This window comes from Macaca nemestrina, chromosome 20 (assembly GCF_043159975.1).
Source record: "Macaca nemestrina isolate mMacNem1 chromosome 20, mMacNem.hap1, whole genome shotgun sequence".
Classification (NCBI taxonomy): Eukaryota; Metazoa; Chordata; class Mammalia; order Primates; family Cercopithecidae; genus Macaca; species Macaca nemestrina.
The window spans coordinates 67,221,579-67,324,494 of NC_092144.1; the positions used below are offsets into that span (position 1 = coordinate 67,221,579).

Below are 102,916 nucleotides of genomic sequence, written 5' to 3' on the forward strand. Positions count from 1 at the left end.
GGTCAGGCTGGTCTCCAGCTCCTGACCTCAGGTGATCCGCCCAGCTCTGCCTCCCAAAGTGCTGGGATTACGGGCATGAACCACTGAGCCCGGCCTTTTTCGGTTTTTAGATCTTTATTTATTTTAAAACTGATGACAAGCAAAAGTTGTATATATTTATGGCATGCAACATGATGTTTCCATATTCATATACATTGTAGAAGGGTGAAATGTAGCCACGTAATTTCTACATAGCTTTTCTTTGTGGTGAGAACATAAAATCTACTCTGAGCAATTTTCAAAGATACTTTATTTTTATTTTATCTTTTCTCTCAAATTCATCACTGCTATTAGTTGAGTAGTTTCTGGTACAGTCATGTGCCGCGTAGCCATGTTTTGGTCAACAATGAGCCGCATACGTGATGGTGGTCCCGTCAGATCATAATGGAGCTGGAAAAGCCCTTACCGCCCAGTGATGCGGTAGCCAAAGTACATCATAGCACAATTACTGTATTTTAAAAATATAACTTCAGTGTAGCCTAAGCGTAGAGTGTTATAAAGTCTACAGCAATGTCCCAGGCCTTCACATTCACTCACTCACAATACCCAGAGCAACTTCCCATCCTGCAAGCTGCATTCATGGTAAGTGCCCTACGCAGGTGGACCTTTTTTTTTTATCCTTCATACCACATGCTTACTGTACTACTTTTTTTTTTTTTTTTTTTTTTTTTTTTTTTTGAGACACGATATCACTCTGACCCCCAGGCTGGAGTGCACTGGCATAATCACAGCTCACTGCAGCCTCGACCTCTCGGGCTCAATGGATCCTCCCACCTCAGTCTCCTGAGTAAGTAGCTGGGACTACAGGCATGCACTATCACGCCAGGCTAATGTTGGCAGGGGGTGGGGGACGTTGGGGTGTGTGTGTGTGCAGAGATGGGGTTTCTCCACGCCCCCTGCCTGGTCTGCAGCTCCTGGGCTCAAGGAATCTCTTCACCTCAGCTTCCCAAAGTGCTAGGATTACAGGCATGAGCCATGGCGCCCCACACTACTACACCTTTCCCGTGTTTAGGTCCACAAATACAGGTCCTCCTGTAATCCCAACACTTTGGGAGGCCAAGGCAGGTGGATCACCTAAGGTCGGGAGTTTGAAACCAGCCTGGCCAACATGCTGAAACCCCATCTCCACTAAAAACACAAAATTAGCCAGGTGTGGTGGTGCTTGCCTGTAATCCTAACTACTCTGGAGGCTGAGGCAAGAGAATCGCTTGAACCCAGGAGGCGGAGGTTGCAGTGAACCGAGATCATGCCATCGCACTCCAGCCTGGCGACAGAGCGAGACTCCGTCTCAAAAAAAGCTTAAAAATTAAAAAATAAAAATACATAAATAAATCCCACCCCCGGTGTAGATTCCTGGTAAAATTCCTGGGACTGTGACTATAATTTAGTTTACTCCTCTGATTAAGTTGTGTAAAAGGGCACAGTTGACTTTAAGAAAGGGGGATTCTGTCTGTGGTCCTGATCTAATCATGTTAGCCCATAAAAGGGATGAGTCCCTTCCTATAGTCCCGGAGACATGAAGCATGAAGGGGGATTTGAATTTGACACATGAGAAATTTGCTGTTACTAACTTTGAAAACCAAGGAGGCTATACAGAGAGTAGCTTCTAGAAGTTGAGAGTTATCTTTGCCCAACAGCCTGCAAAGGATCAAATTCTTCCAACAAGCTGGATGAACTTGGAAGAGGACTCTGAGCTCCTGATGAGAATTCAGCCCTGGCTGATGTCTTGATTTCCACTTTGGGAGAATTGGAGCAGACAGCACAACCAATTTTGTCTAGACTTATGACCTACAGAACTGTGGGCAAATAAACGAGTGTGGTTTTAAGATGCTAAGTTTGTGGCAATTTGCTATTCAGCAATAGAAAATGAATACAGTGAGTAATAATACTACCCTAGTAGCGCTGTCTTCTCAGGTACAGATTGAGCTTTAAGAAGGCAGATCTAGGCCGGGTGCGGTGGCTCACACCTGTAATCCCAGCACTTTGGGAGGCTGAGATGGGTGGATCACGAGGTCAAGAGATAATAGACCATCCTGGCCAACAAGGTGAAACCCCGTCTCTACTAAAAATACAAAAATTAGCTGGGCGTGGTGGTGGCACGTACCTGTAGTCCCAGCTATTTGGGAGGCTGAGGCAGGAGAATCGCTTGAGCCTGGGAGGTGGAGGTTGCAGTGAGCCGAGATCTCGCCATTGCACTCCAGCCTGCAGCCTGATGACAGGGCGACAGTCCGTCTCAAATAAAAAAAAAAAAAAAAAGAAGAAGGCAGATCTACAGAAGAAGAAATATTAATACAGTCTGAACAACAGGTCTGATTGGAAGCCCTCAGAACCATCAGTCTAAGAAAACTGTGTTCTTCCCACCAGCTATAAGTGACACACTGAGCCAGCCCCTCCCAGAAGCAGCAAGGAGGACAGTGGCCATCCCACCAGAGACCTTGACCTAACTTGAACTTGACCTCCTTTGCCCACAGGAAGCTTCTGGGGGTCAAGCTCTGGGTAAAAACAAAGTCCTGGGGTAAATTCACAGCTCTGTGAATTATTTTGAAAGAACTTCAGCCTCTACAGTCTTAGAGTCACTCATCCATGAACATAGCATGTTTCTGCATGAATTAAAATAATCTTTTAAAGAGTGCCAAAAGGATAAGAATCTTGTCTTGTTCAGACTGCCTGTGTTCCAATCTTGGTGACTGAGGGTAAATTACTTAATGTTCTCATATATCAAATTTAAAATGAGGCCAGGCGCAGTGGCTCACGCCTGTAATCCCAACACTTTGGGAGAATGAGGCAGGTGGATCACCTGAGGTCAGGAGTTCAAGGCCAGCCTGGCCAACATGGTGAAACCCTGTCTCTACTATAATACAAAAAATTAGCCAGGTGCGGTGGTGTGCACCTGTAATCCCAGCTACTTGGGAGGCTGAGGCAGGAGAATTGCTTGAACCCAGGAGGTGGGGGTTTCAGTGAGCCAGAGGGCACCATTGTGCTCCAGCCTGGGCAACAAGAGTGAAACTCTGTCTCAAAAAAAAAAAAAGCATATATATATATATATATATATAATGGCTTAAGCATGAAATCTATTTCATCTAGTCTTAGAAGGATTTAATAAATTAACTCAGCTTATGTAAAGTACTTAGAATAGGCTGACAACTATGTAAGTGTTCAGTGTTATTATTACTTATACTGACTGACCAATGAGTGCACAGTTTGGGCAGAAAGAACAGCAGTATCTAGGAGTTTCAGCAAGCACATGCTTTGATTGCCAGCTCTATCCTACATCCAAGTCCTGTCATGTGTTTCTTCTTTCTGCATCATTCTTGCTTTTCCCAGGATCTATCTGAGGTTGCTTGGTCACTCCCAGGATGGCACCAGGATGTGATTATTTCCATACCCAAATTAGGCTTGGATTTCCATCACCTAATATTGCCATAGTTTGGGGGTTTCCTCACCAACTTGTCTGACACTTCTCAGCCTTCTTTAGTGATGACAACACTACCATCGGTTAATTTTCTTCCAGATGTGTGCAAACCACGTATCTGTAGTTAAAATACAGAAAGGAGACATTGAATTTCTTCTCTTATTTATTTTTTTATTTTTATTTTTATTTATTTTTTATTTTTATTTTTATTTTTTTGAGACTGAGTCTCGCTCTGTCGCCCAGGCTGGAGTGCAGTGGCACGATCTTGGCTCACTGCAAGCTCCGCCTCCCAGTCATACCTCCCGAGTAGCTGGGACTACAGGCGCCCGCCACCACGCCCGGCTAACTTTTTGTAATTTTTAGTAGAGACGGGGTTTCACCGTGTTAGCCAGGATGGTCTCGATCTCCTGACCTCGTGAGCCGCCTGCCTCGGCCTCCCAAAGTGCTGGGATTACAGGCTTGAGCCACCGCGCCCGGCCGACATTTAATTTCTATAGCATTTTATGAAGACCAGCTGCTGCTGAAATAGTCTGCCTCCCCACACGCCCCTCATCATGTTTATAATGTTTTCACAAGGCTCTTTTCTCCAGGTCTTTTTCAACTTATTTCTAACATATTATGTGAACTCAACACAATATTTATTTTGTTTCCTCCAATAATATAGAGATCTCACTTTTTGGTTATACTAATTCCTAAGCACTTTACATTTTATTAAACTATTCACATGGAATAATTTCCCATTTCATTCTAATTGTAGTTATTGTGGAATGTTATTGATTTAAATATTGATTAAAATATATTCCTGTGTGCTTGGTCATATTACTAAATTTATGACTTTTCAATTATTTTTTCTTGTTGCTTTTTGGTTTTCTAAGCAGTCATTTCCTCTGTAAAAATTATGACATCTCTTTCTTCCTGTCCAGTAGGTATACTGGACTTTCCAGTGATATGACCAATAAACTTTCTTTTGTTGCTTGTATCAGTTTGTGTGTTCTGTCATTTCCAACACAAAGAATCTCAACCAATACAGATTTAGAAGAGAAAAACAAAGTTTCAGGCCTGTAATCCCAGCACTTTGGGAGGCCAAGGTGGGAAGATCACTTGAGCCCAGGAGTTCAAGACCAGCCTGGACAACACAGTGAGACCCCTGTCTCTATAAAAAAATAAAAATAAAAATAAGCTGGGTGTGGGTGTGTGCCTGTAGCCCCAGCTGCTTGGGAGACTGTAGTGAGAGGATCACTCGAGCCCAGGAAGTCAGGGCTGCAGTGAGCATGACTGCACTACTACCTACCAGCCTGAGTGACAGAGTGAGACCCTGTCTCAAAAAAAGCAAGTTTTAGAAGCATTCTTGCCTAAGAAATTGTCCCTAGAAAAGTATTTATTCACTGAAACGAACGACTCTTACTTACTTTTATAATTTTTTATAAGTCAGAGTAAAACTTTAAACACATCAGTATAGCTCATGAAATGATTCCCCTGAACCTGACATATATTAGCTTTATTCTTAGAGCCTCAGTGCCGAGGCAGAAACATGGCAGTTCCTGAGATGACACTGCAGATACAGGGAGGGAAAAAGAAGAGAAAAGCAAAGCAGATGAGACGGAAAATATAACTTAGTAAGGAAGTTCCATGACCATGAACTAGTGTTCATTGTTCTGAACATCACTCAAAAAAAACAATATTCACTTTGGGAGGCTGAGGCGGGTGGATTACCTGAGGTCAAGAGTTCGAGACCAGCCTGATCCACAAGATGAAACCCCCGTCTCTACTGAAAATACAAAAATTAGCCAGGCGTGGTGGTGCGTGCCCATAATCCCAGCTACTCGGGAGGCTGAGACAGGAGAATCGCTTCAACTCCAGAGGTGGAGGTTGCAGTGAGCCAAGATCACGCCACTGCACTCCAGCCTGAGCAACAGAGGGAGACTCTGCCTCAATAAATAAATAAATAAAATGTAAAATGAATATTAAAAATTCCTGTTGTGCTTGAATAAAATGATATAGATACAGAAGATAACAACTCTGAAGGATGACCTGTGACCCATAAAATGACTTTTATGGTCATTTCAACTTATGACCCCAAATGGCATTTAAAATAAATATTTAGAACATGAATACAATTAACGTTTTTAACGAATGAAATGTACTTGAGAAAACTGATCAGTCAGTGTAGTATGCTTCGGTGCTTCATCGTGATCTCTGCTTATGAAGATTCGATTCTGCTTTTCCATAATATCAAGTGACACTGTCGTAAGAAAGCAATTAGCATTTTAATTTGTGTTGGATTAGGCATTTTTAAATGAGATATTCACACAACTGCTAACAGGAATGCAAAACATCTGCATTTATCCACTGAATCACCTTTGTGTGTAATGTTCTAAATAAATAATTATAAAAATATACACATTTCCTTCTGATTTTTTTTTTTTTTTTTTTTTTGAGACGGAGTCTCGCTCTGTAGCCCAGGCTGGAGTGCAGTGGCCGGATCTCAGCTCACTGCAAGCTCCGCCTCCCGGGTTCACGCCATTCTCCGGCCTCAGCCTCCCGAGTAGCTGGGACTACAGGCGCCCGCCACCTCGCCCGGCTATTTTTTGTATTTCTTAGTAGAGACGGGGTTTCACCGTGTTAGCCAGGATGGTCTCGATCTCCTGACCTCGTGATCCGCCCATCTCGGCCTCCCAAAGTGCTGGGATTACAGGCTTGAGCCACCGCGCCCGGCCCCTTCTGATTTCTTAAAAATCAACATAAGTATTCATCGGTCAGCTGTGGTGGCTCATGCCTGTAACCTCAGCACTGTGGAAGGCCAAGGCAGGAGGATAGCTTGAGCCCAGGAGCTTGAAACCAGCCTGAGCAACGTAGAGAGACCCTGTCTTTGAAAAAAAGTTTTAATAAAAATAAAGGTAGATACTCATATAACTGCTAGAAAAGACTAAAAAGATGTCATAATTGACCTTATGTAAGTTGTATACAATATGAGATACACCATTTAACTGCATATATTATTTGGTTTTTTTGTTTTGTTTTTTCTTACGTTTTTATGTTTAAACTTTTATATTATACAAAACACAGGCCTAACGTAAGTTTTTTCTCATCTCTTTTTTTTTTTTTTTTTGAGACAGAGTCTCACTCTGTCGTCCAGGCTGGAGTGCAGTGGTGTGATCTTGGCTCACTGCAAGCTCCGCCTCCTGGGTTCACGCCATTCTCCTGCCTCAGCCTTCCGAGTAGCTGGGACTACAGGCGCCCGCCACCATGCCTGGCTAATTTTTTGTATTTTTTAGTAGAGACAGGGTTTCACCATGTTAGCCAGGATGGTCTCCATCTCCTGACCTCGTGATCCATCAGCCTCAGCCTCCAAAAGTGCTGGGATTACAGCCATGAGCCACCACACCTGGCCTTTTATTTATTTATTTATTTATTCATTTATTTATTTGAGACAGTCTTGCTGTGCCATCCAGGCTGGAGTGCAGTGGCATGATCATGGCTCACTGCAACCTCCACTTCCCAGGCTCATGTGAGCCTCTCACCTCAACCTCCCAAGTAGCTGGGACCACAGGCACATGCCACCATGTCTGCCTAAATTTTTTGTATTTTTTGTGGAGATGGGATTTTGCTACGTTGTCCAGGCTGGTCTTGAACTCCTAGGATCAAGTGATCAGCCCACCACAGCCTCCCAAAGTGCTGGGATTACAGGTGTGCGCCACTGCACCCAGCCAGTTTTTTCCATAAACCTTTAATAATAAGTTGGCTTTTAGGTCTAGAAAGTAATTTCTAATATAACAGAGTTTGAAAATATATAAGTTATATTAAGCTCATTAGATTACTAATATATAGGCTGGGTGTGGTGGCTCACATCTGTAATCCCAGCACTTTGGGAGGCCAAGGCAGGCAGATCACCTGAGATCAGGTATTCAAGACCAGCCTGGCCAACACGGCAAAACCCTGTCTCTACTAAAAATACAAAAATTAGCTGGACATGGTGGTGGGCACCTGTAATCCAGCCAGTTGGAAGGCTGAGGCAGGAGACTCACTTGAACCAGGGAGGCAGATGTTGCAGTGAGTTGATATCGTGCCATTGCACTCCAGCCTGGGCGACAAGAGCGAGACTCCATCTCAAAAAAAAAATTACCAACATATAGTATGAACTCTTTAGTTTCTAATAAATATTGAGCTAATTTTGAAGGCTTGATTCACAACATTTTTTGCCCATATGAGTTCTTGCACATTCACTAAGGGATGAACTGTGAGCAAAGGCTTTTCCACACTTATTAAATGTATAGGGCTTCTCTTCAGTATGAGTTCTCTCAAGTCGAGTAATGGCTGAGCTATTTTGGAAGGCTTCCTCATGTGCATTAGAGACATAACAGTTTCTCTCCACGATGGATTTCCTAGTGTTGAATAATGTCAGTCATGCAACAGAATGCTTTTCCACATGTATTATGTTTGTCGGGTGTCTCTTCAGTGTGAGTTCTAGTACGTTGCCTTAAGGAGGAAAACACACTAAAAGCCTTCCCACGTTCAGTACATTCACAGGGCTTCCCCCAGAATCAGTTTTTTGATGCAGGATGAGCTGGGAGGTCTTGTTTCTTGTTGCTTTATCACATTCTTTTTTTTTTTTTTTTTTTTTTTTGAGGCAGAGTCTCGCTCTGTCGCCCAGGCTGGAGTGCAGTGGCGCGATCTCGGCTCACTGCAAGCTCCGCCTCCCGGGTTCACGCCATTCTCCTGCCTCAGCCTCCCGAGTAGCTGGGACTACAGGCGCCACCACCACGCCTGGCTAATTTTTTTGTATTTTTAGTGGAGACGGGGTTTCATTGTGTTAGCCAGGATGGTCTCGATCTCCTGACCTCGTGATCCGCCCGTCTCGGCCTCCCAAAGTGCTGGGATTACAGGCTTGAGCCACCGCGCCCGGCCTATCACATTCTTTACAATCACAGATTTTCTTTCCTGTATCGGTTCTGTCATGCTGCAAGGAAGCTGAGCTGCATTTGATGGCTTCTTCCCATTGATTGCCTTCACAGGGCTTCTCTCCCATATGAGTTCTCATATGCTGAAAAAGAGATGAACTATCAATAAAGCCTTTCCTACATTGACTATAATTATAAAGTTTCTCCCCAGTGTTAATTTTCCATTGTATAAGGAGGTGTGCTTTTCTGCTTCAGGCTTTCAGGCAGAGACTGCATTCTTAGGGTTCCTCACCTGTGTGGATTCTTATGTGTCTAGCACAGGATGGGCAATCAGTAAAGGGTTTCTCACACTCATTGCATCCACAGAGTTTGTCTTTAGTATGTATTCTTTGATGTCCAATTAGGTATAACTTCTGCCTGAATACCTCCTCACATTCACTACATTCTGCCTTGTATGAATTTTTTCATGCTTCATTTAAGATGAGTTATAACTGAACAAATGATTTTTCATCTCCATTAAATTGATAAAGGTTATTTCTTCTATAATTAAGTAAATCCAAATTATGCTTCAAGCCCCTTCCACTTAAGACATGTTCATGGAGTTTTGTCTTGAGGGGATACTGTTGACAAAAGCCTCACATTCATAGACTTTCTGCTCAGTACATGTTTTCTCACAGATGAAATTAACTTGATTCAGAAGTCTCTCCTTGACCAGGCATGGTGGCTCACGCCTGTGATCCCAATGCTGTGGGAAGCCAAGGTGGGTGGATCACTTGAGGTCAGGAATTTGAGACCAGCCTGGTCAACATGGTGAAACTCCATCTCCACTAAAAATACAAAATTAGGCTGGGCGCAGTGGCTCACACTGGTAATCCCAGCACTTTGGGAGGCTGAGGTGGGCAGATCACGAGGTCAGGAGATCGAGACCATCCTGGCTAATATGGTGAAACCCTGCCACTATTAAAAATACAAAAAAATTAGCCAAGTGTGGTGGCGGTCACCCATAGTCCCAGCTACTCGGGAGGCTGAAGCAGGAGAATGGCATGAACCCGGGAGGCAGAGCTTGAGATGAGCCAAGGTTGCACCACTGCACTCCAGCCTAGGTGACAGAGCAAGACTCCGTCTCAAAAAAAAAAAAAAAAAAAATTAGCTGGGCATCGTGGCGCACACCTGTAATCCTAGCTACTCAGGAGGTTGAGGCAGGAGAATGACTTGAACCCAGGAGGCACAGGTTGCAGTGAGCCGAGATCGCACCATTGCACTCCAGCTTGGGCAACAAGAGCAAAACTCCACCTCAAAAAAAGAAAGAAAGAAAAGAAAAGAAAAGTCCCTCCTTGTTTTCTTGGTGCATCTCTATTTGGTTACCAACTTCCTAGTCATTTCCTAAAATTTATCACTTGTGAATCTTTCCATTATCACACTGTGGAATTAAACTTTTTTACACATACCCCTTGGTGGATATATACTCTTATTTTGTCCTATATATCGAATTTCTTTTTACTTATTAGTTTTTACATCTGACTTTCATTAAGTGCAGGCACGTTAGAGACCAAGATCTTAGCTCTAGACTTCAGGGTTTTTTTCTTTTCTTTTCTTTTCTTTTTTTTTTTTTTGAGATGGAGTCTTGCTCTTTTGCCCAGGCTGGAATGCAGTGGCACTATCTCGGTGCACTGTAACCTTCACCTCCTGGGTTCACGCCATTCTCCTGCCTCAGCCTCCTGAGTAACTGGGACTACAGGCACCTGCCACCAAGCCTGGCTAATTTTTTGTATTTTTTCACTTTGGGCACTACTGACATTTGGGCTGGATAACTGTTTCTGTAGGAGACTGGGGTGGGTGGGGAGGCTGCCATCCACTGCACTGTAGGATGCTGAGTAGTGTCTTGGGCCTCTACCCAGGCAGAAGCATCCATGTGACAACCAAAACTGTCTCCAGACGTTGCCAATTGTCCTCTAGGGGGCGAAACTGCCACCAAGTGAGAATCACTAACCCAGAAAAGTGAGCATTCAACACACAATAAATGCTCGTTAAATTTATTACACAGCTGGAAAATGATGTAGGGGCAAGTTAAAAAGTAACACAAACTGGCCGGGCATGGTGGCTCATGCCTGTAATCCCAACACTTTGAAGGCCAAGGCAGGCAGATCACCTGAGTTGAGAGTTCGAGGCCAGCCTGGCTAACATAGTGAAACCCCATCTCTACTAAAAATACAAAAATTAGCCAGGCGTAGTGACAGGCTCCTGTAATGCCAGCTACGAGGGAGGTTGAGGCAGGAGAATCACTTGAACCTGGGAGGTGGAGGTTGCACTGAGCCAAGATCCCTGCCACTGCACGCCAGCCTGGGCAACAAGAGCAAAACTCCATCTCAATCACAACAACAAAAAGTAATGCAAACTCATCAGGGTTTTGGTCATTTCCTGCACCTCCTGAGGAAGGGCATAGGGCTGAGGAGCAGATTATGGGAAGGACAAACAGATGTGAGAATCCAGGCTGGCTCTATGCCCTACCCAATTATGTAGCCCCAAGTCTCAGCCTTAGCTGACATGGGGCTACACTGAAGTCTTGTGAAAGACAGGAGACCATGTTGAGGCAGGGACAAACTTGCCTACAGGTGATTCAGGTAAATCCCACAAGTTCAGCCACAGAAAACAAGCATAACCATGTGCAAAGTCTTCCACGAGGCCACTTGTCACAGGGTTGTTTTAATTCAAGCAACATCAACATACACCAGAAATTTGTGAAGGAAATTATGGCACATTTGTATAACTTCAGTGTCAAGAAGCCAGTGGTATTTTGCAGATAATGCAAGGTCTGTAGATCCAAAATTAAGTTGGGTGTCTTCCTTTAGTGTACAAACACCTTGGATATTTGAGGGAATCCAAAGACAAGGTTCTAGGCATTTTATACATGTTAACTCATGTATTACGTTAATTCTCACAATAATCCTTTGGAACTAGTACTATCACCATCCCTGCCTTATTGAGGAGGAAATGGGGTACAGAGAGCTTAAGCAACTTGCCAGTGTCATGCAGCAGGGAAGTGCGTAGGAAGGGCTGGAACCCACGCAGCCTTGCTGCATGTTTGTGGAATGAACACAGGACTCAACCACACAACCATCTGGCTGAGGCTGCATGAGCAGCCAGAAGCCTGGTCGCAACGCAATCTCCCTACAGGCACAAATGGGGTGCCCCTTGAGACAGGAATAATAAAGGTGGTCTCAGGAGAACGGAAAATTCCAGGCAACAGTTTCACATGACTAGCAAAGGAAATCGTTGAAACAGCTGCATAAGTTAGCGGCGGATAAGACCCTGAAAACCAGGGTGTGGGCCAAGCTGGCTAAAGCCAACTGGACCCAACATGGTGCTGGATTTGACCCGTCTCAGCTAGGACCTCTCATCATGTGCTCATTTACATACTAAGTCACACACCCACTGTGACAGTTCTGGGGAACACCCATATTTAGTATAAAAACGGGTGGTAGGCCGGGCGCGGTGGCTCAAGCCTGTAATCCCAGCACTTTGGGAGGCCGAGACGGGCGGATCACGAGGTCAGGAGATCGAGATCATCCTGGCTAACACGGTGAAACCCCGTCTCTACTAAAAAAATACAAAAAACTAGCCGGGCGAGGTGGCGGGCGCCTGTAGTCCCAGCTACTTGGGAGGCTGAGGCAGGAGAATGGCGTGAACCCAGGAGACGCAGCTTGCAGTGAGCCCAGATCGCGCCACTGCACCCCAGCCTGGGCGACAGAGCGAGACTCCGTCTCAAAAAAAAAAAAACAAAAAAAAAAAAACAAAAAAAAAAACGGGTGGCACCACAGTACCAAGAAATGTTTACCTTTTTCCAAGAACCTTCATGAATATTCCACCCCTCGGTTAAATAAATATTTACAGGTAGCAGCCCTAAACCCCGTTGGGCGTGATGCTCTGTGGTATGCCTGCACTTTTCTTTCTTCAGTATGTTCAGGAGATTCGCAATGAATCTCCACATTTTGCTCTGCTCCTCCATGAATTCCTTTTCACGACAGTGTCAAGAGCCTGGACACCAGTCCGGGTGGAGGCCTCACCAGCATCTTGGGGCCTCCCTGGGCACAGACGTGTGAGCGCCCGGCCTGGAGACCTGACTCTGGCAACCGCCTCAGGCGGAGAGATGGAAGATGGCAGGACGCAGTCGCCACCGCGCGGACCCAGCCCCCGACCAGCCTTGGCCCCTCGCGCGCCGGGACAGGGCCGCAAATGACTGTGCCTGGGATTCGCCGGCCCAGGCGCCGCGCGGCTCTACGCGCGCCCAAAGCGACCCTCCGCGCAAACCACCCCCGGGGACGACGTCACCCGTGAGGCACCGCGGCGCCTCCTCCTAAAGCTCGGCTGGGAAACCGTCCGCTTCCCCAAGACTGAGGGGCTTGTCGCCATGTTGTTTTAGTTTTCCTGCACGATTCCTGGGTGGCTGAGGCAAATACGCTTGAAGGCCTGAGACTTTTAAGTCTCTTCCGCACCCTTTTTTCTGTCTCTTCTACCTGGAGGATGACTATTTTTTGGGTTTTGTTGTTGTTGTTTTGAGACAGAGCCTCTCTCTGTCGCCCAGGCTGGAGTACAATGGCGCCATCTCGGCTCACTGCAACCTCCGCCTCCCGGGTTCAAGCGATTCTCCTGCCTCAGCCTCCCGAGTAGCTGGGACTACAGGCGCCACCACCACATCTGGCTAATTTTTTGTATTTTTAGTACAGACGGGGTTTCGCCACGTTGGTCAGGCTGGTCTCAAACTCCTGACCTCAGGTGATCCGCCCTCCTCGGCCTTCCAAAGTGCTGGGATGACAGGCGTGAGCCACCGCGCCCGGCGGGGATGACTGTTACTAACAATTGCTGGCGTAGTTTCTGGCACCAGCCCGCCTACCACACCCCACCTCGCTTGAGGCTGAATGGGTAGCGGAGGGAACCCGCCCCTGGGCTGGTTTTCTCTGAACCCTAACTCCTGCCTTTAGGCCCCACCCGCTCTAGGCCAGCAACTCCATGTTCCCTGGCTACGCTGGAGCCCGCCCCGAGTCCCACATTTCTGGAGGCCTCAGCCCGGCACTGCGCAGACGCAGCGTGTGGAGCCCGGAACTCTTATGTTGCCGGGAGACTCGGGGGAGGCGGTGCCGGAAGGGGCGGGTCCGAGCTGAGATTTCCAGAGCCCGGGAGCCGGAAGTCCAAGGAACTGTACCTCCATCATGACGACTCCGGTTACGTAAAAACATCCAAACAGAAAATGCTGGCCAGGCTCATGCCTGTAATCCCAGCACTTTGGGAGGCCGAGGCGGGAGGATCGCCTGCGCCCAGGAGTTGGAGACCAGCCTGGGCAACATAGTGAGACCCTCCCCCCCATCTCTACAAAAAATTTAAAAATTAGCTAGCTGAGATCGCGCCACTGCACTCCAGCCTGGGCGGCAAAGTGAGACTATGTCTCAAAAAACTTTAAAAATTACCCCACGCCTGTAGTGTCAGATAGTCGGGAGGCAGAGGTTGGAGGATGACTTGAGCCTCGGGGATCAAGGCTGTAGTGAGGTATGATCACACCCCTGCATTCCAGCCTGGGAAACAGAGCAAGACCCTGTCTCAAAAAGTATATAAAAGAAAAAAAGGGCTGGGTCGGTGGCTCACTCCTGTCATCCCAGCACTTTGGGAGGCCGAGGCGGGTGGATCACCTGAGGTCAGGGGTTAGAGACCAACCTGACCAACAAGGTGAAACCCAGTCTCTATTAAAAACACAAAATTAGCTGAGCATGATGGTCGGTGCCTGTCATCCCAGCTACTCGGGAGGCTGAGACAGAACTGCTTGAACCCGGGAGGTGGAGGTTGCAGTGAGCCGAGATCACATCACTGCACTCCAGCCTGGGCAACAAAGCGAAAGACTCCGTCTCAAAAATAAAAATAAAAAAAGGCCGGGCACGGTGGCTCACGCCTGTAACTCCAGCACTTTGGGAGGCCAAGGCAGGTGGATCACCTGAGGTCAGGAGTTCGAGACCAGTCTGGGCAACCTAGAGAAACCCCGTCTCTACTAAAAATACAAAAAATTAGCCAGGTGTGGTGGCGGGCGCCTGTAATCCTAGCTACTTGGGAGGCTTAGGCAGGAGAATCACTTGAACCCGGGAAGCAGAGGCTGCAGTGAGCCGAGATTGCGCCATTAAACTCCAGCCTGGGTGACAGAGTGAAACTCCGTCCCCGCGCCTGCTCTGCCCCCCGCCAAAAAAAAAAAAAAAGAAAAGAAAACGCACTGCAATAGAAAAATAAAAGTAGTACACTCTGGTCAAGCAGGGTAACCACTAGAACGTAAAATGATCTTTTTGAAACTATCCACATCTGTTACACGTGTTGAAAATGTAGGATATATATATATGTTTAATATATACATACTTATATATATGTAAAACAAAAAGGACGGTTACTACAAGGAAAACAGGTAAACATTAATTGGAGTAAAATAATATCATTTTATATAAGGGACTTGAACATCTAACTGGGCACGGTGGCTCACGCCTATAATCCCAGCACTTTGGGAGGCCGAGAGGGATGGATTACTGGAGGTCAGGAGTTCCAGACCTGGGCAACATAGCGAGACCTCGTCTTTATTAAAAAATAGATAGATAGATAGATAGATAGATAGATAGATAGATAGATAGAAAAAACATCAAAAGAGGGAGAGAGAAAGCAGACACGTGGCAAAATATACACAATTGGTAAATTTGAGTGAAGGGAATATGAGTTATTTCTACTAATCTTGCAATTCTTATGTATATTTGCAATGACTTCTAAATAAAAGTTTTAACTTACAAATTGAAATAAATAAAGTTTAAAACATTTGTCTAGAAATGTAGTAGAATGTCTAGAAATGTAGTAGACCTCGCTAGCCTTTTCTAGACAAATGTTTTAAACTCTTACACAGAGATGAGTTAATCAAGAAACGTATGTCCTGGAAAAACCCATGATATGGGTGGAGCCACCTGGGAATAAAAGGTCGGAACATCGTAATCCCTGTCAGACTCAACTTTCATCCATTCTCATCCAGGCACTATGGAGTCTAATCCAGGCACTTTGGAAGGCTGAGGCTGGAGGATCTCTTGAGGCCAGGAGTTTGGGACCACCCTGGGCAACATAGCAAGATCTCATTTCTGAAAAAAGAATTATCGTCCACTCTCACCCAGAACAGCTCTCCAAACTGTAAGTTTCATTCAAGGTTTGCTTGTTTGGGTGATGGGATGTGTGTGTGTGTGTGTGTGTGTGTGTGTGTGTGTGTATGTGTGTGTGTGTGTGTTGGAAGGAGGGTTTTTCTAAACTTAATGCCCTAAAGATATTGTCAGATATTGTGACGAGGGGAATTTCATCTCCTACCCTTTATGAGGCTGAATTGTAAATTAGAAAATCCTGATTCCGGGTTTTTATTTTGAGGGATAGTTTTCTGTTTTCTGTGGCATTGGATACTGGCATCTTCAGAAAAGAGCATGCATTCAAAATGAAAATGATAAAGGCTCTCTGTCTTTTGAACTCAGCTCAGGGAAAAGCTGAGTTAAAATTAGAGATCACTCTAATTTTTGTGATTCCTCCTTTCATTAAATTTAAGGTCCAGTGAGGGTGAAGTTTCCCTAAAGAGGCACTAATTTATCAGCAGCAACAGGATGAAATAGAGGGACTTTTCTTCACACTCTAGATATTATGTTAGGATCTCTCGGGAAACGGAGGACACATTAATTATAATCATGGAAGATTTTCTGCTTCCCACACGGTTTGCTGGGTTTGGCATAGTATAGTTCATGCCCTACATTGAAGAAATGTGGGCACCCATCAACTGCAGCCATTTCTAACTGCACATCCCTGTTTCTTTAGCTGAATTGACTCCTAAAAGTCCCTTAATGTATTAATAATGTATTTGGACCTCAGTTTTCTTACTATGTTAAATGTAATAAAATTGAATATCATATGGTCACTTGCAGAATTAAATTATATTAAGGCATGTAAATCATACAGACTGATATAGTACAACAAACAATAAACCTGTAATAAATGTCACTAAACTCCCTTTCCTCCCATGATGGAGACTTAATTTTCTCCATATGAGGCATCCCTGTAGTTTAATATATTCTTAGAATTAGCAATAGGAATATGATGTTGACAATTATGGTAATTACTTATGTGCAGACATGATTTTCAGCCATTTTAGCCCAATGGCTTATCCTAAGAAGTCGCTGTTATTATTGCTGCCCCATTTTCACTTATGTGAAACTAAGACTCAGGAGGGTTGAGTTTCAGCCTTCATATTATAAAAGCAGTAAGTGGTGAAGCCAGGCTTGGAATCCTGGAAATTGGAATGTACAATGTGTGATCTCTGTGCATCCTCTCTGTAGTGCCTCTTTGTAACAAGGAAAAAATAAAGATGCTTAAAGTTCTAGGTGAGCAAAGTCAGAACTAGTCTTTAAGGTAGAGACCCATAAAGTACAGGGTTTATCAGGCAACAAATGTTAGAAAGTCTGGTTGTGGCAGAGTTCCAAGAAAACCAATGAATGTGAGGTTGGTTGATATACTAATCTAATCTGTGTAATTGGGGAGGGGCGCTTTTAGGAATGCATCTAGAGATAATCCCATTAACACACCAGGTTTTCTCCCAGATTGAATTAACGTAAAGGATTTTGGAGGAAGGTTGGTTTTCCCAGTTTCTAAGATATAATGCAATAAATTAACACGAAAGATGGTTGGGACTATGTGCAGACTTTTTAAATAAAGCTCATTTTCAGGACTCTGACCTTTTTCTTTCTTTCTAGTAACAGCCGTGGCAGTCAGGGCTCTGCCTGCAGTGTGACCATGGACAGCTCTCCAAAGCTTAAACTTCCGTAAATTGACTCAAGTTTCTTCGGAAACAACTGTGAGTAGGCAAAGGGCAATTTTTTCTGTTGGTTTCATTGGGATTTCACTGCTTTTCCTGAAATTGGAACGTTAGAAGCAAGTAGGCATTCCTGATTGCCTGGAGAGAAATAGGCAAATGAGTAAGGGGAGGGAGCAAATTAAGAGAGATATTTTTTATTTTTTCTGAAATCTCTGTTTGTGTTTTGAGATGTCTTTTCCTCCATGTTTTTTTTTTTCACTCTTCATATTTCCCTTTCTCTGTCTCTCTCCCCACCTCAGTATTGCTAATTAGCTAGCACAACAACTCGCCATCTTACTCCCTTTCCTTACTCCCTGTTTTTTTGTTTGTTTGTTTGTTTTTTGTGTTTTGTGTTTTCTTGAGACAGAGTCTCACTCTGTTGCCCCGGCTGGAGTGCAGTGGCGAGATCTTGGCTCACTGCAACCTCCACCTCCAGGGTTCAAGCAATTCTCCTGCCTCAGCCTCCTGAGTAGCTGGCACTATAGGCGCCCACCACCATGCCCGGCTAATTTTTGTATTTTTAGTAGAGACCGGGTTTCACCATGTTGGCCAGGCTGCTCTCAAACTCCTGACCTCAGGTGATCTGTCTGCCTCGACCTCCCAAAGTGCTGGGATTACAGGCATGAGCCACCACACCCGGCCCGTACTCCCTGTGTTGACACTACTGGTTGCATATCCAGCATTTACTCTCTGCCCCATCAATTCTTCCTAATAGTATTCCAGTTTTCCTTCATGTTTTCCAACTTCTGCAATCCACTCCAGTCCAAATATGACAGCGAATGATAACTCATCAGGTATGGTTTTAATTTTCATTTTCCTTTTTTGATACGGAGTTTCCACTCTTGTTGCCCAGGCTGGAGTGCAGTGGCGTGATCTCAGCTCACTGCAACCTCCGCCTCTGGGGTTCAAGCAGTTATCCTGCCTCAGCCTCAAGTAGTTGATATTACAGGTGCCTGCCACCACACCTGGCTAACTTTTTGTACTTTTTAGAAGAGACGCGGTTTCACCATGTTGGCCAGGCTGGTCTTGAACTCCTGACCTCAGGTGATCCGCCCACCTCAGCCTCCTAAAGTGCTGGGATTACAGGTGTGAGCCACTGTGCCCGCCCTTGTGCAGGTTTTCAAAGGGAATGCTTCCAGTTTTTGCCCATTCAATATGGTATTGGCTATGGGTTTGTCACAAATAGCTCTTATTATTTTGGGATATGTTCCGTCAGTTCCCAGTTTATTGAAAGTTTTTAGCATGAAACGATGTTGAATTTTATCGAAGGCCTTTTCTGCATCTATTGAGATAATCATATGGTTTTTGTCATTAGTTCTGTTTATATGCTGGATTACATTTATTGATTTGCTTATGTTGAACCAGCCTTGCATCCCAGGGATGAAGCTGACTTGATCATGGTGGATAAGCTTTTTGATGTGCTGCTGGATTCTGTTTGCCAGTATTTTATTGAGGATTTTTGCATTGATGTTTATCAGGGATATTGGCCTGAAATTGTCTTATTTTGTTGTGTCTCTGTCAGATTTTGGTATCAGGATGATCCTGGCCTCATAAAATGAGTTAGGGAGGAGTCCCTATATTTCTATTGTTTGGAATAGTTTCAGAAGGAATGGTACCAGCTCCTCTTTGTACGTCTGGTAGAATTCGGCTGTCAATCCATCTGGTCCTGGGCTTTTTTTGGTTGTTAGGCTATTAATTACTGCCTTAATTTCAGAACTTGTTATTGGTCTGTTCAGGGGTTCGGCTTCTTCGTGATTTAGTCTTGGGAGGGTACATGTGTCCAGGAATTTATCCATTTCTTCTAGATTTTCTAGTTTATTTGCGCAGAGGTGTTTGTAGTATTCTCTGATGGTAGTTTGTATTTCTGTGGCATCAGTGGTGATATCCCCTTTATCATTTTTTATTGTCTATTTGATTCTTCTCTCTTTTCTTCTTTATTAGGCTGGCTAACCGTCTATTTTGTTAATCTTTTCAAAAATCCAGCTCCTGGATTCATTGATTTTTTTGAAGGGTTTTCGTGTCTCCATCTCCTTCAGTTCTGCTCTGATCTTAGTTATTTCTTGTCTTCTGCTAGCTTTTGAATTTGTTTGCTCTTGCTTCCCTAGTGCTTTCAATTGTGATGTTAGGGTGTTGATTCAGATCTTTCCAGCTTTCTGATATGGGCATTTAGTGCTATAAATGTCCTTCTTAACACTGCTTTAAATGTGTCTCAGAGATTCTGGTATGTTGTCCTTTTGTTCTCATTGGTTTCAAAGAATTTCTTTATTTCTTTATTTTTATTTTTCCTTTTTTTTCTTTCTGAGACAGAGTTTCACTCTGTCACTCAGGCAGGAGTGCAGTAGCACAATCGTGGCTCACTACAAGCTCCGCCCCCCAGGTTCAAGTGATCCTCCTGCCTCAGGCTCCAGAGTAGCTGGGATTACAGGCATGCACCACCACACCTGGCTAATTTTTGTGTTTTTAGTGGAGACGGGGTTTCACCATATTGGCCAGGCTAGTCTTGAACTCCTGACCTCAAGTGATCCACCTGCCTCAGCCTCCCAAAGTGCTGGGATTACAGGTATGAGCCACCACTTCCAGACAGAACTTCTTTATTTTTGCCTTAATTTCGTTATTTACCCAGTAGTCATTCAGGGTCAGGTTGTTCATTTCCGTGTAGTTGTGTGGGTTAGTGAGTTTCTTAATCCTGAGTTCTAATTTGATTGCACTGTGGTCTGAGAGCTTTTATTTTTTAATTAACTAATTTTTTTTTTTCCTTGTGAAACAGTCTCACTCTGTCCCCCAGGCTGGAGTGTAGTGGCACGATTTCGGCTCACTGCAAGCTCCGCCTCCCGGGTTCACGCCATTCTCCTGCCTCAGCCTCCCGAGTAGCTGGGACTACTGGTGCCCGCCACCACGCCCAGCTAATTTTTTGTATTTTTTTAGTAGAGATGGTTTCACCATGTTGGCCAGGATGGTCTCGATCTCCTGACCTCGTGATCCCCCAGCCTTGGCCTCCCAAAGTGCTAGGATCACAGGCGTGAGCCACCGCACCCAGCCTAGAGCTTGTTTGTTATGACTTCCGTTCTTTTGCATTTGCTGAGGGGTGTTTTACTTCCAATTATGTGGTAGATTTTAGAATCAGTGCTATGTGGTGCTGAGAAGAATGTATATTCTGTTGATTTGCGGTGGAGAGTTATATAGATGTCTATTAGATCCGCTTGGTCCAGAGCTGAGTTTAAGTCCTGAATATCCTGGCTAATTTTCTGTCTCATTGATCTGTCTAATATTGACAGTGGGATGTTAAAGTCTCCCACTATTATTGTGTGGGAGTCTAAGCCTCTTTGTAGGTCTCTGAGAACTTGCTGTATGAATCTGGATACTCCTGTATTGGGTGCATATATATTTAGGATAGTTAGCTCTTCTTGTTGCATTGATCCCTTTACCATTATGTAATGCCCCTCTGTCTTTTTTATCTTGGTTGGTTTAAAGTCTGTTTTATCAGAGACAAGGATTGCAGCCCCCCCTCTTTTTTTTTTTTTTTTTTTTTTGCTTTCCATTTGCTTGGCAAATATTCCTCCATCCCTTTATTTTGAGCCTATGTGTGTCTTTGCACATGAGACAGATCTCCTGAATATAGCACACCAATGAGTCCTGACTCTTTATCCAATTTGCCAGTGTGTATCTTTTAATTGGTGGCATTTAGCCCATTTACATTTAAGGTTAAGATTGTTATGTGTGAATTTGATCCTGTCGTCGTGATGCTAGCTGGTTATTTTGCACATTAGTTGATGCAGTTTCTTCTGTCCCATTGGTCTTTATATTTTGGTGTGTTTTTGCAGTGGCTGGTACCGGCTTTCCTTTCCATATTTAGTGCTTCCTCCAGGAGCTCTTGTAAGGCAGGCCTGGTGGTGACAAAATCCCTCAGCATTTGCTTGTCTGTAGAGGATTTTATTTCTTCTTCACTTATGAAGCTTAGTTTGGCTGGATATGAAATTCAGGGTTGAAAATTCTTTAAGAATGTTGAATATTAGCCCCCACTCTCTTCTGGCCTGTAGGGTTTCTGCAGCAATCCACTATTAATCTGATGGGCTTCCCTTTGTAGGTAACCTGACTTTTCTCTCTGGCTGCTCTTAACATTTTTTTCCTTTGTTTCAACCTTGGAGAATCTGATGATTATGTGTCTTACGGTTGCTCTTCTCAAGGAGTATCTTTGTGATATTCTCTGTATTTCCTGAATTTGAATGTTGGCCTGTCTTGCTATGTTGGGGAAGTTCTCCTGGATAACATCCTGAAGTGTGTTTTCCAACTTGGTTCCCTTCTCCCCGTCACTTTCAGGTACACCAGTGAAACGTAGGTTTGGTCTTTTCACGTAGTCCCATATTTCTTGGAGCCTTTGTTCATTCCTTTTCATTTTTTTTTCTCTAGTCTTGTCTTCATGCTTTATTTCATTAAGTTGATCTTCAGTCTCTGATATCCTTTCTTCCACTTGATCGATTTGGCTATTGATACTTGTGTATGCTTCACAAAGTTCTCTTGCTGTGTTTTTCAGCTCCATCAGGTCATTTATGTTCCTCTCTAAACTGGTTATTCTAATTAACAATTCCTGTAGCATTTTATCAAGGTTCTTAGCTTCCTTGCATTGGGTTAGAACATGCTCCTTTAGCTCAGAGGAGTTTGTTATTACCCACCTTCTGAAGCCTACTTCTATCAATTCGTCAATCTCATTCTCCGTCCAGTTTTGTGCCCTCCTTGGAGAGGAATTGGCGATCATTTGGAGAAGAGACATTCTGTTTTTTGGATTTTTCAGCGTTTTTGTGCTGGTTTTTCCTCATCTTCGTGGATTTATCTACCTTTGATCTTTGAGGCTGATGACCTTTGGATGGGGTTATTGTGTGGGGGTCTTTTTTGTTCATGATGTTGTTGCTTTCTGTTTGTTAGTTTCTCTTCTAACAGTCAGGCCTCTCTTCTGCAGGTCTGCTGCAGTTTGCTGGGGGTCCACTCCAGACTCTGTACACTTGGGCATCACCAGTGGAGGCTGCAGAACAGCAAAGATTGCTGCCTGTTCCTTCCTCCGGAAGCTTTGTCCCAGAGGGGCACCAGCCTGATGCCAGCCAGAGCTCTCCTGTGTGAGGTGTCTGTCAACCCCTGTTGGGAGGTGTCTTCCCAGTTAGGAGGCACGGGCATCAGGGCCCCTCTTGAGGAGGCAGCCTGTCCCTTAGCAGAGCTGTTGTGCTGGGAAATCCCTCTTATCAGGATCAGTTGCTCTCTTCAGAGCCAGCAGGTGGGAAAGATTAAATCTGCTGAAGCTTTGTGCCCACAGCCACCCCTTCCCCAGCTGCTCTATCCCAGGGAGATGGGGATTTTATCTGTAAGCCCCTGACTGGGACTGTTACCCTTCCTTCAGAGATGCCCCGCCCAGTGAGTAGGAATCTAGAGAAGCAGTCTGGCCACAGCTGCTTTGCCACGCTGTGGTGAATTTTGCCCAGTCCAAACCTCTCACCCTCCTTAGTACTGTCCAGGGAAAAGTGTCTACTAAAGCCTCAATAATCACAGATGCCCCTCCCCCAACCAAGCTCCATCATTCCAGGTCAACTTCAGACTGCTGCACTGGCAGTGAGAGTTTCAAGCCAGCGGATCTTAGCTTGCTGGGCTCTGTGGGAGTGGGACCTGCTGAGTGAGACCACTTGGACCCCTGGCTTCAGTCCCCTTTCCAGGGGAGTGAATGGTTCTGTCTCACTGGGGTTTCAGGCACCACTGGGGTACAAAAAAAAAAAAAAAAAAAACTCCTGCAGCTAGCTCGGTGTCTGCCCAAACAACTGGCCAGTTTTGTGCTTGAAACCCAGGGCCCTGGTGGTGTAGGTACACAAGGGAATCTCCTGATCTGCAGATTGCAAAAACCGTGGGAAAAGCGTAGTATCCGGGCCAAGTAGCACAGTTCCTCACGGCTTCCCTTGGCTGGGGGAGGGAGGTCCCCGGCTCCTTGCACGTCCCAGGTGAGGCAATGCCCCACCCTGCTTCTGCTCACCCTCTGTGGGTTGCACCCGCTGCCTAACCAGTCCCAGTGAGATGAACCGGGTACCGCAGTTGGAAACGCAGAAGTCGCCCCCCTTCTGCGCTGGTCTTGCTGGGAGCTGAGACCGGAGCTGTTCCGATTTGGCCATCTTGGCCCCTCCCCTTTTTTAAATTTAAAAAAGTTTATGTAGCGATGAGGTCTCCCTATGTTGCCATGCTGGTTTTGAACTTCTGGCCTCAAGTGATCCTTCCACCTTGGCCTCCCAGAGTGCTAGGATTACAGGCATGAGCCACCATGTCCAACCAAATTTGTATTTTCTCGATGAGCAGTGATGTTGAACACCTGTTCATCTCTCTGTTGGCCATTTGTATCTTCTTTCTCGTCTAACAGCTCCCTAGAAAGAGTGTGTGCCCTCAGTCTATGTCTTCTACAGAACTGGCGTAGCTTCAGAATACGAGCAGTTCCCGAAAAGAGTGTTTTACTTAGAGCATAAGAAGACGAAAAATAAATCATTATTATATGTGGATGAGGTTTTTCATAAAATATAACTGTTAATATATTTTTGGTTAAAATGCATGTGTGCTTTTCTTCTTTAGGTTACATAAAGAAAGGATGATATCTCTAAAGGTACGTGGATTCATCCAGATTTGGAGCCAGAGGACTGGGATGACTAAGTTGAAAGAAGCTCTCATTGAAACAGTACAAAGAAAAAAGGAAATTAAACTGGTGGTCACTTTCAAATCTGGAAAATTTATAAGAATTTTTCAGCTGAGTAATAACATTAGAAGTGTGGTCCTTAGACATTGTAAAAAAAGACAAAGTCACCTGCGTTTAACTTTGAAAAACAATGTGTTCTTGTTTATTGACAAATTATCCTACAGAGATGCTAAACAGTTGAATATGTTCCTGGACATAATCCATCAAAACAAATTTCAGCAACCCATGAAACCTGATGATGATTGGAGTGTGTTTGAAAGCAGGAATGTGCTGAAGGAAATTGACAAAACTTCATTTTACAGCATTTGTAACAAGCCAAGTTATCAGAAGATGCCTTTGTTTATGTCAAAATCACCAACACATGTGAAAAAAGGGTTATTAGAAAATCAAGGTGGGAAGGAGAAAAACCCACTAGCATCTGGTCTACAGATGAATGAGGACATTCTGAAGGAACATAACCCTGTACCAAACAAGAAATATAAGACAGATTCCTTGAAATATATACAAAGCAATAGGAAGAACCCATCAAGTTTAGAGGATTTAGAAAAAGCTAGCGATTTGAAACTCGGGCCTTCATTCAAGACCAACTCTAATGGACATCCTAACCTAGATGAGACTGTTCTTGCAACCCAGACTCTCGATGCCAAAAATGGTTTGACATTTCCATTAGAACCAGCGCACAGCCAGGATGACCCGAGATGCAACGAAGCCCAGGTGCCTCTTGACTCTCATTCAGAGCAACTGCAGCAAGGGTTCCCCAATTTGGGAAACACCTGTTACATGAATGCAATTTTACAATCGCTGTTTGCAATTCCGTCTTTTGCTGATGACTTACTCACTCAAGATGTCCCATGGGAATATATTCCCTTTGAGGCTCTTATTATGACCTTGACCCAGCTGCTTGCTTTGAAAGATTTCTGTAGTACAGAGATCAAGAGAGAATTACTTGGGAATGTTAAAAAAGTCATTTCAGCAGTTGCAGAAATATTTTCTGGCAACATGCAGAATGATGCGCATGAGTTTTTAGGTCAGTGTTTAGACCAGCTGAAAGAAGACATGGAGAACTTAAATGCCATTTTGAATACTGGGAAAAAATGCGGGGATGAAAATTCATCTCCACAAATGCATGTTGGTAGTGCTGCCACCAAAGTGTTTGTTTGTCCTGTTGTTGCTAATTTTGAGTTTGAATTGCAGCTCTCCATTATCTGTAAAGCCTGTGGTCATGCGGTTCTCAAGGTAGAACCTAACAATTATCTCTCCATCAACCTGCACCAAGAAACAAAACCACTTCCTTTGTCCATTCAGAATTCTTTAGATCTTTTCTTTAGAGAAGAAGAGCTTGAGTATAACTGTGAGATGTGTAAGCACAAGAGTTGTGTTGCAAGGCATACATTTAGTAGGCTCTCCAGGGTCCTTATCGTTCATCTGAAACGCTATAGCTTCAACAATGCTTGGTTGCTGGTGAAGAATAACGAGCAAGTTTATATTCCCAAATATTTAAGCTTATCTTCTTATTGCAATGAAAGCACCAAACCACCTCTTCCCTTGAGCAGTAATGCACCTGTTGGGAAATGTGAAGTCCTGGAAGTCTCTCAGGAGATGATTTCTGAGATCACCAGCCCATTGACACCATCAATGAAGCTGACCTCAGAATCCAGTGATTCCCTGGTTCTACCCGTTGAACCAGAGAAGAATGCCGACCTACAAAGATCCCAGAGAGACTGTGGAGAAGAAAGCCAAGAGCAGCATCAGGGAGACCTGGAAAATGGTTCTGCACTAGAGTCAGAATTGGTCCACTTTAGAGATAGGGCAATAAGTGAACAGGAGCTTCCAGTGGCTGACTCACTGATGGACCAGGAAGACATTTCTCTTCCTGTGATATGTGAAGATGGAGGGAAGCCGATCAGCAGCCCAGACACAAGGCTTGTCGAGGTTCATCTTCAAGAAGTGCCTCAACATCCAGAACTTCAGAAGTATGAGAAAACCAATACATTCGTAGAGTTTGATTTTGACAGTGTCATGGAGTCTACCAATGGCTTTTATGAGTGTAAAGAAAACAGGATTCCAGAAGGATCTCAAGGAATGACTGAACAGTTCCAGCAGTGTTTTGAGGAGAGCATCATAGAGGAATTTCTTCAGCAGGCACCACCTCCAGGTGTTAGGAAACTGGATGCCCAGGAACATGCAGAGGAGACCCCCAGTCAGTCTACAGAATTAAGACTTCAGCAGGCTGACCTGAACCACCTCGAGGCATTGGGTTGTGATAACCCAGGAAACAAAAACATTTTAGATACAGAGAACACAAGAGGTGAAGCCAAGGAACTGACAAGAAACGTGAAGATGGGGGATCCTCTCCAGGCCTACAGACTCATCAGTGTTGTCAGCCACATTGGGAGCTCCCCAAATTCAGGCCATTACATCAGCGATGTGTATGACTTCCAGAAGCAGGCCTGGTTCACATACAACGATCTACGTGTATCAGAAATCTCAGAGACCAAAATGCAGGAGGCGAGGCTTCACTCTGGGTATATCTTCTTCTACATGCACAATGGGATTTTTGAGGAGCTTTTAAGAAAGGCAGAGAATTCTCGGCTACTTAGCACACAGGCAGGAGTGATCCCTCAGGGGGAATAAGACGACGACTCTTTGTACAGAGCTGCTTGGCAAACTCACTCGGCCTCACTTCATCCTTGCAAGAAGAATCCTGTACTTCACTCAGAATGAAGGAACAAGTATCTCAGGATGAAAGCTCAATGAAAAACACTTATTTTGGGGTATATCTATTTTAACTGCTTCAGACACCTAGATCCCAGAACTCAGGTGCATATGCATATTTTCCCTACAAGATTAGAATGGTGCTCTTCATGTGTTGACACAATGGTTTTCAAAATGTTGTTCTCCCACCGGCAACAGCAGCAGCTAGGGACTGATTAGAAAAGCAAATTCTTGGGTCCCCCTCCAGACCAACTGACTCAGAAACCGGAGGTGTGAGCCAGCAGTCGGATGGAGATGCTAGTGCTCATGAGAGTTGGAAGAACACTGGTCATGTGTGGAGTATCTTGGTGTATTTTGCTACTGTTGATATGGATTGTTTATGTTAGATAAATGATTTTCACTGGATTTTTTGCGTTCCCTTTATTTTGTCCCACTGAACCTAAGACTAGGTAAGAGTCACTCCAAAAGTGGCAGCAGGGAAATTCCAACAAGAGAGTGCCCAAAACCATTCTGAGATCAGGCCAGTTGCGATTCCAAAGAAAGAAGCACTAAACACCAGAGGGATCTGTCCGGAGCATTTATGAGGGGAACTTAGAGAGTGCTGCAGCATATCCTCAGGCGGACAGTGAGAGAAAAAGCATGGCCAACTGGCTGGGCACTGTCACTCATGCCTGTCATCCCAGCACTTTGGGAGGCCAAGGTGGAAGGACTGCTTGAGCAGACGAGTTCAAAGTCAGCCTGGGCAATATATCAAGACCCTGTCTCTACAAAAAGTAATTTAGCAGCCAGGCACAGTGGCTCACACCTGTAATCCCAGCACTTTGGGAGGCCAAGGCAGGCGGATCACCGGAGGACAGGAGTTCGAGACCAGCCTGACCAACATGGTGAAACCCCATCTGTACTAAAAATAGAAAATTAGCTGGGCATGGTGGCGGGCACCTGTAGTCCCAGCTACTTGGGAGGCTGAGGCAGGAGAATCACTGGAACCCAGGAGATGGAGGTTGCAGTGAGCCGAGATCACACCACTGCACTCCAGCTGGGGGAACAAACGCGAAACTCCATTTCAAAATAAATAAATTTGCCAGGCATGTCTCAGCTACTCAGGAGGCCGAGGTGGGAGGATCACTTGAGTCCGGGAGTTCAAGGCTGCAGTGAACTATGATCGCACTCCAGCCTGGGTGACAAAGACCCTGTCTAAAAAAAAAGGTGGAGGATGGTCTACCTTGGTGTGTCTGCTGCCGTGAGACCGTCAGGGTATGGGGTTTATATAAGTTTATAAGGAATTTGGTCGAGGGCGGGGACCAGTTTCTTTTAGTGTTTTGGGCAGCAACCTAAACCTAAATACCTCTATCAGTGCCTGGGATTGTTTTAGGCTCTGGTTTGGATTCAAGCCTTCTGGGAAAAACCTGCAGCTTGGCTGGTGAGAATGGTCAAAGCACTCCATGATTTTCAGTCAGGACACAAAAAGAGCAGGGGGGAATAGTTTTCCTTTGTAAAGTTATGAAAATAATAACCTCACCAATACATTGGCTGGCTTCCACATGTGTTTGCGACTGGTTACTAGTAAAATTTGCTATGCAGCAATCAACTGTATTTACCATTTTCCAATAATTTCAGGGCATAACATCAGGGTTATATGAAAAATGCGGTATATTAAAATCCATGTGATTTTTGTGAATTCAAAAGCACTGTAAGATGTTGCTCATGTTATTAATATGAATAAGATGATAAACCTATCCCCATAAATGTCCATTTCCCAGTGGCCAAGCCTTAAAGAGCCTATGATGTACCCAGTATCAGTGGGTGATGTATTAGACCGAATTCAGCAAGGAGTAAAGAACAATTTTTTAAAATGGCCATGTGAGTAGATAAATGGAAGTTGAGAGGGTTTTGTGTGTACAATGAGATAAGAAGAGCCTGGTGATATATAATGAACGGGGCAAAACTAGGCAGAGTAGGTGTGGGAAAGAAGAGAAGAGCAACCAGAAACACACATATGAGGTTTTTAAAAAATACATTATTTGTAGCATTTAAGAGGAAAAGAAGGAACGTACTATGAAAAAAGAAGTGTAGGCCGGGCGCGGTGGCTCAAGCCTGTAATCCCAGCACTTTGGGAGGCCGAGACGGGCGGATCACGAGGTCAGGAGATCGAGACCATCCTGGCTAACACGGTGAAACCCCGTCTCTACTAAAAAATACAAAAAACTAGCCGGGCGCGGTGGCGGGCGCCTGTAGTCCCAGCTACTCAGGAGGCTGAGGCAGGAGAATGGCGTAAACCCGGGAGGCGGAGCTTGCAGTGAGCTGAGATCCGGCCACTGCACTCCAGCCTGGGCAGCAGAGCGAGACTCCGTCTCAAAAAAAAAAAAAAAAGAGGCCGGGCGCGGTGGCTCAAGCCTGTAATCCCAGCACTTTGGGAGGCCGAGATGGGCGGATCACGAGGTCGGGAGATCGAGACCATCCTGGCTAACATGGTGAAACCCCGTCTCTACTAAAAAATACAAAAAACTAGCTGGGCGAGGTGGCGGGCGCCTGTAGTCCCAGCTACTGGGGAGGCTGAGGCAGGAGAATGGCGTAAACCCGGGAGGCGGAGCTTGCAGTGAGCTGAGATCCGGCCACTGCACTCCAGCCTGGGCGACAGAGCGAGACTCCGTCTCAAAAAAAAAAAAAAAAGAAAAAGAAAAAAGAAGTGTAGGCCAGACACGGTGGCCCAGGCGGGAGTGCAAGGGTGCAATCTCGGCTCACTGCAACCTCCACCTCCCAGGTTCAAGCGATTCTCCTATCTCAGCCTCCCGAGTAGCTGGGATTACAGGTGCCCACAACCATGCCTGGCTATTTTTGTATTTTTAGTAGAAACAGGGTTTCACCATGTTGGTCATGCTGGTGTTGAACTCCTGACCTCAGGTGATTCGCCCACCTCGGCCTCCCAAAGTACTGGGATTACAGGCATTTGAGCCACCAGGCCTGGCCAAAAGTACAGTCTTCTAAACGTTTTTAAAGATATGGATACCACTGGTCACTATTCACTGGAAAAAAAACTCCATAAGGGCCTTTTAGCACATTTGGTTTATTGCTACATCTTCAGTGTTTGAGAGTCCCTGGCACACAGAAAGCATTGAGGAAATATTTATACTTCATAAATATTTGCTGAGTGAGTATGCCAAATCGGTGTTCAAAGGACACTGTGCATAATAAAGCCTCGCTACCTTCAAACACAGCCTCCAAATCACAGGCCATTTCAACATGAATTCTGGGGTGACAATTCCAGGCGACCATATTTTCCCATGTGTTCTTAAGTGCACGGGTTTCCTATCTGGAGTGAATTCTTTTCTGGTGCCTAACAAGGTATGACTTGTCAGCGAAGGCTTTACCACATTCGGAACATTCATAAGGTTTTTGTCCAGTATGGGTTTTTTTATGCAAACTAAGGTTTAATTTCCGGTTGAAGGTTTTTCCACATTCGCTACATCTGTAGGTCCTCTCTCCGCTGTGAGTTTTCTGATGGGTGTGAAGGTTTGACTTCTGAAGGAAGGCTTTTCCACATCTATTACACTCATAGGGCTTTTCCCCAGTATGGATTTTTTTATGTTGAATGAGGTTTTTCTTCTGGATGAAGGTATTTCCACATAGATCACACTCGTAAGCTCTCTTCCCAGTGTGAATTTTCTCATGATCGATGACATTGGATTTCTGGGAAAAGGCCTTCTCACATACGCTACATTTATAGGGTTTCTCTCCCGTGTGTGTTCTCTGGTGTTTCACAAGATCTGACTTGTAAATGAAAGCCTTTCCACAGTCCGGACATTGAAAGGGTTTTTGTCCAGTGTGAACTTTTTTATGTTGAAGGAGGGTTGAATTCTGCCTGAAGGATTTCTCACATTCATGACACTGATAGGATTTCTCGGCATTATGAATTTTCTCATGATTAATGCAGGATGATTTCCAAGAAAAGGCTTTTCCACATGTCTTACATTGATAGGGTTTCTCTTTAGTATGCACTTTCTGATGTTGAAGGAGATTTGACTTCTGCTTGTAGGCGTTTCCACATTTCTCACATTTATAGGGCCTCGCCTCTGCATGCGTTTTCTGATGTTTATCAAGCTTCCACTTCTTCCCGAACGCCCTTCCACAGCAACAACATTCAAAGGATTTCTGACCGGCATGCTGCCTCAGATGACTCTGAAGGCGCGACTCTGAACCGAATAACTTTCTGCAGGCATCACATTTAAGCTGGTTTCCTACAAATTTGGATGGATTCTCACCAACTAATTTTCTGTATCCATTATCGTTGTGAGAATCATTGTGTACATAGCTTTTCAAATGTAAATTGTGGTTCAAATGCCTTTCAAACGGGTCACATTCGAGGAATCTGAGTCTGGAAGAAACATTATCTATGCCCAGTCGAAGTATTTTCTTAGATCCGGTAGGTTCTATGGCTTTCTGCGTAGTCAGCATTTCCTTATTGATTGATGGGACTTCTCTTGCGAGACTCTCTTTCACGTCCTGGGGCTTCCAAATCTGTCCTCCAACGTCCCCGTTTTTTTCTAAAATGGAATACAAAAAAAAAAAATGTCCCGTGTAGAACGTTCCACTCACATGCTTGGAATAAAATGCCATAAACAATCTATTGTGGTGATCATTCTGGCTTCAAACCTAATGTCTATGAGAAACCAAAGTTAATGTCAGCTCTGTTAGAGTTCTAGGTGAACTAATGTTACACGAAGCTATCACATGTCTATCTTTAAAGGACTGAGCAACGTAGACCTAGTGCACGGGGAGCAGGTGAGAGCCCAGGGATACCTTGGAGAGGGAGATTAAGAAAGAGAGTTTGCCAGGCCAGGCGTGGTGGCTCACACCTGTAATCCCAGCACTTTGGGAGGCCAAGGTGAGTGGATCGCCTGAGGTCAAGAGTTCGAGACCAGCCTGACCAACATGGCGAAACCCCGTCTCTACTAAAAATACAAAAGATTAGCCAAGCATGGTGGCACACGCCTGTAATCCCAGCTACTCAGGAGGCTGAGGCAGGAGAATCGTTTGAACCCGGGAGGCGGAGGTTGCAGTGAGCCCAGATCGCGCCACTGCACTCCAGCCTGGGCGACAGAGTGAGACTCGGTCTCAAGAAAAGAAAAAAAGAAAGTTTGTCTGCAAAGGAAAACTCAGAGAAGAATGTAAAGAACATTTCTGAGTGGAGAAAAATATCTGGAGATTTCTTCCAGCACTCCTAGGAAGTCACAGCCGGCCCTGCTTGCTGCCAAATGACTTCATCATTTAGAAACACTGAATTGGCTTCCATGCAACACTGACACACAGTGCTCTGGTCACCTACCTGGACGGCCACTTCCCAGCACTTCCTCTTCCACCAACCATGGCTCCTTTCCTTGCTCCAACCTCAAGATCACGTCGGGTTTGGTGGTTTCCTCTCGTCCTGTGATGGAAGATACCTTGGTGTTTGTGGATGTGTGAGTTGTTTGTGCAAGTGTGTGAGTGTATACGAGTGCTTGCATATACATGTGTGAATATTTGTGAGTGTGAGCATTTGTATGTCAGTGTGCAGGTAGGTGCCATTGGTTGGGGGGAGTTGTGTGGATGGACAGTTTGAGGGAATGCACACGAGCAGTCAAACTAAACAAAGAATGCTTTTTCTGGGCTGGGCATGGTGGTTCATGCCTGTAATCCCAGCACTTTGGGAGGCAGAGACAGGAGAATTGCTTGAGCGCACGAATTTGAGACCAACATGTTACGTGTTACATGAAGATAGCAAGACCCAGTCTCTACAAAACCAAAGCCACATGTGGTAGTGCACGTCTGTGGTCTCAGCTATTCAGGAGGCTGGGGTGAGAGGATGGCTTGAGCCCAGGTCCCCAAGTCAATGTTGCAGTGACGCCAGGCACAGTGGCTCGTGCCTGTAATCCCAGAACTTCGGGAGGCTGAGGCGGGAAGATCATCTGAGGTCAGGAGTTCGAGACTAGCCTGACCAACATGGAGAAACCCCATCTGTGCAAAAAATACAAAAATTAGCCAGGCATGGTGGTGTGCGCCTGTAATCCCAGCTACTTGGGAGGCTAAGGCAGGAAAATCACTTGAACCTGGGAGGCAAAGGTTGCAGTGAGCAGAGATCACACCACTGCACTCCATCCTGGGTGACAGGGTGAGACTCTTGTCTCCAAAAATAAAATAAAGAAAAAAATACTAGTGACCTATGATTGCACCACTGCACTCCAGCCTCGGTGACAGAGCCAGACTGCATTGGGAGAAAGGAGAGAAAGAAAGAGAGAGGAAGGAAGAGAGGGATGGAGGGAGGGAGGGAAAAAGGAAGGAAGGAAGGAAGGAAGGAAGGAAGGAAGGAAGGAAGGAAGGAAGGAAGGAAGGAAGGAAAGAAAGAAAGGAGGGAGTGGGAGAAGGAAGGAAGGAAATGATTTTTCTTCTTGGAGGATAAAGCTTTTCCAAAAATCAAGACCAGGGTAGGGTGATGGGTGGGGCATCCAGCCCACAAAACTTACAGAGACCCTCACTCATTCTCCGGGCACTTGCACGACCCTGAGGATGGGGGCTCCTTAAATGCAGCACTTGGTACATTTCACTTACCTCACCCTAGTCCCGGCTCGACAAAAATATATGCAAAGTGAGGAGCACCTCTGTGCCAACCCTATTCGGCCCGCCATGGGGTGTCTGTGTGTTTCGCACTTTAGGTTTTGAGTCCCCCTGCCCGGGAAGCCGTCCTTACCTACAAAGACAAGGTTGCTGTAATTCTCCAGCATCACATCCCTGTACAAGTTTCTCTGTTCGGGATTCAGCCGCTGCCACTCCCCCTTGGTGAAGTTCACAGTGACATCTTCAAAGGTCACTCTTCCCTGTAACAACAGATTCCCAATCGGTATAAAAATGCCATTGAATCCTGCAGCGGGGGATACAGAAACTTATTTCTGCTGAACCAAGCTTTAAGCATGTCCATAATTCTCTCTACTCTGGACAAAAATAAATTGTGCCCAGAGGATCTTGCCAATGAGCCATAAACCTTAGACCTACTCAGGACACTGCCATCTTTCCCTACCCTCTAGTCCCACCAATTTTACTTCCTGAATCTCAAACCCAGCCATTAGTTTCCATCTTCTCCACCATTCGTTAATCCACGTTGTCATCTTTTACTTAGAGTAAGCCAGAGGCCGAGTATGGTGTCATATGATCACACCTGTCACCCCAACATTTTGGAAGGCCAAGGCAGGAGGATTGCTTGAGACCAGGAGTTTGAGGCTATCTGGGCAACATAGTGAAACCCCAATCTCAAAGAAAATTTTATTTTGGCCAGGTGTGGTGGCTCACACCTGTAATCCTTACACTTTGGGAGGCTGAGAAGAGTGATCACCTGAGGTCAGGAGTTTGAACTAGCCTGGCCAACATGAAGAAACCCCGTCTCGGGCCGGGCGCGGTGGCTCAAGCCTGTAATCCCAGCACTTTGGGAGGCCGAGACGGGCGGATCACGAGGTCAGGAGATCGAGACCTTCCTGGCTAACACGGTGAAACCCCGTCTCTACTAAAAAATACAAAAAGCTAGCCGGGCGAGGTGGTGGGCGCCTGTAGTCCCAGCTATTCGGGAGGCTGAGGCAGGAGAATGGCGTAAACCTGGGAGGCGGAGCTTGCAGTGAGCTGAGATCCGGCCACTGCACTCCAGCCCGGGTGACAGAGCGAGACTCTGTCTCAAAAAAAAAAAAAAAAAAAAAGAAACCCCGTCTCTACTAAAAATACAAAAAAAATAGCCAGGCGTGGTGGGGTGCACCTGTAATCCCAGCTACTCAGGAGACTGAGGCAGAAGAATCGCTTGACACAGGAGAGGGAGGTTGCAGTGAGCCAAGATCACGCCACTGCACTCCAGCCTGGGCGACAAAAGCAAAACTCTGTCTCAAAAAAAAAAAGAAAAAAAGAAAATTTTATTTTTATTTTTTTTCTATTTTTCTTAAAACATCCTGCCTCTATTAGAAATTATTTTTTAAATATAGGCTGGGCACAGTGGCTCACGCCTGTAATCCCAGCATTTTGGGAGGCCAAGTCAGGCAGATCACCTGAGGTCAAGAGTTCAAGACCAGCCTGACCAACATGGTGAAACCCCATCTCTACTAAAAATACAAAAACTAGCCAGATGTGGTGGCTAGTAGAGATGGGGTTTCACTGTGTTAACCAGGATGGTCTCAATCTCCTGACCTTGTGATCTGCCTGCCTCAGCTTCCCAAAGTGCTGGGATTACAGGTGTGAGCCACCGCGCCTGGCCACATTGTTACATTTCTTCCGTGCTGTATAAACCCCTAGTTTTAGTGAGTCTGGGAGATGGATTTGAGCCTGAGCTCCCATTTCTTCAGCTAGGGCAGCTGATTAAAGCTTCTTCCTTGGCAATACCTATTGTCTCAGTCAATACCTTTCTGTGCAGCCAGTAGCAAGACCTAGACCAAACCCCTGGTGTTTCTCTAACCAAGATTTTTTTTTTTTTTTTTTTTTTTGAGACAGGGTCTCACTCTGTCACCTAGGCTCGAGTGCAGTGGCACGATCATGGCCCACTGCAGCCTCGACCTCCCAGGTTCAAGGGATTTTCCCACCTTGGCCTCCAGCGCAGCTGAGCCTATAGGTGTATGCCACCACACCCAGCTAAGTTTTTGTAGAGATGGGATCTCACCATGTTGCCCAGGCTGGTTTCAAACTCCTGAACTCAAGCGATCCACCTGCCTCGGCCTCCCAAAATGCTGGATTATAGGTGCGAGCAACCGTGCCCGGCCTTGAGCTTTACTTGAAATGTTTTAGCTTTGATAGGAAAGGAGGAAGTAGAGTGTGTGTTATCTTTTAATAAAGGTATGGAAGGAAGGAGGAAAATATGCCAAAAGGTTCACGGAGGTTAATTCTGAGCAACAGGACCATGGATCATATGTTTGTTCATTATGAGCATTTAGATTTGTTTGAAAAACTCACCTGGGAATTGTTCATTTCCTGTTCTTTACCAGTCAGTAAAGTCTTCGGAAGGCAGATCTGAGGGAAAATAGAAAAGAACCATGAAACAGCAGAATTGCTTTGGAACTTGGGGATCACCCAATGTAGAATGCTCCACACCCAGGCTAACTACATCTTCACTTATTAATTTATTTTTTAAAAAATAGAAACAAATATTGGGCACATCAACTCATATCTGAAACTCCAGCACTTTGGGACACTGAGAGGATTGCTTGAGGCCAGGAATTCAAGACAAGCCTGGGCTACCTATCGAGACCTCAAAAAAAAAAAGAGAGAGAGAGAGAGAAAGGAAGGAAGGAAGGGAGGGAGGGAGAGAAGGAAGGAAGGAAGGAAGGAAGGAAGGAAGGAAGGAAGGAAGGAAGGAAGGAAGGGAGGGAGGGAGGGAGGGAGGGAGGGAGGGAGGGAGGGAGGGAGGGAGGATTTTTTTTAAAAGACAAATTTATAACTTTAGGAATCAAAGGGAAGATATTATCAATTGATATAAGCAAGGGCTTCTCGACTTCTGGGCTATTGGAATATTGAACCAGATTATTCTGTTGTGAGGTGCTGTCCTGTTCACTGCAGGATGTCGAGCAGTAATCCTGACCTACACCCACTAAATGCCAGTAGTAAACAGGCAAACACCCAGTTGTGACAATCAAAAATGTCTCCATAGGCAGGCGTGGTGGCTCACGCCTGTCATCCCAGCACTTTGGGAGGCCGAGGCAGGTGGATCACCTGAGGTCAGAAGTTCGAGATCAGCCTGGCCAATATGGAGAAACCCCGTCTCTGCTAAAAATACAAAAATTAGCTGTGTGTGGTGGCACACGCCTGTGATCCCTGCTACTCGGGAGGCTGAGGCAGGAGAACCACTTGAACCCGGAAGGCAGAGGTTGCCGTGAGCTGAGATTGCGTCACTGCACTTCAGCCTGGGCAACAAAGCAAGACTCCAACTCAAAAAAAAAAAAAAAAGTATTCTCCAGTAGTATGCAAAAGTAAAGCACAACTGTATTGTGGTATATAATAGAACCACACAAAATAATATAAATTGAGTTAATATTAAAATTATCAGCTAACACTGTAAAAATGCACAGAAAAAAGTAGAAGTCACAATATGATTATCGGAAAAAACAGACTTCAGTCACTTCTCTGTCTTTTGGCTAAGATCAAGTGTAGGAAGAAAAAATGCATGAGTTTTGTGTTTTTTAAGTACAACATAATGACAAAAGGTGAAATCCTTAAGGAAAATCTACCAGTCATACATGGCTTTGCCTCCAGATAATGGCAAAATGATAAAGCAGACACTATGAGAAATCAATGGAAAAACAGATAAACAACAGCAAAAAAAGATCTTAATCTTTTCTGATCACTCCTAAAAGTGAGGCAAATAGAAACACTGAAAACTTAACACTGACATAGATTTCACTGACACGCAGCACGTTTAACACCTTGAAATGTCCGTTCTCTCCCTTTTCAGTGTCTGGGGATTTTTCATACACAAGCAAAAATAACGATAGTAGGTAGGAGCAGTTATTTGAATATTTAATCAACTGCCTCTGAATACAGGCAGTTATTTAAAATTTATACGTACAAAAGTTTTTGGAGGGCAAGGTGGTGAGGAGGCAGGACTATTTATCAATGAAATTGCTTAGAATTTCCAACATTAATAAGTTATATTATTAAAATATATCATACTGAGTACACAGTACACTGCTCAGGTAATGGGTGCGTGAAAATCTCAGAATTCACTACAAAAAAAACTCATCCATGTCACTAAAAACAACCTATACCCCAAAAACTATTGGGAAAAAAAAAAAACAGGGCTGGGCACAGTGGTTCGAACCTGTAATCCCAGCTGGATGGGAGGATTGGTTGAGCCTAGGAGTTTGAGATCAGCCTGGGCAACATAGTGAGACCCCATGTCTACAAAAAAAAAAAATTTAATTTAAAATTTTAAAAAATTGTCACCGGGTGTGGTGGCTCACGCCTGTAATCCCAGCAATTTGGGAGGCCAAGGCGGGCAGATCAACTGAGGTCAGAAGTTCAAGACCAGCCTAGCCAACATGATGAAACCCCATCTCTACTAAAAATACAAAAATGAGCCGGGCCTGGTGGTGCCAGCATGTAATCCCAGCTACTCAGGAGGCTGAGGCAAGAGAATCACTTGAACCCAGGAGGCGGAGGTTGCAGTGAGCCAAGATCGTGCCACTGCACTGCAGCCTGGGCAACAGAGCAAGATTCAAGCTAAAACAAAACAAAACAAAACAAGCTTGTGCAAAGACGATGTAGCAAGCATCAGATCAGCTAGAGCACAGTGAGGAAGGCTGAGAGCAGAAGCCATGAATCCTGAAGCAGCTGTGGTCATGATGAATAACGCCGCAGTGAACACGGGATGCAGACAGCCCTTCAGCTTTGCCATAAGTGGGATAGCTGGATCATTGGTAATTGTTTGCTAAAAGAGTAGATTTGGGCCAGGCGTGGTAGCTCACACCTATAATCCCAGCACTTTGGAAGGCCAACGTGGGAGGATCACTTGAGCCCAGGAGTTACTTTTTTTTTTTTTTTTTTTTTAGATTAAGTCTTGCTCCGTCACCCAGGCTGGAGAGCAGTGGCATAGTCTCGGCTCACTGCAACCTCTGCCACCCGGGTTCAAGGGGTTCCCCTGACTCAGCCTCCCGTGTAGCTGGGATTACAGGCACGCACCACCATGCCCAACTAATTTTTGCATTTTTAGTAGAGACAGGGTTTCACCATGTTGTTCAGGCTTGTCTTAGACTCCTGATCTCAAGTGATCCACCCACCTCAGCCTCCCAAAGTGCTGGGATTATAGGCGTGAACCACCGCACCCGGCCAAGCCCAGGAGTTTGAGACCAGCCTCATAGTGAAACCCCTGTCTCTGTTTAAATAATAAAGTTTTTTTTGTTTTGTTTTGTTTTGTTTTTTTGAGACGGAGTCTCGCTCTGTCGCCCAGGCTGGAGTGCAGTGGCCGGATCTCAGCTCACTACAAGCTCCACTTCCCGGGTTCACGCCATTCTCCTGCCTCAGCCTCCCGAGTAGCTGGGACTACAGGCGTGCACCACCTCCTCCGGCTAGTTTTTTTGTATTTTTTAGTAGAGACGGGGTTTCACCGTATTAGCCAGGATAGTCTCGATCTCCTGACCTCGTGATCCGCCCATCTCGGCCTCCCAAAGTGCTGGGATTACAGGCTTGAGCCACCGCGCCTGGCCAAATAATAAAATTTTTATTTTTTATTTTATTTTACTGAGGCAGGGTCTCATTCTGTCACCCAGGCTGGAGTGCAGTGGTATGATCCCGGCTCACAGCAGTTTAAAAATCCCCAGCTGAAGCAATCCTCCTACCTTGGCCTCCTGAATAGCTAAGACTATGGGCGCATGCTACCACATCAGCTAACTTTTTATTTTTTGTAGAGAAGGGATCTTGCTATGTCGCCCAAGCTGGTCTCAAACTCCTGGGCTCAAGCAATCCCCCTCCCTCAGCCTCCCCACATCCTGGGATTACATGCATGACCCACCACACCCAGCCAGGAATAAAGTTTTAAATAAGTAAATATGTTTTAAAAAAGAGTAAACTTGCTGGGCACAACTTTAATGTTTATTAAAGTTTGAGGAACAAAAATATATATATACTTTCAAAAATATATATACTTTTACACATATATATACAACAAAAAATATATATACTTTTTAAAAAGAGTAAATTGTAAATTGTAAATGGTTTCACCACAAAAAAAGACTAATTAGCTTGATTTAATCATCCCCCAATGTAAACATGCATCAAAACATCACATTGTACCCCATAAATAAACACAATTATTATTTGTCAATAAAAAAACTTTTCAGAAGTAGCTGTGGGCCACCAATAATGCTGAGGGTTGGAGGACCACGAAAATAATTTTGGGTGTCCTGGGAGCATCACTTCTGAATATGACAATTAAAAAAAAAATCTAGGCCGGGCACAGTGGCTCACGCCTATAATCCCAGCGCTTTGGGAGGCCGAGGTGGGTGGATCACCTGAGGTCAGGAGTTCGAGACCAGCCTGGCCAACATGGTGAAACCCCAACTCTACTAAAAATACACAAAATTAGCTGGGCGTGGTGGTGGGCGCCTGTAATCCCAGCTACTTGGGAGGCTGAGGCAGGAGAATCGCTTGGACCTGGGAGGTGGAGGTTGCAGTGAGCCGAGATCACGCCACTGCACTCCAGCCGGGGGGACAGAGCGAGACTCCATCTCAAAAAAAAAAAAAAAAAGAAATCTAACGTACCAATGTAAAACATTTGGCTTATTCCAGCAAATAGGAGAGGTAGAAAAATGAAACTAAGTAAAAATGCAAAAAAAAAAAAAAAAAGAAAAAGAAAGAAACAAAACCCAGACATTTGGCTTTTTCAGGGAGAAACAAAATCAGCTTACCTCCACTGGAATCTGGCATAAATTAGCAAGTTGATTGATTTCTGATGCCTGTGGTCTTTTCTTCTGAAAGGGACTGAAAATGAAAAGGCATGTGTAGCAGGACCAGCCGTAGATAAAACTCCTCAGACACCGGCTTAAAGAAGGAAGAGGTTTTTTATTCGGCTGGGAGCGTTGGCAGACTCGCGTCGTAAGAGCTCTTAAGTGCCTGCCCAGTAGAGCATCCCTTCTGGGGACTCTGGCCAGCTTGAGCGATGCGGATCCTGAGAGAGCTCCCGGTAGGCAGTTGCCCCGGTGGAACGCCTTGTCAGAGCAGTGCACAGCAGGCCCCCGTGGAGGATCAACACATGTATACTGAAAAGCTAGACGAATGACTAAAACTTAATTGGCCCCCTACCCACTGTATTCCGCATCATAATCCAGTCAAGAAACAACCCAAAACACTCACTTCCTATCAAAAGCCCCACCTGGTCCTATCACGCCACGCCGAAATTTCAATTCCCAATTCTTTCCTCGACTTCTCCAAGACCGAATGAACTCTCACAAAAATTGTGATTGTGAAAGCTTAATTTTCCAATCTGCCCAATCTGTTTCCAATGGAAATTTTTTTAAGTTCCTACAAGTGAAAATTTTTTATCTTAACTTTGAAATAGAAAGCATGGAAAACATTATCCAAAGGTCAGAGGATGAAAATACATTAAAACAACAAAAAATTGCCTGGGCACGGTGGCTCATGCCTGTAATCCCAGCACTTTGGGAGGACAGGAGTTCAAGACCAGCCTGGCCAACATTGGGAAACCCTGTCTCTACTAAAAATACAAAAATTAGCTGGTCATGTTGGCACGTGCCAGTAATCCCAGCTACTTGGGAGGCTGAGGCAGGAGAATCGCTTGAACCTGGGAGACGGAGGCTACAGTGAACCAAGATCATGCCACTGCACTCCAGCCCAGGCAACAGAGCAAGACTCCGTTTCAAACAAAAAAGAAAGGAAAAGAAAAAAGAAATAGGGCCAACGGAGGTGGAATAATGTCTTAAAGCGCTCTCCACCCGGCAGAAACTATTCAGGCTCCAATCTCCAACCGGCAAAATCTCTTCAGTGGTACTAATGCTCTCAAAATGAGATCAACATGCCAATCCAGCCCCACCCTAGTCTGGGTGTTGAATTTAAACACAGGCTACCTGCCCTTGCCTGCAGACATGGAGATGTTCCAAAATTGAGTGTCCAGCTGAATTCTGAGAGATTAAACCAGACTTCATGGGACAGGATGCACCAGACTAGACCTCCTCCCAGGAGAAGAGGTATCCAAAGATCGTATTAGCAAATGACCCTTGGCAGTGTGCGGTGGCTCAAGCCTGTAGTCCCAGCACTTTGGGAGGCTGAGGCAGGCAGATCACCTGGAGTCAGGAGTTCGAGACTAGCCTGGCCAACAGGGTGAAATCCTGTCTCTACTAAAAATACAAAATTTAGCCAGGCGTGGTGGTGCACACCCATAGTCCCAGCTACTCAGCTACTCAAGAGGCTGAGGCCAGAGAATCGCTTGAACCCAAAATGTGGAGGTTGCAGTGAGCCGAGATCGTGCCACTGCACTCCAGCCTGGGTGACAGAGGGAGACTCCGTCTCAAAAAAAGAAAAAAACGAAAAGAAAAAAGAAAAATAAAATGACCCAGCCAGCCTGGTGCTTCACACCTGAATCCCAGCGACCGTGGTGGACTTCTGTAGTCCCAGATACTTGGGAGGCTGAGGTGGGAGGATCAATTGAGCCCAAGAGGTCAAGGATGCAGTGAGCAAGGATCTTACCTCTGCATTCCAGCCTGAGGGACAGAGCAAGCCTGAGGGTGAACTGAAAGGGGTGGAGTGATTTACATCTTTTTTTTTTTTTCTGAGCCACTGTGCTGGCCTTTTTTAAAATTTTTTTTAGAGACAAGGTCTCACTATGTTGCCAGGCTGGTCTCAAACTCCTGGCCCCAAGTAATCCTCCCATCTCAGCCTCCCAAAATGCTGGTATTACAGGCATGAGCCACTGCAGTTGGCTCAAAGCAGATTTTCAATGTAGATGAAAAAGACTTCTATTAGAAGGAGATTCCATCTAGGATTTTTATAGGTAGAGAGAAGTCAATGCCTGGCCTCAAAGCTTCCAAGGACAGGATGATTCTTTTACATGAAATTAATGCAGCTGGTGACTGAGTTTAACCCAATGCTCACTTACCATTTAAAAGATTTTAAAGCCTCTAAGAATTGCGCTGGCCGAGTGTGGTGGCTCACGCCTCTAATCCCAGCAATTTGGGAGGCCAAGGCTGGCAGATCACTTGAGGTCAGGAGTTCCAGGTCAGCCTGGCCAACATGGTGAAACCCCATCTCTACTAAAAATACCAAAAACATTAGCTGAGCATGGTGGCCCATGCCTGTAGGCCCAGATACTCAGGAGACTGAGGCAAGAGAATCACTTGACCCTGGGAGGTGGAGGCTGCAGTGAGCCAAGATGGAGGCTGCAGTGAGCCAAGATCAAGATCACACCACTGCATTCCAGCCCGGGTGACAGAGTGAGACTGTGTCTCAAAAAAACAAACAAAGAAAAGAATTATGTTAAATCTACTCTATCTGTGCTCTGTAAATGGAACAACAAAGCCTGGGTGATAGCACATTTGTTTACAGTATGATTTTGAATATTTGAAGTCCACTGTTGAGAACTACTTCTCAGACCAAAAAAAAAAAAAAAAAAAGATTCCCTTCAAAGCATTACTACTCTTCAGATCCCAGATGTTCAGCCTCCAAACACAATAAGTAAATAAATAAATAATAAAAATATGTTACTGCTCATCAAACCTAAACACAACAATAGAAAAATAAGAAAAAAGCGAAAGACCGCACAAACACAAAATATCATTGCTCTTTGAAAATGTATCGGCCAGGTAATCCCAGCACTTTGGGAGGCCTAGGGAGGAGAATCACGAGGTCAGTCTTTTTTAAATTAAAGACTTCGTTGAGGCAGGCGGATCACAAGGTCAGGAGATGGAGACCATCCTGCCTAACACGGTGAAACCCCCTCTCTACTAAAAATATAAAAATTAGCCAGGCGAGGTGGCGGGTGCCTGTAGTCCCAGCTACCCGGGAGGCTGAGGCAGGAGAATGGTGTGAACCCGGGAGGTGGAGCTTGCAATGAGCCGAGATCGTGCCACTGCGCTCCAGCCTGGGCAACAGTGTGAGACTCTGTCTCAAAAAAAAAAAAAAGAAAAAGAAAGACCAGCTTCTGTGAAAATATTAAAATTAAAAAAAAACAAAAACAAAAACAAAAACACTTGAACAGATGAGGAATTGCTTCTATGGATAAGCAAATAAAGTGTTTTTTTAACGGTACTCAAATGTGTCAATTTTATTTTTTCTCTATGTGCGTATTTGCTACTGAAAATTGCAAAAGCGGTACATTACAGCTTCTTCATTGCAATTCAAACTTTTAAAAACCAGAAAATCTATTATGCTCTAGCCAAACTACCCACGTTTTTTTCTTTTTTCTTTTTTTTTTTTGACAGAATCTCGCTCTGTCACCCAGGCTGTAGTGCAATGGCGTGATCTTGGCTCATTGCAAGCTCTGTCTCCCAGAGAATTCAAGCAATTCTCCTGCCTCAGCCTCCCAAGTAGCTGGGATTAATGACATGCGCCAACACGCCCGGCTAATCTTTTGTATTTTTAGTAGAGACGGGGTTTCACCATGTTGGCCAGGCTGGTCTAAAACTCCTGACCTCAGATGATCCAAGCGCCTCGGCCTCCCAAAGTGCTGGGATTACAGGTGTGAACCACAGCATTGGCCGCCAATGTTTTCTTCACATTCTTTCCCCGTAAGTCACTTTCCTTCAAAGTCTTTTTTTTTTTTTTTTTTTTTTTGAGACAAGGTTTCTCTTTGTCACCCAGGCTGGAGTGCAGTGGTGCAATCACGGCTCACTGCAGCCTCGACCTCCTGGATTCAAGCAATCCTCCCATCTCAGCTCCCAAGTAGCTGGGACCACAGGCATGTGCCACCTCACCTGGCAAATTTTTTTGAAAAATTTGTTTGTCGAGATGGAGTCTGGCCATGTTGCCCAGGCTGGTCTTGAACTCTTAGCCTCAAGCAATACTCCTGCCAGGGCCTCTCCAAACTCTGGGATTACATGCCTGAGTCACCATGCCTGGCCTACTTCAAATTCAAAAGTTTAACCCAACCTTCATCCCAGTGTCTTCACAAATGCTTAGCAAAGAAAATTCCTAAGACAATTCAGGGGCCTGAATTGTCCGAAGACAATATTGATGCACGAAGTTAAAAAAGCAGTGGCAGGGTTTGAGAGGATTGGCTCCACTTTTGAAAGAAGTTCTACGGTGGGTAAAATGCTATCAAACAACATCGCATGCTACAGAGAAATCTTTCGTGGAAGGAAGGGTCAGTTACTGTGGCAAATTTCATTGTTGTTTTAAGAAATGGTTACAACCGGCCGGGCGCGGTGGCTCAAGCCTGTAATCCCAGCACTTTGGGAGGCCGAGACGGGCGGATCATGAGGTCAGGAGATCAAGACCATCCTGGCTAACACAGTGAAACCCCGTCTCTACTAAAAATACAAAAACTTAGCCGGGCGAGGTGGCAGGCGCCTGTAGTCCCAGCTACTCGGGAGGCTGAGGCAGGAGAATAGCGTGAACCCGGGAGGCGGAGCTTGCAGTGAGCTGAGATCTGGCCACTGCACTCCAGCCTGGGTGACAGAGCGAGACTCCGTCTCAAAAAAAAAAAAAAAAAAAAAAGAAATGGTTACAACCACTTCAATATTTAGCAGCCACCACCCTTATCAGCCGGCAGCCAACCACATCGAGGCAACTCTTCACCAGCAAAAAGATTATGACTCCCTGAAAGCTAAGATAATTAGTATTTTTAGCAATAAAGTATTTTTATATATTTTCTTTTTAAAAAATAATTGAGCTACAAATAAGGGCATCAAGCTTTTTTGTTTTTGTTTTATTTTAGAGACGGGGTTTTGCCATGTTGTCCAGGTTGAGCTCAAGCAATCCACCTGCCTCAGCCTCCCAAAGTGCTGGGAGTACAGGCATGAGCCACGGCACCCAGCTGGCATGGGATATTTTAAAATTAAGGTATGTACCTTGTTTCCTAGACATAAGCCATTTCACACTTTATTAGACTACAGTGTAGTGTAAATGTAGCTTAGTTTTTTAAGTAGAGACAGGATCTCCCTATATTGCCCAGGTTGACCTCACAACTCCTAGGCTCAAGTGATCCTCCCCCTTCTATGTCCTAAAGTACTGGGATTATAGGCATGAGCCACCACACCCGGCCAATGTAACTTTATATTCATAAGGAAACAAAACAATTTGTGTGACTCGCTTTATAGCAATATTTGCTTTATTGTGGTGGTCTGGAACCCAATCCACAACGTCTTTGAGGTATGGCTGTACTTTTTTTTAAATTTTTAAAATTTTTTTTTGAGACGGAGTCTCACTCTGTGGCCCAGGCTGGAGTGCAGTGGCGCGATCTCAGCTCACTGCAACCTCCACCTCCCGGGTTCCCGCCGTTCTCCTGCCTCAGCCTCCCGAGTAGCTGGGACTACAGGCACCCACCACCACACCCGGCTAATTTTTAAAATATTGTTAGTAGAGACGGGGTTTCACCATGTTAGCCAGGATGGTCTCAATCTCCTAACCTCATGATCCACCTGCCTCCCAAAGTACTGGGATTACAGGCGTGAGCCTCCGTGCCCGGCAAAGTATGACTGTACTTTCTAAGTATTTCCTGAGTCAGCCTACTTTTTCTCCATGTTTATTGTCATTATTCTATCCATTTGTTGTTTTTTGTTTTGCTGTTGTTGTTGTCATTGTTTGGAAACAGGAACTTGCTGTGTCACCCAGGCCAGAGTGCAGTAGCACGATCATGGCTCACTGCAGCCTCAATCTCCTGTGTTCAAACCATTCTCCTGCCTCAGGCTCCTGAGTAGCTGAGACTACAGACGCACACTACCACATCTGGCTCATTTTTTAAAAACTTGTTTGTAGAGATAGGGTCTCATCATGTTGCCCGGGCTGATCTGGAACTCCTGGCCTCAAGCAATCCTCCCGCCTCAGCCTCCGGAGTAGCCCTGATCAATCCGTTGTTGAAGAGTACATGGATGTTACTTTGCAGTCTGTCATCCCGAGTTTGTGTTTGCTTGACTTTGCCTAATTATGAGTTTCAGCTCACCCACTGTTTGTCAGTAACATGCAGAAGAGACTGGCCTTCTTCCTGTATCATATCAGGAAGCCGCTCACGTTGGTTTGTGCCATTACTGTGACTTTCAGCCACGCGGTTAAGGTGGAGTTGGCCATATTTCTCCACTGCCATATTACTGATTTTCCTTTTGCAATGAATAAGTGTGTGTGAGTAGATTATTTGAGATGAGGTATATATCTCATTCTTCCTTGAACTCTAAGATTTTTTTTTTCAAGTGAAAGTAAATTTGTTAGAAAATAAAGGAATAAAAGAATGACTACTCCACAGACAGAGCAGTGTCACTTTAAGGTTCCAACGTCAAGTGATTTTTGTCCAAATCAATAATTACTGTGATGATTGAAAAAAAATGATTACCAAGTTTATTTTCATTGTCTCAAGGTCTGCTAAACTCTGGATCTAGGCTGTGTCGACAGGGTAGTGTGGTACCTCCTGTACCTGTCTCTGCCTCCTACAGTCCTTTTCATTTATTTTGTTTCTTTTTTAATAATAGAGACAGAGTCTTCCTATACGCCGTCCAGGCTGGTTTCAAACTCCTGGGCTCAAGCAATCTTTCTGCCTTGGCCTCCCAAAGTACTGGGATTCCAAGTGTGAGCCACCACATCGGGCCAAGTCCTTTACCATCTTCAGAAGGCTTAGGTTGCAGTTTCAACAGAAGGACAGACTCCCAGAAAGAGTGTGAGAGAGATTTGGGGCCCAATGGATAATATCGAGTACACTGAACTTGACTATGTTCACCACGTTCTGGCTCCAGAGAAACGAGAGTCGTTACTGAAGTTGGTGCCATTTTGTGTATCTTCTGTACCTAAGGCGGAAAAAAGATAGGGGAAAGAATACAAGAGGTCAGCTTATATTCACAAACATGGAAGTCAACCTTTTCCCACCTTGTCTTTTTTCTTTTCCTTTTTTTTTTTTTTTTTTTTTGAGACGGAGTCTTGCTGTGTCGCCCAGGCTAGAGTGCAGTGGTGCGATCTCGGCTCACTGCAAGCTCCACTTCCCAGGTTCACACCATTCTCCTGGCTCAGCCTCCCGAGTAGCTGGGACTACAGGTGCCCGCCACCTCACCCGGCTAATTTTTTGTATTTTTAGTAGAGATGGGGTTTCACCATGTTAGCCAGGATGGTCTCCATCTCCTGACCTCGTGATCCGCCCACCTCGGCGTCCCAAAGTGCTGGGATTACAGGTGTGAGCCACCGCGCCCAGCCCCCACCTTTTCAATCCAATATGGAACCTACTACCTCCTGAGAAAGCCATGCCCCTGCTGTCCCTGGCAGACCACACAGGAGGATTCATTCCTCCGCTCACTCAATCACACCTTCAACAGAAGTGTATTGAGCGTCTACTTTGCACCAGGCACTGTGGATACATCGGTGAACAGAATTTGTATCCGTGGGGTTGCTGAACTCCAGTTGGAAAGTGGGCAGTGGATTCTTTAGAAGGTCCACAGGCCTGGGAAGAGTCTTTGGGGACTGTGAGCAATCCCACGGAACCATGGAACACTTGGGTGGGAATATCCTCCACCTCCCAGAGCAGCTGTCGGCTCCACCAGGACAAAGCACTGGACATCCAAGGGCTCTGCTTGTGAACCACATTGCAACAACAGGCTAGTTACCTTGCAGTCCCTCAGGAATCTTGTCCTGCTCTTCTTGTTCTAAGGAAGCCACAGGTTCCCTTTTTCTCTGGAGAAGTAATCTAGATCTTCGATTTTGGAACCAAATCTAAGTGGGTAAGACAAAGAAACTTAATTTAAACAAAGGATGTTGTGTAAAACTCATGATTGCTTTTTTCTCTTTTCTCTTTTTTTCTTTTTTTTTTTTTTTTGAGACAGCGGTCTCTCTCAGAGTAGCTAGTGCTACAGGTGTGTATCATCACACTAGGCTAATTTTTAAACTTTCTGTAGAGACAAGGTTTCACCACGTGGTCCAGGCTGATGACTTTCTGGGCTCAAGCAATCCTCCCAAGTAGCTGGGACTAGAGGCACACTTGACTGTGCCCAACCCAAGATATACGTATATATAATATATATAGTATATTATATATATATAGTATATATTATATTTTATATATATTTTTTATATATAGTGTATATATATAGTATATATATACACTGTTGTTTTTTTTTTTCTTTTCTGGAGTCTCTCTCGGTCACCCAGGCTGGAGTGCAGTGGCGTGATCTCGGCTCACCACAACCTCCACCTCCCAAGTTCAAGCAATTCTCCTGCCTCAGCCTCCCGAGTAGCTGGGATTACAGGCATGTAGCACCATGCCCAGCTAAATTTTTGTATTTTTAGTAGAGACCGGGTTTCTCCATGTTGGTCAGGCTGATCTCGAACTCCCGACCTCAGGTGATCCACCCGCCTCGGCCTCCCAAAGTGCTGGGATTACAGGTGTGAGCCACTGTGCCCGGCCACAACTCTTAATAGTGTTACAATGGCAGTTAAGTTTCAACATTGGTTTTGGAGGAGACAAACATTCAAACCATAGCAATCACTACCTAGTACAGTACCTAGCACATAGTAGATGCTCCAAATAATGCAAAATGAAAGGAGAGAATGAAAAATGAAAATAAGATGAGGGAGGTAAAAGGAAAGAACCATCAGAACCACTAATGTGCATTCATGTCCTGCTTACAGGAGGCAGCACTGATTTAAACGCACACACACCCTACACAGCAGTCCGACAATTTTATTCCGTTTTAAGATGTGTCAGGAATGAATCCTCGGACAGACTGGTACATTTCTCTGAGCTAAATGTTAAATGTCTAAAGTGGACCTCATAATTTTTTTTTTCCAAGACGGAGTCTTGCTCTGTTGCCCAGGTTGGAGTGCAGTGGCGCAATCTCTACTCACTGCAACCTCCACCTCCCAGGTTCAAGCGATTCTCCTCCCTCAGCCTGCCAAGTAGCTGGGACTACAGGCGTGCGCCACCACGCCCGGCTAATTTTTGTATTTTTGTAGAGACGGGGTTTCACCATGTTGGCCAGGCTGGTCTTGAACTCCTGACCTCAGGTGATCTGCCCATCTCAGCCTCCCAAAGTGCTGGGATTACAGATGTGAGCCGCCGCGCCCAGCCTGGACCTCATAATTCTAACCTCAGGGCATACTTAGAAGATCTGAAGGATACGGTAGACATAAAGACTTTAGTCAAATAAGCAGGGCACGGTGGCTCAACCCTGTAATCCCAGCACTTTGGGAAGCCAAGGAGGGTGGATCACCTGAGGCCAGGAGTTCAAGATCAGCTTGGGCAACTTGGCGAAACCCTGTCTCTATTAAAAATACAAAAAATATTAGCCGGGCGTGGTGACACACACCTGTAATCCTAGCTACTCAGGCAGCCGAAGCACAAAAACCACTTGAACCCAGGAGGTCTAGGCAGCAGTGAGGCAAGATGTCGCCGCTGCACTCCAGCCTGGGTAATAGGGTGAGTACCCATCTCGTGGAAAAAAAAAAAAAAAAAAAAGGCTTTAGCCAAATGCCTGGCTTATATGCCATGTTAACTAATATTCACTAACTCAACAAATTCTCACTGCCACGCACTGTTCGGGGCCCAAGGAATACAACATTGCTCAGGACAGACAGAAAATACCAGAAGGGGATATGAGATTGAGTCCTGTGGGCACCTGGGGGTAGAAGCCAGCAGACAGGGAACAGCCAGCTGTGAAAGACCCTGAACTGTGCCCCGCATGATGAGGAACTGCCTGAGACCCATGCGGCTTCCCTTCCTGTATACCTATAGCCCTAGGAGATGGGACAGCCACGCTTATCACTCACTTGGACTCTTGACTCTGGAACACCGATTTCTTTAGCAAGTTCTTCTCTGGAGTCAATCCCAGGGTATGGGTTTTTCACAAACGCCTTGATGAGAGTGTGTAATTGAGAGGTGCTGTAGGTGGTACGACACCGTCTGGCTTCTCTACCTAGGGAGGGCATGGAAAGATTGAGGGAGGCGGTCAAGGAATATTTCAAGAGTCCGTTTACATATTCAAACACACAACCCAAACTTGTCACTCTCCATCCAATTTCGATCCCACTGACTCCTCCTGAGAGGGTCTTGTCCCAGGTTCCTTCGAGGTGGAAAGTTCTAGAGGAGACACGGGATGATATGTCTGGACTTCTGGACTCGAGTAGAAAGTAGGCAAGAGGCCGGGCGCAGTGGCTCACACCTGTAATCCCAGCACTTTGAGAGGCTGAGGGGGGCAGATCACGAGGTCAGGAGTTCGAGACCAGCCTGACCATTATGGCAAAACCTCGTCTCTACTAAAAATACAAAAATTAGCTGGGCGTGGTGGCGCCTGCCTGTAAATCCCAGCTACTTGGGAGGCAGAGGCGGAAGAATTGCTTGAACCCGGGACGCAGAGGTTGCAGGGAGCCAAGATCAAGCCATTGCACTCCAGCCTGGGTGACAGAGTGAGACTCCGTCTCAAAAAATAATAATAATAAAATAAATAATAAATAAATAGAGGCCGGACAAGGTGGCTCAAGCCTGTAATCCCAGCACTTTGGGAGGCCGAGACGGGCGGATCACGAGGTCAGGAGATCGAGACCATCCTGGCTAACACGGTGAAACCCTGTCTCTACTAAAAAATACAAAAAACTAGCCGGGTGAGGTGGCGGGCGCCTGTAGTCCCAGCCACTCGGGAGGCTGAGGCAGGAGAATGGCGTGAACCCGGGAGACGGAGCTTGCAGTGAGCCGAGATCCAGCCACTGCACTCCAGCCTGGGCGACAGAGCGAGACTCCGTCTCAAAAAAATAAATAAATAAATAAATAAATAGAAAATAGACAAGAGAAACACTCAGAAGGCCTGGGAAGAGGGCAGGGGAGAACTTCTAGGGTACGATGAACCCTTTGCCACCATAAGACCCTGAATAGGAGGTCATCAGGGAAGAGACATTCTTTTTTCAAAGTAGCAGTTGGCTTCACTGTAGAGAAGCTCTGCTGGGGAACAGAACTGAGATGCTTATTTACTTTGAAACTCTACACCAGGTTGATCTTGCCCCTGGCTATGGCTTGACTCTAAAGTGTCAGCTTCTGGTCTTTTCTGGAATCTCTGCCTAGCTCTTCGATTCTGAAACCAAATCTAAGTGAGGAAAACAAAAGGAGAGAATTACATGTTAATGTCATTTAAGCTACATCACTGCCTGTTCCCAAAGTGAGCAATTCTTATTGGGCCTAAGCCCAGGATTATTACTCACTTCTGTCACATTCTGCCAAGTCTTCTTCTTTTTTTTTTTTTTTTTTTTTTTTGGGATGGAGTCTCACTCTGTGGCCCAGGCTGGAGTGCAGTGGCATGATCTTGGCTCACTGCAACCTCCACCTCCTGAGTTCAAGTATTCTCCTGCCTCAGCCTCCCAAGGATCTGGGATTATAGGCGTGTGCCATCATGCCTGGCTAATTTTTGTATTTTTAGTAGAGATGGGGTTTCTCCATGTTGGTCAGGCTGATCTCAAACTCCTGACCTCAGGTGATCCACCTGTCTTGGCTTCCCAAAATGCTGGGATTATAAGCATGACCTACCACGCCTGGCCCATCTACCTAGTCTTAGGTCAAGACTTGGCATTCACACCCAGGGCAACATAGTGTGACAACATCATCTCTACTAAAAACAAAAAAGTAAAAAAAAAAAAAAAAGGTTAGCCTGCTGGGCGCGGTGGCTCATCCCTGTAATCCCAGCACTTTGGGAGGCTGAGGCAAGCAGATCATGAGGTCAGGAGTTCAAGACCAGCCTGGCCAACATAGTGAAACTCCGTCTCTACTAAAAATACAAAAAAAAATTAGCTGGTCAATCAACCAACACCTTTGTAGGTTTATTGAGGGTCCGTTGAGAGACTCCCCACCAAACCCTCAGCACATGGGTACATAGTACGGGCTCTGTTAATGGTTCTCCCTCCTGCCTTTCTACTTCCAGTCCTGGAGATACCGAACTTAAACTTACCTGGATTCTGGACTCTTCTGTATTGATTTCTAAAGCAAGTTTTTGTTTGGTAGCGTAACCTGGGTAAGGCTTTTGATTGAAGGTATTGATGAGGATTTTCAATTGATCTTCTGTGAATTTGGTGCGACTGCGCCTGTGATTTGTTATTACCATCTCTGTAGGAAGATTACAAAAGAAGCAGCATGTAATAGGTTAATTTATATATTCGAACTTCAGGTTCAGGCTAGTCTCTCACTTCCTCTTCCCGAATCCACGGGAACCCACTCGGGGAGAACTGCCCTTGTACAATGGTGGAGCTCTTGAACACACGATGGCGATTTTTCAACTTCTTGAGCTCATCTGAATGCCATCCTAAGAAGTCAGGGATCCTCTGTTTTGTAAAACCATTAAAAACCATTGTGAGCTGGGCGCGGTGGTTCGCACCTGTAATCCCAGCACTTTGGGAGGTCAAGGTGGGCAGATCATGAGGTCAGGAGTTCGAGACCGGCCTGGCCAACATGGTGAAACCCCATCTATACTAAAAATACAAATAATTAGCCAGTCGTGATGGCATGTGCCTGTAATCCCAGCTACTCAGAAGGTGGAGGCAGGAGAATTGCTTGAACCTGGGAGGCGGAGGTTGCAGTGAGCTGAGATCATGCCATTGCACTCCAGCCTGGGTGACAGAGCGAGACTCCATCTCAAAAAAACAAAAACAAAAACAAAAGCATACAAAACAAAACAAAACAAAAAAACAATGTGTATGTCATGAAAATACCAATAATTTTTTTAAGAAAAACAATGTGTTCTGTTCATATGGATTAGAAACAATATAAGTCAATAATGCAGGTGATATGGCATAGTGATGAAGTCATAGAAACGAAGAGTTTGTGATACAATGGACCATTTCAACCCCTTTCAGTTTTTCAGGTCAAAATTCCTTGGTGCATATATTTTATTTTTTTTATTTTTATTTTTTCAGGCCAGATCTCACTGTGTTGCCCAGGCTGGAGTGCAGTGGTGCAATCATGGCTCACTGCAGCTTTCACCTCCACAGGCTCAGGTGATCCTCCTACCTCAGCCTCCGGAGTAGCTGGGATTGCAGGTGCACACCTCCACACCCAGCTAATTTTTCTACTTTTTGATACAGTTTCACCACATTGTCCAGGCTGGTCTCAAATTCCTGGGCTCAAGCGATCCCCCAGCCTTGGCCTCCCAAAGTGCTGAGATTACAGATATGAGCCACCACCCCTGGCCGGAGCATATTTTTTTACATTGCTCCATTGCTCCATTGCAAATAGCAATAGCAGGCAAACAGTATCAGTTTCCAAGATGTTTTTAAAAACACCACAGAGAGGACAAAACTAACTGGAAAAAGAATTTCATACTTTCAGTAGAATTTTCCAACAGGAAAAAAAAAAAAACAACAACATCACATAATTTTCTGGATAGGACATCCCCTTGAAATAACCAAATCTGGAAAGCATTTTGGAACATACCACTCTGTAACAGAATTAGACTTAGTGAATTGAGATGACAAGAAAAGTTATTAGAGATGATAGAGGTTCAGTTAAAAGCCCAACAGCTTTTTTGTTTGATCTTTGAATGCTTGTCCCTGTCTTCAGTTTCACACAACTGATCCATCGTTTTGTTTTTTGTTTTTTTGTTTTTTTGTTTTTGAGACAGAGTTTCACTCTTGTTGCCAAGGCTGGAGTGCAATGGTGCAGTCTTGGCTCACTGCAACCTCCACCTCCCAGGTTCAAGTGATTCTCCTGCCTCAGCCTCCCAAGTAGCTGGGGTTACAGGCACATGCCCCCACGCCCAGCTAATTTTTTTTTTTTTTTTTTTGAGACGGAGTCTCGCTCTGTCGCCCAGGCTGGAGTGCAGTGGCCGGATCTCAGCTCACTGCAAGCTCCGCCTCCCGGGTTCACGCCATTCTCCTGCCTCAGCCTCCCCAGTAGCTGGGACTACAGGCGCCCGCCACCTCGCCCGGCTAGTTTTTTGTATTTTTTTTAGTAGAGACGGGGTTTCACCGTGTTAGCCAGGATGGTCTCGATCTCCCGACCTCGTGATCCGCCCGTCTCGGCCTCCCAAAGTGCTGGGATTACAGGCTTGAGCCACCGCGCCCGGCCACTAATTTTTGTCTCTACTAATTTTTTAGTAGAGACAGGGTTTCACCATGTTGGCCAGACTGGTCTCGAACTCCTGACCTCGTGATCCGCCCACCTCAGCCTCCCAAAGTGTTGGGAGTACAGGCATGAGCCACCGCACCTGGCTACCATAATTTAATTAACAGTTTAACAACATCACATGAGGTACAGCATTGAGAATAGGTTGGTGGAAGCAGAGAGATCAGTTAGGAGAAGGCTGCAATAATCTAATGCAATGGACCAATCATCTAAGGAGATGGACCAAGAAATGGTCAGATTCCTTAAATATTTGAACGTTAAAGCCATCAGAATGTCCAGCCTGACTAGATTATGTTATGAGGAAAAAAATGGAGTCGGGGTGTTTTCTAGATATGAGACATGACCTGTCACCTCCAGAGCTGGAGAAAACAGTGGGAGGAATAGTTTAGATGTGAACATCAGGAGCTCAGTTTGGAACACGTTGAGTCTGAGATGCCTGTTAGAGACCAGTAGGCGATTAGATAAAGTCCAAAGTTCAGGAGAAAAGTTCAAACGTTCTGTAGAGAGAAATCTGGAAAGTGCTCTCCAGATTTGGAATCCTTGATTCCAAGGATATTTTGAGCTCTAAACTTTGTGACGTGGCCCATAGTTGCTTTCTTTTAGTATCTGTCTCCCTCTCCTTTTTTTTCTTTTCTGCTCCTTCCTCCTCTCTTCCCACCTGAAGCTCAAATATGTCTTATTTAGTTCTTGAATATCTGTACCTTTCTGAAATTCCCAATGCTCAAATGCACTGAAAACAGCCTGTTTTCATAATATCACATCGGAGAAACTGGTTTTCCCTTATCCAGATACAGTTATTTTAAAGTTTACAAATGGAACTCTCACAACTTCTGACAAGACCACTAGGTTTTTAGCCCGACTTTTCCCCCAAGCCAACAAACGCTCAGTCAAGCACAAGGGAACTTACTGTGTGAAGAGGTATCTTCGGCCATGCTGGAAGAGAGTCCTGAAGGCTGAGCCACCGTCTGAGAGACAAGTCACTCTGCACAAGGCTGGGTTTTATACGCTTAGCCAGGTGGTCCCGCCCACTTTTTTAAACCATTTACATAAATCTCTAGTTCCACCCTGAGTAATTTTATTACTCCCTAGAAACTCCTTAGAAACGTGTGTCCTCAATCTAAAAAGGACTCGATAGAACTCCTTTTCGTCAACGGATAGTTAATAATATACACCAATGTATAAATTGTTATCAACCCCTACACTTAAGCCATCACAAGAACATTTTGCCCCATGCCAACTCATGAATACACAGAGTCATGCTCCTTGGCTCCCCTAACCCCCTTGTGGGAAAAAAATTCCTCCCAAATCACTGGAATCTGAACAGGGAGACAAGCTTGCAATAGTTCCCAATTTCTTTAAAAAAGAATATTTTTGAGTACTATTCTGCTTATACATATTTTTTCAATGCTTATGATATACATTTATTCTTTTGTAAATGGGGTTTTTATGCTCTCCACCTATTTTTTGACATAGTGGCCTCTGCTTATTAAATCAAAAGTGTTATTTCTAATTAGTACCAATTAAGAGTGAGGCTAGTGAGACAGGAACAAAATTTAAGGGGGTGCTAAAAATTCTATGATCAAGATAAATAATATTTGAATGCAATATATATTTTAAGTAATGTAAAAAGTCCATCTTAACGAAACATAAAAATTGTAAATAGAGAGAAGATCCTACCCTGCACAGGCACGACCCTGCAACTTATGCAAGTGAGGGTACCTGTGCATTGAAAAAAATGCCTCACTATTGACCAGTCATTGATCAGTCATTGATCAGTCTTGAGGGAAGCTGGCTGGTGGTTGCCACATTTTATAACTGTAATCTATAATACTGCAGGATAAAAGGGAAAGTTTTATTACATGTATATATTTGTGTAATTTTAAAAATGTTATCAAAAGCACATAGTGAAGTGATATGAATTTCATTTATTGATATATTTGACTATCCACAAATAAAATTTGGCCAGATATCAAGCCATTTTTGAGAAACAATTTTGAACCAGGAAAATAACATGAAATAACATTTAACAGGAAAATTTTACACTTTATTTAATTAAAACAATGATAAATTGTTTTTCTTTTCTGTATATGATATTTCATCACAATGTTTTTTCACCAAATTTATCTGGAAATCTAGAGCACAATGTTCTGCTGTTTATTTATATTGATGTTTATATTTTGATACAAATTATATGTTCATCTACTTGAACATTAGATATTACAATTATAAATGTGTTTTAAATTAATTGACACAATATTGAAAATTATTATAATAAATTATAATATATTATTCAATATATTATATTAATATATAATAATAATAAACAATATAATATTGATATACTATATAACATATATATTACATTATATTATATTTACTCCAGTTAAATGCTGTATTTGCTTTTTAGCTTTATTGAGGTAAATTTGACAAAAATGACATATATTAAAATATACAATTTAAATTTTGATATACACATATAATATAATTACCATAATCAAATCAAGCTGATTGATGTATTTACTACCTCAAATCACACCCTTTGTGTATGTGTACATAAGTATTACATTATATTATATTTACTCCAATTAAATATTGTATTTACTTTTTAGCTTTATTGAGGTACAGTTGACAAAAATGATATAAATGATATATATTTTAAATATACAATTTGAATTTTGAAATACACATATGATATAATTACCATAATCAAATCAAGCTGATTGATGTATTTATCACCTCAAATCACACCCTTTATGTGTGTGCATATATGTTACATCATATTATATTTACTCCAATTAAATATTGTATTTTTGTTTTTTTGGAGACAGTGGTTCACTCTTGTTGCCCAGGTTGGAGTACAGTGGTACGATCTCAGCTCACTACAACCTCTGCCTCCCAGATTCAAGTGATTCTCCTGCCTCAGGCTCCCGAGTAGCTGGGATTACAGGCATCTGCCACCACATCTGGCTAATTTTTTGTATTTTTGATAGAGATGGGGTTTCACCATATTGGCCAGGCTGGTCTCGAACTATTGACCTCAGGTTATCCACCTGCCTCAGCCTCCCAAAGTGCTAGGATTACAGGTGTGAGCCACCGTCCTGGGCCTTATATTTACTTTTTAGCTTTATTGAGGTACAGTTGACAAAAAAGATACATATTTTAAATACACAATTTGAATTTTGATATAGACATATAATATGGTATGGTTACCATAATCAAATCAAGCTGATTGATGTATTAACCACCTCAAATTACACCCTTTGTGTGTGTGCGTGTGGTCAGAACACTTTTTAAAAAAATATCCTTCTCTCCCCCATGCAGAAGAATACTTAAGATCTAACCTTGTAGCAAAAAATAAAAATCTGTCCTCTTAGCAGCCGGGCACAGTGGCTCACGCCTGTAATCCCAGCACTTTGGGAGGCCGAGGTGGGTGGATCACGAGGTCAGGAGATTGAGACCAGCCTGACCAATGTGGAGAAACCCCATCTCTACTAAAAATACAAAAAAATTAGCCGGGCGTGGTGGCGGGCCCCTGTAGTCCCAGCTACTCGGGAGGCTGAGGCAGGAGAATGGTGTGAACCCAGGAGTTGGAGCTTGCAGTGAGCCGAGATCATGCCACTGCACTCCAGCCTGAGCAACAGAGCGAGACTCTGTTTCAAAAAAAAAAAAACAAAAAACAAAAAACAAAAAACTATCCTCTTAGCAAATGTCAGGTAGTATTGTTTTTTCGTTTCTGAACATCCCATTTAAAATTTTTTTCTGATTTGTTAACTATGTCACATGTCACTATGTACATATGTCAAATAATGTCACTATGTACGTTAAATCCCCAAAAATTTATCTTGCAAAACTGAAAATCTGTACCTCTTGACCGACATTTCCCCATTTCCCCTTCACCCAAGCCCCTGGCAATCGCCCTTTTACTCTCTGCTTCTATTTTTGCTCCAACCTCACCGTTCGTGTCCATACTGCTTAATTTTCTTGGTCATGAGACCACGAGCTTAGATAACACCTTAGACAATGACACCAGTGACCCTGACCTGTTTCAGTTTCGTTATTTAAAATGCTTTTCTTTCTTTTTTAAATTGTATGTATTTGTTTATTTATTTATTTGTTTTGAGAGGGTCTTACTCTGTCACCCAGGCTGGAATGCAGTGGTGCAACCATGGCTCACTGCAGCCTCCAACTCCTGGGCTCAAGCGATCCTACCCGCTAGGGCTCCAAAAGTGCTTTGAGAGAAAATGCATGAGCCACCATGCCCAGCCATTAAATTTTCAATCATTATAAATTTTAGAGCTGGAAATAATATCTCATTGTTTTATTTTTAATTTGAGTACTAGCGTGTTTGAACACCTTTAATCAAATGTATCTGCCATATTTTATTTTTGTTTTCTTAGCTTTCAGATTCTTTGCTTCTTTCTTAGGTAGAATATTTCTTTGAGACTTAAATATTATGCTGTATTTGTCCTATGTACTGCAAGTGTTTTCTTGATTCAGTATTTTAAAATAATATTTTGTTTTTATGTGTTTTTGTATCTTTATAGCATTCTTCTAAATTGGATCTATGTTTATTTTAATTGTCTAGTCAAAGTTCTGACAGGGAGGAGTGAACTTCCTGAAAACGGAGAACAAGATGTGATGCCTTTTAGTAAATGTTTCCCAAAAGACACAGGATTCCATTTCCAATTCCATATCGAGAAGCTTTAAAATTGTACATCAAAATGCAGGTGAAGTCGTGGAGAAGGGAGGCCAACAGTGCACAGGTGGTGCCTCTGGGGAATAATCAGAAGTCATCCTGCATCCTAAATTCCTGACCTGACCTTTCTGCAGGGCGAGTATCTGACCTGTGCTACACCATCAGCAACACAAAGAAACCTTGATGAGCTTTTATTTCCTTTTATTTGTATGTTTCACTCCAGTTCTGAATTCCGTGGCCTCAAAAACCCGGGTATCATCACCGGTACCTCTTTTTAGCCTCACCTCTCTGTGCGGTTCCGCAAGTATGTTGGTCTCCCTGGGAGAGTGTGGCCTGCAACCTGCTGGGCGCAGGTGCCTTGAGCTGCCACGTCTGCCCTTTTACCGGCTTGGGTGCAGGCCAGGGAAATGCGTCCCCGGGCGGGGGCGGGGCGCGAGGGGGCGGGGCGCGAGGGGGCGGGGCGCGAGGGGGCGGGGCGCGAGGGGGCGGGGCGCGAGGGGGCGGGGCGCGAGGGGGCGGGGCGCGAGGGGGCGGGGCGCGAGGGGGCGGGGCGCGAGGGGGCGGGGCGCGAGGGGGCGGGGCGCGAGGGGGCGGGGCGCGCCGGTCTGTTCTTCTCCGCTGCGCTCAGTGACTGCAGGGAGGGCTGGCGAGATGCTGGAGCAAGGTAGGGTCCTGATTCTGGGGACCACTGACGTTTGGGTCCCCCTCCCGCGGCTCCTAGCGCTGAGCGGCCCGAGACCTGCGGTCGGGCGGGCCCCGGCCGCGTGGTCGCCCTGCCAGAGCGGTGGATGTCAGGTAGGCGTTGCTGTCCGGGTTCGCTTCTCTCCTATTGTCCTAACTCTGCATCTCTCCCTAGAACCAAAAATCGCATTCTAAGCTCCCGGCCAACTGAACGGACCCCTCCTCTCAGCTAAGAGCATGGCAAAGTTAACTTGAAACACTAGTTCGGCCATGATAGGAAGGAGAAAGGGCATGCCTCATTTTACCCTCCTCTCTTTGAAATTCAGGCACAGGCCGGGCGCGGTGGCTCACGCCTGTAATCCCAGCACTTTCAGAGGCCAAGCTGAGCAGATCACCTGAGGTCAGGAGTTCGAGACCAGCCTGGCCAACATGGTAAAACCCCGTCTCTACTAAAAATACAAAAATTAGCCGGGCTTGGTGGCGGGCGCCTGTAGTCCCAGATACTCAGGAGGCTGAGGTTAAAGCAGTTCTGTTTTTGTTTTTTGTTTTTGTTTTTTTTTTTTTTTTGAGACGGAGTCTCGCTCTGTCGCCCAGGCTGGAGTGCAGTGGCCAGATCTCAGCTCACTGCAAGCTCCGCCTCCCGGGTTCACGCCATTCTCCTGCCTCAGCCTCCCAAGTAGCTGGGACTACAGGCGCCCGCCACCTCGCCCGGCTAGTTTTTTGTACTTTTTAGTAGAGACGGGGTTTCACCGTATTAACCAGGATGGTCTCGATCTCCTGACCTCGTGATCCGCCCGTCTCGGCCTCCCAAAGTGCTGGGATTACAGGCTTGAGCCACTGCGCCCGGCCTAAAGCAGTTCTGGAGGTGGAGGTTGCAGTGAGCCGAGATCGCGCCACTGCCACTCCAGCCTGGGCGACAGAGCAAGACTCCGTCTCAAAAAAAAAAAAGAAAAGAAAAGAAAAGAAAAAAAAAGAAAATTTCAGGCACAGCTGACCAGTATTAACATTAAAACAATTTCTTTTAGTATCTTCATGCTAAACGGTCAGTAGAGATTGCGTGTAGCCTCCCATCAGTTTATTCCAAATAGCAAACATTTACTGAGCCCTGAGTTAAGTTATTAACCATGTATTTTCTTTTTGTAAACCTTACAATTGAGCGGGCAAGTAATAATATTATCTCTGTATTTTTAATGTGAGGAAACTGAGGCCCAAGAAGACATGTAATTTTTCCATTATCAGGTATTTAGTACATTGGAGATTTGGAGGACAAGTTATTTATTGTGAAAAATGTATACCTTTTCCAAAGTTCAAACAATAATTCAATGAACACATTTATTTTGCCCCAGAATTGCCAATGATGTTATGTCCTATGAGGTGGCCCCTAAGTATACACTTTGTCCATTTGGGGGATTTGAACTTTGACTACTTGGTTAAGATGGTGTCTACTAGATCTCTCCACTCTTTCTTCTTTGTAATTAATAAGTACTTTGTGGGGCAATTCCTTGCAATGTCTGAATAATATTAAGTCCCCCCACTTCACCCTCTAGTGTTAGCCTCCATTGACAATTATTCCTTGAATCTGTGATCACTGCTTGTGGGGATTCTATTTCTATTACTTCTTTACATTTTATACTTATAAGTTGACACTCCTGTAAAGAACTTTACCCATTCATCCTTTTTTTTTTTTCCGAGAAAGAGTCTCACTCTTGTCTTCCAGGCTGGAGTGCAGTGGCGCAATCTTGGCTCACTGCAACCTCCACCTCCCAAGTTCAAGTGATTCTCCTGCCTCAGCCTCCCAGGTAGCTAATTGTTTTTTGGTTTTTGTTTTGTTGTTGTTGTTGTTGTTGTTGTTTTAGTAGAGATGGGGTTTCATTTTGTTGGCCAGGCTGGTCTCAAACTCCTGATCTCAGGTGATCCACCCTCCTCAGCCTCCCAAAGTGTTGAGATTATAGGTGTGAGCCACCGCGCCCAGCCCATCCTATCCTTTTTAAGTTAATTATTTTAGAAGCCACATGGACTGGAAGATTTTTATCGGCTGCATTATAATCTATTTCTTTCATTGTATTGGTGCTCACACTATCCAGTGTTAGCCTCTCCAAACTCGAGTAGGCTTGACTTTCTGATTTCTACCACAGAGCTCCAAAAAGCCTTGGAATTTCCTGTGTGTTGAAATGTCTTTCGTTATTTTTAATGACTTTCTGATCACATCTCAGTTTATACCAATGAGATGGCTTAGGGTGGAGCCCCTAGACAGACTCAAGATGAAGCTGGTCACCAGAAAGACTAGAGAGTTGGAACTTTTGCCCCACTCACCAACCTCTGTGAAGGGGAAGGGATGGGGTGGCTCGACATGAAGCTCTATAAAAACTCTTGGAGAACAAGATTTTAGCTTTCCAGATTGCTGAACACATTAGGTGTGCCTGGAGAGGGCATGGAAGCTCCACACCTCTTCTCACATATCTTGCCCCATGTATCTTTTTTATCTGGCTGGTTGTTTGTATCCTTTGTGATATCTTTTTTTACAAAACAGTAAACATAAGCAAAGTTTTCCCTGAGTTCTATGAGCCATTCTAGAAATGAGTTCTAGGTGGTTGTGGGAACACCAATTCTAATGTAGTTGGTTAAAAGCACAGGCCACAACCTGGTGATTGTGATTGGCATCTGAAGTGAAGGGCAATTTTACGGGACTTAGCCCTCAACCTGCGGGATCTGACGCTTCAAGTTGATAGCATCAGATTTGAATTATAGGACATCTGCTGGTGTCTCCTGGAGAACTGGGATGGATGAAAAAAACCACTCATTTGAAAAAAAAACTCATTTTATTCAGCTGTTTTATAAGCCTAGAAGCCCTTCAAATGGATCATCCTTCATCGTCTATGATATAATAAATGAATTAATAGGAAAGAGATTTTCTCCTAAGGACCTGGATGATGATGTTTTTTCAGTAAGCCATGAGAGTATCCTCATCATCTCTCAAAGATCTAGAACTTGTCTGCCAAATACATGGTTTTTTTTTTTTTTTTTTTTGAGATGGAGTCTCGCTCTGTCGCCCAGGCTGGAGTGCAGTGGCGTGATCTCGGCTCACTGCAAGGTCTGCCTCCCAGGTTCACACCATTCCCCTGCCTCAGCCTCCCAAGTAGCTGGGACTACAGGCGCCCACCACCACGCCCGGCTAATTTTTTTTGTATTTTTAGTAGAGACAGGGTTTCACAGTGATAGCCAAGATGGTCTTGATCTCCTGACCTCATGATCCACCTGTCTCGGCCTCACAAAGTGCTGGGATTACAGGTGTGAGCCACCGCACCCAGCTACATGGCCTTTTAAATACTGGAGACAACCGAAAATTCATTGAACCTGATAATCGGCATAATTTCTATGATTCCAAGTTCTTCAATTTGATTTGTCTAGTGGAATAAATTGATGTCACCTTTGAAGTGGTATGAGGACCTGATACCTTCGGCCTTCTTCCCCCACTCCCAAACTTTGATAGATCTCCAAGTATGGGCTGTGGCCAATCGGCTGGAAGTGATTCCTCAAACTTGGAAAGATAGTAAAGAATATGGTCACACTTCCTGCAATGACCTGAGAGAAGAGATCCTGACACTCATGGCGATGGATAAGCACCCACCAGAGCTTCAGGTGGCATTTGCTGACTGTGCTGCTGCTATCAAATCTACGTATGAAAGCCAGCCTGTCAGACACACTGCTCTGAATTGACCATCTATCTCTCTCAACTGTATAGCTGTCCTTTCTTTCTTTCTTTCTTTCTTTCTTTCTTTCTTTCTTTCTTTCTTTCTTTCTTTCTTTCTTTCTTTCTTTCTTTCTTTCTTTCTTTCTTTTCTTTTCTTTTCTTTTTTTTGAGACGGAGTTTCACTCTTGTCGCCCAGGCTGGAGTGCAATGGCGTGGTCCCTGCTCACTGCAACCTCCGCCTCCCGGGTTTAAGCGATTCTCCTGCCTCAGCTTCCTGAGTAACTGGGATTACAGGCATCCACCACTATGCTGGCTCATTTTTGTCTTTTTAGTAGAGACAGGGTTTCGCCATGTTGGCCAGGCTGTCTCGAGCTCCTGACCTCAGGTGATCCACCCGCCTTGGCCTCCCAAAGTGTTGGGATTACCTACATGAGCCACTGCGCCCAGCCAGCTGTCCTCTTTTTAAGGGCTGGGAGAATCCAGGAAGCCTGGAAAATGTTGGGGCTTTTTAGGAAGCATAACAAGATCCCTAGAAATGAGTTGCTGAATGAGTTTATGGGCAGTGCAAGAGTGTCTAACAGCCATTGAGGTGTCTCCCAGGCCATTGAGGTAGTCGAGCTGGCAAGTGCCTCCAGCTTACCTATTTGTGAGGGCCTCACCCAGAGAATAATGACTGACTTTGCAATCAACCAGGAACAAAAGGAAGCCCTAGGCAAACTTAGCTGCATTGACCAGTGACAGTGATACTGACAGCGGCAGTGACAGTGACCACGACAGTGACACCAGTGAGGGCAAATGAAAGTGGAGATTCAGGAGCAACAGTGGCCTCACCATAGCTGCTGGAATCGCACCAGAGAACTGAGATATGCTAATATTTAACATCGTTCCAGAGAAGACAAGATACAGATTTGGTGAATTTGTCACTGTGAGATACAGACAGTACACAGCTGATTTAGGTAGATTTAAGCTCCTAATTTGCTACTTAATAACCATCGATTAATACACCATTAAAGGTTTAGCATTTAAGTAGCAACATTGCTGTTTTCAGACACATGATGAGGTCCGTGGCTCTTGTCATCAGCATAAGCCTGCACACCTACAGTGTTAGTGAGCTGACCTCATGCTGCCATCCTCGTGTGACTGCCCTGTCCCTGCTGCTGGGCTTGAGCCTGGGAGGCAGAGGCTGCAGTGAGCCATGATCCTGTCACTGCACTCCAGTTTGGGCAACAAAAAAAAAGAAAAGAAAAAGAAAGAAGGTTTTAAAGATACCATTAAGTAGCCTATAGCTCTAAACTCTGATCTGCTTCTCCTTACCTAATCCTTTTCTTTTTTTTTTTATGGAGTCTCGCTCTATCACCAGACTGGAGTGCAGTGGCGTGATCTGGGCTCACTGCAACCTCTGCCTCCTGGGTTCAAGCGATTCTCCTGCCTCAGCCTCCCGAGTAGCTGAGACTACAGGCATGCGCCACCACACCTGGCTCATTTTTTGTCTTTATAGTAGAGACAGGGTTTCACCATGTTGGCCAGGATGGTCTCCGTCTCCCGACCTCAGGTGGTCCGCCCACCTCTGCCTCCCAAAGTGCTGGGATTACAGGCGTGAGCCACCGCGCCCGGCCAATCCTTTCTTGTTACTTTCCTTTAACCCAGAGTTTCTCAGTCTTGGCACTATTGATATCGTGGGATGGATAATTTTTGGTTTCAGTGGGACATCCTTTGAACTTTAAGAACTTTAACAGCATCACTGGCCTCTTTTTAGGACATACCAGTGAGGCCGGATAGGGAGTCAAGGAGCGATCGTGTCCTCAGGACACAGCAACCATGGAGTCCATACAATCAACACAATAAGCCTCAGCATTCGCACTGTAGTTCAGCTCATTCAAGCAAAACTATCTTCAGCAGGGAATTTCCCCTGTAGGAGCATGGGCACTTTGATTTTACCTGTCCTCAGACACCCTTTGCTCATTATAATAGTAAAAAACAGGCCGGGCGTGGTGGCTCACGCCTGTAATCCCAGCACTTTGTGAGGCTGAGGTGGGTGGATCACCTGAGGTCGGGAGTTCGAGACCAGCCTGACCAACATGGAGAAACCCCGTCTCTACTAAAAATACAAAATTAGCCAGGCGTGGTGACACATGCCTGTAATCCCAGCTGCTCAGGAGGCTGAGGCAGGAGAATCGCTTGAACCCAGGATGCAGAGGTTGCAGTGAGCCGAGATCACGCCATTGCACTCCAGCCTGGGCGACGAGCAAAACTCCATCTCAAAACAGAAAAAAAGTAAAAAACACACCCATGGGGGGAGATGCTAATGAGACATGCACCTGCACCTGCACCTGGACACGCACCTGCACCTGCACCTGGGCACCCAGCGGAGCACCCAGAACACGCTTATTAGTAACACCTCTTCCCACCTCCTCATGAATAATCATGGACGTCTCCCACAAAACGAATCCCCTAACACCAGTCTTTGCTGTCTCATCCTTAGGAGCACCCCAGCCTGAATTCTTTCTCTCAGGGTGTATTGTCTATTTTTCACCTAATTTTCAAAATATTATTTTTGCTTTACAATAAATTACTCTGTGCTCCATCTCTTGCTGTGTGACTCTTGTTTAAGTTTTTTTAAATTCAGAAGACAAGAACTGAGCTATCACAACACCATCAACACCAGTAGCACCTCCCCTCCCGGATATGTGTTAGCAAAAAAATGTCTCTAGATTTTGCTAAATGATCCCTGGACCATGACTCTGACCCATTGCTTGCCTGGCTCCATCATGCTCCAGGAGGAGTGGGATTAAGTCTTTGAGGTTGTTAGGGCTTGTAAAGTTTGGGGGCTTAAAGTTGTACCTGCACCAATTTTGGAGGTGTACACGCACATTTGGAGATGCTAGGACTCTGTTCCTCCCTCAACCCCCAGACTTTTAAGGCACCAAGAAATATAAATATCATTTATTATTTTCCAGGCATGTGCCAAGCCCTTTTTATTTAATATTCTATACAAAATTTGAAAACTTAAAAACAAAAAACCTAAAGTGGAGATTTCCACCTCTGTTTTTTCAGATGAGAAAATTGAGAAATCCAAAATTCTGAGACTCATTTTTTAAATTGAGTTCATATGTATTGAGTGTTTCTCATGTTGCCTGATGTCAATGGAGTTTCTGAGGTCTAAGAGGATGTGGGAAAAACATCGTTTCTTAGCTGAGTTGTAATTAATATTGAGAGCATTACGTTTATGTAGAAAAATCATTTTTCCTTAAATCCTCAAAGATAACAAACAAGGATAAAATTCATTTATAGGTTTAGTATTTTTCTGTTAAAATCGTTTACTCTTCTTTGTTTTTGGGTCAATGTCCAATTGGTTTACACACTTGATAGTTGAAATTTACTTAGTGAATACTGATATAATTTGTGGGTCCTGGTAGATATTTCGAAGTTGTCGTACAAACAGGACAATAGGTTCTCTCAACTCTTCAAACGTGTAACATGGTATAACATGACAGACTTATAAGTCTTTTTTCTTCTTCTTCTTTTTTTTTTTGGAGAGATCGGGTCTCGCTATGTTGCCAAGAATGATCTTGAGCTCCTGGGATCAAGGGATCCTCTCACCTTGACCTTGGGGGCCTCCCAAAGTGCTGGGATTATAGGCGTGAGCCACCACGCCTGGCCTCTCGCAAAGTCTTATAATGTCGTTTTTAAGCTCTTAACCTGCCAAGTGTGGGTGGCTCATGCCTGTAATCCCAACACTTTGGGAGGATGAGGTGGGAGGATCACTTGAGCCCAGGAGTTCAAGACCAGACTGGGCAATATGGCAAGAACCTGTCTTTACAAAAAACTAAAAAGTAAATTAGCCAGGCATGGTGGTACACACCTGCAGTCCCAGCTACTTGGGAGGGTGAGGTAGGAGGATTGCTTCAGCCTAAAAAGTCGGCCGGGCGCGGTGGTTCATGCCTGTAATCTTAGCACTTTGGGAGGCCGAGGTGGGCGAGTCATGAGGTCAGGAGTTTGAGACCAGCCTGGCCAACATGGTGAAACTCTGTCTCTACTAAAAATACAAAAAAATTAACTGGGCATGGCGGCAGGTGCCTGTAATCCCAGCTACTCAGGAGCCCGAGGCAGAAGAATCACTTCAACGGGGAGGCAGAGGTTGCAGTGAGCCAAGATCACACCACTGCACTCCAACCTTGGTGACAGAGAGAGACTCTGTCTCAAAAAAAAAAAAAAAAAAGTCAAGGCTGCAGAAAACTGTGGTCACTCCACTGCAACAACACCCTGGGCAGCTGAATGACCTTTAATAAAATTAAAAAGCCCTTGAGCTACTCTTGTAAACCTAGTAAGACTTACACATTTAATAAATCAGATTATCTTGTAAGATTACACATTTAATAAATCAGATTATCTTAAGCCTTTTGACATCCTAAATATAAGCTTATGCAGAGCAGCACCACACATGTAAAATACAAAAGTAACAAAGATAACTTCAATATAATTTTTTTATTTAAACATTTTTTTTACGAGTTGGGGCTTGCTCTGTTGCCTGGGCTGGAGTGCAGTGGCAGGATCATTGTTCGCTGTGGCCTGAAATTCCTGGGCTCAAGTGATCCTCCCACCTCAGCCTCCCAAGTTTTGGGGATTACAGGTGTAAGCCACCATACTTAGCTCTTAACAACTTTTTTTTGTTGTTTTTTGTTTGAGACAGCGTCTCCCTCTGTCATCCAGGCTGGAATACGGTGGCACCATCACAGCTCACAGCAGCCTCAACCTCCTAAGCTCAAGCGATCCTCCAGCCTCAGCCTCCTGAGTTACTGGGACGACGGTTGTGCACCACCATACCCAGCTACTTATTTAATTTTTTTTGTAGAGATGGTGTCTCACTATGTTACCCAGACTGATCTCAAACTCCTGACCTCATGCAATCTTTCTGGCTTCCAGAGAGAATTTTTCAGTCCATCATTTTTCAAGATTGTGAGCCAGGGTTCCATTAGATCTTACTGAGGTATCTCTAGTGTGTCCGCTATGTGCCAGGCATGGTTTAAAAGACTAGAGATACAGGCCAGGGATGGTGGCTCACGTGTGGCAATGCCAGCACTTAGAGAGGCCGAGGTGGGCAGATTGCTTGAGCCCAGGAGTTTGAGACCAGCCTGGGCAATATGGCAAAAGCCCATCTGCAAGAACAAAAATAAAAATTAGCTGAGCATGGTGGCACAGCTCCAAGTAGTCCCAGCTATTTGGGAGGCTGAGGTGGTCGGATCGATTGAGCCTGGGAGATCAAGGCTGCAGTGAACCAAGGTCGCACCACTGCACTCCAGCCTGGGTGACGGAGCAAGACCCTGTCTCAATAAACAAAAGAAAACTTGGGATCCAGCAGTGAACAAAATCATCACTGACCCTTGCCCTCATGGAGCTAACATTCGGGAGGAAAAGTCAGAAAATAAACAATAATTGGCCGGGCGCGGTGGCTCACGCCTGTAATCACAGCACTTTGGGAGGCTGAGGTGGGTGGATCATGAGGTCAGGAGATCAAGACCATCCTGGCTAACACGGTGAAACCCCGTCTCTACTAAAAATACAAAAAAAAAAAAAAAAATTAGCTGGGCATGGTGGTGGGCGCCTGTGGTCCCAGCTAATCGGGAGGCTGAGGTGGGAGAATGGCATGAACCCGGGAGGTGGAGCTTGCAGTGAGCCAAGATCACACCATTGCACTCCAGCCTGGGCGACAGAGTGAGACTCTGCCTCGAAAGAAAAGAAGAGAAGAGAAGGGAAGAGAAGAGAAGAGAAGAGAAGAGAAGAGAAGAGAAGAGAAGAGAAGAGAAGAGAAGAGAAACAATAATTATAATAAACAAATAGACATGAGAAGTTAATCAATGCTATGACAAACAAAAAGAAGGAAAAGTAGAGTAAGGTGGATCAGGGTGTCAGAGTTTGGGGAGTTGTTTGTTTGCAATTTTCATTAGAATGATCAGGAAAGAGCTTATTGAGAATGTGACATAGACCAAAGTCCATAGGGAGAAGAGGGGCTGAGCCATGTGGAGATTGGGGTAGGAAGTGGATTTCCTGGCATGGGCTTTAAAGCAAGCATATAATATCCAGGGCTGCGTGCTGTGGCTCACGCCTGTAATCCCAGCACTTTGGGAAGCCAACATGAGAAGATTGCTTGAGGCCAGGAATTCAAGACCAGCTTGGGCAACATATTAAGACCTCCATCTCTACTTTTTTTAGTCTTTTTTTTTTTTCTTTTGAAACAGAGTCTCACTCTGTCGCCAGGCTGGAGTGCAGTGGCCCGATCTCGGCTCACTGCAACCTCTGCCTCCTGGGTTCAAGCAATTCTCCTGCCTCAGCCTCCTGAGTAGCTGGGACTACAGGCATGCACCACCATGCCCAGCTAATTTTTGTATTTTTAGTAGAGACGGGGTTTCACCATGTTGGCCAGGATGTTCTCGATCTCTTGACCTCATGATATGCCTTCCTCGGCCTCCCAAAGTGCTGGGATTACAGGCGTGAGCCACCATGCCTGGTCTTTGTTTTTTTTTTTTATCTTAAAAAATAAATAAGCAAGTATATATCCAGTGAATGCATGAAACAGGAGACTAGTGTGGATTAAAGCTACAGGCAGTAAGAGACTGTTTTAACTCTGAGTTTGGAGCCATTGAAGTCATGACTTGCACAAAGACACATTCCAAATTTATGTTTTCTATTATATTTCTATTGTCGTGTAAAAGACACCAAAAGTGTTATGGCTTAAAACAATACAAACACATTGTTTCAGATTTTCAGGAATTCAGTCACAGCTTAACTGAGTTGTCTGCTTCAAAACCTTACAAAGCTGCACTCAAAATTTCAGTCAGGGCTGGGGTCTCATGAGTGACTCAATTGGGGAAGGATTCACTTTGAAACTCATTGAGGTTACCACTAGAACTTATTTTCCTTTTTTTTTTTTTTTTTTTGAGACGGAGTCTCGCTCTGTCACCCAGGCTGGAGTGCAGTGGCCGGATCTCAGCTCACTGCAAGCTCCGCCTCCCGGGTTCACGCCATTCTCCTGCCTCAGCCTCCCGAGTAGCTGGGACTACAGGCGCCTGCCACCTCGCCCGGCTAAGTTTTTGTATTTTTAGTAGAGACGGGGTTTCACTGTGTTAGCCAGGATGGTCTCGATCTCCTGACCTCGTGATCCGCCCGTCTCGGCCTCCCAAAGTGCTGGGATTACAGGCTTGAGCCACCGCGCCCGGCCTAGAACTTATTTTCTTACAGTTGTAGGACTGAAGTCTTCAATTTCTTGCTGTTGGTGAAGGTTACCCTCAGCTCCTAAAACCTGCCTGCAGATGAATATGTAGGTCTACCAACATGGCTGCTTATTTCATCAAGTCTGCAGAGGAGGGAGAGAATCCAGCAAGATAGGCCTTACTATCTTATATAGCATAATCATGAATACATAGTCATGTATATCCCAGCACCTTTGGCATATTTTATTTGTTTAGAAGCAAGTTACAGGTCAGGCCCACACTCAAGGATACAAGTCATACGAAGGCTTGAACACCAAGAGGCAAGGGTTATGGGGCCCACACTGGTCATCCTAGAGTCTACCTGCTACATATTTTCAAAGGCTCACTCAGGCTGCTGCAAGAACAGACTCCAGGTGGATTAGGACAGAAGCAGAGAGAACAGTTAGGAAGCTATTACAGGAATTCAGAAGAGAGATTTTGTAGGTCATATTAGGATGATGATAGCAGTGGAGGTGAAGAGAAGTCCTCCCTCTTCATATATATACATAATAAACTTGTATTCAGAAACAATTTCAGAATTACAGAATAGCTGTAAGAATGGCACAAAGAAACTCTGTATACCCTTCACACAAATTTATTAATTGCTAATATAACATTTGCTTTATCATTTTTTCTATTCCCACTATCCATTGATTTGTATTTTTCTGAATCATTCAAGAGGTTTACACTTTTTCGTCCTAAATATTTCAGTTTAAATTTCCTGAGAACAGACATTATCTTACACAAGCAGAGGACAATATCCAATATCATAGAATTTAACATTGCATTAATGGAGCCTACATCCTTCATAGGTAACCCACCATATGTAATATGATATAACAAAGGATCCATACAAGATTTGATCTGAATAGACAGAAATATGCCTTTTTTTTTTTTTTTTTTTAAGACAGCATCTCACTCTGTTGCCCAGGCTGGGGTGCAGTGGCGTTATCTTGGCTCACTGCAACCTATGCCTCCCGGGTTCAAGCGATTCTCCTGCCTCTGCCTCCCGAGTAGCTGGGACTACAGGTACCCACCATCACGCCCAGCTATTTTTTTTTTTTTTGTATTTTTAGTAGAGATGGGGTCTCACTGTGTTGGCCAGGATGGTCTCAATCTCTTGACCTTGTGATCCACCCACCTCGGCCTCCCAAAGTGCTGGGATTACAGGCGTGAGCCACTGTGCCCGGCTGTGCCCGGCTAATTTTTTGTATCTTTTAGTAGAGACGGGGTTTCACTATGTTGGCCAGGCTGGTCTTGAGCTCCTGACCTCGTGATCTGCCTGCCTTGGCCTCCCAAAGTGCTGGGAATACAGGCGTGAGCCACCCACCTGGCCTACAATAAAATTAAAAAAAAAAAAAGATAGAAAAAGAAATGGGCTTATGTGATTGATGGGCATGCCATCCCCAAATCTGTAGGCTACAGATCAGGCCAGCAGAATTGAAACGTGGACAGGAGCTGAAGGTGCAGTCTTGAGACAGAATTTTTTCCCCAGAGAACCCTGTTTTTCTCTTAAGGCCTTTCAACTGGTTAGATAAGAACCACCTACATTATCAAAATAATACTGATTGTAGATGTTAACCATTTCTACAAAATACCTTCATAACAATATCCTGGTCAGTGTTTAATAAAATTTCTGGGTAGTACCACCTAAACAAGTTTACAAATATAGTTGGCAATCATACTCTACCCCTTGTCACCTTAAACCATCTTTAATCTTCAAATAAATACAGTAAAAAAGGCTTATTTTGGCTGGGTGCAGTGGCTCACTCCTGCAATCCCAGTACTTTGGGAGGCTGAGGTGGGTGGATCACTTGAGGTCACACACACACACACACAAACACAGATATTTATTTCAAGGACTGAATTTATTATTTTTTGTGTGTGTTTGAAATGTTGCTGATTCTTTTTGTTTTGAGTCAGGAGAAATTTTTGTAAATCTTTCTGTCTCTATGAAACTTTTTTTTTCTTTTGAGCTATTTATAGCCTTTAACAATTGAATATACATTTGTAAACAAAATTTGAGGGCTATTTCTCTCTCTGACTGATTTCTCCAGAATTCAGAAACTATTTGTGAATATTCTTAATTCATGGCAATGTGGTTGTTTGTGTATGTTCACTAAGAATCTGTTTTCTAGCTAGGTGTAGCATATGTTCAACAAGAATCTGTTTTCTAGCTACTTGGGAGGCTGAGGCAGGAGGATTGCTTGAGCCCAGGAGTTTGAGGCTGTAGTGAGCTATGATCATGCCGCTACATTCCAGTCTGGGTAAAAGAGCAAGACCCTATCTCTATTTTTTAAAATCCATGTTTTTTTATAACACAATTGTAGGCATTGGGTATTTTCCCAAGGCTTTGACAGGAGTGGCATATTTTTGACGGTGAGAGACTGCTTTGAGGAATTGAGACTGATTTTATGGGCCAGGCGTGGTGGCTCATGCCTGTAATGTCAGCACTTTCGGAGGCTGAGGTGGGTGGATCACAAGGCCAAAAGATTGAGACCATCCTGGCTAACATGGTGAAACCCCGTCTCTACTTAAAATACAAAAATTAGCCGGGCATGGTGGTGGGTGCCTGTAGTCCCAGCTACTTGGGAGGCTGAGGCAGGAGAATGGCATGAACCCAAGAGGCAGAGCTTGCAGTGAACTGAGATAGCGCCACTGCACTCCAGCCTGGGTGACAGAACGAGACTCTGTCTCGAAAAAAAAAAAAAAAAAAAAAAAAGACTGACTTTATGGAGCTGATGGGAGCTCTTGGAAGGACTGGCCTCATATATTGTGTACACAGTTCCTTTGCAGGGTTCCTGGCCTGCAGTAAATACAGTGTCATTTTCTGATAGACCCAGGAACCTCAAGATGTTTTGGGGCCTCAAGAAAAGGGGGTTTCACCCAATTCATGCAGGTATTTGCAGGTGCAGACAGATCTTTGGCTGGGCTTGAGAGATCTTTGGATGTCGAGTCTGAGAGATTCCTTGTGAAGGGTTCTGGCAAAGCCAATTTAGGAGGAATTGTATAAACGGTGATTCTTGCTGTACTTTGTTTGGATAAGTATGGTGGGACTGAAGCTTGTTTTGCAGGTAGGTTGTTCCTGCTATGATTTGCCTTTGATGGAAGTCAGGGACTAGAGAGAGAAAAACTGTGTTTCCAAAGAAAACTATAGTGCTGCTGGGCGCAGTGGCTCACACCTGTAATCCCAGCATTTTGGGAGGCTGAGGTGGGTGGATCATGAGGTCAGGAGTTCGAGGCCAGCCTGGCCAACATGGTGAAACCCCATCTTTACTAAAAATACAAAAATTAGCCAGGCGTGATGGTGGGCACCTATAATCCCAGCTACTCGGGAAGCTGAGGCAGGAGGATCACTTGAACCTGGGAGGCAGAGGTTGCAGTGAGCAGAGATCGTGCCACAGAACTCCAGCCTGGGTGAAAGAACAAAACTCCATCTCAAAAAAAAAAAAAAAAGAAAAGAAAACTATAGTGTTAGATTAACCTTCGAGTTCATCTGAGTGGCCACGTGGTAATCTATGGTATGCAGCCACCCACAATACCCCTCCTCAGCATAAAGCAGCCAGAAAGATCATGTCCAGATTCCCCATGATCAAGGAATTGATAAATAGAAACCAGCTCCATTGTCCCATAGAATTGATATTTATGATTTCTCTTGAATAAACACATTATAGACATTGAGCCTCCCATTCCTAAAACTCGAGACACTTTTGTCTTATCTGATTTCCTTTCTCAGGAAACCAAGCATCAGCCTTCCCAGATAGTATAAAGAAACTGAAACTTACTGGATTACCACATCTGGAAAACGAAATGCTATACCCCTTACCCATCATGATTGCCTAACTGACCATCTGCTGCCTGTTGACCCATTCCTCTTCCTTACCCCTTCCTAATTCCTGGTTTTCTCACACATAGTTACACTTCTTCCCTGATGTATAAACCCCTAGTTTTAGTCAGTTGAGGAAAGGGATTTCAGATTGATCTCCCATTTTCCTCAGCTGCAGCACCGAATAAAGTCTTCATCCCTGCCAATACTCGTTATCTAGCTCATTGGCCTTCTGTGCAGCAAACAGCAGGATCCAGATGCAAGGCCTGGCCTTTCTGGTAATACTGTCATCAACCATTTAATGATGTAGACTTGGTCCCTGGCTCATGCTCTGTGTGTTCTCTTCTCCATCTGCATGCATTGCCTTGATGGTCTCACTCAGTATCATGACTTGAAATAACAGTGTAAGACAACTCCTAAATTCATATATTCGTGCTCAAACCTTCCAACATTCAGTCATAAGTTGAACTGCCTGTGACAGAGATACTTTGTGGTTCTGTACACATTTCAAACTAACCATCCTGAGCCTCCGAGCCTCCTCCACTTGCAGCCTCCCCACCTCAGAAGTGGGTAAATCCACGTTTTGTGTGGTCTGGGCCAAATACATGACTCCCTGCATCACATGGAGGCTGCACTCATCCAAAGAAAGCCCAAAAGAGGGCAGTTTGCGCACACAACGTGTCAGGGCAGGGCTTCCACTCAGTCATTAGGCTACTTTTTTGTGTTTTCCAAGATGATGATTCGGGGAGGAGGGATCTGAAAGGGGGTCAGTCGCCAGGCGAGCTGAGGACCCAGTTCTGCGCCTTTGCCTGTGCCCTGAACAGAAGTCCCTGTCTCCCGAGCTCCGATTTTCCCGAGAGAAGAATGGAGTGTAACACTTGCCCCTCGGTTCCCTCCCTCCATCAGCTTCCCCTCGAGTTGTGCCCACCATAAAGAGGTGGGTCTGGAGCGTCTCCTCGGGTCCTGGAGTGCCTTTCCCTAGAAGGAAAACTTGAGCCTTGAAGCGCTCCTCCCGTTGGCGAGCACATCTGGAAAACTACACTACCTAGAAGGCCGTGCGTTATGCGTGCGGCGGGAGCTGGGCCAATGACGACCTAGGACGGGAACGACTCCAACGCCCCACGCCGGTGGGGGCGGGACTTCCGGGTTGTTCGCCGGGGACGCCATTTTCCTCTGCCCTTCTGTCTGGAGCAGTCTGTAGCCACTGAGGGCCCCACCCGGGACCGCTTTGCAGGTCGCTAGTCAGGACCGAGCAGGGGAGGAGGATAGGAATCCCCGCCGCACCTTTGTACGAGCCTGACTGAGCCTGACCGCCTCCAGGGGCTTGCTCCTGGGTCGTCGTGAAGCCGCGGTCTCTCCTCCCCAGCCCTTCAGCCCCGCGGTCGCCAGGGGCAGCGCCCTGGGTCTGGAACGCGGTTGCCACCGAGGAGGCGGCGGCCCCGGGCGCGCCTGGAAGCCCCGGGCAACCGGCCAGGGCCGGGCACAGGTGGGGTCCGTCAAGCCGCCCGAGGGTCCTTTGTCCCAGCTCTGCGGCCCGGGGGGTGACGTGATGGCGGCAGCGGTGCTGACGGACCGGGCCCAGGTGAGTGGACGGTGGCTTCGCAGTTGCCGCCTCCTTGCCAGCGCGGAGACGGTTCCCGAAATGGGTGGGAGCCCAGGTATCCCCTATATTTGTCTTCACAGTCGTCGTTCGCTTTGGTGTGTGGAGCTGGTTTGCCACTTAATTTATACCTGGCCGTAAAGGGTGTTGGGCCTACTGGAAAGAGCTCCGTAGGTGGTTGAGTGAATGATGCTTGCTCTGGGGACCCCCATCACCCTTGGCCTGCAAGCATCCTCTCTGGTGGACCAGGTCTCATTCCAGCATGGAATTGGGGGCCTGAGAGGGGAAGGGGAGGGCAGGGCAGGGCAGTAGCAGGCCGACAAATGCGTGGACAGAGACAAGGTGTATGTTTAAGGAATCTCAGGAGGGTGTGTGAGGTTGCCATGGTTTCCTGCGGCCGCTGAGACATGGACGGTAAGAGCGTGTGGTCTTTTCCTGGACTTTCTACCCATCCGCAGCTAGTACAGACATTGTGGCCAGTCAGATGCCGTTACTCTCATCGCTACAGCCTGCATTATCCTTGGCCGCTCGTGTTCCGTGGCCCCAAAGTATCTTGGCGTCCGAGACAAGTTCTGTCGGAACCCAACAAGGAAAGAGGCTGGTGGTTGGTTCATTGTGGAATTTCCTTGGGGGGTCTGGGAGACCCAGGGAGATCCCGGAGGGCATGGGAAGCTGTTCTGGGGCCTGTCATTCCCCGGGTAGATGCAGCCCCTCCATTGCCGCTCTGTGGGGTCAGTGAGGAATGCTGAGCTTTTTGTGCCCGTGTTCACAGATACTTTTGTTTTGAGACAGGGTCTCGCTTTGTCGCCCAGGCTGGAGTGCAGTGGCGCAATCTCAGCTCACTGCGGTCTCTGCCTCCCGGGTTCAAGCAATTTTCCTGCCCCAGTCTCCCAAGTAGTTGCAGGCATGCAGCACAACACCTGGCTGATTTTTGTATTTTTAGTAGAGACGGGGTTTCACCATATCGGCCAGGCTGGTGTTCAACTGGCCTCAAGTGATCCGTCCACCTCGACCTTCCAAAGTGCTGGGATTACAGGCATGAGACTCAGGTCCTGCTGTTGTAACCTTTGTTGCTATTATTATCATTTCCCTATTTCCTTGTCGTTTTAGAGCCCTTAGTTTCTGTATTTCACAGTCCACAAGTTGTTTCTGTTGTCCTGTGTCATTCTCTAATGGCTCTTAAATAGGAGGCTTCTCTCCTTATTATGTTCAAAGCATCTCCCTTTCCTCTCGAGCCCAGCACAGAGCTAGGCCCTCAGGAGGTGCTCTGTGATTCAGGCCTCCATCACTGTACAACTTTTCCAGTGGAGCACAATCTGTGACCACATTCAGCAGCTGAAAGGCCAATACTGCTAATTCTGTTTTGACTTTCCAGGTGTCTGTGACCTTTGATGATGTGGCTGTGACTTTCACCAAGGAGGAGTGGGGGCAGCTGGACCTAGCTCAGCGCACCCTGTACCAGGAGGTGATGCTGGAAAACTGTGGGCTCCTGGTGTCTCTGGGTAAGGCTTTCCTTCCCCGCTTCACCATGCAGGTGACCTGCCACTTCTTCATTCCACCTTCTGACTCCAGGCCTGGCTGCACAAGGAGGCCTCTAGAACCTTCCTTGCCTCTTTCTCACAGCTTTAGTCATTTTCTACACTCACCTCTTCCTATCTGGTCTCCCTGTATCTCTTTGGGCTAAAGACAGAGTACTCTGGCTCCCAGCCAAAGGAGAAGGTGGTAAAAGAAAATGGGGTGTTTTGCAAACTTAGAGGTAGGATTTCCGGCTGTGCCTCATGAGGGGCTGGTGTAGGAACTGAGAACCACCACGATGGTGTCCTGGCTTCTCTCTCTGGGTCTGTTCATGTCATGTCTATTCTCTATGGTGTTTTCTGCCTTAGAGAGTTCAAGACAAGAATGGCCACCTGTATTAGGGTTCTCTAGAGAGACAGAACTAATAGAATAGATATATATAAAAAGGACAGTTTATTAAGTAGTATTAACTCACGATCACAGGGTCCCACAGTAGGCCATCTGCAAGCTGAAGAGCAAGGAAGCCAGTCCAAGTCCCAAAGCTGAAGAACTTGTCCGACGTTCGAGGGCGGGAAGCATCCAGCATGGGAGAAAGATGTAGGCTGGTAGGCTAGGCCAGTCTAGTCTTTTCACGGATTTCTGCCTGCTTCATATCCTGGCCTCACTGGCAGCTGATTAGGTGGTGCCCACCCAGATTAAGGGTGGGTCTGCCTTTCCCAGCCCAGTGACTCAAATGTTAATCTCTTTTGGCAACACCCTCACAGACACACCCAGGATCAATATGTTGCATCCTTCAATCTAATCAAGTTGACACAGTGTTAACCATCACAAGTCCATCCCTTGTCAACTTGAACCCATACACATCTCCTGAGATCATACATAATCTTCAAATAAAGACAAAAATAATTATGCCTAACATAATACAACTATCCTTCATGCAACCGAAACACACTAATCCCCAACCCAAGTGCTATTACATAAAGGTAACAATACTTAAATGCTGATATGAAGTCAATAAATCTTATATGTCATATGATAAAGGAAATAAAATGCAGATGTTTTATTAGTACAAGTGTATACATCACAAACATGTTTTTAATAAAAGAAGGAGGAAATACGACAATTATAGTCCTCATTTCTGCAACTGGTCACTTGGTCGTAGTTGGTATTGATGGCTGCCTTCTTCTCCTACACATTCTGTATTCACTTTGCCTTCAGCAAGCACCTCAGCAGGTCATGGTTTTTTTCCTGATGGAGTGACCCAAACCTCCATTCCTGAAGGGTCTGGGCTATTTGTAGTCCTGCCTGGATTGGGCTGTTGTAGCTTCCCATTGACCTTAATCACAGGGCATGGTAATACTAAGAGATGCCCTAATGGATCTCCTGTATTCCATGCATACTCTTCCTTACCTCCATTGTGGAGTAGACTGATTTCATCGTGATAGTCTGGGTCAGTCATCCCAGCCAACACCGTACCTCCCTTCTTAGCCTATTGACTTAAAGATAGGAGGAGCCCAAAGTGTCCAGGTGGCAATCTTAACTTCCAGTTTAATGGAATCGTCGTGTCTCCTGGTGGCAGCATTCCTCCCTCTGGAACTAAGACTTCTAGGCCAGCAGAATGTAATGTCGCGGGAATAGGAAGCAAAATTTTGCTAGTTGATCACTAGGGGTGATGGTGAGTGGTGCCATTTGCACTTCCACCCCTTGATTCCTGGACCCATGAATCCTGGCTGTGGGAGAAACAGTACCATATATTGGATGCTGATGCAGAGCATACATGGCCTACTGCAAAGTATTGTCACTAGTTGGCATAATTGTGACTTCAAAAGGTCATTGCACCCTTCTGTCAATCCAGTTGCTTCAGTACTATGGGGAACATGGTAAGACCAGTGAATTCTGTGAGCATGAGCCCATTGCCACACTTCTTTAGCTGTAAAGTGAGTGCCTTGGTCAGAGGCAATGCTGTTTGGAATACCATTACGGTGGATAAGGCATTCCATGAGTCCATGAATGGTAGTTTTGGCAGAAGCATTGCGTGCAGGATAGGCAAACCTATATCCAGAGTGTCTGTTCCAGTGAGGACAAACCTCTGCCCTTTCCATGATGGAAGAGGTCCAGTGTAATCAACCTGCCACCAGATAGCTGGCTGATCACCCTGAGGGATGGTGCCATATTGAGGGCTTAGTGTTGGTCTGTGCTGCTGGCAAATTGGGCCCTCAGCAGTGGCAGTAGCCAGGTCAGCCTTGGTGAGTGGAAGTCCACGTTGCTGAGCCCATGTGTAACCCCCATCCCTGCCACTATGACCGTTTTGTTCATGGGCCCATTGGGCGATGACCAGGGGTGGCTGGGGCAAGAGGCTGAGTGGTGTCCACAGAATGGGTCATCTTATACAATTGATTTTTAAAACCCTCCGCTGCTGAGGTCATCCGTTGGTGAACACTCACATGGGATACAAATATCTTCACAGTTTTTGACTGCTCAGGTCCATCCACATCCCTCTTCCCCAGATTTCTTTGTCACCAACTTACCAATCATGCTTCTTCCAAGCCCCTGACCATCCAGCCAAACCGTTGGCTGCAGCCCATGAATCAGTATATGATCACACATCTTCTCTTTTCTCCTTCCATGGAAAGTGCACAGGCCGGGCGCGGTGGTGGCTCAAGCCTGTAATCCCAGCACTTTGGGAGGCCGAGACGGGTGGATCACGAGGTCAGGAGATCGAGACCATCCTGGCTAACATGATGAAACCCCGTCTCTACTAAAAAAAAATACAAAAAACTAGCCGGGCGAGGTGGCAGGCGCCTGTAGTCCCAGCTACTCGGGAGGCTGAGGCAGGAGAATGGCGTGAACCCGGGAGGCGGAGCTTGCAGTGAGCCGAGATTGCGCCACTGCACTCCAGCCTGGGCGACAGAGCGAGACTCCGTCTCAAAAAAAAAAAAAAAAAAGTGCACAACCAGGTGCACTGCTTGAAGTTCTGCCCACGGGGAAAATTTCCCTTCGCCACTATCCTTCAGGGATGTCCTAGAAAGCAGCTGTAGTGCTGCAGCTGTCCACTTTCGGGTGGTTCCTGCATGTCATATAGAACCATCTGTGAACCAGGCCCTAGTCTTCTCTTCCTCTGTCAGCTGATGATAGGGAACTCCCCGTGAGGCCATCAGTGCAGGCTGGGGGAGAGAAGGTAGGGTGGCAGGAGTGGAGTCCGTGGGCATTTGAGCCACTTCCTCATGTAACTTACTTGTGCCTTCAGGATCCGCTTGAGCCCAATCACGTATATACCACTTACATCTGATGATGGAATGCTGCTGTGCATGACTACTTTATGGCTAGCTGGGTCAGAAAGCACCCAGTTCATGGTAGGCAGTTCAGGTTGCATGGACTTGATGACCCATAGTGTAACAGGCCAAGAGCTGTCTCTCAAAAGGAGAGTAGTTATCTGCAGAGGATGGCAGGGCTTTGCTCCAAAATCCTAGAGGCCTCCACTGTGATTCACCCATGGGGGCCTGCCAGAGGCTCCAAACAGCATCCTTATCTGCCACTGACATCTCAAGCACCATTGGATCTGCTGGGTCATATGGCCCAAGTGGCAGAGCAGCTTGCACAGCAGCCTTTCGGGTCCCACTCAAAACTGGCAGTCTTTCGGGTCACTCGATAAATAGGCCGGAGTGGCATACCCAAATGAGGAATGTGTTGCCTCCAAAACCCAAATAGGCCCACTATGCATTGTGCCTCTTTCTTGGGTATAGGAGGGACCAAATGCAGCAAATTATTCTTCACCTTAGAAGGCGTATCTCAACAGGCCACACACCACTGGACCCCTAGCAATTTTACTGAGGTAGAAGGTCCCTGAATTTTAGTCAGATTTATTTCCCATCCTCCGGCACACAAATGTCTCACCAGTAAGTCCAGTGTGTTTGCTACATCTTGCTCACTGGATCCAGTCAGCATAATGTCATCAATGTAATGGACCAGTATGATATCTTGTGGAAGCAAAAAGCGATCAAGGTCTCTCTGAATAAGATTAGGACACAAAGCCAGAGAGCTGATAGGCCCCTGGGGTAGGACCATGAAGGTATATTGCTGGCCTTGCCAGCTGAAGGCAAATTGCTTCTGGTGAGCCTTATGGACAGAAATGGAGAAAAGCATTTGCCAAGTCAGTGGCTGCACACCAGGTACCAGGAGATGGTTAATTTACTCAAGCAATGAAGCCACATCTGGTGCAGCGGCTGCAATTGGAGCCACCACTTGGGTAAGCTTTCTATAATTCATGGTCATTCTCTAAGATCCATCTGTCTTCTGCTCAGGCCAAATGGGAGAGTTGAATGGGGATGTGGTGGGAATCACCACCCCTGCGTCTTTCGAGTCCTCGATGTTGGCACTCATCTCCACAGTCCCTCCAAGGATGTAACATTGTTTTTTATTTACTATTTTTCTAGGTAGAGGCAGCTCTAATGGCTTCCATTTGGCCTTTCCCACCATGGTAGCCTTCACCCTACCAGTCAGGGAGCCTGTGTGGGGGTTCTGCCAGCTCCTAAGCGTGTCTGTGCCTATTAGTCCTTCTGGCAGTGGGAAAATGACCACAGGTTGAGTCTGGGGACCCACTGGACCCACTGTAAGTCGGGCCTGAGCTAAAACTCCTGACCTCCAAAAGCCCCTACTTTAACTGGAGGACCACAGTGACGTGTTGGGTCCCTGGAATCAGCGTCAGCTCAGAGCATGTGTCCAGTAGTCCCTGAAATGTCTGATCATTCCCCTTTCCCCAGTGCACAGTTACCCTGGTAAAAAGCCAGAGGTCTCTGGCGGGCGCAGTGGCTCACGCCTGTAATTCCAGCACTTCGGGAGGCTGAGGCGGGTGGATCACAAGATCAGAAGATGGAGTCCATCCTGGCTAACACGGTGAAACCCGTCTCTACTAAAAACATACAAAAAAATGAGCTGGGCGTGGTGGCGGGTGCCTGTAGTCCCATCTACTCAGGAGGTTGAGGCAAGAGAATGGTGTGAACTCGGGAGGTGGAGCTTGCAGTGAGCTGAGGTCGCGGCACTGCACTCCAGCCTGAGCAACAGAGCGAGACTCCGTCTCAAAAAAAAAACCAAAAAAAAAAACAGAGGTCTCCTTAGGGAAGGATGGGAGAAAAATTTAACTGCATAAATTGTCAGTAGTGTGGTGGGGTCCTTCCTCAAGGGACCTGACCTCCCCTTCATTCAAGGGGTTCTGGGTCTATAAACTGGCCCAAGTCTGGAAATTGATAGAGGAGGGACCACGATTCTCTGCTTTTATAATTCAAATTAGTCTTTTGTCCGTTCGACCTGGAAGTTTTCTGCTTATATAAATTAAGTAGAATTGCAGTGGCTTCCTATCAGTTTCACTTCTAAGAACACCGCGATTAATTAGCCAATGGCAGAGATCTACGTAAGTCAGACTATTCTGATTGCTGCTTTGTCTCTGCTGTCCATTATGATAGCTATGCCTACCTTGCCTTTGATGGTTGAGTGCCACCACTTGGCCCCTGCCACCTGGGGATCCAGTTATTCCCAATGTATCTAAATTTTTGTAGATGAGTGACTGCAGTTCCCACTGCTAGATCTGGCAATTACAGGGCTCTTCAAAGATGCAAGTGCTGCCCTCGCAAATCTGTTTCCCAAGGCAATGGTCAAGGGTATGTCCTGTGGACCCTCCCAGCTGGGATGAGTAGGTCTAAAGTTACTAATCCACTCCACCATCCCAGTCGCCCTGAGCCTTTGGATCCCTTCCTCTACGTTAGACCAAGGGAGATCGAGCATTCCCAGCTCACTCATGATGGGCCATCTTTTAATCCATATTTCAGCTAGCCAAGCAAATAAGCTATTACAACCTTTTTTAGCTCTCCAAGCTGCAACATTAAATGCAGGATCCCTACTTAGTGGGCCCAAATCAATAAATTCAGCCTGATCCATCTGTATGTTCCTTCGTTCCAGCATTATCCCACACCCTTAATATCCATTCCCATGCCTGTTCTCCAGATTTTTGCTTCTATAAATTAGGAAACTCAATTCCTTTCGAGTGCAGCTCACCTCCCCATGGGTCACACTCTGAACCTCACCTCTGTGGGCCCACCAGGACTTTAGTTATAGGTCTAGAAGCAAACAAAGGTGTTGGGCGTGCCAGAGGAGAATCAACGCAACTGCCTCAGGGGAGGCCATCACTGTTGCTTCAGGCAGCACAGGGTTCATCTCCTCAGACAAAGGTGGAAAGGCTGATGGCAGCATGGGTCAGGGAGGGGATGTTGCCACTACTGGGGATGGGGAAGCTGTTTCTTCTGGCAAAAAAGTTTCAAAAAGAGTTTACAAGCTCAGCATCCCCAGCTTCATCAGGGTCCTCCCACACATCCCTATTCCGAGTTTCAGGGTCCCATTCTTTTCCTATCAGTGCCCTCACTTTAACAGTAGACACTGTGCATGCACCTTTTGTTGCAGGTCAGCCACTCACATGACGAGCTTATGTCTGCTTTCCCACAATTTCAGCTCTTTCTCTACAGGAGATAAGACTCAGGGCAATCTTAGCAGATTTGAGGCTTAGTATCTGCTTCTGAAGCCGGGAGTTAGAATCCCTGAGTTTATCATTTTCTTTCATCACTTTGTCCAGTTAACTTAGGAGCAACCAACCAGCTTCATTATGTTCCTTGTTTCTCCACATATAGTCAAATGTATTTCATGAACCACTAAAAATTTAAAAAACTGAACATCCTGCTGTGACAGTTATATAAGGACATTTACAGAAACATCAAATAGTATCTACTCTCACCAACGTTTCATAAAAAGAGGACTTCTACTTTAAAAAAAAAAAAAAAGAAAACAACCCTCAAAGGACAGCTTCATAGGTCTGGAATCACTGAACCTGCCCCTCCCCCTGCCTGCCGGTCCCTGAGGATGATTCTCCAGCTCACATCTCTGTGTCGTCATCACCACCCACCACCCACTCTGTGGTGCTAGTAGTTTCTTCCTTAGTGTAGTGTTTGGAAGGGGAGCCAGGACCCTGGTGTCCAGCCCCAGCCCTGCTCTTTAAAAACTGTGTGGCCTGGTGAAATGACTGACCTTGTCTATGCCTCAGTGTTCTCATTGGTGAGATGAGGACTTACCACATCTGCATCCCAGGGTTGTTACCGGGGTAAAGAGTTATTGATAGGGTTTGGCTCTGTGTCCCCACCCATATCTCACCTTGAATTGTAATAATCCCCATGTGTCGTGGGGGGTAATTGAATCATGGAGACGGGTTTTTCCCGCGCTGTTGTCATGATAGCAAATAAGTCTCGTGAGAGCTGATGGTTTTATAAAGGGAGTTCCCCTACACATGCCCTCTTGCCTGCTGCCATGTAAGACGTGCCTTTCTCCACCTTGTGTCATGATTGTGAGGCCTCCCTAGCCTTGTGAAACTGAGTCCCTTAAACTTCTTTTTCTTTATAAATTACCCAGTTTCGGATATGTCTTTATTAGCAGCGTGAGAACAGACTAATACAGTTATTACGTGAAAAGGGCTCAGAACAACACCTGGGAGACCAGGCTGTGTGCAGGGAGCCATTGCCATCCTGTTGCCATCAGTACTGTTACTGTCATCCTCATCACAATCACTGTCGTTGGCATGCCTGGACCCGGGACGTTCTGGGCAGCGTTGTGAGCCTGGGTTTCTTTGTCAATAAAATGGTGTTGATCACGATGTGGACTTCCTGAGAATGCTGTGAGAAAATCCTCAGCTACAAACCTCATTTTGTCTTGGGTCTAGAGGAAGAGCGTTATAAAACATTTCTTAGGATGCAAAAAAAAAAAAAAAAAGACTTAGATCCGTGAAATCACATACCTTGTTTCGAATGAAAAGAGTCAGTATTTAATATTTAAATACCTCAGTTTTTCTCTAAGGTATTCCCTAAATATTGTTCACTTTTGAAATGACATAATGCATTTAAATGCTTGGCATAGTCCCTTGGATGTGTTTATATCCTATTAGTACTAGTTTTTGACTTACTATTAGGAGTAGAGATTCTGCGGCAGCATGACAGGACCTGCTCTTGGTTTCCAGGTCACATGCCAGCTTTTCGTTCCCGTGCACAGGAGCGGCTTCATTCCAAGGTCTGGTCCGCATCCTGAAATCCCAGACTAGACTGAAGGTCTTTATTTCTTTTCACCAACATCCATGTGTCCACTTTCTTTCTCCATAAACAGGGTGTCCTATTCCCAGACCTGAGCTGATCTACCACCTAGAGCATGGACAGGAGCCATGGACCAGGAAGGAAGACCTCTCCCAAGACACCTGTCCAGGTAGGAGCCAAGATCTGGGGAGGTCGGAGTCCCTGCTGGCTTGAGACTGGATGGAGACCACCGGCCCTGGAATCCCTTGGGAAGCTTCTCATTGTGGCCTCTCTATATATAACTCCATATAACTGTATCACAGTAGAATGTTCCATTTAAGAGCCATGGAGCCCTTTGACCTGTGGTTTCTCTGTCCTCCCAGCCCCGTCACAGTGTCACCATTCCTGGGAAGGAGTGAGATTTATGAACTAAGATGTGTCCAGGAGTTCCAACTGTGTGGGCCTGAGTTGTGGCTTACCAGTCACCTGCTATGTGGTCAAGATCTCCTGTCTTTATATATAACTTCAGCTAAGTTAACAGTAGCTGCTGTATCAGACAGACTCTAACATTTCAGTGGTTCACATATGATAACTCTTACTCATACCAGGGTCTGTGTGGGTCAGTGGGGAGCTCTGTACCACACAGTTACTCAGGACCCAGCTTCCTTCTGTCGTCAGCCTGTTGCATTAAGATTATCCTAACATCCTCGAGCTGGCAGAGAATTGAGGGAATAAGGGAAGTTACACCCACTTCCAGAAATACCAGCTTCCGTCACATTCCACCCACAGGAACTAGACATTTGTCATGGGTCCATGGGTCTGGGAAATGTGGCTGAACCACTTGCCCACGGAGAAGAGCAGAAGGTTTGGTGAACACCTACTCTCAGTCCACTACATTGAGTCTGTTCCTGAAAAGTGTTACTAGAAATCATTTTTATGTCATTGAGTAGTTTGAAGATGTTATCATGTGATACAGTAATGCATAAAACCGAATAGTTTCTGAGCCATAGTAAGTGACTCATCAAAATGTCATTATTAACCTTAAAGAGTGATGCTCTGTTACATTTCCTTCTGAACTCTGGGGAATAGGGCCTTTCTTACTCTCCCAATTTCTCTTTCCAGTTATATTCTGTCTATCAGCCTCTCCCACCTTCTCCTTTCACCCATTCCCTTAGTGTCAGTCAGACACTAAGAAGCAGTATTTCGCCCATGTCTTCCTATATCTCCTGTTTTCCAAAAACCTCAGGGTGACATTTGACCTTCTCTGTCCCACACTCAGGCTGCTGAGGACACTGAGGCCATCTGTCAGGTGTGTGGATTGGTGCCACTGCAGAAGCCTTGGCGTCTGCCCACATGGGTTCCTTGAGCTGCTCATCCAACCCTGAGTGTCTGTGCAGTCCCTGTTCAGCCCCTCAGAGTCTCTTCCAGATCGTCCCCTCTTCAATGCCACGTCTCCACTTGAAAATCTCAAAAGCACAAAACTCAACATGCATAACAAGGAACCCATGATCTTGCTCGCTCCTGCCACTTCCCAAGTTTCTGTGAATGGCTCTGCCATCCAGGCAGATTAGGGGACTGGCCCCAACCTCAGACAGGTCAATCCCTCCACCTCCATGAGTCCCTGCATCCAGCCAACCAGACAGTTTGCATCTCCAGGCACAGATGTCTCAGCATGTGAGTGCTGATGTGTCAGCAGGCTTTCATGTTGAAAAGGAAGTCCACCGTCTTGTATTGCTTGATCAGCAGCCCTTAAATGTTTATCTCAACTTCTCTTTTCCTTACTGAAAGAGGTCTTGCCCCAGTCATGGCCAGTTCCTATACCAGGGTCTAGATGACGCTTTCTTTCATGGACATCCTTTCTTCATTTATATTCTGCTTGTTTTGTGATTTCATCCTTCTCTACTCAACATAAAAATATGCTTGTTTTTTCTTTTTTCTTTTCTTTTTGTTTAGATAGAGTCTCACTGTATAGCCCAGGCTGGAGTGCAGTGGTGCTGTCTTGGTTCACTGCAGTCTCTGTGCCTCAGCCTCCCAAGTAGCTGGGATTACAGGTACACGCCATTACACCCGGCTAATTTTTGTGTTTTTTTGTTTGGTTGGTTTGTTTTGTTTTTTGAGATGGAATTTCGCTGTTGTTGCCAAGGCTGGAGTACATTGACGCAATCTTGGCTTACTGCAACCTCTGCCTCACGGGTTCAAGCGATTCTCCTGCCTCAGCCTCCCGAGTAGCTGGGATTCTAGGCGCGTGCCACCATGCTCAGCTTATTTTTTGTATTTTTAATAGAAATGGGGTTGCACCATGTTGGCCAGGCTGGTCTCCTGACCTCAGGTGATCCACCTGCCTTGACCTCCCAAAGTACTGAGATTACAGGCGTGAGCCACTGTGCCCGGCCTCAAGTTTCTTACATTTGAAGAAAATAAATGCTTGTGGCTTATGATACATTTGTATATTAATTGATACATTTGTTTAGTATGTGAGCATTTAATTGTCTAGATTTGGCTGGCACCGTGGTTCATGCCTATAATCCCAGCACTTTGGGAGGCTGAGGTGGGAGGATTACTTGAGCTCAGGAGTTTAACACCAGCCTGGGAAACGTGGCGAGACCCCGTCTCTGCAAAATTAAAAAAATTAGCTGGGCATGGTGGCTCACGCCTGTGGTCCCAGCTATTCTGGAGGCTGAGGTGGGAGGATCTCTTGAGCCCAGGAGGTCAAGGCTGAAGTGATCTTATTCAGGCCACTGCACTCCAGCCTGGGTGACGGTGAGCTCCTGTGTCAAAAAAATAAATAAATAAAAATAATTCATGAGAGACCATGAAGCAGAGGCAAAAAATAATAATGATTGTCTACGTTTCATTCACAAAAACAGTGATGCTGTGGACATTCGTATATATAGTTCGTTTTCCACTTGTGGACGAGCATTTTTTGATAATTCTTGGAGTGAAGTTATTGGTTTGTAGGCTATGCAAATGCTCAAGTTTGTAAGATCATTCCTTTTGTTTTCTAAAGCGCCTATGCCAATTTGTACTTAACCAGAAAAGTGAGAGGTTCCACTGATCCATATCCTTTCCATTATAAGGCTTCTCAATGTTTGCTCATCAAATGGACACAGAGTAGTCTCATGTGCTCTTGATTTCCCTTTCTTTCACTGCTGTAATGTTTTAGCAACTCACCATGATTTTTGGTTGATTTATATTTTCTTCTGTGAAAATACAAATCATTTTTTATTTTATGATAAATGCCTATTTCCATTAACCTGTTTTCCTTTCTCTGTTTGCTTGGTAGGGGTTCTTTGTACATATCTTATGCTTACCTTTTATTACTTATATATGCTGAAAAACATATTCTAGGTTTTAATTTTGTCCTCTTACTCTCTTTAAAGTATCTTTCACCAAAACATCTTAATTTACTGTAGTCTAACTTGCGACTTTTCTTATATAATTAATGATTTTTTGTCTTTTTTTTTTTTTTTTTTTTTTTTTTTTGAGACGGAGTCTCGCGCTGTCACCCAGGCTGGAGTGCAGTGGCCAGATCTCAGCTCACTGCAAGCTCCGCCTCCCGGGTTCACACCATTCTCCTGCCTCAGCCTCCCGAGTAGCTGGGACTACAGGCGCCCGCCACCTCACCCGGCTAATTTTTTGTATTTTTTAGTAGAGACGGGGTTTCACCGTGTTAACCAGCATGGTCTCGATCTCCTGACCTCGTGATCCGCCCGTCTCGGCCTCCCAAAGTGCTGGGATTACAGGCTTGAGCCACCGCGCCCGGCCGATTTTTTGTCTTATATAAAAAATATTGTTTTACCTCCATATTAAAAATATATTTTATTCTAAAAGTTTTAAAACTTGGCATTTGACGTTTTTTCAGTGAGGTTGATTTGGAATATATAGTGTGATAGCAATGCAGTTATTTTTGTTCTCCATGTGGCTACCCAATTTTTCTAGCTTCGTTTGCTTAACAGACCATCAAGTTCTGTAATTAAGTATAGTTGGTATTTTACAGGGATTTATATTGAATTTATATAATTTGGGTCAAATTGTCAGTTCATATTATTAAATTCTTCATTGATGTAGATCGTCTTTATTGTCTTCAAATAAGATTATATAATTTTCTTCATCTTGATCATGTGTATTTGGAGTTTTTTTTTTTTTTTTTAAGAGATAAGGTGTTGCTCTGTTGCCCAAGCTATAGTACAGTGGCACAGTCATAGTTTGCCGCAGTCTTGAAATCTGGGGCTCAAGCAATCCTCCCCGCTCAGCCTCTAGAGCAGCTGGGACTACACAGGCTTACACTACCATGCCTGTCTACTGTGTTTTTGGTTTTGTTTTTAAACAATTTTTTAAGAGATGGGAGCTTGCTGTGTTTCTCAGAGTGGTGTTGAACTTCTGGGCTCAAGTAATCTACTCACCTCGGCCTCCCAAAGCACTGGGATTACAGGCTTTGGGGGGCTGAGGTGAAAAGATGAGCACAGGCTGGGTGCGGTGGCTCACGCCTGTAATCCCAGCACTCTGGGAGGCCAAGGCGGGCGGATCACGAGGTCAGGAGATTGAGACCATCCTGGCTAACACAGTGAAACCCCGTCTCGACTAAAAATGCAAAACATTAGCCGGGCATGGTGGCGGGCGCCTGTAGTCCCAGCTACTTGGGAGGCTGAGGCAGGAGAATGGCGTGAACCTGGGAGGTGGAGCTTGCAGTGAGCTGAGATTGCGCCACTGCACTCCAGCCTGGGCGACAGAGCGAGACTCCGTCTCAAAAAAAAAAAAAAGAAAGAACAGATGAGCACCATACACAGCAGCCTGGCCATTGGTCGTGTGTGTGGTGCTCATCTTTTCTCCAGGCTGTTCCTCAGGCACACGAGACTCTGTGTCAAGCCAGGTCCTCTTAACTCTTTCCTTATGAGCCTTGGAGTGATAGTAACATCAGTCATATGACCTTCACTGTCACCCAGCTTGGAATCATGGGAATCAATCTCCCCTCTGTCCCTGGATTGTCATCAACACCATCCTGCAGTTTCTTTGTACTTTGTCTCCTAAGACTACAGTGTCCTTCCCGCTTTCTCTTTATGGCAACTCTTCTTCACAAGCATAGGACTCACTTCGTTGAGCACCTCTTACTGGATAATGATTTCTTCCTACCCAGGATTAGCCAAGCTCAAGGTTAAGGACACAGTTCTCTAAGACTACCAGGTCTGTCCAACTCTACTGACACCGACTACAATTTGGGTCCCAAAGCCATTGTCAGGTTCACTGATCAGCTAAAAAGACTCACAAAACTCCCTAAAACCTATTTTAGTTGCAGTCATGTTTATTACAGCAAAGGGAGCAAATTAGAAGTGACACAGAATGTTGGGTTGGAAAGGTTCCCAACACAAAGCCTTAGTGTCTTCAGGAACTCACTGTGCCCCAGTCTGGCACATGGCAATATCAGCGTAGAGTGTTGCCAACCCAGGAAACTCACCGGCTCTTCATTGTCCCCAGTTGTATTGAAGCCTCATTACATAACCACAGTTGATTGTCTCATCAACTGTGTGGCTCGGTCTCCAGCATGCCATCCTTTCCAGACATTCAGCATTTACATGGTGACTTAAGCCCTAACCTTCTAATCACGTGGCTTAGCTTTCTGGTGTGTCCAGACTTTAACCCGATCAGGATAAACTGTGGAGGGGTCCATAATGAGTTACCTGTTTGCATAAACTGCCAGATGGGGCTGTTGGGTCCCACCGTGAGGAAAAACATTTTGGAAATACTCAGTGTTTACAGGTTACTTTCCACGACTTCACACGAAAAGCGTACTTCTCTTTGGGGATTAATTTTTGTTACTCGCTTCCTGTCTTCCATGTGGGCTTATTAGGTGCTCCTTCCTCGTGTTCTTGTAGCAAGACAGCATGTCCTCGCTTAGTTGCCCAGAGGAAGCTTACCATGCACAGTGTCATCGTTACTCTGTCTACCCAGGTCCAGTCTGTAATTGTGAAGGTGACTCCACGGACAGATGCATTGTCTCCTGACTCTGCCTGTGCCCCTAGGTCTCCCTTTCAGAATATCCCGAGTCCATGGACCAGGATAGAAAGAAATTGCAAACCATAGAATTTGAGATACAGAAAATAGCAGACACAGAGGCAATGTTTTTATCTACGGTTTTTCACAGAAACTGTAATACTCTTTTTTCCATGTTGTCCTTTACTAACAGGCCCTTTTGTGTGCTGGATTTCTTTCAGGCAACAAAGGAAAACCTAAGACCACAGAACCTACCACTTGTGAACCAGCCTTGTCAGAGGGAATCTCACTTCAGGGACAACTGACAGAAGGAAACTCAGTGGACTCCCAGTTGGGGCAAGCCGAGGATCAGGATGGGCTATCAGAAATGCAGGAAGGACACTTCAGACCAGGAGTAGATCCCCAGGAGAAGCCTCCTGGGAAAATGAGCCCTGAATGTGATGGTTTAGGGACAGCTGACGGTGTGTGTTTGAGGATCGGACAGGAGCAAGTCTCTCCAGGAGATACAGTCCACAGCCATAACTCATGTGAGTCCGGTAAAGATCCCATGATTCAGGAAGAGGAGAATATCTTTAAATGCAGTGAGTGTGGAAAAGTATTTAACAAGAAACACCTCCTTGCTGGACATGAGAAAATTCACTCTGGAGTGAAGCCCTATGAATGCACAGAATGTGGGAAAACCTTTATTAAGAGCACACATCTCCTGCAACATCACATGATCCACACTGGGGAGAGGCCCTATGAGTGCATGGAGTGCGGAAAGGCCTTCAACCGCAAGTCATACCTTACCCAGCACCAGCGGATTCACAGTGGAGAGAAGCCTTACAAGTGCAGTGAATGTGGAAAGGCCTTCACCCACCGCTCCAATTTTGTCTTGCATAACAGGAGACACACGGGAGAAAAATCCTTTGTGTGCACAGAATGTGGGCAAGTCTTTCGACACAGGCCAGGTTTTCTCCGGCACTATGTTGTTCACAGTGGTGAGAATCCCTACGAGTGCTTGGAGTGTGGCAAGGTCTTCAAGCACAGGTCATACCTCATGTGGCACCAGCAGACTCACACCGGGGAGAAGCCCTATGAGTGCAGTGAATGTGGGAAGGTCTTCTTGGAGAGCGCAGCCCTGATTCACCACTATGTCATCCACACTGGGGAGAAGCCCTTTGAGTGCCTCGAGTGTGGGAAGGCTTTCAACCACCGATCATACCTCAAGAGGCACCAGCGGATTCACACTGGGGAGAAGCCCTTCGTGTGCAGTGAATGTGGAAAGGCCTTCACCCACTGCTCTACTTTTATCTTGCATAAAAGAGCCCACACTGGAGAAAAGCCTTTTGAATGCAAAGAATGTGGGAAAGCCTTTAGCAATCGGAAAGACCTCATTCGCCACTTCAGCATCCACACTGGAGAGAAGCCCTATGAGTGCGTGGAGTGTGGAAAGGCCTTCACGCGCATGTCAGGCCTCACGAGGCACAAGCGGATTCACAGTGGAGAGAAGCCCTATGAATGTGTTGAGTGTGGGAAATCGTTTTGCTGGAGCACAAACCTCATTCGACATGCCATCATCCACACTGGAGAGAAGCCGTATAAATGTAGTGAATGTGGAAAGGCCTTCAGTCGCAGCTCATCCCTCACTCAGCATCAAAGGATGCATGCTGGGAAAAATCCCATCAGTGTAACAAATGTGGGAAGACCTTTTACGGGTGGACAAACCTCAGTTACCCTTCGAGAACTTCTTTTAGGGAAGGACTATTTGAATGTAACCACTGAGGCAAATGTTTTGCCAGAGGAAACATCTTCCTTGGCGTCTGATCAACCATACCAAAGAGAAACCCCTCAAGTGTCTTCACTGTGAGAAAAACCTGTTGCTGAATATTACTTGTCATCTGAAGAGTCATATTAGAAATTCATTCAGTTGAGAGCCTTATTCTCCATCTGATAATTTATCCTGGGGAGAGACCCAGTCGTTATTGTGCACATAGGAAAACCTTCAGCTGCATCTTTCTCCTTAGTTTACAGTGCAATGTTATCTCAGGAATTATTTTCAAAAGGAGGAGGAGACATCGAAAAAATGAAATGCAAGCACAGATCTTTTCAGACTTCTCTGCCAAGCCTATGGTGCTTTGTCATAGATTTCTTAATGTGTTTGGGGGAAGGGAAATGTTTCAAGGTAAAGGGCCTTGACCCTTTTTGTGCTTGTGTGTACATTTATTGCTATCCAGTGTCAGAATAGTTAGTTTAGGAAAAGTCTGCAAACTTTAATCGCACATCTTCTGTGTTCCACAATAGTACTTACTCTTGAGAAGCGTAATTTTATGACAACTTAGGAGGCTTGAGCCATGAAATACTCACGTTTAAGTCAGTAAGGATACACATATTAACACTCAGGCTTTTTTCTTGATGCCCATCTTTTGGTTTACTTCATCACTGTAGCCACATGGTAAATTTTTATTTTTTAAATTTTAAAAAATTACGTAGCTCAAAATGTCAATGGTAAATTTTTAAATTGAGTACAGTGATTCTTCTTTGCTCTTTAAAATTGACAGCATTTCTAGTTCCTTTGACATTCCATATAATTTTTAGGATTAGTTTGTACATATTTACAAAACAGTCTTAGATTTTTACAGAAATTGAGTTAAATCTGTGGATTAATCTGTTAAGAATTGGTATCTTTACTATGTTGGGTTTTGAAGTTCATGAGTTCAGGAGTAGGTCTCTTAATTTATAATAGCTAAGCATTCCTCAAAGTATTTTATTAATGTTAAAATTTTCAGCATATAGATCCCTATGCATTTTTGTTAGAATTTGCATCCTAGTGTGCTTTTTTGTTTGTATGTGTGTAAGTTGAGTGATTGTAAATGGCATTGATGTTTGAACTTTGAATTGCACACAGTTTTTGGTAGTATACAGAAATATAATTTTTTGGACATTGTTTTGCTACCCTGCAACCTTGCTGAGTTCACTTATTATTTTTAGCTATTTTTTTTGACAGAGTCGTTGGACTTTTCTATATAGAAATGTCATCTGCAAATACAGACCATTTTTTATCTTTCATCTTATCTGTATACCTTTTATTTCCTTTTTGTTTGTCTTACTGCATTGCACAAGCTGGGACTTTCATTATAACGTTGAATAGGAGTAGTGAGAAAGGCCGTCCTTACCTGGTTCCTGATAATAGGGGGAAAATGTTCAGTTTTTTGTTTTTTTGATTTTTGTTTGAGACAGGGTCTCGCTCAGTCACCCAGGGTGGAATGCAGTGGCACAATCTTGTCTCACCATAGCCTTAAGTTCCCTGGCTCAAGTGATCCCACCACCTCAGCCCCCACCACCCCCCAGTAGCTGGCACTACAAGCACACACAACCACGCCCAGCTAATTTTTGTATTTTTTTGTAGAGACAGGGTTTCACCATGGTGCCCAGACTGGTCTCGAACTCCTGGGCTCAAGCAGTCTGCTTGCCTGGATCTCCCAAAGTGCTGGGATTACAGGCATGAGCCAGAGGGCACAGCACGTTCAGTTTTCATCATAAAGTATAATGTAAGTTTTATAAAACACATGTTCTCTATAAGCATAAAAAATGTCCTCTGTTCCCAGTCTTCTGAGATTCTGTGTTGCTATGAATGAGTGTTCAATTTTGTCCAGTGCTTTTGCTCCACCAGTTGTCATCATGCTATTTTGCTTCTACATCCTTTTGATAGAATGTATTGCTTTGATCAAGTTTTGAATATTGAGCCAGGCTTGCATCCTTAGAACAAAGCACACTTGTTTGTAGAGTATAATATCATTTGACATCATTCCCTTTGTTTGTATTTTGTTGAGGAAATATTCCTCTAATTTATTGGCTAATGATGTGTAGTTCTGTTTCTTTTTTCTTTTGTTTCTTATGTTCTAAATGTCTTATGTGTGGTTTTGATGTCTAGGTGATCTTGACATTTCAACATTAATTGGAAAGAGTTCTCTTCTAATTTTTGGAAGACTGTAGAATTGGTGTTATTTGTTCTTGTCACGTTTGATGACCTCTAGTCAACCATTGGGCTGGAGATTTTTCTTCTGGAGGCTTTTACATTACATATTTATTTTATTGGATAGGTAGAACTATTCAAAGTATCTATTTCTTGTGTAATAAATTTTGATAGTCTGTCCTGTTGAAGGAATATTTCATCTATATTTGTAGCATTCCCTTATTCTTTTTTGATAGCAGGATCTGCACTTACATCATTTTATTTTTAATATTTAAAATGTACATACTCGTTTTATGATCGAGTCTTCTTAGACATTTATCAGTTTTATTGTGCACCATGCTGAAAGATGTAATTTTTGCTTCATCTCTCACTTCAAAGAACTAGCACTTTATATTAATTATTTGTCTCTTTCTATTCTTGATTTCTTTGATTTCTGCTGTGATTTGTATTGTATTCTTCCACTTGCTTTGGCTCTTTGTAACTTTTCAAAGTAGGTTTTTAGATTATTGATTTGAGATTTTTTTGCTTTTTTTTAATGTAAGCATTACATTCTATAAATTTGCCTCATATCACTGTTAGTTTAATCCCACAAGTTTTAATGTTTTCATTACATTTTACTCAATTCTAATAGTTTTTATTTTTTGAGACATTCTCTCTTAGCCATGAATTATTTAATAGTATGTTTAATTTTCTGGTGTTTGGCATATTTGTTACTGATTTCTAATTTGTTCTTTGTTTGATCTGACTCTTTAAATGTGTTAACATTTTTTTTTTATGACCCAGGATAGGGTCTATCTTGTTCCGTACAGCTGCTTGAAAAGAATGGGTGTTCTACTGTTACTGGGTGGAGTGTCTGTAAATGTCTCTGTGATCCTGCTCATTGTTATTCAGGTCAGCTATTTCCTTGCTGATTTTCTGTCCGGCATTTCTGTCACTTACTGATAGGGGTGTTGAAGTCCTGAACATAGACCAGGAGCGGTGGCTCACGCCGGTAATCCCAGCACTTCGGAAGGCCAAGGCGGGCAGATCACCTGAGGTCAGGAGTTTGAGACCAGCCTGGCCAACATGGCAGAACCCCATCTCTACTAAAGATGCAAAAATTAGCCAGGCATGGTGGCGTGTGCCTGTAATCCCAGCTACTGGGGGACTGAGGCAGGAGGATCGCTTGGGAGGCAGAAATTGTAGTGAGCTGAGATCTCGCCACTGCACTCCAGCCTGGGCAACAGAGTGAGACTCTGTCTCAACAACAACAACAAAAAGTCCTGAACATAATTGTGGAAGTATGTTGCTCTTTTAAGTTCTATCACTTTTTGTTTCGCAAAGTTCAAAACTGTGTTGTTTGGTAAATATACATGTGGGTTTGCCAAGTCTTCATGGTGAATTGACTCTTTTATCATTACTTTTTCTGTCTTTTAATAGTCTTGTCAATACTTTATCTAATATTCTTATAATGACTCCTGCATATTTTGATTAATGTTTGCATGGTTAATATTTCTTCAATTTTAAAGCTTACCTGTATCATTACTTATGAAGTCAGTTTCTTTGAACAGCGTATACTCAGGCCATGCTTTTTTAAATTCATTTTGCATATTTCTGTCCTAATTGGTATATTGAAATCATTTAAATTAAAATAATTACTGATATTTTAGGGCCTAAGTGTGCCCTTAAATGATTTTTGTGTTCCTTTTTTATTGTTCCTCTCTTTGTTATTTAGGGTTGTTTACTAGTCTTCCTGTAGATTACTTCAACTTTTTTTTTTTGGAATTTGATTTGATATATATGTAGTAGTATTTTTTAGTATGGATGCTCCTTGACTTATGATTGGGTTATGTCGCAGTAAACCCATTGCAAGTTGAAAATAATACGTCAAATATGCATTTAATACACCTACCCTTCCGAACATCATAGCCAATCTTGCCTTCAACATGCTCAGATAATTTACATTAGCCTGCAGTTGGGTAAAATCATCTAACACAAGGCCTACTTTATAATAAAGTTACTACAAAGAATTCTGAATAAAAATTAAAGTATGGTTTCTGAATGCATGTCGCATTCGCACCATTGTAAAGCTAAGTAGTAAGTCGAACCATCGTAAGTCAGGGACTGTCTGTATATATCTGCATTTTTTAGTGATTGTTCTATTACAGTGTAAGTATATAACTTACAACAGTTTAGTAAGTTATCAGCAATTTAACTGATAATTTTATTGCTGATGCAGTTTTAATATTGTAATTGCTGATGTAAGTTTCAGCAGTTTAGCACTTTACTTCCATTAAGTTCCTTTAGCTTACCTGTTAATGTAACTATCTTAAGTAATAGTAATTCCTCTTCAAAAATTGAGCACTATGTTGCAAGACGTAATTTTTTTTTTTTTTTGAGATGAAGTCTCGCTCTGTCACCCAGGCTGGAGTGCTTTGACATGATCTCAGCTCACTGCAACCTCCGCCTCCCGGGTTCAAGCAGTTCTCTGCCTCAGCTTCCCTAGTAGCTGGGATTACAGGGGCCTGCCACCACGCCCGGATAATTTTTGTATTTTTAGTAGAGACGGGGTTTCACCATCTTGGCCAGGTTGGTCTTGAACTCCTGACCTTGTGATCCACCTGCCTTGGCCTCCCTAGTACTGAGATTACAGGTGTAATTAATGCCGAGTGAGATTAATGCCAAGTGCTGAGATTATAGGTGTAAGTCACCACGCCCAGCCGCAAGATGTAATTTTTGCTTTAGCTCTCACACATATTTTACAAGAGATCGTGAGAAGCATTGTCTCTTGATGTCTTTTTCTTTTTCTTTTTCTTTTTTTAAATAAAGAGACAGAGTCCCCCTCTGTTGCCCAGGCTGGAGTGCAGTGGCATGATCTCTGCTCACTGCAACCTCTGCCTCCTGGGTTCAGGCGATTCTCCTCCCTCAGCCTCCTGAGTAGCTGGGATTACAGGCATGCGCCACCACGCTTGGCTAATTTTGTATTTTTAGTAGGGGCAGGGTTTCACCATGTTGTTCAGGCTGGTCTTGAACTCCTGACCTCGTGATCAACCTGCCTCGGCCTGTCTCTTGACCTCTTTACCCATTCCATTGTTCATTCCTTCTTCTTGAAATCCCAAGCCACCTTCTATTAGCATTTCATTTCTGTTACACACTACTGACCTTACTAATCTTTCTTCTAGGGTAACAAATGTTCTTTGTTTTCCTTCCTCTAAAGATGTCTTTATATTTCCTTCATTCCCAAAGAATATTTTTGTGGAATATAAGATTCAGAGTTGGCAGTTGTTTTCTTTTAGACTTGAGAAACGTGTCTCTCTGTTCTGTCCATTATGGTTTAATACAAGAAATCAACTACCATTCAAATACTCATTCCTTATTTTGTAATGCATCAGTTCTGTCGAGCTTCATTCAAAGTGTTTTTCATTGTCTGTAGTGTTCATAAGTTCAACTGTGATGTGCGTGGCATGGAATTTTTTGAGTGTATCCTATTTGGTGCTCCCTGGTGCTTGCCTAGCTCTTTGATCTACAGGATTATGCCTTTTGCCAAATTTGGGGAACTTTCAACTATTATTTCTCCAAATATTTTTTCACCCCCAGTCTTGGCTCTATAGGGACTTCAGTAACATGAATGGCAGATCTTTTTTTACAGTCCCATGAGTCCTTCAGGCTCTCATCTTTTTTCTTTTTCCAGTCTGTTTTCTCTGTTGTTAACATTGATTAATTTCTATTGACCTTCCATGGTCCTCACTGGTTGTTTCCTTTGTCATGCCTAATTTGTTGAGTTTGTGCAGTGAGTTTTCATTTTGGTTTTGTATTTTCCAGTTGTTTAATTTCCATTTGGTTCGTGTGTGCACCTTCTGTTTCTTTGCTTATTTTTTAATGCCAAAGAAAGACTCAGAGAATAGACAACTGTATTCCAAAGGCATGGTTCTCTGGTGGTTTGTCTTGACATTTGAATAGAAATGTTAAACTATCTGGGGGAATAGAAAGTCCACAGTCTTCTGAGTTGTGCTACACCAGTATTTCTGTGAGCAGATCTTATAGCTGAGAGTGATCTGCAGATCGGTCAGAGTCATGTTCTCCGTGGAGCGTTGGTAAAGTTCCCTAGCTCTCTAAGCCTTGTTGTGTCCTCAGGAAGGAGTCACCTCTCTTCCAGGATCACTCTTGCCTTTTGTTATTGGGCACATTTTCCCACCTCCTGCCCAGTCTTTCTGGGCTCTCTGTCATACTCCCTTGCCTAGTCTTTAACTGGTCTCTGATAACCCGATTTTTCCCCCATAATCTGTATCTGTGTTCAGGTCTCTATCCTCATCCCCAAATGGGTTCCACCCCACTTGCCCATTAGTCTCTGCCCATTTCTTCTGTCTCCCACAGACGCGGTCTGTGTAGTTGTTCTGCACATTACCTGTCCCCACCCCTTCTCGTTTCTCACTCCACAGACAGCTACAGGAGGGCTTCCATCATTTGTCCTCTTACTTCCTTGTTAGAACTTTGTACTGTTGACCACCGCTCTGACCTGAAGCTTCTTTCCTGGCTTCTGAAAGTTGCTTTCTTCTCCAGAGGGTCTGTGTCTTCCTTCCAACTCTTAAACATTTTTGTTTCCCAGAATCCATCATTGGTCGTTGCTTTTTCACTTGCTGTGATTTCTGGGAATTAGATGGTTCCTGCTGAAGACATTTACTTTTGATGATCTACAGAATTTCCCAAATCTGTGTCTCCAGACTGGATGTTTCTCACGTCTGTGGCCCACTGGGCATCTTCTGCACTTTCTCTGCATTTGTAAACACTGAGCCTGTATGCATGTTCGTGTGGCTATGGCCCTGGCCGTGGGGATGAACCCATAATTCTCATGAGAGCAAGCGAACATAGTATGGCTGTGTGTCAGACATTGTTGTGAATGTTTTACGTGCATCAGCTCTTTCAACATTTACAGCATCTGTGTGTGGTAGTAATGCTGTTTCCTCCGTTTTGCAGAGCAGAATATAGATAGGCTCGGGTTAAGAATGAGCCCAAGGTTACACAGTTACGTTTGGATTTAGGAATGGGAGGCCACATAGACTGGCTTCAGAATTCATGTCTTTAACCACTGTCTTGCTTCTCATATGGGGGGTTTGTTTTCTGGTCACCATTTTTACCGACGTTTATTCAACAGTGCTGTAATCTGTTGCTCTCATTTGACATCTTGGCTGTTTCTTCAGCTTGAGGAAAGTAAACCGAAGCCACTCTTTAATGAGTGCAATCTCCATTGTAACTATGTAGAAAATACAGCATCTGGGTTTGAGGAAAGGGGAGTGGGAAAGGAGTAGAGAAGCGGTAAGATGTGCATCTGGCTTTAGGAGTGTTTGAAGTGCCTGAAGAAGATCAGGGTAAATTTCCCAGACTTAAACCTTGTTGCCCAAGCCACATTGCAACCACCTCTGTTTCTCTTACCTCATCCGCACATCCAGCCACTGCCCCATTCTGTCATTCCACCTTTTTTTAGTAGACCCTCCATATATGTGTGTGTTTTGGTGAATGGCCACACACAGCAAAGCATTTTTATTGCAATTTTGTTGTTGTTGTTGCTTGAGATGGAATCTCACACTCTGCCACCCAGACTGAAGTGCAGTGGTGCGATCTCAGTTCACTGCAACCTCCATCCCCCAAGGTTCAAGCAGTTCTGCCTCAGCCTCCCAAGTAGCTGGGATTACAGGCCTGGGCCACCATACCCGGCTAATTTTTGTATTTTTTGTAGACTCGGGGTTTCACCACATTGGCCAGGCTGGTCTTGCACTCCTGACCTCAGGTGATCCACCCACCTCGGCCTCCCGAAGTGTTGGCATTACAGGCATGAGCCACTGCACCGGCCTTTATTGCAGTTTTTGGTTCCCTCACGGAATGTTTGCTACAAAGCTGTGCATATAGGTGGCACCATATATGACATACCTGACCTCAAAGATAATCTACTTGGGCTTTTTTTTTTTTTTTTTTTTTTTTGGAGACAGAGTCTCCCTCTGTTACCCAGGCTGGAGTGCAGTGGTGCGATCTTGACTCACAGCACCCTCCGCCTCCCGGGTTCAAGTGATTCTCCTGCCTCAGCCTCCCAAAGTGCTGGGATTATAGGCGTGAACCACCACGCCCAGCCTACCTGGTCTTTTTTGGACAGATGTACATGATTTTAGAAATTGTTATGAATGAGGATCCTCAAGAACACCCCCAGGTTTGACGATTTGCTGAGAAGACTCAGGTCTCAGCATTCTGTCATACTCAACAGCTATGATTTACTACAGCAAAAGAATACAAAGCGAATAGTAAAGGGAAGACTGAAATTCAGAGAAAACCAGGCACAATCTTTTGAGTCTTGTTTCAGTGAAGTCACAGGATGTGCCATATTTAAGTTCCATCTGGTACTTACGACAACACATGCTGTATGTCCACTGGGAAGCTTATTAGAGACTCAGTGCCGGGGTTTTTATTGGGCATGTTTTCTGGCACATCCCACAATTCTGGACTTCCAGAAGGTTAGCAGGGGTTCAGCTTTTCAGCTGGAAAGGGGATAACCTTTTCAGCTGGGGACCGGGAGAAAAAGCACCGAAAAACAGGACACTGTGCTACTCCTGTTTTGGGTGGGTGGAGCAGTAGTAAACCTCCCAAAATCTAAGGTCCCACACTCCAGCAAGGGTGAACCTTGCAAACTCAAAAAGGATAGCAGTCTCCAACCTGCTGTTTTATACAGTGAGTTAAATGGTACTAAAATGCTATATAAGTCAAATTTATGTAACATTAAGCAAATAATCTTTTTTTTCAGCAAAAAAATAATGGTCATGACTTTGTGGTGAAGGCTTACATAATGATGATGATAAATTCAGGCCGGACGCGGTGGCTCACGCCTGTAATCCCAGCACTTTTGGGAGGCCGAGGCAGTTGGATCACTTAAGGTCAGGAGTTTGAGACCATCCTAGCCAACATGGCAAAATCAGGTCTCTACAAAAGTGAAAAATTAGCCGGGCGTGGTGGTGCATGCCTGTAGTCCCAGCTACTTGGGAGGCTGAGGCAAGAAAATGACTTGAACCTGGGAGGCGGGGCTTGCAGTGAGCCGAGATCATGCCATTGCACTCCAGCCTGGGTGAGAGAGTGAGACTCTGTCTCAAAAAAAAAAAAAAAAAAAAAAAAAAAAATCCTCCTTTCCTCAGTTTTGTTAAGAGGGAAAAGAAAATCTTAAGTTACAGTGGAAGTTATGAACAACTTAGTCTAGAGATTTAATTTAGTGATG

General features: G+C 44.9%; 4 protein-coding genes, 1 long non-coding RNA gene and 1 pseudogene across 14 annotated transcripts; 3 read left to right on the forward strand and 3 right to left on the reverse strand.

The window, feature by feature from the left end:
* Positions 1-213: 213 nt before the first annotated feature.
* On the reverse strand, positions 214-13,266 carry LOC139360536 (uncharacterized). 4 transcript variants are annotated; one of them, XR_011617988.1, is made up of 5 exons: positions 13,118-13,266; positions 5,596-5,693; positions 3,483-3,569; positions 2,144-2,248; positions 214-487 (listed from the first exon to the last, which is right to left on the reverse strand). It is a non-coding gene; the product is annotated as an uncharacterized lncRNA (long non-coding RNA). The 4 variants fall into 4 exon arrangements; XR_011617987.1 differs by having other exon boundaries at positions 2,144-2,308; XR_011617989.1 differs by lacking the exon at positions 13,118-13,266 and adding an exon at positions 12,185-13,081 and having other exon boundaries at positions 2,144-2,308.
* A 181-nt stretch (positions 13,267-13,447) lies between these two features.
* On the forward strand, positions 13,448-27,071 carry LOC105488109 (ubiquitin specific peptidase 29). Of its 4 annotated transcripts, XM_071088081.1 has the most exons (5): positions 13,719-13,890; positions 15,392-15,543; positions 17,139-17,239; positions 22,194-22,352; positions 23,831-27,071. In XM_071088081.1, the coding sequence occupies exon 5, from the start codon at positions 23,847-23,849 to the stop codon at positions 26,583-26,585; it is 2,739 nt and encodes a 912-aa protein (XP_070944182.1). In that variant the 5' UTR covers positions 13,719-13,890; positions 15,392-15,543; positions 17,139-17,239; positions 22,194-22,352; positions 23,831-23,846; the 3' UTR covers positions 26,586-27,071. The 4 variants fall into 4 exon arrangements, with proteins under 4 accessions (XP_070944181.1, XP_070944182.1, XP_011750181.2 ...); XM_071088080.1 differs by lacking the exons at positions 13,719-13,890; positions 22,194-22,352 and adding an exon at positions 13,448-13,692; XM_011751879.2 differs by lacking the exon at positions 22,194-22,352 and having other exon boundaries at positions 13,722-13,890.
* Positions 27,072-29,767: 2,696 nt separating this feature from the next.
* LOC105488108 (zinc finger imprinted 3) lies at positions 29,768-35,630 on the reverse strand. The gene is made up of 4 exons (XM_071087709.1): positions 35,616-35,630; positions 33,388-33,514; positions 31,990-32,088; positions 29,768-31,207 (listed from the first exon to the last, which is right to left on the reverse strand). The coding sequence occupies exons 1-4, from the start codon at positions 35,628-35,630 to the stop codon at positions 29,973-29,975; spliced, it is 1,476 nt and encodes a 491-aa protein (XP_070943810.1). The 3' UTR covers positions 29,768-29,972.
* A 10,999-nt stretch (positions 35,631-46,629) lies between these two features.
* LOC105488105 (double homeobox A) lies at positions 46,630-75,580 on the reverse strand. Of its 3 annotated transcripts, XM_011751874.2 has the most exons (6): positions 55,298-55,364; positions 52,223-52,377; positions 51,256-51,367; positions 50,061-50,206; positions 47,903-48,008; positions 46,630-47,095 (listed from the first exon to the last, which is right to left on the reverse strand). In XM_011751874.2, the coding sequence occupies exons 1-6, from the start codon at positions 55,320-55,322 to the stop codon at positions 47,025-47,027; spliced, it is 615 nt and encodes a 204-aa protein (XP_011750176.2). In that variant the 5' UTR covers positions 55,323-55,364; the 3' UTR covers positions 46,630-47,024. The 3 variants fall into 3 exon arrangements, 1 of the variants encoding a protein (XP_011750176.2); XR_011617992.1 differs by lacking the exons at positions 46,630-47,095; positions 47,903-48,008; positions 50,061-50,206; positions 51,256-51,367; positions 55,298-55,364 and adding exons at positions 70,693-70,809; positions 75,460-75,580 and having other exon boundaries at positions 52,293-52,377; XR_011617991.1 differs by lacking the exons at positions 46,630-47,095; positions 47,903-48,008; positions 50,061-50,206; ... (1 more) ...; positions 52,223-52,377; positions 55,298-55,364 and adding exons at positions 70,150-70,358; positions 70,674-70,809; positions 75,460-75,572.
* On the forward strand, positions 59,494-64,265 carry LOC105488106 (small ribosomal subunit protein mS39-like; annotated as a pseudogene).
* A 120-nt stretch (positions 75,581-75,700) lies between the features above and the next one.
* Positions 75,701-93,913, forward strand: LOC105488107 (zinc finger protein 264). Of its 2 annotated transcripts, none has more exons than XM_011751877.3 (4): positions 75,701-76,113; positions 77,507-77,633; positions 85,837-85,932; positions 91,952-93,913. In XM_011751877.3, the coding sequence occupies exons 1-4, from the start codon at positions 76,081-76,083 to the stop codon at positions 93,577-93,579; spliced, it is 1,884 nt and encodes a 627-aa protein (XP_011750179.2). In that variant the 5' UTR covers positions 75,701-76,080; the 3' UTR covers positions 93,580-93,913. The 2 variants fall into 2 exon arrangements, with proteins under 2 accessions (XP_011750179.2, XP_011750178.2); XM_011751876.3 differs by lacking the exon at positions 75,701-76,113 and adding an exon at positions 76,120-76,735.
* Positions 93,914-102,916: the final 9,003 nt, after the last annotated feature.

Coding starts and splice junctions, on each gene's coding strand:
- LOC105488109 (XM_071088080.1), top strand. CDS start 23,847: ATGATATCTCTAAAGGTACGTGGATTCATCCAGATTTGGAGCCAGAGG.
- LOC105488108 (XM_071087709.1), bottom strand. Junction 32,089..33,387: donor CAGCAACCTTGTCTTTGTAG/GTAAGGACGGCT, acceptor CTTCCATCACAG/GACGAGAGGAAACCACCAAA. Junction 31,208..31,989: donor GCTGGGAAGTGGCCGTCCAG/GTAGGTGACCAG, acceptor ATTCCATTTTAG/AAAAAAACGGGGACGTTGGA.
- LOC105488105 (XM_011751874.2), bottom strand. CDS start 55,322: ATGGCCGAAGATACCTCTTCACACA. Junction 50,207..51,255: donor ACCTGGTGTAGAGTTTCAAA/GTAAATAAGCAT, acceptor TGCCCTCCCTAG/GTAGAGAAGCCAGACGGTGT. Junction 47,096..47,902: donor GATTCCTGAGGGACTGCAAG/GTAACTAGCCTG, acceptor TTTCCGCCTTAG/GTACAGAAGATACACAAAAT.
- LOC105488107 (XM_011751876.3), top strand. CDS start 76,616: ATGCCGTTACTCTCATCGCTACAGCCTGCATTATCCTTGGCCGCTCGT. Junction 76,736..77,506: donor AACAAGGAAAGAGGCTGGTG/GTTGGTTCATTG, acceptor TTGACTTTCCAG/GTGTCTGTGACCTTTGATGA. Junction 85,933..91,951: donor CTCCCAAGACACCTGTCCAG/GTAGGAGCCAAG, acceptor GATTTCTTTCAG/GCAACAAAGGAAAACCTAAG.